Source organism: Myotis yumanensis, unplaced genomic scaffold (assembly GCF_028538775.1).
Source record: "Myotis yumanensis isolate MYYU_CA2020_CCGP unplaced genomic scaffold, mMyoYum1.0.hap1 SCAF_1, whole genome shotgun sequence".
In the NCBI taxonomy this organism is placed as follows: domain Eukaryota; kingdom Metazoa; phylum Chordata; class Mammalia; order Chiroptera; family Vespertilionidae; genus Myotis; species Myotis yumanensis.
In genome coordinates this window covers 180,908,394-181,052,572 of record NW_027223752.1, presented here as the reverse complement: position 1 = coordinate 181,052,572, position 144,179 = coordinate 180,908,394, and the positions used below count along the sequence as shown (strand labels likewise).

General features: G+C 40.9%; 1 protein-coding gene across 1 annotated transcript; it reads right to left on the bottom strand.

Moving 5' to 3' along the window:
* Nucleotides 1-24,282: 24,282 nt before the first annotated feature.
* On the bottom strand, nt 24,283-103,639 carry GPRIN3 (GPRIN family member 3). Its single transcript, XM_070392746.1, has 3 exons — nt 103,507-103,639; nt 86,317-86,567; nt 24,283-35,661 (listed from the first exon to the last, which is right to left on the bottom strand). Exon 3 carries the CDS (start codon nt 35,545-35,547, stop codon nt 33,208-33,210), a length of 2,340 nt encoding a protein of 779 aa, XP_070248847.1. The 5' UTR covers nt 35,548-35,661; nt 86,317-86,567; nt 103,507-103,639; the 3' UTR covers nt 24,283-33,207.
* Nucleotides 103,640-144,179: the final 40,540 nt, after the last annotated feature.

Here is a 144,179-nt window from a genome sequence, read left to right as displayed (position 1 = left end):
GCAGCAGGCTGTGTGGGGCAACCAGGCTGGTAGGGAGGGAAGTGAGGGGTGACCAGGCTGACAGAGGGGGGCAGTAGGGGCAACCAGGCTAGCAGGGGGGCAGAGGGGTGACCAGGCCAGCAGAGGGGGGGCAGTTGGAGGCAACCAGGTCAGCAGGGGGTACAGTTAAGGGCGACCAGGCTGGCAGAGGGGGGCAGTTAGGGGCAACCAGACCTGCAGGGGGGGCAGGAAGGGGCAACCATGCTGGCGAGGGGGGGCAGTTAGGGGTGACCAGGCCAGCGGAGGGGGGGCAGTTGGAGGCAACCAGGTCAGCAGGGGGGTGCAGTTAAGGGCGATCAGGCCGGCAGAGGGGGGGCAGTTAGGGGCAACCAGACCTGCAGGGGGGGCAGGACAGGGCAACCATGCTGGCGAGGGGGGGGCAGTTAGGGGTGACCAGGCCAGCGGAGGGGGGGCAGTTGGAGGCAACCAGGTCAGCAGGGGGGTGCAGTTAAGGGCGACCAGGCCAGCAGAGGGGGGCAGTTAGGGGCAACCAGACCTGCAGGGGGGGCAGGAAGGGGCAACCATGCTGGCGAGGGGAGGCAGTTAGGGGTGACCAGGCCGGCAGGCATAGGTGGTTAGAGGTTATCAGGCTGGCAGGGGGGCCAGTAGGGGCGATCAGGCAGGCAGGCAGGTGAGCAGTTAGGAGCCAGCAGTCCCGGATTGTGAGAGGGATGTCCGACTGCTGGTTTAGGCCCAATCCTGAGGAGGGATCCTAATTCCAGGATGCATCACCCGAGAACTGCCCTCTTGCAATCTGGGACCCCTCAGGGAATGTTGGAGAGCCGGTTTCAGCCCAACCCCTGCAGGCCAGGCTGAGGGACCCCACCGGTGCATCCATGCACTGAGCCTCTCGCTAGCCCATTGGCTCCCTACTTTGGGTTGAACTCCCCACCCACTGCCAAGGTCATGGGTCTGGCCCTTACAGAAACTTTGTGACTTGATTAGCTAAATGATGAGACATGCAGGCCCTACTGGCTGGGGCCCTGATGTCTGGCGCCTGCACTGGCCCATCTGCTTCATATCGATTTCCAGTGGAGGCAGTGAATTTTCCTGCTACCGCTCTTGGCTGGGAAACTGGCTGCAGCTTCCCTCCTTCCGGGCGTACAGTAGCGCCAGCAGGAAACCTCCGAGGAGGGAAGGAGGCAAAGGAGCAGCTCAGGTGGGAAGAAGGAGGTTCCCGCTGCTACAGGACTCCGCCTGGGCGGAAGGGCCTGGGCAGGAGCGCCTGGGTGGGAGCCTGGCATTGAGCAGGGTCCTGCCCTAGGCTGACTAGATTCCAGGCTAAGTAAATCCTTTTTGCTAAATAATTGCATTTTACAGCTAAATGCCCACAAGTCGTCAGTTACTGCCAAACTTAGGGTAAAGTGAGATGAAGGAAGCAAGACAGATACAGACAAATATTGGGAGAAGGGAGGAAGGAGCCCGATTCTGGGGTGTGTCACCCGAGAACTGCCCTCTTGCAATCTGGGGCCTCTTAGGGGATGTTGGAGAGCCAGTTTCTGCTCCATCTCCACAGGTCAGGCTGAGGGACCCACCTCTAGTAATAGAATAAATGTGTACATCTGAGAACTAAAAGCATTATGAAGAGGACAATTACAATTTAGAGCAGAATATGGAGTAAAATGAGAATGTTAGGCAAACATATAAACCTGACAAATCACATTCTGGGACCACTTTAAGTCACTAATCCATTATTGAGCATCCACATTTAAGGCTTCTGTGAACAAGAAGGTCACTGATGCCATGACACTTACTCTAACAGCAATGGTAATGGGAACCATAATATAAATGCATATTATGAGCATCTGCTATGTGCTAAATTTTGTCCACAGATTTTTATGCATCTAATAGAAACTCATCACTGGTTAACTTATTATTCTCACCTTTTAATTTTTATTATTTTATGTATTTTTCTTTTAAAAATATTTTTATTGGTTTCAGAGAAGAAGGGAGAGGGAGAGATAGAAGCATCAATGATGAGAGAGAATCATTGATCAGTTGCCTCCTGCATGCACCACATGGGGGATCAAGCCCACTATTGGCATATGCCCTGGCCAAGAATCAAACCATGACCTCCTGGATTATAGGTTGACCCTCAACCACTGAGCCATGCCAGCTGGGCTATTTTCACCTTTTTAGAAGAAAAAACTAAGGTTCAGAGATTTGAAGTCATTTGTCCACAGTTGGTTGAACTAGGATTTAAACATCTACACTAATAAAAGACAAACATGCAAATTGACCATACCTTCACTATGCCTTAAGCCGCGCCCATCAGCGAATCAGAGTGGCTATATGCAAATTACCCCAACCAAGATGGCGGTTAATTTGCATATACTGGCTGGGAGCAAAGACTAAAGACAACGTGGAAGCGAAGCGCTACAGAAGGGAGCAAAGTAGAGGCGGCGGAGACAGAAACGGAGACAAGACTGTGGAGGCAGGAGGCGGGAGGGGAAACCCAGCTGGAGCAGCTGGGAGCAGGAGGGCAAACCCAGCCGGAGTGGCTGGGAGTGGGAGGGGAAACCCAGCCGCAGTGGCTGAGAGCGGGAGCGAAGCCCGCCTCAGCGGGTTTCGCTCCCTTCTCTGCTTCGCTCCAGCCACAGGAAGCCCTATTCTTGCAGGAATATTCCTGCAATGGGCCTCTAGTATATATATTTGGTTCTAACCCATTCTGCTTTCACAATAGAAGAAATTAAACATGCACATCAATGATAAAAGTTAGAATGTTATATGTGCTGTAATCTAACAAAAGGCCACAAGAGTATATAATATAATGTTTTACTTCTCACTGTGGGAGATAAATGCAAACATCATGGAGAAGATATTGGTTCAGCTTTTACATGAGGAGTAGAGTTATATTGTTCTAAGTTTAGCAACCTTTCCGAGTTTTTTTTCTTTTTTTTTTTTTTAGTAGTTTTATTGTAAAATATATTTGGATTTACAGATGAGTTTCCAAGACAGTACAGAAGATTCTCTTTTACCCTTCACTTAATTTCCCCTCATGTCAGCATCTCACATACCCTTGGTACAATGGTCAAAAGTAGTATATCAACATTGTTACAATGCTCTTCAGTAAACTACAGATTTTATTCCGATTTTCCCACTTTTCTCATTAATGTGTTTTTTCTGTTCCAGTCTCCAAGGAATAGAATTTTATCAGGAGAAGATAGAAGAGGAAGATATTCCAGGAAAAGGAAAGTCCCCGAACAATGAAAATGAATACAGCCCAGGGCACTTCTAAGATGATCATTAGCATTTATTAAACCTAAATTACTAACAAGTGGAAAATTCTCCATTGCTGTTTCCCTTCCTGTCAGCCAGCTCTGTCTGGTTGAACAGAAAGTGATAACTAAAGAGGGAAGTAATTCGTGTTATTCCCTTGCTGCACTGCTGTTATTTTCCTTTGGCATCACCTGTAATAGAAAATTAGGCTGTGCGCACTGCAGTGCTAATGCACTCTCAATGGCTTTTCTGTCTTGGTCTGACAGTTCTGGCCTCATCGCAACATACCCCACAGAGCTGAGAAAAATATGCCAGTCTGTGCTGTGTTTCCCCAAATAACTTTTTCATTTTGCAGGATAGAGAGAACCCACTCTACAAAAAAGGATAAACAAAGCCATTAAAGTTCATCCTAGGTCTTCTAAAAGGCTTTCAAAACAGCCATATTAAAAAAACAAAAAACAAACAAAAAACCACAAAAAACAACCACCACAAACCCTCCAGAGCAATAATACACTCTACATAAATGTAAAGAGTAGTTCTCCATTAAAAACGATGACAGAAATATTTGCCCGAGTCTCTGGAGAAATATGAGTGACAGGAAATCTTGAACCTTGCCAAGTTCTATGTAAGGAACCAAGAGGCCTTTCTCTCAGAGGAAGAGCAAATATGTCTCTAAGTTAATTTTCTTTTTTCTTATCAGATTTGATGCTTTTCAGCCATATTCACCCACTTTGCCATCTTGCTCTGTAGATAGAGATTATATAGATAATATAGATGATATACATAATTTAATGTTGAATCAAGAAAATTTGATATTTTTGAAATAAGAGAGCTACTGTCAACTTCCTTTCTTCAACTAACATAAAACGTGACATATCCTGGCATGACCCATGCAGAGGTAAGGCTGCAAGCTGGGACGGCCACTGTTATCACAGACAATGATTCAAAGGTCACCAGTTGTCAATACTTCCTGTTGTTGATGGGACTGCAAACTGGCACATTTTTAGTGACATTACTCATAACCACACTGTGGTTGTTTAAATTGGAAGGAACGATAATGAGAGTAATTTGTGGGTAATTAAGCCTTTCTTTTCCACCTGACAGTTATACGAACGAGAAGATGAGCAGCATAGTGAGGTGTTGCTTCAATTAAGAAAAATTTCATGACTTTGAATAATGTGGATAGTCTATTAAAATGTTATAGAGGAAAAAGTCGAAATCTGTTGTGCTTTAAAGAAGAGTTTTACTGAGATATAATTTACATATCATAAAATCACCCATTTTAAATGTACAATTCAATGAATTTTAGTATGTTTTCAGAGTTGTACAATTATCTACTAGAATCTAATTTTAGAGCATTTCCACCACTCTAAAAGGAAATTTTGTGTCCATTTGGTCACTCTCTATTCTCACCTTCAGCCTCCGTCAACTACTAATTTACTTTCTCTCTATATTTGCCTTTCTAAGACATTTCATAGAAATAAAATCATACAATAGGTGTTCTCTTGTATCTGGCTTCTTTCACTGAGCATGGGTTAGAGTAGCGGTTCTCAACCTGTGCGTTGTGACCCCTTTGGGGGTCAAACGACCCTTTCACAGGGGTTGCCAAGACCATCGGAAAACACATATATAATTGCATGTTGTTTTTGTGATTAATCACTATGCTTTAATTATGTTCAATTTGTAACAATGAAATTGGGGGTCATCACAACATGAAGAACTGTACTAAAGGGTCGCGGCATTAGGAAGGTTGAGAACCACTGGGTTAGAGGTTCCTTCATGGTGTAGCATCATGTATCAGTACTTCATTCCTTCTTGTTGCTGAATAGTTATCCACCCTCTGGATATACCATGTTTGGTTTATCTAATTACCCTTTGATAGGCATTTGAGTTAGTTCTACTTTTTGGCTTTTGTGCATAACATTGCGATGAATATCTGTGTACATGTTTTTGTGTGGACATGTGGTTTTATTTTTCTTGGGTAGACACCTAAGAGTGGAAATACTGGGTCATATTGGAAGTATGTTTTACTTTTTTAAGAAACTGGCAAGCTGTTTTCTAAAGTGGCTACCTCATTTTACATTCTCACCAGCAGGGTAGGGTATGAGGGTTCCAGTTTCTGTACATCCTTGAACATTTGTCATTGTTTGTCTTTTTCACTTACCGATTTTAGTGGGTGAAAAATGTGGTTTTGAGATGCACTTCCCTAATGAGTAATGATGTTGAGCACCTTTTCACACGCCTAGTGGCTCATTGGTACAGTTTATTGGTATTGCTTCTTTGGTTAAATGTCTCTTCAAATCCTTTGTCCATTTTTAAATTGTTTATTTGCTATTCATCTCTGTTTCCTCCTAGAGGGAAGCACTATCTTACATTTTAGAACCATTATTCCTTTGCATTTAAAAATAGTTGTTTATAATGTACTAGAGGCCCGGTGCACAAAAATTTGTGCACTGGGGCGGGAAGGGGGTCCCCCAGCCCGGCCTGTGCCCTCTCACAGTCTGGGACCCCTCGAGAGATAATGACCTGCTGGCTTAGGCCTGCTCCTGGGTGGCAGAGGGCAGGCCCAATCCCTAGGTGCAGCCCCTGGTCAGGCTCAGAGCAGGGCCGATTGGGGTGTTGGGGCGCCGCCCCCTGTCATGCACAGAGCAGGGCGGATCGGGAGGTTGTGATGCCACCCTCAGTCACGCTCAGGGTACAGCCGATTGGGGAGTTGGGGCACCGCCCCAGGTCACACTCAAGGCAGGGTCGATGGGGAGGTTGCGGCGCCACCCCCTGTCACTCACAGAGCAGGGCCGATCAGGGGGTTGGGGTGCTGCCCCCTGTCACTCACAGAGCAGGGCTGATCAGGGGGTTGGGGCACTGCCCCCTGTCACTCACAGAGCAGGGCCGATCAGGGGGTTGGGGCGCTGCCCCCTGTCACTCACAGAGCAGGGCCGATCAGGGGGTTGAGGAGTTCCCCCCTGTCACTCACAGAGTAGGGCCAATAGGGGAGTTGGGGCACCGCCCCCTGTCACACACAGAGCAGGGCAGATCAGGGGGTTGGGGTGCTGCACCCTGTCACACTCAGGGCAGGGCCAATGGGGAGGTTATGGCTCTACCCTGTCACACATAGAGCAAGGCCCATGGAGGGGGGTTGGGGCGCCACCCTCTATCACCCACAGAGCAGGGCCGATCAGGGGGTTGGGGTGCTGCACCCTGTCACACTCAGGGCAGTGCCGATGGAGAGGTTATGGCTTTACCCTGTCACACACAGAGCAGGGCCCGTGCGGCGGGGGGGGCGGGGGAGGGTTGGGGTGCTGCACCCTGTCACACACAGAGCAGAGCCGATCAGGGGGTTGGTGCACTGCACCCTGTCAAACACAGAGCCGCAGGGCAATCAGGGGATTGGGGCGCCTTCCCCTGTCACGAACAGAGCAGGGCGGATAGGGAGGTTGTGGCCCTGACCCCTGTCACTCACAGAGCCGCAGGGCGATCAGGGGGTTTGGGCACTGCCCCCTGTCACGCTGATCCCGGCGCCGGGATGCCTCACTGCTCCGCTGATCCTGTGCCGGGAGGCATATTACCCTTTTACTATATAGAATAGAGGTCTGGTGCACGGGTGGGGGCTGGCTGGTTTTCCCTGAAGGGTGTCCTGGATCAGGGTGGGGGTCCCCACTGGGGTGCCTGGCCAGCCTGGCTGAGGAGATGAGGGCCGTTTTCCAGCTTGCGGGTGACTGAAGCTCCCAACAGCTCCTTTTTTTTCTTTTTTTCTTTTTTATTCTGGGCCAGCTTTAGCTCTGAGGCCTCGCTGCTGAAAACATTGATACAATGTTGCAGTCAGGCTGGCTGAAGCCCGGCTGACTGAAAGCCGGTTTCTATGTTTTTTTTTTTAGCTTCTATATTTTCTACATAGTTGCTTAGAGTTGCAGCTGAGAGGCCGGCAAGTTAGGTGGGGAACACTGGAGTCCGCAGTCACTGGAGCAAGCAAGCCTCCCTGTTCGCTTCAGTGCATGGCTGCCAGCCGCCATCTTGGCTGACAGTTAATTTGCATAAGGATATGCTGATTAGCCAATGGGAAGGGTAGCGGTCGTACGCTAATTACCATGTTTCTCTTTTATTAGTGTAGATTAGAGGCCCAATGCATGAAATTCATGCAAGAGTAGGCCTTTCTTCCCCTGGCTGCCAGCACCGGCTTCCCTCTGGCACCTGGGACCCAGGCTTCTCTCGCAGCCCTGGCTTTGTCTGGAAGGTATTCCAGTCTAATTAGCATATTATGCTTTTATCATTATAGATTGCATTTTAAAAATCCTCTTATTATGTATTTCTAAACAATGCATTTTTTTTTGCTTCTTGAGCCTTGCAAAAATAAATTTATAATGTGTATTGTCTTTACCAATTGAATCTTGAATGGCTACATAACTTCAATTTTTATGTTGGGTAAAACCAACTTTTTCAATGTAATGTGTAATAAAATACTTAACCCATAAACATAATAACCCAATTTGGGAATTTGCAGCCCACAGTTCCTTTCAAGGTGCACAAATTTGTGCACTGGGCCCCTAGTATAATATATTATACTATTTTTCTTTTCAGTGTTCATTCACAGAATGATTTTTCATGCTACTAGCAGAAAAGTTGTATTTAAGTTTAAAAAGTATATAAATGAGAGCATTTAGCTTCTGATTCTTGTCTTTTGAAAGGTTTAATGGAGTTATTATAAGTGGGATGTAAGGGTGACAAAAAGATTCCCCTGAATTTATGAACAACAACTTTGCACTAATCTGATATTGGAATGTAGAGCTATTTGCCTCTAAATTACTCCATCTTGCTGGAAATTTTTGTGAGACTTTTATAGTCTGTGTTTTTCTGAATCTGCCAATGGTATCTTTTATTCTTCTCACTGCTTTCAACATGCTGTTTCCTATCTGACAGATTTAGAAAACAGATAATCTAGAATTGTGATTATTTTAGACTGAATATTTAGGCTCTGATTAAGGGCCTATGGAATTTCTGTGGAGATGAGTTAATAAGCTTCAGTGCATGAATGATATGAAATTTATTTCGGTTGCAGAGGCCTCTTTTTGTGTTCTTCCTTGTTCTTAGTTTGTTTCTGAGCAGATTTAGAGTTTGGGCTTGCAGACAGAGAGATTTGGTTTTGAACCTGTGCTCTGCCATTTTATGGGCTATGAACAAATGACTCTAGTTTTCTTATCCACTAAATAGGAAAAGGTATGTGTTTATCATAGCACTAGAGGCCTGGTGCAGAAAATTCATGCACTCTGGGGTGGGGGGTCTCCCAGCCTGGCCTGTGCCTTCTGACAGTGCGGGAGCCCTGCAATCGATTACCCCAAAGAGGTAGGCCCTGACCACCCATCCGTGGTTCATTGATGGATTGCCCCAAAGAGGTAGGCCGGAGCTGGGGGTCCCGCCTCCATGCTGCGTGGAGCCGCGGGACCCCTGGTCTCACCGCACAGAGCCGCAGGACCCCCAAGCCTTGCCTTGCAGATCTGCGGGACACCCCAGCCTCGCTGCACAGAGCTGTGGGCCTGGCCTCCACACCGCGCAGAGCCGCCGGACCCCCAGGCCTCACTGTGGGGAGCCGCGGGCCCCGCCTCCACACTGCACACACAGCATCAATCCCCCACCCACCTGCATGCTCATGCAGCCCCACCAACTTGTGCATGCCTGCTGCACATGCAGACTCCTGGTGATTGCTTGTTGCAATGTGAGGGCATCGTGGTGTAAAGGCATGATGACCACATAGGCTTTTATTAATAGGATGACATAAAAAAGATATCTCTAAAGCATGTATTACAAGTACTCAATAATTTGTGGATAGTATTATATTTTTTATAATATACTAGAGGCCTGGTGCACAAATTCATGCACAGATAGGGTTCCTCAGCCTGGTCAGCGATTGGGGCTGATGGGAATCATCTGGCCCAGTCCCTATTGGGGTGATTGGGGCTGGCTGATGGGAGGGAGGGGTCGATCGGGGCCAGGCAGCCAGGGGGTTGGGATTGTGGGAGGGTGACTGTGGGAGTGCACTGACCACCAGGGGACAGATGCTCCTGCATTGAGCACCTGCCTCCTGGTGGTCAGTGAGCACCATAGCAACCGATCGACCAGTCATTCAGTCGACCAGTCATAACGGTCACTTAAGCTTTTATATCTACACTAATAAAAGACAAACATGCAAATTGATCATACCTTCGCTATGCCTTAAGCCATGCCCACCAGCCAATCAGAGCGACTGTATGCAAATTAACCCAACCAAGATGGTGGCTGGCAGCCACGGAGCTGGAGCAAGCAGGAGGCTTGGTTGCCCCAATGATGGAGGAAGCCAAGCTTCCCACTTGCCACGGCGGTCTCTGAGCTCCACTCAAAGCAACAAAGTTTCAATAATAGAAGATAAATAAACCCCAGATACCTGCTTTCAGCCAGCCATGGCCACGAAGCTGGAGCGAGCAGGAGGCTTTCCTCCCGCCCACCCTGGCCTGCTCTGAGCTCCTCTCAAAACAACAAAATTTCAATTATAAAAGATAAATAAATCCCAAAATTAAAAAAAGAAAGAAAAAAAGGAGAGTCGGGGAGCTTCCATCGCCGGGGGTCTTGGCCAGCCTGAAAACAGCCATCAGCCCCTCACCCAGGCTGGCCAGGCACCCCAGCAGGACCCCCACCCTGATCTGGACACCCTTCAGGGCAAACCAGCCAGCCTGCATCCGTGCACCAGGCCTCTATCCTATATAATAAAAGGGTAATATGAAAATTGATCGTAACAGCAGAACGATTGGGAATGACTGGTCACTATGACACACACTGACCACCAGGGGGCAGATGCTCAATGCAGGAGCTGCCAGTACAGCGGTGGTGGTGATGAGCTGCTCAGCCACAAGCCAGGCTGATGGCTGCCAGTACAGTGGTGGTGGTGGGAGCCTCTCCCACCTCCTCAGCAGCGCTAAGGATGTCAACTGCAGCTTAGGCCTGCTCCCTGCTGGCAAGTGGACATCCCCCGAGGGCTCCCGAGCTGCCAGAGGGATATCTGACTGCCAACTTGGGCCCGATCCCCCAGGGAGCGGGCCTAAGCCAGCAGGTGGATATCCTCCGAGGGGTCCCAGACTGCAAGAGGTCATAGGCTGGGCTGAGGGGCCACCCCCCCACCGCCCCCCCCTCGAGTGCACAAATTTTTGTGCACCGGGCCTCTAGTATATAGATAAAGAGATTAATATTAAAGTCTCAAACTGCTCTTTGGTGACATCTGATAGTAGGAAAAATAAAAAGAATAGACAATAAAGATCATACTTCATAGATCAGATATGTGATGCTTGTTAGAACAAGAGAGGAAATGACTGGGAACAAGTATTGGCTTGGTGGTAGGTGGTAGTAGGAATGGTGATAAGGAGGAAGTTTTCCAGGAAAACCAGATAAGGAAAACTCCCACATTCCTGGTGGGGACGAGTTGGTGCCAGAAGGGCTGTGCCATCAAGAAAGTCTTGAAAGGGGGCTTAAGCACCAGTCCTCAAATTTTATCACCACTAAGATTTTCTTTTGTTACCTTTCCCCCCACTGACTCCACTGCGTCAATCTGTTCACCAAGAGATCTGATGTGCCAGTGAATGAACCAATTTGTTTAGAAGAAAGAGTCTGGAGAGGAGAAAAGTTTGCCCCTTTTCCTCTTCAAAGAATGAAGAGGAGAGGGGGTGAGGCTTCAGCAATTATAAGAGAGATTGAGAGCATGTGGACTCTTAACTTGGCAAGTGTCAATGACTGTATCTGAACTTTATATAGAGAAGCCATTCTCCCTCCTTCTGTGCTGAATCTGGCTTAGCCTAAGTGCAGTAAATACTAAAGGGCACATGAGCTTGTCAGCAGAAACGAAAGGGTTTTGCAGCACTGGATTATCAAGGAGACAACTCATGGGCTTGGCAGACATCCCTAGAAGGTGTCTGCAACCAGTTGTTTAGTGATATTTACAACCTTAGATGGATTTGCAGACAGCAGACACCATCTAGTTGACAGGAGGACAAGAATAGAATTTCACTGGTTTGTGGGCATTTGATACCTCCCCAGGTATTCTCAGAAGTAACTGTGGGAGAGAGGATTAAGGAGGTACCTGATAGTTATAGTAATGAAGATGATGAATCAGATAAAATTTGGCTTAAATGATAATGTAAAGTCATTAAATCCACAGAAAAGTGAGGTTCCAAGATTTTTGAATTATGTAAATAATAATCTATAAATTAATAAAGCAAATATTAATTTAGGACAAAAATAATAATTGTAGTAATTATTTTTTTACAATAATTAGAATCAAAGTCTTTAGAAATATGATGTTATAGTTATTATATGCATTGCCATCTGTGCATAGATCCCTTGTAGTTTATAGATTCCTTTTAGCACATGCTAGAATTTCTGGGGGGTCTAAGGACCTTAAAATGGCAATAGTAATATAGTGCATCTCTTTTCATTCAGATATAGATGAGCCCCAAAGTGATAAAGCTAGTAGTAGAACTAAGCACTTTTTCTAATCCAGTGTTTTTCTGTTTTTGCACTCATCCTTGTCATTTTTAATACCAATAGCCCATAGCTGTATATTATAAGAAGGTAACTCAGCAAATGTATAGAGCAGTTAGTGAACTGTAGCCCAGTTCACTCATCTCTGCTCTAAAGATGAAGTACTTTGATGTTTTTGGTAAAATTGTGTGGAGAGCAGCTACTGTGTTTGGACAGGTTCAAGCCTCGGACTAATGAGAGGGCATGGTCCTCATGGCAAAACCACGTGCAAGTCCCAGCTTGGAGGGCAGAGCCCTTCCAGCACAATTATAGCCAACAGCTATAGTTGTAAGCTTGAACCTATGGTCCGAACCTATGGGCCCATGTGGCTGAGTGATGTGGGCTTGATAGAGTTCAGGTGCATGTAATTGAGTACAGTGGGGCCTTGACTTACGAGTTTAATTCGTTCCGTGACAGAGCTCGTAACTCAAATTACTTGTATGTCAAATCTTAAAGTGAACGAGTGAGACACGTGATGCGGGGCTGATGTTGTGGCGTTCACTGTGACGTTCGCTGCGCCAAAGTGGTGGGGTATCTGAAGCTGGCTTGTAACCGGAATTTTAGCTCGCAACTCAAAGCAAAAAATCGGCCGAGAGACGGCTGGTATCTCGAAAAACTCCTTAGTCGGGACACTCATAAGTCAAGGCCCCACTGTAGATTCCAAACCCACGAGAATGTTGTAAACCTCTTGACCAGCCCTTACTTTGCCTCGTGGAATCTGGCTATAAAATAAAGACACAGCTTCCAGGCTGTGGTGCTTCGCTAGCTCTCCATCAGAGAGGACAGCGTCCCACCGAGACCCAGCTTTTTTCTCTTGTCTGTCTTTTCTCAATCCTTCACCACCCCCTCTCAGGCTCACTGAACCTGGCTGAGCTGGCTCGGCACATATGGCGCCCAACGTGGGGCTGAGTATGCCATGGTGTGCTGGCTCAGCACAGAATTGGGAGAGAGATGTCTCAAACTTGTGGCAGAATGTCACCTTGGCTAATAATTAGGGGAAGTAAAAAATTCAAGGCTTACTTACTTAACACTACTTAAGAAGCCACAATACAGAACACAGAAGAAAGAACCATTGTGGTGGCAAGTTGGGGCTGGTAGAGTAGAGGTTATAGGAACTAGTCTAGAGAGAATATTTATGGCCTTAGTTGGCTGGAGGGAGAGTTGGAGAGGAACTGGCATCTTGGTCCTACCAAAGAATCTCAGAGAGGCTGGTCATCCAGGCCTTTCCAACAGAGGGCAGTCACAGCTTGTTTTTTCTCAGGGGACCCGTGGTTTCAATCCTTGGGTTTCACCTCCAGGTCTGAGCTGACTCAGGATCCCAGGGTATGGCATAAGGCAGCTCTATTTCTTATGCAGGGGAGTCTTCAACAATTCATAGAGAGGAAGGGCATTTACTGAGGTCTGGAGAGGACCTTGGTGGAAACCTAGCGACATTTTCTCATGCAGGGCATGGAAATGAAGGTCCATCCACATAAATTTTCTTTTTGCTTCCCTGCTGTCAAGTTTGATCAACTCTCTTTTTGGAATATACCATTCAGAATTTAATATGATTTTGACCAAGGCTTGACTGAAGTTATGTTTACTTAACTAAAAGTTTCTTGCAAGAGAGAAAAATTATAGATGATTAAAGGTAGAAAATTTAAAGTACTTAACAGATTTAAGAAATTTATGAGACCCTCTCCCCCTTCATTTAAGAGACTTAAAAACCTGGAAGGCACTTATTACTCAAATAGTTATTTTGCTAGTGATTCTTGATAGTTAAGGGTTTAAATCCCTAGGAGTTTCATCATAGGAAAGGAGAGTAGAAGTCAACACCATACCTGACAAACTTTGTCACAAACTAACATAACTCCCAGCTATTCTTCTAAGAGATGATTCATATTCCATAAATATCATTTACTCTTCCCTAAAATGTCTATATTTCCTCTCCCCTTTCCCTTTTAAGATGGTATTAAAGCCTGACTTTTAAGCCACCTCAAAGAATTACTCATTTTCCCCTGGGTTTCTCTCAAGTGACATGAGGTATACATGTTAATTACTTTCTCTTTTTTTTTTTTTCTTGTGAATCTGTCTTTTACTAAAGGGTATCAGATAAGAACTCAGAAGGGTAGAGGGAAATTTATTTTTCCTTCCCTACAATAATTTATTCAGGGCCATAGTCTACAACTCTTTGTTAATGAACTTTGTAGTTAAAAAATAACAAAAGGGGATGCTAGATCATAAAAAGGATGCAGTTTTTGCCTCTCTGCCTCCCAGAGAAATATAGGGGTTGCTGCCCAGGTGTAGGGGGCATTGAGGTAGGAATGGTGTTAATAGCTACAGACTCTGACATTTTTGTAGTGCCAGTTTATGCTATAGGCAGCATGTAGGCTCAGAGGACTTAGATATTAATACAATTCCTATTATGGGAGCAGAAATTCCCTGAAACGTATAGATTAAAGAGTCAAATAGTGAAAAGGGAAGGTATACTCCTCCCTGGCCCTTTTAAATTAGACTGAGAGAGTTTTCACTTTGAAGGTTCTCCAATATCCCAGAGTGGAAGTAGAGACTGAGAAAGCAAGCCAGGCCACAGAACATTGCCTTTCTTCATGCATTACATATGAGATAAGTGTCATGAGCTAGTACTGTGCAACCTTTGACCTTTAGTTTGAAGTTAGAAGATAACTGTGCTCTCAAGAACTTGAAAGGACATGTTAGAGAGTTTTTTATTCCTGGCATCATTTCTCAACCATTTTTGTGGCTCCTTAGCATCTCATGTTGGGGTTCAACAACGACAAGCAAGACACGGACAGTGCGGAGCTTTGCTGTCTCAGCAGGCCTGCTAACATGAATCGGTGTTGTCTATTACATGAGCTCAGTCACTACATTGCTTTGGACTCAGATCCTCACACACCCAATTCCTGATGTCTCCCCCACCCCTCCATTCCTAGGGGGGCCATACAAAGCACGTAGGGCTGAATTACAGTAGAGAACCCCATGCTGAGCATAATAAGAAGTAAACACTCCTGTTTCACACAGTTGGTGCTGACCCACACGACTTCTCCACTCAAGAATATTATGCAATTTATTGTTTTTGTATTAATAAACATAGAAGTGGTAGTCCATTTTTTTTTAAATTGTGCAGTGACATCTGGCATTCTTTGCTATTCTGATGTTTCAAAGATCACAAACACAATACACAGAAGTGAAAGGAAACAATGGATCCCACATTTTTTATAGAAAAAAAAAAGTACTCTTAAAAATTATTTTGGATCAGATATACCTTCTTCAACTACTGGTTTTAAACATGATTTAGAGGTTTAAGATAAAGGAGGTTTATCTCTCCTTTCATATCTCACCATATATCATCTCCTCATATTTTATATATACACTAGAGGCCCAGTGCACGAGATTTGTGTATGGGGCATGTATGTGTGTGTGTGTGTGTGTGTGGATTCCCCAGCCCAGCCTGCACCCTCTCCAATCTGGGACATCCCTCTTGCAATCCAGGACCGCTGGGTCCTAACTGCTCACCTGCCTGCCTGCCTGATCACCCCTAACCACTCTGCCTGCCTGCCTGATCACCCCTAACCACCTATGCCTGCCAGCCTGATCGCCCCTTACTGCTCTTCCCTGCCAGCCTGATTGCCCCTAACTGCCTCTACCTTGGCCCTTGCCACTGTCACTTTGTCCAGAAGGATGTCCAGAAGATGTCTGGTCTAATTAGCATATTACCCTTTTATTAGTATAGATAGTTTATCCTATATAATAAAAGGCTAATATGCAAATAGACTGAAAGGAGAACAACTGGTCGCTATGATGTGCGCTGACCACCAGGGGGTGTTTGCAGAACATAGTGGGCATTGGCTGTGGCGGGATGGTGGAGCAGGGATGGGGGCACCAGACCAAGGTGGGGCACTGGTCACTGTCATTGGGGCGAGCCTCTGGTGGTTATTGAAAATTCTTTGGTCCCATGTACTGCGGTCCCGCCTGGCACTCGCACCCACTGCCAGCGCTGGACCCACTCACACCCACAGCTGGCACCAGAGCTGCCGCTTGCACCCGTTGCCAGTGCCTGGTGCCAGTCCCGATCACTCGGCGCCATCAGTGGGTGGGAGCAGTGGCTGCCCGCCCTGATTGCCCTGGAGGGCTTTTCCACCTCCCCCTGCTCCTGAGGGGCGATCAGGGCAGCAGCGGGTGCAAGCGTGGCCAGTGCTGTCAGCATGAGAGCAATGGAGGCGGCAGCGGGGCTGCCGGCAGACAGGGGACTGGGGGCCACAGCAGGAGGGGCCAGGTGGGGTGCAGAGGATGGGCTGAGACCCGCCCCTGTGCCTACTGCAGCCTTGCAGCCTATAGTTCCTTTCAAAGTGCACAAATTTGTGCACTGGGCCCCTAGTATAATATATTATACTATTTTTCTTTTCAGTGTTCATTCACAGAATGATTTTTCATGCTACTAGCAGCAGCTAAAACTATCAATCTCACAATTAATATGTGACTAAAAATACATTAAAATTTACCAATATAATACAGAATAATATAAATGCACACAGGAGTACAAATTTATAACCTGATATTATCTATACTTTGTTTCCCTATTTTCACTCTTTATCTTCTTGATTGAATGCTATAGGCAGGGGTCAGTGCTTCAGTTTTGGGCTCCTATAGTAACTGATAATCACTCTATTGTGGCCCTTTTGATATTGCTGTTTTGTGGCTTTCATATCCTGAAACTTCTGAAGTGTAAGAGCTGTGGGTCATTCACATTTTGAATACTTGCTTGTCACACATGTGCTTAATACAGGGGTTTAATTTACGTCTACAGAATGAAAGAATGGTTCTTTTGATGTCATTTTGCTGAAATCTATTTTGGGTTCTTAGAATAAGGTTCTGGTTGACATTTGACTTAGTGTAGAAAGATTCTCCCAATTATAGGTGGAGCTGGAAAGTTCTTAGAATGAGATATGATCTGCTTCTGCTTTTTTAAAACTGAGAAGTTATCTGCCAAATCATGAGTCTATGCTTATTTTTAAGTATTTCCAATATTTTTCTCAGACAGGAAATATTAATACAGAGTGTCTGTAGCTTTCTTTCACTCTTTATCTACATCAAACATGTTGATGATTCCTGCTCTGTTGTGATATATCTCCTTGGAAATAAATAAAAAACCTTCTCAAAATGAAATGATTACATCACTTATAAATTCTTAATTACTTCAAATGTGTTGATTCATAATTTGGCCAATGTTACTAGAGTTAGTATCTTTAGATGAGCATTTCACCATCCAGGGAAAAAAAGAAGTTATACCAGGCCTTGATTATTTTATAAAGGAGACTAGAATTAAAAATTCATACCTTCCAATAATTTTATTATTTTTAAATATGCTCAAGGTTTGTTCATATATTTTATGAGTTCCACTCATAAAGTTCATACAAATTTAATTTAATTATTAAAATTCTGTGGGAGTAGAAAACAATCTCATTTGCTATGGGACAAAAAATTGCTTTGAGTCAATTTATGCAACTCTACTTCTGATTGCACATAAAATATTGCCTTCATACACCCAGATCTTTTTCTCTCCATTTTCCTAGAAAAGGGCAAGTAATTCTATATAGTTTCAGTAAGTATTCCTCTATCTTTCTGCATAAAATGAATTGTTATTTGAATATGAGATTTGCATAGAGTATGAATGGACATTTTGATATCTTCACCTGTTTATTGTTTCCTTCCATTATACACACTAGAGAAAATATATTTGAGTGAATGTCATTTTTTTCTAGAAGTGATTTTCCCTTTCTTTTATATTCCACCCATGATTTAGGAAGAATTGTGACTTTATTAGTGATGCATCAAAATAATACTCTAGTAGCCTGAGTTAATAAAACTTTGTAAGGGTTAATAGAAGAATAAGTTCGGTCATAATGAGAAAACCATTAGGTTTTATTGAAGTAGATCTGCCATCCTGATAATCCCCCTTTTTTGTCATTAGCATTTCTTGTAAAGTAAGGCAGCCACAGTGAACTAGTTAGGTAAGAAGACGATGCCAGGCTTGAGTGGGTTTGAGTCTTGGTATCATCACTAACTAGCTATATGCACTTATTCTCTCTGCATTTCAGTTTTCATCTGTAAAATGGGCAGGATAATGATAATAATGATAGGGTTATTGTGAAGAGTAGTAACATCTATAATAATAAAAGCATAATATGCTAATTAGACCAGACAGCTGAACGACCTTCCGGATGTCCTTCTGGATGACCTTCCGGAAGAAGCCAGGGCTGTGAGGGCCAAGGCCCTTGCATGAATTTTGTGCATCGGGCCTCTAGTAATGTATATAAGAAACTTAGAATAATGACTAGTATGGGGCGCGGCTACAGTGTTTTGGCCAGGTCCAAGCCTAGGACTAATGAAAGAACAGGGTCCTCTCATTGCCACGTGCAAGTCCCAGCTGGAGGGCAGGGCCCTCCCATCACAATTATAGCCAACAGCTATGGTTGTAAGCTTGAACCTATGGTCCAAACACGTGGCCCCACGTGCCTTGTGGTAGAGTTCAGGTGCATATAGTTGAGTAGGGTTGAAACTCACGAGAATGCTGTAAACAACTTGAACACGCCCCTACTTTGCCTCGTGGCATCTGCTATAAAATAAAGACATGGCTTGTAGGTGCTGGCTCTGTCTCCTCATCAGGGAGCAGCGTCCCACCGAGACCCAGCTTTCATTCTCTTATCTGTCCTTAATCCTTTCACCCTCCCCACTCAGTTTACCTTTGGCCGCAACAGACCAGTGTGTACTAAATATTCAATGTACCTTCACTATTATTAATAGTAACAGTCTAGAAAAAAATTGCTAATGCATAATCATTCATATATAAATTTAATTATGAGCAAGGGACAAGTAATACCAATTGTCCCATTTTGTAAATGGGGAAATTGAAGCATATAATTTTATTAAACGTTTGTCCTAAGAAACCTGACACAAGCACTATACCTGAAGATATCTTTAACAACCTAGTGCCTATTTCACACCAGAAAGCTTCTCCTTTGCAGAAAATGACACTATCATGCAGTAAAGAAAATATTATGTGCATATTATCTACATAATTGACACCAGACAATAATTTTCAAATTTTATACAGTATTATTCCCAAAGGTAGGTGAGAATAATAAGCTAATAATACTGGAAGGTAAAGGGGCAGAGTTGGAAGAAGCCACCAAATGAGAGAAATCTACCTGAAGTCTCATGTTGTATCATTTAAAGATGATAAATTCGCCCTTTGACTTCTCTATCAGTCAGATTCTTGTAGGAAACTGTTGGTATTTTCAAACTTGGTAGTTGAGAATATTATAAAGAGATGATTTATAAGGGTGTAGGTAGGCTTTAGGGCAATCACAAAGTATCAGTACAGTATCATGGGTCTAGTGACAAGTTGGGGTGAAGCATATAACATAGGGGGCTGAGGAGTGTAGGAAAGGGGTAACCAGGAACCCATCCTAATGGCGAGGTTTGCCTGGTAGGGGCTCCGGCTTTGCTGAGTATGACACAGCCAACACAAGGTACCCCGGTGCGGGGGGATCCAGAAATAAATGCTCCAAAGTCACTCTCCTCACTGCACCTCTGATAGACTGAAAGCAATGGGCAGCAGCCTGGCAGGGAGCCTGTGGAATTTGTCTGTACAAGTCAGCCTCCATGTGCACAGGGCAGAATGAGAAAGAGTGGACAGACAAAAGCAACTATAAATTTATATTTGCTTCAATATTAAAGTGACTTAAGTACCTGCCCATGAAAACTCCATCAGATGTTTCAGGAAAACGGGTAGGATGGAAGGGTTCCTGTGTCCTGGTTTGGGTAGCATAAAAATAAACAAGTCCTTGCCTGCAAAATTGATCTTGGCCATTTCAATTCCCTAATTGAATGTTGTATTAGTTTCCTATTGCTATACAACAAATTACCAGAAACTTAGCAACTTAACACAATACAAATGTATCAGGCAATTTCTGTCAGTCAGAAGTATGAGTCCAGTGTATCTGGATTCTCTGCTCTGGGTCCTGAGTTGCTAAAATCAATGTGTTGGTCACGGCTACAGCTCTTACCTGAGTTTTGGGCTCCTCTTCCAAGCTCACTGGTTGTTGGCTGAATTCATTTCCTTGAGGTCGGAGGGCTGAGTAGCTGTTTTTCTTCTAGTTGTCAGATGGAGATTCTTCTCAGCTCCTAGAGGCAATTCCTTGCTGGGCAGCCTCCGTCTGCAGTTCACAGAATGGATGCTTGCTTATTTCCTGGCCGGCTGGAGCGTGTCTCTCAGACTTCTTCTGGGGCCAGCTGGAGAAAACTAGCTTTTGAAGGGCTCATGTGATTCAGTCTGGGCCATGCAGATAATCTCTCCATCTTGAGGTTAACTGATTTGGGATCTGAATGACTACACCTGCAAAATCACCTCACAGCAGTGGCTGATGGGATAACTGGTGGAAGGTGTGTGTGCAGCAAGGAGCTGGAATCTGGGCCTGAACACATCAAGGTGGGATCACCTGGGGCTCTCCCTTCACAACCTCAGGAAGGTGTGATGTTGCTGACTTCTAAGCCCCAAGGTAACTTTGGAGCCTCTAGCACAGTGGTTCTCAACCTTGGCTGCACATTAGAATCACCTGGGAATCTTTTTAAAATCCTGATTTCTGGGCCTCATCCTCTGGAAATTCTGTTTCTTTGTTATGAGGTGGGGCCACAACATTAGTCACAAAGAAACAGAATTTCTGGAGGATGAGGCCCAGAAATCAGGATTTTTAAAAGATTCCCAGGTGATTCTAATGTGCAGCCAAGGTTGAGAACCACTGCTCTAGCAGGAGCTACAAATGCAGAAGCCTTCAGGGGCAAAGCAGGTAGCATGGCTCAGTCTTATGAACTTCCATTATTTTTTGTCCACACAAAACTTTGTCAGGTGGCAAAGTCATCATTAGTGACATCATCTATTTCACTTTGGTGAGCCTCCCCCTGGGTTCAACAGGCACAGGTCATTCAAAATTGCAAATGCAGTCTCATTATTTCAAATGCAAAATGCCCAGTGTCATGTGATAATCATTACCCAATTACTTATAAATGAAAGTGCTCTCCTAATCAGCCCCATAGACCCAAATACATAGAGGGAGGGGGTATTTACCCAGATCCATAAAAACTTTAGTAAATGGAAGAAAATGGTAAAATGCCAGCTTTTTTACAATACCATTTGGATTTTTGTTTCTTTCCACTTCTTAGAGATTCTGTTTCTGCCAACTAATCTGGCTGAAGATTGTGGGGAGGAACAGGGAACCTGGAAAGTTTATTCTGGCAGGTGTTCACATCCAACCTGCTCTCCTGGGCTTTCTGTAGATTCTTTAGAGAACTCTCTTCCCACAGTTTTTCCTTCTCCCTTGGATGTGCATTTGTGCTGCTCATGGACATGTGTGGAGGTATTTTCTCTCTCTCTCTTCTCTCTCTCTCTCCTCTCTCTCTCTCTCCTCTCTCTCTCTCTCCTCTCTCTCTCTCTCTTTCTCCTCTCTCTCTCTCTCTCTCTCTCTCTCTCTCTCTCTCTCTCTCTCTCTCTCTCACACACACACACACACACACATCACCAGGATCTTCTACTTGCAGATCTCTTAATGCAGGCGAGGTTCTCTCTTCCAGCTCTTGGACATAAAGCTGCTAACTCAGCCCCATGAATCTGGAAGGTCTCTCCTCCCACAGGATTCAACTGTGAGGGATAAAGGTTTGTGACTGAAGTGGAGCATGTTTTCATACATTCATGATGCTTGCTTATACAGTTTGACAAATCTCTGTTGTATTGCTCATCTTTTTATAACTGATTTGTAGGTATTCTTCCTAGTTTTCTAGATTCTATTATTTTGTCAGTTATATGACTTCCATTTGCATATGAAACCTTTTATCATATGTAAATTTTAAATGTTAGTGTAAAGTTACCAATTGTTTTCCTTTTTTTGAATTAGTAATATTTTATTAGCATTTAACTATATGTTTTAAAAATCATATTTGGTGTGACAAATTAAACTTAATAAAAATCTTTACTTCTTGAAGATCTGACAACTCTAAATGCTTGAATGTATTATCCTCATGCTTTAAACAAAAAGGGAAATACATTTAAAGTCACAATTTAGCTCTCTCTGTCATATTTAAAACCTTTCTTAGTATTTACCTAGATTTATAGAAAAGGTTACTAAATGGAAGGAAATGGCAGAATGCCAGTCTATTTATAATAGTTCAACAATAAGAAAACAAAGCTCAAAGGAGAAGGGGGAGGACCTGTCATTCAATCACACAATTTTGCAATGTATGTATTGTTATCTGAAATTTACAGATGAATGCACTGAGGGTCAAAAACATTAAATAATTTTGCCAATGAATTTGGCTTTAAAGTTGAAATTTGAGTGTGGCTGGCGTGGCTCAGTGGTTGAGCATCGACCAGGAGGTCACAGTTTGTTTCCCCTGGATAGGGCACATGGCCGGGTTGTGGCTCAATCCCTAGCGTGGGGCATGCAGGAGGCAGCCAATCAATGATTCTCTCTCATTCTCCTCATTATTGATGTTTCTATCTCTCACTCCCTCTCCTTTCCTCTCGGAAATCAATAAAGATATATTTAAAGTTGAAATTTGAATTCAGGGTTCTTTCGTTCTAAGCCTAGGTATTTACTAATATATTTCTTTGAACATCCAATTCATATGTCTCAAGTACCTGCCATTGAAAAAAAATTAATGGAAAAATAGGTTGCATTTATATACAATACCCGCCAAAGTTGAGACATATGTGGAAGTGCCCAGCAGAATGTCTGGCACATAGCCATTATTCTTTGTATTGACTTTGGACAAAAAGAATATAAATAACAAGCAAATACTTTCCAGCCCTTTAAGAAATTGATCTTGCTTTTAAATACCTCTAATGTCTTTGACAATGACATTCTGCTTAGTTTTTTCCTGTTTTGAATAGCAGGCCAATGTTCTTATGCAGTTTGATGGAGAGGTGTCAAGAGGAATAAAAAAAAAAAGTTGGGAAATTTATCTGAGATGCCGATACTCCCACCATAAATCTCTCTGAGCACTTTCAGCTTCCATTCTGACAATGTGAATTTTGACTATGTGTGTCCTCTGTGATATATTTAGAAAAACTGGCTGCAGAACATTTGGATCATTCTAAGGGTCTAAAGATTTTAGAACTCTGTAATTTAGCTCACTGACAGTTATGGATGGTCTTGAGGAAGATTAGAGAATGTTGTGAGGAAGATTAAAGAATGTTGTGTTCTTGAGTTCATTAAGGATGTGTGGTAGATTGAAAGAGATCCTGTGTGGTTCGCAGAAGGCAGAGCCTTCACAAGAAACAAGAAGTATTTTGAGTTCACAGTAAGTCCAGGGAAACCCAGTTACGCCAGGAAGGCTGTTCTTGTGTTTACAACTCAACAGGAAAGAGGTGGGTGAGTGAGAACAGTTGGCTGGAAATGGCACCTAATGGGAAAAACACCTGCTGGTGGGACATAATCAGCTACCAGCCGAAGACAAACAATCTCAGCCCCATGAGGACTCTTGCTTGATCTAACTTCTCCACGAAGAGCATTCATACCTTTGGAAACATTTGAGGTTGAATTTTGCCAAGAATGAATGTCTAAGTATACGAGTTAGATAAAGGCAGCCCTAGGACACTATTTCAGTCTGAAACAGTGTGTATTTATACACACAGAGTAATTGAGGAAGTGTATGGCCCTTGGAAGTTTTAAAACCACTACTGTTGAAAGTTCACAGAAAATTCACTAAATCATTTTTTGAGATTTGGGGTTCATAAATCTTGTAACCCTCCTACTCTACAGTTCTTCGATGAATTGAAGTCAGACTCATGCAGGCAAAAGGGGTCCAATTATAGTCTTAGTTTTATTAATGGTTAAGCTGGATTAGAAGGCATGGCTGGGTTTTCTATCTCCTAGAATCTTGACAGCAGGATCCGGACTTTGCTGAGGAGTAGACAGAGTCTGGAAATCCATAGCACACACCTGAATGGTCCTGGAAAAGAGGCAGCCAAGCCCAGACATGAGACAATAGAAGCTTGAATACAGGTGGACCGTGCCACCACAAGAGTAGATGGGCCTTGTAATTTTCACCCCTTCCTGTATTTTCATGCATGCCAACCTCTCATCATTCTCACCAAACAAGAGCAAAAGTATGTATACACACACACACACACACACACACACACACGGTTGTGCCATCAGGAGCAGGAAAAACCACTGCTTCTTGTGACTGCAGGTATGTATTGTTGATTCTATGGAAATTCTGCTTTCACTGTAAAATTACCTTCTGCTCCACTGCAGGTTCCTAGTAGAAGTGTGTCACATTGAAAATTAATTGATTATAAACACCTAGGACAATTTCAACAGCAGTGGCAAAATCAGTAACAATAATGACAAAAAACACAGTAAATTTTCATCTATGTTACATTTATTATGGAAAGTGAAATGCAAAAAATATTTGAAAATTTTAAAGGGTAAAACTAAGTCATCAGTTGAATTTCATTCATTCATCCATTCAAAAATCAAATCCAAAATGAAGGTGGAAGTGTATATAATTCCAAAGTCTTGATCTATATCATAACATTTCATCTTTTTTCTAGGAAATAAAATTTAATTGGTAGGTCAATTTCTGGAGGATGGGGACTTTCTCGAATAAACCATTTTATGACTTTTGTATTGTATATAGACATCATGAGGAGGTATATATATATATATATATATATATATATATATATTTGTTGATTTCAGAGAGAAAGAGAGAGAGAGAGAGAGAGAGAGAGAGAGAGGATGAGAGAGAATCATTGATTGGCTGCCTCCTGCATGCCCCACACTGGGGTTGAGCCTGCAACCTGGGCATATGCCCTTGACCGGAATCGAACCCGGGACTTTTCAGTCCTCAGGCTGATGCTCTACACACTGAGCAAACCCGCTAGAGTGAGGAGGTAATTTTAGATGTTAATATTGGTACATTCATAAATGGAATTTATTTTGGTATTCCTATATCTTCAGTGATTTAACCCTACACTACACTTTTGGTCTTTCTCAGCTGAGTATTTACAAACATGAATGATTCTCACATTGCTAGCTATAATTTTTTTGGGTGGCACTTAAATTAATACACATTTTCCCAAATAATTACTTAAATTTATCTTCTAAGCAACAGTAAATATTGACAAAAAATCAAGAATTTGGGTATGCTGTTCTTATAAACAAGTATGTTTTTATTAGTTAAAAAACACAGCCAGCTATAGTTGTAACTATAGTGTTCTTATGGTTGGTTAATCTTTTATTTTTATTAACATATAAAGATGGCACATTCATTCTTTAAAATACAAATATGTATTAAATGGTATCATTAACTTTCTACTGAGAAGTGGTTTTATTTGTACTTTACCATACAGAATTCTCTGTTAATGGGAAATTCTGGTATTTTCCATTCATATCTTAAACTGAATAGTCAACGTAAGTTTTAGTGTCAAGGAATTGGGGTCAAATCAGATTAGGTTTTAGGAACCAGATCAGACTTTTTTATTTTAATAGTGTATTTCCTTTCAGAAGAAATGAGTGAAACTCAAACAACATCAGTTCACAGACTGGAATTGTGACAAATTGAAAAATGTTGTCCAGTGTTGACATTTGCTGGTTAATGACTCTAATCTTGTTATCAAGTCCACATAGCATCACCTGTTATTAATAATAGTAATTTATTTGAATCCATCTTAAAGAATTCACAACTGTTCGTATCCCATTGCCCTACCAACATCATCTATAATTAAAACAAATTTTTTACTCTAGACTTCTCTTTGGTGTTGCTAAACATTGTTTGGTTGATCATAAGGGGGAAAATGAGAATGTCTACAATCATTTTTCACTTCATGTGATTATAACACTCTTGAAATCTATGGATATATCTCTAAAAAAAAGTAGGGCTTTTATCAGCCTGTGCAAATAAATACACTAATAAATGTACAGAGTCTATGAAACATAATTGGTTTTCCCCAGTATTTGTCATTTTCAGATATAAAATTAGGTGCTTAAAGAAACAGCATTAAACCTCTTAGCTGCTCAGGAACAGTGTGTGCCTCAGTAAGATGCTAAGTAGACTTTTGTGGCCCAGTGTAGCTTTCCTAATTTTCTAAATCTGCTACCAGGGAGTAACACCATTTAATGGAGAATCTGACCCGATACTAATATATGTAAAACAGAACAGCCATAGAAAAATTCAGTTTTCAATGAGTTGTTTTGTGATTTACTTAAATATACTAGTATGAATAAAATGCATTTATGTGTGCATATATATATGTGGGTAAGCTATTTACAGTATGTTATATACACATTTTTATGTGTAGAAAAGAAAAATACACATTGATTAGCCCTTTTGAGGCTTTTGAACAACTGTTTCTTCTTCCTGCTTTCCTGTAGCTGCTTTGAGGATTTAGATAATTCATACGAGGTATGTACACAATCACACCCATAGTATGTACATTCTAGTCACACACTTAACATGGAGAGGATGTATGAGGAATGTAAATCATCCCAGTGGTCAAAGAACTGACCTTACCTGTGACTAATGGCATGGATAATTAGCCCTGGCATATTTAGTAACATGCCAATGTACTGATTACTTTATTCAGTCTTTGTGATAATTATGTAATCTACTTTTGAAGATGATTAAAAAAACAACAGCCCTTTCTGACCTTCAAAAATGAAAGGACTGTTACTGAATACACATGCACACTTTTGTTGGCTTTATTCACTTTTGTACATGTGCCTACCTTATGACAGAACTCGGCCTTAAAATGGGATACGGCATGTTATTTTTTTCTACACATAAAAATAGAAAACCAACCACTCACAGACCATACACACCTACAGAAGTATTGGCATACCACGACCAGCTACAGTATTATGCACAACATATTGTTCACAACATATTAGTACAGCAGAGATAAATACATTTAGACATTTAGTTATTGTTAGTATATTTCTTTCTTGAGTTTCCAGGCCCCATTGACCTTTCTCAACCTTAGTTAAGGTATCTCAAGATGCCCTTAAAACAAGAATTAGTCTCTCCTCTCCTCTGGGATTCAGGAGTATGACTATAATACTGCAATCTCCCAATTTATCAACATCACTTTAAGACATGATGGAAAACATTATGAAAAATAATTTTACTCAAAGATGCAGTTAAAATAAACGTTAAGGAATCTAATCTAAAAATCATTAAAAGATACTGATAAACCTGGATAAGCTTTTTTACTCATTTAATATAGTTTACTCTATACATAGTCTTTACTTGATATTAAAAGCAATGGTAAGAATCAGAAAAAAATTGTGTAACTGCTTAAACGTTTTTCTAAAGAATAGACAATTTAATTTTAAAGTAATAAAGAGTAATGCTAGCAGCAATGTCAAAAAGCAAGCTATAATTTTCACCCCAGAAATAAGTGGATGACATCCCCACATCTTAAGAAATCAAAAGAGAAGTCAGCATTTCTCTCCCATTTAATTCTCCTTAACACACTTAAATCACTGGTGTATCATCATAATTGTCAGCATGCTGGTTGATCATCAGTACCTTTTTCTGAAGTGCAAATTATCTGACTTTTATTCCTACTGTTTTGCAGCCAGTGGAGTTGAGCTTGAAACCAAAAAGATACTTGATGAAGAAGTAGTATTTAGGAATGCCCATCTGGAACATCATTTTCTTTCTGTAAGGCATTATTTGAGGCCCCTTTTGATATGAGTACTCATGTTTTAGTTACTTTACATTTGGAAAACCATTTTTTTCATAGCTAAGGTGGGCAATCCTCCAGGCAGAGTTAATCCAATTGCTTTACATGCAAGTGTCCAGGAAGAGTAATTACCATATGTTTAATTTCTCAATTTCTCCAAGTTTCCGGTTGGAGCTGTCTTGAGTTTTAAGCTAGCAAGACTTTCTGACTCCTTTCCTGTCTCGGCTGTTAACCATGTCCCTAATAATGCTCACTGGTGTTGTACCTCTGTCATAAGCTCATAATCAAGCTTTTCCAGTAAGAAAGGAGAAATGAAGCCTTTACATCTTTATCCTGTGGGTTACAGTCTTCATGGCAGACCATGACTATATAGTGGTGTGCCCATAGTAGATGCACTTGCTGGTGTAACTGCCTCTTTTTGGCACATTATTGCTTGGCTTTAATTTCATATTCAACAGTCTTTATTCTCATGATTAGTTTCTGAAATATCTGGAACTTAAAAAACACACACACACCAAACTCGTAAATAACATCTTGTTGCACCATTCTGGCCTCCACAGTCATTTCACCAAGGCCCATGGTTATTTAAATGTCCTTTAAAATGATCATCATGATTACCTAAGAGCCAACAGTAATTTTTTAGGCTATTTTGTTATTTCTATCTACACATATTTACTGATGTATTGGATTTACTTAGAGAGGTTTTTTGGTTGTGGCAAGTGAGTAGGTTAGCTGGTGAGTGTTCACAGTTAAAAGTAGTTGTCATGACCTCTGGTTACTTGTGAGACAGAATTTTCCCACTTTTATCCACTTCATCTAGGTTCTTGGTCATTGCAAATCAAGTTTATTTGATTTCTGTAGTCAAGGAGAGTTTTTTCCCCAAGACTAGGATAAAGTTCATGGAAATCTATTTCAATATTTACAAGACTATTTTTTCCTTTTTTGCAAAAATGTCTAAAATTTTGTAGCCATCCTAAGTCCACGCATCTGCACAGATGACATTTATAATTACTCAGCCAGTTGCAGAATTTCATTAGGAAGGAGGGACAGGAGCTTCTGCATATCACTTGTCGTTTGCCAAGTGGCAGCAGCTGGCCAGCACTTGGAGAGATTCAACCAAAAGGGCTTCACACAAGGAGCATTGCTAACAGGAAACAAATGCTCAGATATGAATATAAAATAGTAAATACGGAAGCAAACGTGGACAAGATTTCTGATTTACTGTATAGAAAAAACAGGGGTGGGGACAAGATGGTCAGTTCATTCGTCAAGATACTGCTGAGTTCACTGTATAATTATCACAAAGGGGAATTCACAGGCCTCATTTCTCAAACACCACTTAGGACAAAGCAGGAGAGAATAAACAGCATCATCTCCATGGCAGCATTGTAGGTGATTGATAAATCAGACAGGTAGAGGCCTACAAAAGTCTGCAAGTACCTAATTTTCAGTAAAAACACATGTACATATATGCAAACCTTATTCTAATGCACTGTTTTTCTTTATATTGATTCTTAACAAGTAGACAAGGGATGTGGTGAGTTATATGGTACTAGAAGTGGACAAATCTTTTAACACATGTACAATATGTTGGAGAAACATTTTCACATTTAGGCAGTAAAACAGAGCAGATACAGCAAAGGCCAAATAATTTACATTAATAGCATACTCATATAGATCCCCTGTAAACACATTTTAAAGTCATGTCATAGTATATTTTTCACGTGGTATATACAGTATTCCAGAATGATAGGAACATCTTTCTGGCTTTCTATTTTAAGATGACAAGCTCAATCCTATTAAGATTCAGTTTCAAAATTCAAGCTCCAGGTTATATGTTATACGTGCATATTCAGTCAAATTCATTTAAATTTTGATATTTAACCTATAGCATGTAGAACACTGGTATCTGGAATGAGTATCAGATAATTCTAAAGATTAAAAAAACCATAAGAAAATCAAATGATATTCAATATGTCTGAACTTACTAAGGTAGGAAATAATACTCATATAGGGTATAAATATATCATTTTGGATGCAAAAAAAAAGGTTTCTGGTTAGCTTTAACCTAATAAAATGTTCAACTCATGCCACAGATCCAAAACACACAGAGGTTGATTACAAACTTACTATATGTGAAGTAGTTGGTCTGTGCATTAAAACTAATAATCAAGAAAGACAAAATTAGAGAAGCACTAAAGATAAACATATGACAGTTGAAGGGATGACATTTTCTTGTCATCCTAAAAATAGGAAAATCATGATTTAAATTAAAAAATCTATTATTTACTGGGTAGGCTGCATGGCCTCTTACCATTTTAAATGTTTCATTATCTCCCAGACTCGTGTTCTAACTCATTTTTCTTTTACTATTGATTCAAGAAATATTTTATATCTATTTACTTAATAAAACACTTCCTTCATTTATTTGAATAATTAAAATGCATTAAGAAGAATCAAACCATAACCAAAGAAATTAAGGACAAAAACAAACAACTTTCAACCCAATGTGTGTCCTGCAGGTAAGGAATAGCCAAACAAGTTCAAAGAGTCTGCCATTAAAGTTGTTTTGCAACCCCATTTACTGAGTGAACCTAAGGAGTCATGAATGACATAGTGAATGTTTATGCTGTGTCACAGACCAAAGTGAAGGCAAAATTTCAAATCAAGGTTTTATTGTGAGAGTACGTAGGGTATCATAATGTAAAAACATGGCTGTCTTGAACAGGCTCCTATCTTATTTATCCATTTGATGATCTATTTCTGTTACTATTTTTTTAAAAAAATTATATATATTTTCTGATTTCAGTAAAGAGGGAGAGGGAGAGAGACATAGAAACATCAATGATGAGAGAGAATCATTGATTGGCTGCCTCCTGCATGCCCCCCACTGGGGATCAAGTCTGCATCCTGGGCATATGCCCTGTCCGGGAATCAAACTGTGACCTCCTGGTTCATACATTGTTGCTCAACCACTGAGCCACGCTGTTGGGGCTCTGTTACTGTTTTTAAAAGCTGTTCCTTCTATAAGATTCAATAAACAACAAAACAAGAAAGCTTTTGAAATATTTTCTGACAATTTCTACAGTATGGCAGAAGTAAAGATAAATAATAAAGAATTAAAGATTAAGAAGTCAGGGTTAGTGCCAGCACCAAAGAATACCAGTTAAAGTTACTATCTCAAACATTAAGTTTTACTGAGAGGCACAACTATACCAAGTTTAGTTTTAATTAATTTAATTTTAAATTTATTTAATGTGCAACAAATGCCTACAACTCTTTGAGGCCTCTGCTTCATTTAACTATTTATAAATCATGTGGTTATTCCAAACGCATGAAAATAAATATTATTACCAGATGCTGAATTCTTCCTTTTCTCCTATGTTAATGCAGGAACAGGCTGTTCTAGCCACTTTGCACAGAGGATTACCTGGGGCCCACCCAGCTGCAGTGGGTGCTGTTGACAGCTGCCGTTGTGTACACAGGGTGTTCTCTGTGTGTACACAGCACGTGCGACATGTGAGGGAGACAACAACATGAGCGAGAGACAGGAGTGAGATTACAGCCCGGAAAAGGCATCTCTGACAGAAGTGACATGAACATTACTACAAATGGATATTTAAGGCCAAAAGAGAGTTTTAGACCAAATCTCTAATCATTAAATAACAATGTGATTGTTAATTTGATAGTAATTTCTACTTTAGACAGCATTCTCAATAGAGGCCAACTGTTAAGAAACTAAAAATTGTATCACGAAAATATTCATTATAAATTCCAAATACAACCACTGTGAAGTACCATTCTCAGGCTCTGAGAATGCTGTGACTGTGGTCTCCTAGGCAGGCCTTGTATACAGTCCAGTTGATTTGAAAGAAATCAATGGCTATTACTAATTTAGGTTGTGTCCAGTGTAGCTTGTGTTAAAGTTCAAGTATGATTTCCTCCAATATGTTCAGCATCTGCCAAAAAGAATTAAAAAAAAAAAAAGCCAAAATGGGGACTTTGAGTTCATGCAAAAATGGCATTTATGAGTCTCCGGAGAGAGAATACATGGCCATCTGTCTCATCTAGGAGAGTGAGTTTAGTGAAGGCAAGCAGTGCCTCTTCAACATCTAACAACCTGATTTTCTAAATGCAAGGTGGTGAGCAGCGATCTCCCTACAGTGAATCCAGGAGGGGAAGCCTTTCCAGGGCCCTAGCTCATTCCCCTCTTCCTCGCTACCTCAATTCTCAAGCCACTGCTGGTCATCCTAGCCCAGTGCCTGCTAGACACTCATGGATCGCATGGACAGGGTCCATTTCTGGAAGCAGGAAGGGGCTGAGCTCAAACAGGTGCCTATGTTCGCCAGGACCAAAGCTCAAACTGTGTTTTAGTAAAAGCCTCTCTTTTCTTGGGTTTGAAGAATGAGATATGACGGTATTTCTCTTAAAATCAACTTTTGCAGAGGTTACCTTATTGCTATAGATTAGAAACGTAAGCAATTACATGATATTAGTCTACATCCAAAACCTGTAGGGAAGCTGGTGTTCTATTTGCTGTTGACTACATTTCCTATTAGAAGTTACTGAACCAGATCAAAAGAAACACACAAACTGCCTCCTGTTTAGTGGAGTCTAAATTAAACCCATTGTTTTTGTTACTCAGGAAATTTTCCTTTTTTTTTTTTTTTCAACACAGAGAGAAGAGTGTTTGTTAACTTGTTTATGATTCCTTACCAGAACCTTCACATTTCAGTAGAATGTTTTTGGAGAACACCCGTACAACATAAAATTTAATATTATCCATAACTTGATGACTCTTTTTAAGAATTCAGCCACATGTACTTCCGCTGGGGTAAGGAAATGGGAATTTAATCTAGTCTGAATCACAGAGATGCATCTTGCCTTTGGTGCTGGAAAATCTGTATATATAAATTCATGTATCATGTGGGCAGTATTCATATTCGAAAGCATAGCTAATTTCCCTCCTGTAACTTTCTTAAATTTATGAAGAGGTATAACCAGGTTTACAAAAATGGTTATCTGTAGACGTTTACAAATATTAACTCATATTTGGTATCGTATGCATTTAAATGCTTCTACTTCATGTCCTCTGGCCTAGGAATGAGTCAAATTTGTTTTACCTTTTTTCCATTACAGTTCTTATCAGCTGCTTAAATTTTGCATGGTAACAGCATTCTTGTTGCAACAGGACTAGAAAGTGTAACGGTGGTTTTGCTAATAGCGTTTCTGGTATTTTTAACACAAAGCCGGGGTTTTAATGGAAATACCACAGTGAGTTCAATTGAGACAGTGGCACAAAATGACACACGTATAATGACAATGCTGGTTCTCTAAGCAACAACCTATGGAAAAAAAACCCAGTCAATCCTATTTCCTCTTGATTGAGGTGGAGAACTTTCAGGGAAGCTTGCTTTTCTCTTGTTCCTTCTTGCAGAGGGAAATGTCTTCGTTTCCCTTGTGTGACCCGAACTGAAAAGATATTTTAATTTACGAAGTTCCAGTCAAAGGACCTAACAATTCTTAGTAGCAATTTCCTGTAGTTAATACTCGCTTTCTCTTCTTGGGCTCTGGGGGCTGGGGGTGGGAGGAAACCGAGCAAGCTCTGACCTGGACGGACTCGGAGGAAGACCCTCAAGGTGTACCGGGGCTCCCCGACACGCTCCCCGTCAATCTAACACCGAGGACGGGGCCGGGCGGACGCAGCAGTTGGGGCGTCGGAAGTTCTGCAGCATGGACTGGAACACGCCGTGCTGCCTGCCTTTGAGCTTCTTATTCGAAGAAGTATCCGAGGAAATGGACCTCCGGGCCTGGCTGCTTTGCGCTTTGATGGACTTCTCGTGCTCCCGGATCTGTCTCTGTAAATGGTTCTGGATGGCGACGCCCAGCGACTCCGGGTCCAGGGAAGCGCCGTACACCTCCCAGGTCATGCCCTGCTCGTCCCACACCACGTCCCTGACCCGTTTGGACTGTTTCAACTGCAGCTTGGAGTCGGCGCCAAGCTGCTTCTTCTTCTCTCCTGGGGTGAGTCCCACCTGGGCGGCCGCCGTCACGTTGAGCTCCTTGAGGAACTCGCTGACCCGGCTGGCCCGGCGCGGGCTGGCCTTGACCGAGCGAGAAGGGGTCTTCTTGCCCGAACTAGGACTGGAGTCACCCATGGGTTCAGACGGCAGGCTCAGGCTGGTGGCTGGTTTGGCCGGCCTGTGTTCTTCCACGGTGCCCTCCTGGTTATTTCTAACGGGGGAGGGCATGGGACTGGCAGCTGACCCCGAGCCTCCACTTTCTTGAGCTTGAGGATTGAGCAGTAGGCTTTTGCCCTCTGCCCTTGCTTTCCCATCCAGGAGATTCGTGCCTTTCGATTCTTGTTCTTTTCCTACCGGAAGAGATGCAGGCTTCTTCTCTCTTGCATCTCCTTTATCCGTGGGGTCCGAGCCCCCGAACTGGTCAGCTTTGCTGGCAGGCCCACAGGAGGCGGAGAGTTTGCAATCAGGGTCTGTTTTGTGGCCACCTGTGGTTTTCACTGCCAGCTCAGATGGCTTGGTTCCAAATGTCCCCAACCCGTGACTGGTTTCATCTTGACTTCCTGCACTGATGGAAATCTGGTCGGTGAGGCTAGCTTTCAGAGAGCTAGAATTAGCAGAAAGCTGTTTAGAAGTGGGCTCTGCCCTCCCTGGGGTCATTCCAGCTGCCCTCCCATCATCTGTACGCTTGTCCTGGGCATTGCTGGATGCCTCATTGATGGATGAGGTATTGGGGACCTCCCCTGGCAGGCTCACCCACCTACTATCCCCTTGGAGAGCCGTGGAGACAGCTGCAGCTGCCTGGCTGTGCGCCTCTGGCATGATGCCAGGGCACTGCCCCGACTCCTGGGGGGATAGCTTGTTGACTGACAGCTCCAATGTGTGGCTCCCACTGCTGCCGTGGCAAACCACGCGTAGCTGCTCTTGTTCCAAACGCTCAGGAGCAGGGGTTTCCTTTAAGAACGCAGTGAGGATGCTGGGGCTGGTGGAGACGGATCTGCTCTCGACACTGGCCACGGCCTGCACCTCCGCATCTTGCTGAGCCCTGTTGGGAACTTGCTTGATCTCATTTTCAGCCTGATTGGTCATCGTACTTGCTTCTTTGAACCTTGACGCCTGGTGCTGTGCTGCTAGCAGCGTCTTCTCTGGCTCTGGAGGAAACGTCGAACCTTTGCTGGAGAGGTGGGATGGTTGAGGTGTCCCAGGACTCACGACCTGGGTGTCAGCGGTGGTGGCAGAGGGCTGTGTGTTCCCTGAACATCCGTCTTCTCTGGCTGGAGAGTCACAGGCCCTGGTCTTGGCGTCGGACATGGCTCCCTGCCTGTCCCCTTCAGGCCCGCCGGCAGGAGGGGCGGCATGACTGAGCATCCTGGGCGCTGTGTTTGCAGTCTGCACCACTCCCGGGATTGTGTCTTGAGAAGGAAAATCACGGGGCACTTGATCTTGGCTGCTGCTACCAGTGCCTCCCACAGGACAGCTCGGCGTCTCAGATTGCTCTCCATCTGAGGTTCTCTGTGATTTCCCCAGTGTCTCTTCAGATCCCGAGGAGGCGCTGGCGTTGGGCTGGCCCCCTGGGATGGCCTGGTGGTTGTGCTGACTGGCTGGCATGGTACACGCTGTGTGTATAAGATCCTTCACTGCTTCAGAGCATGGGGTTGGTGCTGTGGGCTTGCTGTTTCCTGGCCACTGGGTATTACCAGGGGAGTTGAGTGTGGGAGATGCTTTCTCCACCTCATTGAAGATGCCAGGAGAAGACATGTCTGGCCGTGCGGCCTCATGCTCACAGGCCTGCATCAGGGCCTCCGAAGCTGCCCTGGGGCTGAGGGCTGGCTCCCGAGGCTTGCTGGAAAGGCCATCGGTGTTCTTACACAGGAGGGCTGGTTGAGGCGGAGGTGAGGCAGCCTGTACCTCTCCTAGGTCCTCTTCTTTTCTGGTGGCTGTGATCAGGGAAGTTTTAGCTAATATTAGAGGGTCAGGTACAGTCCCCATGGAATTTCTCTTCAGGAAAACCTCAGAGCTCTCCCCTGAGCAGTGCTCCCACTGGGAAGCTGTCGTAGGTCAGAGTGAAGACACAATCAGGGATGATTTCTCTGAAGGACCGATCTGTGAATCAAAGAAACAGTACTATTAATATGATAGGGAATTTAAGGATTGAAGATACACCTGTTACTTGTATAAGGACTATTAAGTGCATTGAAAATCTTGCCTCTCCAAATCTGTTTGTAGAAAAATACATAGATCATGGAAAGTAGATTTTGGAATTTTTTAAAAAACTATACAGGTGTTATTTTGATATATTAGTTTGATTTTGCATTCCACTGCTGTCTAGCAAATAGGTTTTTAATGTATTTGCCTAAGCATTTGATAACTACCTTAAAAATCATTTGTGTAATCTGATTTACCAGATATCAGAAAATCCAAAAATCCTGTAAAGCTACTGTGATCAAATCAATAAGTATTGAATATAGGGCCTACACAGACTTGTGAAATAGAACATCTAGAAATTGATCCACATATAAATGAGATTGGATGTAGAACAAGAGAGGCATTTCAATTTAGTGGCAAAAGGATGGATTACTTAATATAAGGGACTGTCAAACAATTTATTCATCTGAAAGAAAAGAAAAAATTAGGTCTTTATCTTACACCAATTCCAAAAAGAAATCCTAGATGGATTTAGATGGATTAAAGGTTAAAATATAAAATAAACAAAAACCAAAAAGATAGATCAATTAATAAATAAATGTCCTGTAAGAGAATCTAGGAACGATAAAATAATCCAGGGACAGGGAAGGCAGAAAATACAGCAACTATAAGAAAAATATAAGCATAGTTATCTAAATAAAATAAATAATTTTGCATGGCAAAGATACCATAAACAAATACAATAGAATTGAAAAAAAAATGCTTGCAGCTCTAGGAGACAGGAAAAAATATCTATAATACAGTAGAAGCTCTTAAGAATTTACAAGGAGACAAAATAGCTCATTGCAAAAATGGGTAAAGAACATGAAAATGCAATATGCAAGATCCGAAGTCCAACAACCAACAAGCTTATGAAAAGCTGATCACATTTATTTGTAGTCAAAGAAATGCAAAAAAGTAACAATTAGATTTTACTTTGTACCAATTGCACTTAAAAAAACTTTAAAAAACAGTTATAACACTATAGCCTGGGGAGACACCTAGCTAAAGAAAGTATTTTTCTTAACTGTAGGTATGAATGTGTATTGTTACACCTTTCTTAAGAAAGCAGTTTAATGTTTATAACTAAAAATAAACATATCATTGACCCAGTGATCCCAATCAAAACAGAATACCAGCATATATATTTAGGTACAAGTATGTTTACTGAAGTACTATTTGTAGAGGCAAAAACTGGAAACAAGCTGATCTCCATGAATGGGGGAATAGCAAAAATAATCAAGACATATCTCTACTGTAGAGCATTATGCAACCATTAAAAGAAACCATTGCCCTGGCCAGTGTAGTTCAGTGGGTTGAAGCATTATCCCTTACACCAAAAAGTATGAATTTGATTCCTGGTCAGGGCACATACCCAGATTGTGGGTTTGATCTCCGGTCAAGGTGTGTACAGGAGGCAACTGATCAATGTTTCTCTCTCACGTTAATGTTTCTCTCTTTCTCCTCCTCTATCTTCCTCTCCCTAAAATCAATAAAAACATACCCTCGGGTGGGGATTTAAAAAAAAATTAAAGCTAATCCCCCTTCCCCCCCAAAATACTAATTAGGCTGTAACTTTTCACTTGAGATTTCCCCAAGTATGGTTGAATGAGAAAAGCAAGGTACAGAAGAGAGTATATAAGTTTTAATTTTTGTAAAGCAGTGACCTAAAACACTACACATGTATGTGCTCCTTGTATGTGTGTGTGTGTGTACAGATATGTTTGTATGTGATTATATAAATTCTAAAAATATTCAGAAGAAGACATATTAGGTATTAAGTAGAAGGAGTGTGATGAGTTGGAGACATGGAGGTACCCAAAGGTGGGAAAATACTAAATTTTAAAAAGTATATCTAAAAATTTATTTGTGTGCTTTTATGCATAAGCATTTTTTTTTTTATTTAAGAAAAGATAACCAGGTGATGTGAATAAAGCAATGTTTCAGAAACTAGTGGATGACTATGTTTTGGTATTACCTCTTTTTCTCATAGAGTCTGTGACCTCATGCTAGTCACTTAAACTTTCTGGAGTCCTAATTAACTCATTGGAAAAATAAATGATTTCAGAGGAGCTTTGTGGTATCAAAATTCAAGGATCTTACATATTTGCATGTGATGGATAATAAATCAAATAGCACACTCTTGACTCAGGCTAGAAAGGGTCAAAATAAGGCAAATTTGGTTGGGCCCAGATTTTGAAAATACATAATTTTATCTTTTAGTTTAATGTTATTTGGCTGACTGATAATCATATGAAATCTAGCAGTGAATCCAACTTCTCTTCTCCCCTAAATCAGTTCTTCCTGCTAACTTTATTATTAATGATAATGGGTTGAATATTTTCCCATCTTTGGTTTTTACTACTTCCTGCTCATTCAGACCACATCCTCAGTTTGTTTGTTTGTTTGTTTATTTATAGTTAAATTTATCTTGTTGAAAGTATGACAGTCCCCCCACCTCAGGTTTATAGTCCGTTTCTTCCTTACTGCAATTCTCTATTGCATTCACTTGCTGTGCCCCAACCACATCTTTCCCTCTCCTTCTTTTGTATCTGTCTTTATTATACCCTTCCTTCCACTCTCTGCCCTCTCCCTCCTGAAAAAGCTTATTTATTCTTCATGGTCCCACTTAAACCCCACTTACTTTACTCTCTGAAGGTCTCTAAAGCCTTCAAATCATAAAGTCTCTCTCTCTATTTTTTGTTGTTAATCCTCACCAGAGGATATTTTTTTCATTGATTTCCAGAGAGAGTAGATGGGAGGAGGAGAGAGGGAGAGGGAGGGAGGGAGGGAGAGAGAGAGAGAGAGAGAGAGAGAGAAAGAAACATCGATGTGACAGAAACACAGATTGGTTGCCTACCTCATCCAACCCAACAGGGGGCAGGGGATCAGAGTGGGGATCAACCTGCAACCTAGGTATGTGCCCTTGACCAGGAATCGAACTCATGACTCATGGGTGCACAGGCCGATGCTTTATTGAGGCATGCCCGCCAGGTCAAGTATTTCTCTCTTTTAAAAAGCTTATAGCTATGTTAACCTGGGTCCTTTGTATTATGCTTTTAATGCAGTTTTTGTACTGTTGTTCCTTGTATAAATGCCTTATTTATCCCAAAATACTTTAAGAGGAGGAAATGGGACAAGCTTATTGATTATTTTCTGTTCACAGGATCTTGTGCATAAAAAGGTATTAATTGACCCAGCTGGTGTGGCTCAGTGTTTAAGCATCGACCCATGAACCAGGAGGTCACAGTTCGGTTCCTGGTCAGGGCACATGCCCGGGTTGCAGGCTTGATCCCCAGTAGAGGGTGTGCAGGAGGTAGCCAAACAATGATTCTCTCTCATCACTGATGTTTCTATTTCTCTCTCCCTCTCCCTTCCTCTCTCTGAAATCAATAAAAACATATTTTAAAAATGTATTTAAAAATATATTAATTGATCCCATTTCTTTCCCAAATGGCCACTATTAATGTCCTACCAAACTTCAAAATAATAGGAAATTTAAATCTATGGCATGAAATAGAAATGAAAGCACAATAAAAAAGCGTGCTGTGTTTGGAAGTAAGAAAACAGTTGTACATTATTCATTAAATTTTATGTATCTGCAATGTAGGTTTAGACAATTAAAGATAAGTACATTGGACACCTGCTACAAAAAGCTGGAAGGTCTCATAAAGCCAGGAATACAGAATGCCTCCTACATTATACCTTGGCCTAGAGCCAAGAAACCTGGTTTGCCAAGAGGACTATAAATTTTGAATAGCTCAAAGTTCAGCAACTGAAAGTTGAAAGATTTAGAAAAAGATGAGGGATTTCATAAAACTCAGTCTTAAGCTTATTTCCATTGTCCTAAAATAGCTAATTGTACTCGTTTAACTTTGAAAGGGTTTGTTTGCTTTGTTAATTGAGGTTAATTTATCCATCATTTAAGGAATAAAGATGGAAAGCCCAGATTAACACCTGTAATTAAGAATCTCTTGATTTATGAGCAGATAGGAAGTCAGCACCACTGGATTACACAGATGCTGGTGTAATTTTCACAGCATCTCCATGTGCTTGGGAGAGACTTCCTACATTTTGAGACAATCTTCCCTCCACAACCCTCCACCTCCTCGCCCCCACCCTGGGCATTTTCCCCTCCCTTACCCACCAAATAGCAGAAATCTTTAGTCTCCAATAGATTAGACACATAAGACATTTAAAAAGTGTAATTACTCAGTAGTTTAGAATGAGAATGTCTTAAAATCAATCAGGGTAAAAATATCAACCAGAGTCCAAGATAAGATTTAACTTTGAAAAATTTAGAGGTTGCAAACAGGTGGCCCATATATTGACTGAATTCCTCCTGCAGGTGTCTGAGTGTGTGTGTGTGTGTGTGTGTGTGTGTGTGTCCTGCATGGTTTTAACTTCTATTCCCTTCCTTCCCTTTTCTTTTCTTTCTTTGTCTTTTTGAATTGAAGAGAACTTTCATAAAAATCCAGATTTCCCTCTTGCTTCTCTTTAAAAACTTGGAAGGTATGCATTTCCAGAAAGTAACACCAGAAGGCGCTGATAAGGGCTGTTCCAGCGGTTCTCAACGTGTAGGTCGCGACCCCTGAAAATACATCCTGCATATCAGATATTTACATGACGATTCATAACAGTATAGCAAAATTACAGTCATGAAGTAGCAATGAAAATAATTTTATGGTTGGGGGTCACCACAACATGAAGAACTGTATTAAAGGTCGTGGCATTAGGAAGGTTGAGAACCACTGGCTCTTCCCCTGGATGGCCCATTCCCCACCTGCCCCGTTTCACTCCTTCACATTACTTACCTGGGCTCCTGTGGACAGCTGAGTTTGAGAGCTTTGCCCCAAAAGCACTGACAGAGTAGAATTCCCAACCTAACTTCTAGTCCTCCGAAGTTCAGTTTGGCATTGCATTTAAGAACATGGAAGCAGGGGCCAGAATCCCTGGATTAGAGTATCAGTTCAACTCCTTAACTCTAACTCTATGTATTTCGGCAAATAACCTCTCAGCGCCTCAGTTTAAATCTATAACTTGAGGATAACAGTCAGAGGACTGCATCACTGAGATGTTGTAGGGAACAGGTTTGGCATTTAGAACAAATAGCGTCTTGGCATATATTAAGCACCTGGTAAGTGTTAGTCTCCTTAAAAGTCTCAATATATACTAGTAAGCACTGATCTGTGTGAAAAATGTATTCTGACACTTGTTAAAATGGTAAGGAAGACTTTAGTTAGGACTACTGTGAAAGGTGTCAAGACGATCTCAGGAGGAGAATATGTTTAGTATTTTATTTTATGGCAGACTATAATTTCACGGCTTTATATTCTCATAATTGAACTGTTGTACTAGCATATGTATTTATTTTAGATGAGAAATTTATCAGATATTTAAACTGTTTTGAATAGTATATCAAATAGATAAATAAACTACCATGTTCATTACAGTCCTATTTACAATAGCCAAGCTACAGAAACAATCTATGTGCCCATCAACAGCTGAATGGATAAAGAAAATATGACATATACCCACAATGGAATATTATTCAGCCATGAAAAAGAAGGAAATTCTGCTATTTTTGACAACGTGGATGAATCTGGAGAACATTATGCTAGGTGAGATAAGTCAAACAAGGACAAATACTGTATAACATCACTTACATGTGGAATCTTAAAAAGCCAAACTCATAAAAACAGTAAAATTGTAGTTATATGGGGGTGGGAGGACTTGGGGGGATAGGAGAGATGATGTTTAAGGGTACAATCTTGCAATGAGCAGTAAATAGTCCTTCATAGCTAATGCACAGCATAGTAAAATTAGACAATAATATTGTATTATAATCATCAAACTTTCTAAGAGACTGGAACTTAATTATTCAAACCACTAAAAAGAAATGAAAAATATGTGATGTTATAGAGGTGCTAATTATCACTACAATGGAAATCATATTACAATATATAAATGCATCAAATTAATATGTTGTATGCCTTACATTTATACAATTTTATATGTCAAATATATTTCAATAAAGAAACTGGAAGGAAAAAACGCCCTGGCCTGTATAGCTCAGTTGGTTGAGTGTTGTTCCGTGCACTGAAAGGTCACCAGTTCCATTCCCGGCCAGGGCACGTGCCCAAGTTTCAGGTTTGATACCTGGTCAGGGTGCATGCAGGAGGCATCGGATCCATGTTTTACTCTCACATTGATGTTTCTCTCTCTCTCCCTCTCTCTCCAAAAATAAAAACATATTAAAAATAATAAAAGACCAGGCTTAACTCCAAATACAACAAGAACAAATGGGGATTTATAACCAAGGAGCCCGTTAAGGGTGGAAGTCAGTGGATGGAAAATTACTAAAAGGACACATCAAGGGTAGGGGAATTCTTACTAAACCACTTAATAGAATTGGTGCTGAAGGCCGGCGAGGTGATCAGCTGTCACCTGGGGGCTGGTGGGGGATTTGATTAGATATTGAGGGTGATAGATATCAAAGTTGGGAGGATTCTCTCTAACTGGCGTAGTAGGATTCTTGCTAAAACTGGACTCTGCAAGGATAGACATGAAGCTCGAGATTATGCTTTAGTGCAGAAGAGAACTCAGAGCCTGACTAAAGTTTGGTCAAATGGGAGTCTTTCCCCCTGTACTAGTGAATAGGGATTTCCTTATAAGACTGGCTAGAGCATTAATAATTCTTTCTGAATTGGTCACAAAATGAGTTTTCTTTAAGTGGGATGGCAACTGGACTCTTGATAGCAGATCCCTTTGGTGTTTTTGCCCTGAAAATCATGAGCAAAGATGTAAAGCCTTGTTCTGGCAATGCACAAGCCTGCAAGGTAAACAACATCCACCTTTCACAGAGAAGGAAACTGAGGCCCAGACCTCAAGTAACCTACTCAAGGCTGAAAACCTAGAATGCCCTTTAAACTGATTCTAATGCAAGCTAATCCTGGTTCTTTCTGTGCTTCTTCTTTATTATCTGTAACTCTGGAAAGAAAGGACAAATTTAAACATACACGGTAGCCCTGGTCTGTGTGCTCAATGGTTAGAGCACTAGCCCCTCCCCTACACCAAAGGATGGCAGGTTTGATTCCCAATCAAGGGCACATACCTGGGTTGCAGGTTCATTCCCTGGTCAGGGTATGTGTGGGAGGCAACCAATCGATGTGTCTCTCTCATATCAACATTTCTCTCTCTCTCACTCCCTCTCACACCCTCCCTCCCTCCCACTCCTTCTAAAAATCAATGGAAGAAATATCCTTGGGTGAGGATTAACAAAACAAAAAAATACATAGTGGGCAAAAGTAGGCTTACAGTTCCAAGTATGCAAAAACAGTTTATTCTTGTAATATTACTTATTATTAAAATATTTTCCATATGAACAACTATAAACCTACTTTTGCCTGTGTGTGTGTGTGTGTGTGTGTGTGTGTGTGTGCAGGGCAGCCTGGATGGCATTAACACCGACTATGATGACATTCACAACTGGTCACTTTATGAAAGGCCTGGCTTGTTGAAGGCTGACACCACTGAAAACAGTGGGTTCCACTACTCTGCCACGCTGCCTATTTTCATAACAGACGCTCATGCTTAATAAGACAGGCAGCAGGGGATCTCATCCCTTTGTGACGTGCACCAAAGCTGCTCTGGTGGGAAGAGCATTGGACAGAAGGGCTGGAGAGAGGCTTGGCAGTCCTGGACCGGCAGGATGCTGATCCCCGCAGGTCATGGCAGTAGTCCTGTGGGCAGCAATGACCTTTGCCCACTTCAGGACTGCCGCCTCGCTAGGACAAGGGCTCCCAGATGTCATCGCAGCTCTTTAGTAATGTTACGCAAGTGTTACAGGCACCTGGGTGAGCACCTCTGTCACCAGCCATCTGACAGAGCGGTTAGCCTTCAGAGGGACAGTGCAAAGACCCTGAGAGAACAGCGAGGCAAGAGAAGAGACTATTTAAAAATGTCGCCTGCCTCCCTAGCCGGTTTGGCTCAGTGGATAGAGCATCGGCCTGTGGACTGAAAGGTCCCTGGGTTCGATTCCGGTCAAGGGCATGTACCTTGGTGGCAGGCACATCCCCAGTAGGTGTGCAGGAGGCAGCTGATCGATGTTTCTCTCTCATCGATGTTTCCAACTCTCTCTCTCTCCCTTCCTCTCTGTAAAAAAATCAATAAAATATATATTAAAAAATGCCGCCTGCCATCCTGCTCCATTCTGTTTTATTTGCTCCCTTAACTGGGAGCCGTCGCCTAGATCATTTGCGTTCTGAACCCAGCAGGTCCTGTCAGTGTAGTTTTAAGGAGAGGCGATTTGACCCCAGGAAGCACCCACAGACCACAAAAAGCAGTTCCTACTTTCCTAAAAAATCACACCCTCACACGACTAGCTGCCTCAAATGCACTTTTCAAAGATATTAGCAGAAAAACTGGTTCTTCCTTTCAGACGGAGTCTAACGCAAATCAGAAGGGCTGAAGAGAAGAGAAGCTGCTTTGCTGAGCGTCAGGAACAGTGTCCTGTGGACGGTCAGCGATAATGGTTACTTTAATGAGGGCTCATGAGACAGGATCAGCGTCCCTTCTCCCTACCCTGTTCTTCTTTTGTTCAACACTGTTCTAGAGAAATGAATGCATGGCCTGTTATCTCACTGAATTCCATTGTAAGCAGGACTGGACAAAAACCAAGAAATAAAAAAGGGCTTTGAGAAACATGAAGACCCCAAATGTATCCTTCCTCTTTTGTCAAATACAATTTGAACAGACGGCTTCTAAATTCACAACAGATTGGAATCATACGGCACAGCAAGCACTTATTTATTGCTTTCTAAGTTCCAGACACTGTTCTCTATGTAAACTTATTTAATCCTCAGAATGACTCGATGAGGATGTACCTACTATGAGTTCCACTTGGCAGATCTGGAAACAGAGGCGGGTCACGCAAGCAGGAAGTGGTAGAGACCAGATACTCTGGCTCCAGAGTCCACATTATTAACCGATTTTACAGAAGGGAGAGTCAGGGGCATTTGTGTGTGTGTGTGTGTGTGTGTGTGTGTGTGTGTGTGTGTGTGTGTGTGTATGTGACAAGCTTCATGACCTGGGCAAGAAGCATAATCAGACAATAAGGAAAACAACAAAAAACTAAAAACACATAGCCTTGCCTTTACGAATTCAAGCTAATAAAGGTAATCCTGACAGAAGTTGCTGCTCTTCATAATGATGAATCCAATGTGGATGTTTTAAGGGTCCCAGATGCTTCTGAGAAGCTGATGGAAACTATGAACCTTCTTTCTAGAAACGCAAAAGTGCATACACCTATGTGCTTGCGGTTAATTGTAGGGAGTTCATGCTTGGAAACCTTTCCATGACCACACATTAATATCCTGCCTCAAAATGTTGGTATAAAACTTAAATGAAATAAATTAGACACTTACTATGGTTTTTGGAAGATAAAAAATACATAATCATGAATTACTACTTTGACATCACTTACCTAAGAAGGCAGGATCTATGCAATATGTTTTATAGAGAGCTCATCTTTAAATGGTCCAACACTTAAGTAAGTTTACATTCTCCCACACCCACCTAAAGACTGTCATTTATAAGATAGAAGAAGAAACTTTTAGCTAACTTGAAGATTAACACAATAATGAGCTCTCTTTATTTTGGATCAGGTGGGAAATGTGGACTTTCATTTTTTTTTCTCTCAGCAAAATAAAGACTCAGGTTTTATTAACTATAAAAAACCACCCCTCAATAGCTCCATTTGCCTACCCGTGGAGATAATTCATGGCTAAATATCAAAGTTACTGTTTAAAAGTGCCTAACTAAGTTATTTTTTAAAATTGAACTCTTCTAGAGAAGAAATGATTAAAATAGTTGTTTTGTTATTTTTAACCTTCTTCAATCAAGCTGGCTCTTATCAGTTACTTGGTCTGCCTGACAGATATTAGAATGTTTTCCTTCTTTTGCAGCTGACGCTTGAAGGACCACTGTAAGCTTATCCTAACTGCCAAGAAATGCACAAGGATCTCAGGGCTCACCGGTGGGTAAAAAGCCATTAGAAGTAGACGAGGCCGTTCTACACTGGCATTTTTTTGCATTTGCATTTTACAGCCCTGTGTTAACTGTGATCAAAGCTGCCCTGCATCCCAATTTTCTGCAGCATATATTTAGCGCCACTCAGCCTTAGAAAAAGCATTCTTGACCTTGCTTCATTCCTCCCTGACCTTGCTGATCTGCTGCTCTTTTCCCTGGCTGCCACACTCCTCCCACACCATGGCGCTCTCAGTAAAACTAGGCATCCACTCCACCTGCCTTCCTTCTGGCAGAGGTGGCTCCGAAGAGGAGAGGTGGGCACCTAAGCGGAGACCCCTGCTATCTGGCCTCAGGTGAAAGCTTGTTAGTCGTTTCTGCTTTTCGCTTATGTCAGGCACCAGCCAGTCCCTGCTCCGGTTCCCACACTTGGGTCCTTAATCGTATTGAACGCTGGGAAGGTGTCTGGTGGCAGTACTTGCAGTGATGGATGTGATGGATATAAATGTGAACAGGGGGCTGGGCATGGAGCTGGTGAGTTGGGGTTCTTTTACTTCAAGAGAACTCAGGGAAACCGAGAGAAGGCAACGTTATGAAGCAGACAGATTCCTCAGGGCTTGGTCGGAACCCTCTGCGGGGTTACTATTTTGCTCCTTGTAAGGAGGACCTGAGTGTCTGAGAGAAAAGGGGGCGGGGAGGGCTCTGTTCTTTAGAATTAATAATTTCTCTGTGAGGTCCAGATCTTTGGGTTTGGCCTATGAGTTGTGATTAAAAAAAAGAAACGAAAAGAAAAGAAAGAGAATTAAACAACCTATCACTCTCCTTGCTTTATAGTCTGTAAAACACTAAGTCATCAGGAAATACTTAAAAGTTTTGATTTTTGCCTGTAAGGAGGTTGCAATCCATTGGAGGAGACAAGACAAATTCAATCAAAAGCTCCCCATGAGCAAGATACTATACAATTAAGTGACTGATACTGTGTAATAAACTACAGTTTATTATAGAAATTCAAATAGTTGTTATTCATTTGACATTTCCAAAAGAATAGTCTTTGATTAAAAAATAAATAAATCCCCTAAGTCATCACACTGAGACAATTACGAAACACTGATAACCTCTATTCATTCATTTAATAATTAAGTGCATTCTTTGTGCCAGATATTCGGGGTACAAATATAAATTAAGATACATTCGTGTTTTGGAGGAGCTCACAATTCCTGCAAATCATTAATTTCAGTACAATATAAATGTGGTAAAAGAAACAAAATACAAATGTGCTGTGAAACACAGAGAGGATTGTTATTTTACTTGAGAATCTTAGGCTTTGTAAGATGTTATTTAACGTGATCGAGAGGAAACAGAGGTTTTGTAGGGCAGATTTTCCCACCTCCACACGACTGACATTGGGACCAGATAATGCTTTGTGGAGAGGAAGAGGGGTGTACTGTCCTGTACGCTGCAGGACATTTCACAGCATACAAGGCTCCTGCCCACTACATGTCCACCCCAGGTGTGACAACGAGAAATGTCTCCGAACAGACTTTCAAAACTCAGAGGGAAGGCAGGGACGGGTGGGTGGGTGAGAAGAGATCAACCAATGAACTTATGTAAATATATACATAACCCATGGACACAGACAATAGAGTGGTGAAGGCCTGGGGTGGGGGGGGTGGGGGCTGGGGGCAGGCTGGGAGAGGTCAAGGGAGGGAAAGGGGACATATGTAATACTTTCAACAATAAAGATTAAAAAAAGAAAGAAAAAAAATGTCTCCTAACATTGCCAAATATCTCCTGGGAGACTAAACTGTCCCCAGGCGACAACTGATCTAGGAGATGAGTAGATTCACCTTTGATTGAAAGAAAAACCCTTAGAATGACAACTTGTGAGTTGATGTCAGAGAGTTTGAACTTACTCCACGTAGATAGCAATTGATGATACAGTTTTCAGCTCTCAACTCAAGGATAGTGCTCTTCATACTCTACATGTGAGAATGCAAATTAGTACAGCTTTTATAGAGAACAATTTGGCAGTCTTTGTCAGAAATAGGTGGTCACACACAGCTTGACTCAGCAATTCTACCTAAGACTATTCGTTGTATGAAATAAAATGTTAGAAGCAATCTAAATGTCTATTAATAGGGAGAAGGTTAGCTACCAAAATACAAAACCTATTAAGAGGAAGGGGTTAGTTACTTCCATAAATAATATACTAAGCAGCGGTACTTAATAATGAGGAAACTCTTTATATATTGATATGTAAAAATCTCCAAAATATATTAAGTAAAACAACAACTAAAAAACCCCAAAACCAATGATAATGATAAAAAACCCTAAGATACAAAGCAGTGTGTTTAATAGGTTACCATTGTATTAAAAAGGGAAAAATGAATATATTTTGCTTGTATATACATAAAATATCTCTGGAAGGATAAATAAGAAATTGCTCTTAGAAGAGGGGAACTGGAAGTGTGGGGGATAGGATAGATGGAAGACTTTTCACACTATATCTTTTTGTACTTTCTGAATGTTAAACTATATGAATGTATTGTCAATTGAAAAGCTGGTGGTCCTCACTCTGGCAAAACTGAACATGTGTGCACTTTCAAGCTCTTCTATCAATGGTGATGGATTTATGCTGGTTTCTCCTTCCACACCCTTCCCATCTGCTCTTCGCTATGCAAGGGGGTCAGCCTAGCCATTCGACTAGTAAAAGGAAATCATGCTTTTCTTATCCATCTAGGTTATCTACAAACTAAAAGCTAGGCAGTGCAATTATTTTTCAAAGTCAACAGCTGACAAATACTTTTTAAAGTGATATCTGTTGGGCCACCAAATAGTTTACTTAAATTTCTTTTCCCAGACTCTCTGACTCCTGTTTATCAGTTGATTTCTCTCCGCCCCCCCCTGCCCCGCCTTTTCTATTCTTGGCAATTTTAGCAGTTGGTCCTCAAATCATACATCCCTCAAATAGTAAATCTAAGGAAAAGCCAAGCTCCATGAAATTGGGTTAAGACATTAATAAAAATGATTAAGAATAATTTATTTATTTTGCCTATATTTTGAGAATTGACTGAATGTCTAGATATAAAGTTTAGAAACATATTTTAATGGCTAGTTATCAAATCTACCCTTTCTGTCACTACCAGGCTTAACTGAATTGATCATAACATGGCAATATCATACCACTTGGTCTTGCAAGGTCAGTCCTGAAGAGTTGTTGCTAATGTCATCTTTCTAAAACACACAAATATGTCCCTTTTCTGTGCACAATAATTGTTATGGTTCTCCATTACCTGCAAAATAAAGTACATTCTCCTTAGCATGGTCTAAAAAATGTCCATTTTAGTCCTGATCCATTTCTTTTCAGGACTGGTATCCTCTCTCACTGTCATTTGCCAGAGCTGCTGTCCACCCCAGCGTGGGATCTGGGCCTGCCGTGTCTTGGGCGGGGTGGGCAGGGCGGGCAGGGCGAGCAGCAGCGTGATCCGTGAGAGGGCACAGGTTGACCCCCCTTCCCTGCCAGTGCACAAATTTTTGTGCATGGGCCTTCTAGTATAAATAATAATAGTGGTTAGGAACTTATGCTGAGACTAAAATTTCAGCTTGCTATAATTTCATAGAAGGCAAAACATTAAAATGTTCCAAATAACATTTCAGCTAATGCTTATTTTATATACTATTGTTGGACTTACCTTGCTTTCTTCCTTCCCTTTTTTCCTCTTTCTCCTCTCCCCTCCCCCCTCCCACATATTTTTGTTGGTATAGGCCTAATATAATTTATCAATATTTTATAATACTAGTAGAGTGTGAAGCAAGAATACAAATCAATGCCATTTTTTTGTAATATACTTTGTAGCTAAAATGATAAGATACATACATTTTAAGAATCTCCCCAGGTGAAGTTGACAAACCTGCAGAGTTGAAAAACCACCCCATTATATAATACCATATTCAGGTGAATTAACACAAAACACCAGATTTTTGCTTATTTAGTTGTCAAAGGTTAAAAATAATGTTCAACGGTTGCAAGGTCGGAGTGAAAATGGCCTCCTCAGTCTTGCTTATGGGAGCACAAATCGATGAACAGTTCCAGAACATTACAAATACCTACTAGGATAGCCTCTGAACCAATAATTCTACTTCTGGGAATTAAGCCTAAGGAATTAAACAAAATAACTGGTAGGTTTGTGAACAATAAAGTTCATCATAGGGTTATACAGTAGACGCTCTCTAGATAACTTCCACCGACTACTGAGCTTTCCATTCCCAATGGAAGATTTATTGCTGAAGCCCAGGACTTGGTGGCTGGTGGATCCCTCTCAGATGGGCCTGCCCAGTTCTGCTCCTACCACTTATGTTGTATGGAGAACAAGAGTCAGTGGGTCTTGCTGAACTTGTTCATGCCAGTTGTCCTTGTTCTTGTGACCACATAATTTGACTACAACTCCATTACCTACAAAAGATGAAACAAGGGAAAAGCGATTTTGGTGCTTGAAACTATGTTGAATGCTTTGGTGAGACTTGACAAAGATGGGTCGCTAAAAAAAATGTAGCTATTGAATTAGGAGTGAGTCAGACAGCTGTAGAAGGGGAAATAATTATAAACATTTGTCAGTTTAATTCTTAATTAGGAATGCTTTGTTTCATTATAAAAAAAAAACAAGCAGAAAAATATTGAGAGTCCATTATGAGTTTATGAAAGAAAGGGGATGTAAAACATCAACCAGTGGTTCTAGTCTCAAGAAAGCATCTGCCCTGTATCAGAAGGCTAGTGAATAATGCAAATAAAAATATTTTAAATTGAAAGAAGAATCTTAGGAATCTATATATATAAAAGCGTAAGGGACCGTTGCAACCGAAACAACCGAATGGACTACGGAACAGGCTGTGTGGGGCGACCAGGCCGGCAGGGGGGTTAGTGAGGGATGACCAAACAACTGAGCAGTAGGCTGAGTGGGGCAACCAGGCCGGCAAGGGGGTTAGTGAGGCCAACCAAATGACTGAGCAGAAGGCTGCATGGGGCGACCAGGCTGGCAGGGGGGACAGTTGGGGGCAAACAGGCCGGCAGAGGGGGCAGTAAGAAGTGACCAGGCTGGCAGGGGAGGCAGTTAGGGGTGACCAGGATGGTGGGGGGGGGGGGGGGAGTGGGAGTGACCAGGACAGCAGTGGGGGCAGTTAGGGGTGATTAAGCAGGCAGGCAGGTGAGTAGTTAGGAGCCAGTGGTCCCGGATTGAGGGGTCTCGGATTGGAGAGGTTGCAGGCTGGGCTGAGGGTACCCGCCCCCCCCCATGCACGAATTTTGTGCACCGGGCCTCTAGTATATTATAATTTTTATAAGTCCTTATTTTTCTCTAATTTTTTAAAATCAATTGTATCAATGAGTTGTGATGTCCTGGGCTTCAAGAAATATTTATCTGAAATAACATGTAGAGAAAATATGTATGTAGAAAGATATTAGAAGGAAATATACTAAAATATTAGTGAGTTAATATATGGTGGGATTCTGAGTGATTTTTAAAACTTTATTCTTTTGTATTTTTAAAAACCTAGTAAACACAGTTTTATTTCAACTGTGTAAAATGTAGCAACAAATGAGACAAAACACCCAACACATAAAGAAGAGTAAGAATGGAGAAACGAAGTTCCTACCAAATTGAACCTTAGAGCCCCGAGATTTCCCATTTTATAATCCATGTGAAAACCCTGCGTGTCCCGTTGCTAAGAATATTCAGACTGCAAATATGGGAACGGTGTTTCTCCCTGAAGTCGCACTTTCAGATCTTGTTTTACCTCTGAGTTTTCAGATATCGTATTAGCTCCTTACATTGTCTAACCCAGTTCTGCACGTGAGTCCCAAGCATACAGTTAGATCTCACTAGATATCTGGGAAGATATCTGGGGTTAATCCTGACCAGCTGAGGTAGTCTTATATGCTGCTGCTCTAGAGTACTTAACCAACTTTAGAAGGTTTATAACGACCCCGACTTTGAGCTGTGAGATGGCGCTGGTTCAATGGCATGCACATGCCTTTTCTAGGAGTTGCTTGTCATTGCTCCTCATTGGTCCTTGACATTCTTTCCTCCTGGGGCCACAGTCAACCTCTGGCTTCTGGTTTGAGCCATTTAGATGCTAGTCACTTCTCTTTTACTTCTGGTTTTAAGAAGTATTATCTCCTCTTGCTGGTTTTTAATCTCTATAAGTGCTACATGCATTTGAATCCAACCCTGAATAATAGGAATGATTTCAAGTGCACAGGAGGAGGAATTCACTGGAATCCACAAAGAGAATGGTGCAGTGGGAGTGGAACATAACACTTATTCAGGGAAGGGTGGGTTGTCCTGAAAATTTAAACATAATGTACTCAAGAGCATGAAAATATTTTAAAATTAAGTCATTAGAAATTCTTATCAGTTAGTACACGCCTGTACCTGCCTGACTTTTCAGACTGGATGTTATTTGTACAATAACTGATATTGGCATGTAGTTATATAAAAGTGGCTACCAGGAGCTAAAAGCTGAGATGTTAGATTGGGTGAAACAGAAAAGCCTTAACGGCTTTGTTTAAAATTTGGGCCTTTTTGTTAGGCAGTAAGAAGCTACTAGAGGTTTGCCAACAGGCCAATGAAACAATTAGGAAGTTTACAAAAGAAGCAGATTTCAAATATCACTGACTAGCAGGGAAGAATCCACAGGTAGGGAAGAATCCTTCAGCGCTGTTAGATTAAAAATATAAAAAGAAAAGGGATATGAAAACCATGGCAGTGGTGGCATTGGCAGCATTTAATGACTGGTGGCATGTAGGAAGCACGGCTAGGGAAGGAATCAAGGATGATCCCAATATTTCAAACCACAGTGATTCAGAGAATGTTGGGGAAGTTTCCAAAATGACTCAAAATCAGGGAACAAGGCTGAACTAGAAGATTTCTAATGGGTGACTGTGCTAAGGGTGGCTGAATGGCATGGACTGAGGAGCTGCAGCTACTTTTACCACTGCTATCTTTGACCATGCCCTTAATTTACTGCACAGAAACATAATAAAATAAAAACAGTGAAGTTAATATGCAGCCTTCCTTTCCAGTTAGGTTGGTCCTATAATTCCCTTTTATATGGAAATTCTGGAGCCACTACTAAGGATCATACATGGTGAAAGATAGGGAATAGCATGCCTACAACCAGTAGTGTGCTGGAGCTGGCTCACACAGCTGATTGTGATCTTTCCAACTCTGTAATCAGTAACATCATATAAGTAACTTGCAATTAGCCTTGGTGGGAATATTTACACCACAGAAATTGGCAAACTCAGGTGTTGTTCTCCCAGAGAGTCAGTTATTAAATATTTATACCTCTTTTGAAAAATTGGCTATTAATGCAAGAAAAATAGTGAAGTTGTTTAAGTCCTTAAATGATCGTAAGGTAAAGTGTAAGACTATCAGTTAGAAGGAGAAAAAAGAAAAGCACATATGATTTTGAGGTCTGCTTGATATATATATATGGCCATTAAGGTAAATGAAAAGTGTAATGGCAGGATTTATTCCCACCCAGAAGGGATCTCTAAAAATTTCTAGGTTAGTAACTGGTTCCTTGAGGGAAACATTTCTTCTGATTTTCAAAACAATATTGCATACTCTGGTACAAGTTACATTTTTCAAAGATGACAATTGTAAGTGGTTCTTGCTTATCATTTCTCCTGTTATAATAGTTCTGTTGGATTTCCTCTACAAATTAGATTAGCACTTCAACTAAACAACAATGACTTTTTTTCAGGCCAGTGTGCTGAATGTGTGGAGCAGTTATTAAAGAGCTAGAAAGCACCTCAATAGTATATCACTAATCTTCTCTTTCAGGTCACCTTTCTAGAACTAGGTCTGTGTTATCTACACTAATAAAAGACAAAGATGCAAATTGACTGTACCTTCACTATGCCTTAAGCCATGCCCACCAGCCAATCAGAGCGACTGTATGCAAATTAACCCAACCAAGATGGTGGCCAGCAGCCACGGAGCTGGAGCAAGCAGGAGGGTTGGTTGCCCCAATGATGGAGGAAGCCAAGCTTCCCGGCCAGCTGCTGCCTCCTCTCAAGGCAACAAAGTTTCAATTATAGAAGGTAAATAAACCCCAGATACCTGCTTCCAGCCGCCAAGGCCACAGAGCTGGAGCGAATAAAAAAAACACACAAAAATGAAAGGCTGGGAGCTTTAGTTCCTGGGGGGCTTGGTCAGTCTGAAAACGGCCATCAACCCCTCACCCAGGCTGGCCAAACTCCCATGGGGTGAGGGTCCCCACTGGGGGGCTTGACCAGCCTTCAAACACCCATCAGCAGGACCCCACCCTGATCCAGGACACCCTTCAGGGCAAACCAGTCAGCCCCCACCCGTGCACCAGACCTCTATTCTATATAATAAAAGGGTAATATGCAAATTGACCCTGACAGCAGAACAACTGGGAATGACTGGTCACTATGACACACACTGACCACCAGGGGGCAGACGCTCAATGCAGGAGATGCCCCCTGGTGGTCAGTGTGCTCCCACAGGGGGAGCTCTGCTCAGCCACAAGCCAGGCTGATGGCTGCCAGCACAGCGGTGGTGGCGGGAGCCTCTCCTGCCTCCTCAGGAGCACTAAGGATGTCCGACTGCAGCTTAGGTCTCTCCCTGCTGGTAAGTGGACATCCCCCGAGGGCTGCCGGGCTGCCAGAGGGATGTCTGACTGCCAGCTTGGGCCTGATCCCCCAGGGAGCGGACCTAAGCCAGCAGGTGGACATCCTCCGAGGGGTCCCAAACTGCAAGAAGGCATAGGCCGGGCTGAGGGACCCCCCTGAGTGCACAAATTTTTGTGCATCAGGCCTCTAGTATTGTATATTGTCTAAACCAGCCGTGGGCAAACTACGGCCCGTGGGCCGGATCCGGCCCGTTTGAAATGAATAAAACTAAAAAAAAAAGACCGTACCCTTTTATGTAATGATGTTTACTTTGAATTTATATTAGTTCACACAAACACTCCATCCATGCTTTTGTTCCGGCCCTCCGGTCCAGTTTAAGAACCCATTGTGGCCCTCGAGTCAAAAAGTTTGCCCACCCCTGGTCTAAACCCACCCCACAACAACTCCATCTGCCCAGTCTTTCTCCTTTTTCCTCCAAAAGGCTAGTGTGGTTTGAATTCATTCTTTTCATAATGAATCATCTCTAAGGCTTAATATCTAAACTGTGAAATATGTTTCAGAAATTGTTAACCAGAGCAGGCAGGATACAAGAGATGATTATGCCTAAATAACATTTTAGTTAGATTAAGATTAAGATACCCATTATTTAGAACCATATTCTCCCATAGAGGACAAAATGCAATTCTTCAAGCCTATTCAAGTGTTGGGAAAAACAAAGCACTATAGATTTTTAATGGGGATTCTCATTTTATCCTCAAGAAAATGATTAGGCATTACAGAAGAATCCAGTCTCTCATTATGTCTACACAATTGGTGATCAAAAATGTTTGTAGAAAGATAGGAGTATTTTTCTGTAGTAGAAGAGTGCCATTGTACCCAGCCTTAAATAAAATATTTGAGCAAGTAAGGGAATAAATGTCCCTTTCATTTAAAATTTATTTTAGAAATGTTGTATTAATTTACTCAATAGCATGTAAATCTTGCATATTCATTTACTTAGTTTGAGTAACTTCAATTCTCATTTAGGTAGAAAATATTTCACAACTTGTGTTGATTAATTACCATTTTAAAATCACCAAAACAGAATACAAAGCGAAAAAAAAAATATAAAGGAAGTGAGGGGAGAAATGTGGTAACTTTATTTACCATGCTATATAATAAAAGGCCAGCGACCATAATGGCATAATGACCAGAACGACTTATCAACCAGTTGCTGTGAGGTGCACTGACCACCTCTTGGTCCCTCCCCGCAGCCTGCAGGCTCCAATTGCTGGATGGCCAATGGGGAATCATGGGGAACTGGGGTGAGTGGTGGCGGGATGGAACTGGGGACTCTGGGGACTGGCGAGTGGGCAGAAGGCAGACCACTTGGTCTCCTCCCTCCCCCGCCCCCCCGGCCTGCAGGCTCCAATTGCTGGATGGTGAACTGGGAACCATGGGGAATCAGGGTGGGTGTCGGTGGTGGGGCGGGACTTGGAACGGCTGACCTCTTGGTCCCTCCCCACAGCCCACAAGCTCTGATAGATCGTCAGATGGCAAACGGGGAACCCGGGTGGGTGTTAGGGGTGGGGTGGGACTGGAGACTGGTGAACGGGCGGAAGATGGCCCTGATCACAGGCTACGCCTAGGGACCCTATCTGCACATGATTTTGTGCGCTGGGCCTCTAGTAAAAAAGATAAAAGGAGTGAGAAAAGCAGAGATGAAGGGCTCCCATTTATCTGGTAGTGGTCACACAACCTCTCAGGGTTGAAGAAGGATTAATACTGATAACCCTGAGGTCCACATAAAATCCAGTTATTAAGTGCCTCCCTGAAGTTTGTTTTTATGATAAGAAAACAAAGGTCAGTTACCTAGAATCAAATTAACTTACGAAAGTTGCCAAACACAGTACCTCACTGAGTATGGGAATAGCAATGGGTCATTTCTTTCTTATTATTTCAAATATATTTTTCCTATATGTATTGTACCATATTTATACTTTTATTTATACTTTGTACCACTTGTACTTTTATGTTTGCTATGGCATCTCTCCTATAAATTTCATACATCATAATACACATAGGAGAAACAAAAATCACATACAGTGGGGCCTTGACTTACGAGTTTAATTCGTTCTGTGTCGGAGCTCGTAACTCAAATTACTCGTATATCAAATCAACAGTGAACGAGTGAGACACGTGATGCTGGGCTGATGTTGTGGCGTTCACTGTGACGTTCGTTGAGCCAACTAGCAGTGGGGTATCTGAAGCTGGCTCGTAACCCGAATTTTAGCTCACAACTCAAAGCAAAAAATTGGCCGAGAGACGGCTCGTATCTCGAAAAACTCGTTAGTCGGGACACTCATAAGTCAAGGCCCCACTGTATATTGCTAAGGGCCAAGTGGATGAAAGAAGACAAGAAGTACAATGTAGAAGTTGGAACTTGGTGCAGCCAAAAAGGATGAGTATGCATTATAGAAGTAGCAATTGAGGGAGAGGACAAACATTTCAGAGGCCACAATGCTTAAGGATGGGCCAGGCTGTTAATCAGGAGGCTTTGACTAATATTACGAATATAGTATTTTAGACTAAGGAAAGTTAAGTAGTGTCTTGAAGAGGGTATACTGCATCATATAGGTTAATGATGTAGAAACATTTTATTGAGCACTTACTAAACTCTACATGTTCTTATGTCCTAAGGACTTCATATACATGATCTTAATTAAAACCCACAATAACTCTATGAGGTAGTACTCATTTAACTCACATTTCATAGTTGATAAAACAGGAGCTCAGAACATTTCATTTGCCCAAAGTCAACAACTAATAACAAAGTTGACTTCAGAGCTCAAAATCTTTCCACTTGGGAAGGGCTAGGATAGAAATGAAATGCACAAGATAGGAATGGCAGCATCAAAGACCAGCTGGCAGTATATGGGATATATGGGACATATAGGGAGAGCAAAGTAACAGAGATGGACAGGTGTTTAAAGTAATAGTCTGGACAAACAGCGAGAAGGGCAGTAGAAAGAGAAAGAGATGGATGCAATATATTTTTTGATAAAAGAATTACTAGGACTTGGATTCTAACTGGTTAGGGAAGAGGATAGAGAAAACAAAGTCTATATCTTGGTGAGAAGGCTGTAAAAATTAGGTTTCTAACAAAAGACTATGGGAGGTGGGTAGAAAGGGGGAGGCGTAGTCACGGATGGCAATTGCTGGTTTCAGTTATTGAGATGGGTCACAATGTACCATACCACACACACCTCGCTGGCTAATCCCATAAGGAATTTCCATTGGGAGTTTCAAGGTTACTCATACCATTATGGCAATTATGCTTATCATAGCACTTACTATATTAAAGTTTATGAAAATAAAATTTTCTTTTCACATTCTCAACTGCTCTTTGGGTATTCAACTCAAACTTCCATTTCCCCTAGTTTTGTTGGTACTTTTCTGATGCGATGTTTGTAATTGTTTTAAACAATTATGATTCATGGGATTTTTGCTTCAATGAAATATTTAAGATATCCCAAATTTTCTCTGTCAATATAATATCTAAACCAGTGAATTTCAAGCACTTTGGACACAATTCAGTGTACAAAAACTGTAACCCAGTACACACCATTCATATCCAACTGTTTATCTAGTCTACTAAAATAAAATGTTACTAAAACAATACTTATCCCCTGATACTTTCTATTCCATTTAATTCCATTTTAAAGTGGTGACTGAAATCCACCAAATTAATAACCATAATGACTCACAGATTGAAAAACAGAGAGCTTGCCTTGGAGCTCCATATATGAGGTAACCATGTATTCACCTTGGGCCCTCTGGTGCCCAGTATAGACTCTAGCACATAGAGCTTTGGAAATGTTGAAAACAAGAAAGCGGGAGAAAATCACATCTTTTGATAAATCACTTATTTTTCTTAATTTAAAAACGATTCAGTAAAATTATGTGGCAATGTATGAGTTTTCACCATCTATCAATTTAGTAAATTTGTTCCCAAGTCCCAAATTCAAGTTAATGGATAATTCCCATTGTAGCATTAATCCAATAATCACTATAAATTGGGATTTAAATCTCCAGAAAGTCATATTCATATCTAATCAGAATATTACAGTGGTTTAGAGAATTTTAGCAAGTTGTGAGAAAAGTTAATTGAGAGTAAATAGACTTATAGCAACAGAGCTATAATGGTCAGAATATATATTAATTTTAAAAAATGAGCCTAGTGATTACAGAAGCACTTTTTTTCCCCACAAACTCTCCATTGTTTTTTGTTTTTTTTTTAATATACTCTATTGATCTTCTACAGAGAGGAAGGGGGAGAGATAGAGAGTCAGAAACATCGATGAGAGAGAAACATCGATCAGCTGCCTCCTGCACACTCCCTACTGGGGATGTGCCCGCAACCAAGGTACATGCCCTTGACCGGAATCGAACCTGGGACCCTTGAGTCCGCAGGCCGACGCTCTATCCACTGAGCCAAACCGGCTACGGCTCCATTCTTTTTACATATTAAGATGAAGCATGTTTTATTTTTATTTTACTTACTTTTAAAAAATGTTTTTATTGATTTTAGAGAGCGAGAAGACAAAGGGAGAGAGAAACATCGACGTGAGAAACATCGATCGTGATGCTTAACCAACTGAGCCACACCGGCCAGGACAATGCATGTTTACTTTTGCTTGTTGATGCTGCTCTTCTTACCAAGGTGTGGGGTAACAGCTAGGAAGGTGATTGTCTACTTTAGAAGTTCTCCAAGCATAGTCTGGGGGGGGTCCCTTTCTGAGGTTCTATGAGGTCATCACAGCGCTAAGAAGTTACTTGCCTTTTTGGCTATGTTGATATTTGCACTTTGGCACCAGAGGATTAATTGTTTGATAGTAATCATGTTCAATTTCATAGTGTCCTTGAAGACATTTCCAAAGGGAAATTTGCAGGGACATGGCATGAGGCAGTAGGAAGAACACTGCTACTTAGAAGATCCAAGGCTTGAAGTTTTAAAGCCTCAGTATCTCCTTAAGGCAAACCAGAGGCTTGGCCTAGATTAGTGGATCCCAAACTTAGCTGGGCATCAGAATTATCTGGGAAGCTTTAAAGAAGTTACATATTGTTGTTGTGCTCCCCTCTTCCCAGCTCTATTGAATCAATCTGTGTAATTAGGAATGGCTCCATATAAAAGCCAGCCAAGATGGAGGGGGTATTTACATCCTCTTGTGAAATATCAGGTGGTCTTGGTGAGCCTTTTGCCTGGATAATAGGCCATCTCAGCTGCCAAAGGGACTGCTACTCACTGGGCCAGAATTTTCTTGAGAAAACTATTCTGGCTCTGCTCCAAAATGTTCTGGACCATAAAGCATGGCTGCAAACACATTGTTAAGAGGATATTGTCAACACCCACTGCAGACACAATCTCAATAAAACACACACGGAGAATCTAACATCATGTAGTTACTTGGTGATCACAGCCCCAGGTAACTAACTTAGTGAGTTGGCTTCCTGTGGTAAGGAGCCCTTGAAGGAACACTCCCTCTCCCACCTGGCAAGCAATCCAGACCAGCACTGCCTTAACACCCAGCCAGGGGCATAATACTGGTTGCCTGGATGGGAACTGGAGAGTGGGCAGTGGGTCAGGGAACAGAGGTGTAAGGAGCTGGGGTGGGCAACAGCTCATAAGGAATCAAGGTCAGGTATTTATAGGACCAGGCAGGGACTGGGGCCTCCTGAGCTGATGCTATGAGGTGGGGAAGGGGGAGGGTAAAAAGGTGCTACTCTTGTCCCTAGTTATATCTCTCCCAATTCCCTGTCTTTCCAGTGCTGCCCTCCTTCCTGATCACCTTTCACAGCTAATTAGATCAGCATTGACATGGGAGAGTGAAGACCAGCTGGCTGACCTGGGAAAAGTCAATTACTGACAGATGAATGAAGCAGGAATGGATGCCTGGGGTTGGCATCGAATATAACCACTGAAGCAGGTCAGGCATAGGAGCTACAGATGTGGCCAGAGGAGCTTCACTATTTTTGGCAAGTACTGTGTCCCTGCGTGTATGTGTGTGTGTGTGTGTGTGTGTGTGTGTGTGTTGCAGTGGCCGCTGTGTGCATCCACACACGGGGGTGGGGTGGAAGGCACTAACTTAAGTAAAGCAGTGTCTTTGAGAAGACAGCTCAAATACAAGGCAGGGTTGACCTTGTGATCTGTAACAGAACAAAAGCTGAATATCCAATTTAATTTTTTTTTTTTTACCAATGATGTCTACATTTTGCTATTCAAGATAGTCTAATCAATGATAAAATATTAGCACCCTGCCCAGAGCCAGCAGCCACTCAATGCTAGATGGAATTAGCACATTCTTTGACCTTAGGTTGTAGTTGAGTGTTTTGGTATCCGTAGGAAAATAGGAATAAAAACAGAGGCAAAAAAGGATAGTTTTCCTCTTCTTTCTTCAGAACGACTCCCTGACAGTTGGATAAGATGTGCCCCGGCAACACAGTAATAAATTGCATCCATTCTTGGAGGAGGAGCAGAATGCCAATCTCCTTCCTCCTCACTCATTTCCGACCAGCGCTGCACAGAGCGGCAGGAAAAATGATTGTGCAACCCCTTTCTCGGTTGTTCTTTATTCCTTCCTCAGTGAAACAGACCTTCGTGTGCCTCCTTGTCCACGTTACCAGTAATGACGAACTGTGACATCGTCACTGTAATGCAATCTGGGATCCTAATCAGACTGGTTAATATTTGCTGACACGTTTCATAAAGAAAAACAAAGCCCCAAGCTGCCTCTCTGATCTTAACAGTGGCTCACTTTTATGTTGAGTGCTCTGATCTGTAATGAATAATGGCTACAGTTGAGCTAAGCCAGGCAGAGTATTTTCAGGGAAGATTCTGAGAGGTTAACCTGCCTGAAGAGAATTGCATTCCAGGAAATTCTTGCTTAAATTAGTAGAAAAGAGATAAACAGTATGCCCTGTCTTGGAGCTCAGAGCTATCTTGTCTTTCTGCCTCACAGCAAATAATGTCAGGTATTTTTTGATACTAAAAAAAACTTTGAATATACCATTCATTCTTTCACAAAACTTATTGATCACTCTGTATGTACCAGGTATGATCATGAATAATTGCATTTTATACAACTTCTCCTGTTTTTGTTTATTCTACTGATGGTTTCTATATTGATCTTAGATTCCTTTCAGAATATTTATTTTAATTAGATTATTATAGCTTTTGCTAATGATATTATAATTCATATTTTAATGCAATCTATTCTTAATTATAGATCCCTTTCATTAATTATTATTGCACTAGTCACTTCTATTATTATATAGAATTTTTATTTCCCTTAACTGTTTATATATGCAGAAAGATGATCTGAAAAAGACAATCAGCAATTGGTTTCTTTAAAAATTTTATACAATAAAAATATACATACACTTTTATATTATGTCCTTTTTATAAGAACATATGAAAAAGGATGGATGGGCCAATGGTGGCCCATGAAGAGAGGGACAGAAGTGAGGTAGAAGAATGAAGAGAAATTATTATTAAATTAACTAAACAAGACAGGGTCCTTTACAGACCAGTGCTCATAGCTAAAATCAGTTGAGAAGTATGATTACTTCAACCACCAACAATAAGTATAACTAAATTTTAGAATACAAACAATTTCACCAAAAAAATTAAAAAATCCCTAATCTCACCATCCCCAAACACTATTAATCTTTGTTTAAAAGTTAAGACTTTTTAGAGGACATTCAGAAAGCCAAGAGACATATGAAAACATGCTCAAAGTCACTAATTATCCGAGAGATGCAAATCAAAACAACAATGGGGTACCATCTCACACCTGTCAGAATGGCCATCATCAACAAATCAACAAACGACAAGTGCTGGAGAGGATGTGGAGAAAAAGGAACACTTGTGCACTGCTGGTGGGAATGCAGACTGGTGCAGCCACTATGGAAGACAGTATGGAGTTTCCTCAAAAAATTGGAAATGGAACTCCCATTTGACACTGTGATCCCACTTCTAGGAATATATCCCAAGGAACCAGAAACACCAATCAGAAAGGATATATGCACCCCTATGTTCATAGCAGCTCAATTCACCATAGCTAAGATCTGGAAACAGCCTAAGTGCCCATCAGTAAATGAATGGATTAGAAAACTGTGGTACATCTACACGATGGAATACTATGCTGCTGTAAAAAAGAAGGAACTCTTACCATTTGCAACAGCATGGATGGAACTGGAGAGCATTATGCTAAGTGAAACAAGCCAGTCAATGAAGGAAAAATACCACATGATCTCACCCATTCATGGATAATAAAGACCATTACAAACTTTTGAACAATAATAGATACAGAGGCAGAGCTGCCTCAAACTGATTGTCAAACTGCAGTGGGAAGGCCAGGGAGGGTTGGGGGGACAGGAGGGAGGAGAGTAAGAGATCAACCGAAGGACTTGTATGCATCCTTATAAGCATAACTAATGGACATAAGACACTGGGGGGTAAGGGAGGGCAGGGGTTTGTCAAGGGCGGGGGGGGGGGGGGGGAAGGACACTTATGTAATACCCTTTGTAATACTTTTAGCGAAAAATTAAAAAAAAAAAGTTAAGACTTTTTAAAGATCTGTTTAAGGTTCATAGCAAAATTGAGAGGAAGGTATAGAGTTTCCCGTACACCCCTCTCTCACACATGCATGGCCTCCCCCACTATCAACATCCCGCCACCAGAGAGGTACATTTATTATAAGTGAACCTAAACTGACTCATCATAATCACCTAATGTCTATAGTGTTGTTCCTCTCTGGGTTTGGACAAGTGTATAATGACATGTAACCATCATTATGGTATTACACAGATGCCCTAGATCCTTTGTGCTTTACCTATTCATCCCTCTCCTCATGCTACTCCTCAACTCCTGGAAAACACTGATCTTTTTAAAAAATATATATTTTATTGATTTTTTACAGAGAGGAAGAGAGAGGGATAGAGAGTTAGAAACATCTATGAGAGAGAAACATCGATCAGCTGCCTCCTGCACACCCCCCACTGGGAATGTGCCCACAACCAAGGTACATGCCCTTAACCGGAATCGAACCTGGGACCTTTCAGTCCGCAGGCCGATGCCATATCCACTGAGCCAAACCAGTCAGGGCAACACTGATCTTTTTTACTGCCTCCTTAGTTTTGTCTTTTCCAGAAGGTCATATATTTGGAATCATAAAGCATGTAGCCTTTTTAGATTAGCTTCTTTCATGTAGTAATATGCATTTAAGTTTTCTCCATGTCTTTTCATTTCTTCTCAGCACTGAATAACGTTCCATTGTCTGAGTGTGCCCTAGTTTATTTATCCATTTACCCACTAAAGGGTATCTTGGTTGCTTCTGCATTTTGGTAATTATGAATAAAGTTGCTGTAAATATCTATGTGCAGGTTTTTGGGTAAATACAAAGCAGCACAACTGTTCAATCACATGGTAAGAGGCTGCCAAAGTGGCTGCACCATTCTGCATTCCTACAAGCAACACATGAGAGTTCCTGTTGTTCCACACTTACCAGCATTTGGTGTTATGATTGTTTTGGATTTTAGCCATTCTAATTGCCATATAATGATGTATCATTGTTTTAATTTGCATTTTCCTTATCAGATATGATGTGAAGCATATTCTCATATGCTTATTTGCTATCTGTATACCTTCTTTGGTGAAGTATTTGCTAAGATCTTTGGGCCATTTTTTAAAAATTGGTTTGCTTGTTTTCATAGTTTTGAGAGTTCTTTGTACACTATGAATACCAGCCGTTTATTAGATATGTCTTTTGCAAATATCTTTCTCCTAGTCGGTGGCTTGTCTTCAAATTCTCTTGATAGCAGAAGTTTTTAATTCTAATGAAGTTGAGCTCATTGGTTCTTTATTTGATGGATTATGTCTTTGGTGATGTATCTAAAAGATCCTGGTCATACCATTGGTCATCTAGGTTTTCTTCTATCTTATCTTCTGGGAGTTTTATAGTTTTGCATTTTATATTTAGGGCTATATTGCATTTTTAATTAATGTTTGCAAAATGTGTAAGGTCAGTGTCCAGATTCATTTTTTTTTTTGGCATGTGGATGTCCAGTTGTTCCAGCACTATTTGTTGAAAAGACTATCTTTGCGTCCTTGCATTGCCTCTGCTCTTTTGTCAAAGATCAGTTAACTGTACTTATGTGGGCCTATTTCCAGACTCTGATGACATATACATTTTCCTTTGATCTATTTTTCTGTTCTTTCACCAATATAAGACTCTTGAGTACTGTAGTTTTATAATAAGTCTTGAACTCTTGAACTTGAATAGCATCAATCCTCCAACTTTGTTGTCCTTCAATATTGTGTTGGTTGGAATCTGTTGATATCCACAGAATAACTTGCTGGGATTTTGATTGGGATTGTATTGTGTCTATAGATAAAGTTGGGATGAACTTTTGAGTCTTGACAATATTGACAATGTTGAGTCTTCCTATCCATGAATACGGAATATCTCTCCATTTATTTAGTTTTTTGATGTAGTCTATAATTGACTGAAATGTTGTCATGTGACAAATGACTATATGTAGGCACTATTCACTTTACAAATATGAAAACCAAGAACACGGAAGTTAACTAACTTGCTCCAGATTTCACAGTTAGTATGTGTCCAAACCTGAATTTGAACCCAAGTTTTGTGGTTCAGAATCTAAGGTACCACAGCCAAGTATATGGGTTGCCATAGAATTGAGGGGTAGGTTATAGGAGCAGGGTATAGAAGAGAACTGTCACTGGGAAAAATGAACTCTAATAAACCCACCCCATTCTGAAATTCCAGAATCAGTTAGCAGGGGTCCACATGCGGCCTGCCGAAAACATTTATCCGGCCCGCCGGGTGTTTTTGCCGCCGCTGCCTGTCCTGCTTAGCAGCCGACTCGTCCCGGGCCCGCAGTGCGCATGTGTGGAATGTCTGAGGGACAGTGAACTGGCCCCCTGTTTAAAAAGTTTGAGGACCTCTGAGTTAAAGTCTCCAGATTTAATATCTTGGAAGAGAGGCTCAGTTGGCCCTTGCCTAGGTGAGGGCAGGACATCTTGACTGAGAATTCTATTAAGGCTGCACACCAAGGGGAAGAATCAGTTTTCCAAGAGGAGATAAAAGTGGGTGGGCAACAAAAAAATGTTCATTACATAAAGCATGAAGAAAATATATTTTTTTATTGATTAAGGTATTACATATGTGTCCTTATTTTTATTCATATTTTAAAAAGTTCACAATGGCAACTGTGTGAAAAATCCCTCAACTGCCTTAAGAATATGTTCTCAGTAAACTCCTTTATTTGGAAGAAGTGTCCCTACTTCTTTCCCCTCTCCTATACCCTACCCCAAGGCCACTATGTAGAGCCCATATTTCCCACTTGAGTTGGCTCACAGCATACTCAAACCTCTATCATCAGGGGAAAACGCTTCCTTAACCTCATGTAGCTATTGATTCCTATATATCTGATTTGCCTCACAATCCAACTTCTAAAAAAGACAGTCTACATTCCCTACACCCCTTCTTTCCTGCACAGTCACTCCCAAATCTATTATCACCTTGTTTCTTCCTGTCCTCCTGCCATTCCACTAACTGCCCTTGCTAAAGTCACCGATGACTGGATTTTGCCAAAACAAAGTCATGCATTGCATAACGACGTTTCAGTCAACAATGAACCACATATACAACAGTAGGCCCATAAGATTATAATGGAGCTGAAAAGTTCCTACTGCCTAGTCATAGCCATCAAAATGTCATAGCACAATGCATATGTAGTGTTTGTGGTAATGGTATAAATAAACTTATTGTGCTGCCAACTGTATAAAAGGATGGCACATCAATTCTGTACACTACATATAATGATAAATGACTATGTTAATGTTTTATGTATTTACTATGCTATAAATAGATACATTAGAATGTACTCTTTCTACTTATTAAAAAAAGGTTACTGTAAAACGGTATGCCATTTTATGCTGGCAGGAGCCTCATACATCTTGTGTTTACTGCGTCTCTTGATTGCATCATTTTCTTTCACGGTTGATTTAAACTCATGTTGTATTGTTCATCATGGCCCCTAAGTGTACAAAATTCACTGCTAATGTTGCCAGTAAGAGGCTGCATTAAGTATTTAACCTGGAAATGAAATTAACAGTGATTAGGACTACGAAGATGGAAAATCAGTGATGGTTACTGCTTGTCTGTCAAGCATGTCACATTTCACCATAGCTTTGATCTTGTAGAATGAGAACAAAGTGATAGAAGCTGTTAAAGGATCTACTTCATCGAAGGCAACAATAATAATAAAAATTTGAGAAGGGCCTGTATGAGATGTGGAGAAACTCTTAATGGCCTGGATTGAAGACCATACACAGAAGTGTATCCCTCTTAGCACCATGATGATCATAGTCAAAGCACAAGTCTGTTTGCAATGTTAAAAGTCTGCACTCAGTTATGACACTAAATTTACTGTTAGCTCTGGGTGATTTAAATGATTCCCAGAATCGTTACTCATATAAAGTGAAAGTGGGTGGTGAGTCTGCGAGTATTGATGTGGAGGCAGCTGAAGAATTTTGGAAAACTCTAGATAAGCTGATTATGGGGGAAAATTACTTGCCAGAGCAAATGTTCAATATGGATGAAATCTGTCTATTCTGGAAACGGATGCCTGGAAGGGCTTTCACCCATAATGAGACCGAGCCAGTGCTAGGTTTCAAGGCATTTAAGAACAGAATAAGTCTTGCTTGGGGGCAATGTTGCAGGCTACAAATGGAAAACCTTGTGATCTGGCACCGTGAGAACCCTAGGGTCTTCAAGCATTCCATTAAGCTAGTATACTACAGAAGCAATAAGAAGTCATGGATAACTCAGCTCCTCTTCCAAGATGCCCTCCTCAATGGCTATGCCAGAGAAACGGAGCAGTACTGTTTGGTGAACAACATACTTTTCAATATTTTGCTTATTGTTGATAATGCTTCCGGGAATCCTCTTTTTATTGGTGATCTTTTTTAAAAAAATATATTTTATTGCTATTTTACAGAGAGGAAGGGAGAAGGATAGAGAGTTAGAAACATCGATGAGAGAGAAACATCGATCAGCCGCCTCCTGCATACTCCCTACTGGGGATGTGCCCGCAACCAAGGTACATGCCTTTGACCGGAATTGAACCCGGGACCCCTGAGTCCGCAGGCCGACGCTCTATCCACTGAGCCAAACTGGCCAGGGCATATTGGTGATCTTTATCCCAACATCAAAGTGGTTTTTCTCCCTCCAGATGCCACCTATTTGAACCAATGGATCAAGGAGCTATATCAACTTTTAAGGCCTACAACACGAGGAGGACCTTTGCCAAGGCTATGGTTGCAACCAAGGAGGACACCGAGAGGACTCTGATGGAATTCTGGAAAGATTACAATATCTATGACTGCCTCAGGAACCTTGCTAAGGCTTTGGGTGATGTTGCCAAGGAGTGCAGGAATGGCATCTGGAAGAAGACACTCAAGAGGTTTGTCCATAACTACAAAGGATTTGCAGAGAATGAGGAGTTTGCAAAAATCAACACGGCTGTGTTTAAGATGGCAAACAACTTTAACCTAGAGGTGGCTGAGGATGAAGCTGAGGAGCTCCTACTGGTGGTTTCTGAGGATTTGACTAACGAGGAGTCGCGAGAACTAGTAACTGAAGAAGAGGCAGGAGAAGCTAAAGAAGAACTCCCCCCAAGAAAATTCACAGTGAAGGGGTTAGCAGAAGCTTTTGCAGACCTCAACAAGCTCCTTAAAAGTTTGAAAACATAAACTCCAACACTGAAATTTTTTCATGAATAGAGAAGAATGTTCACAGTTTATTATCTGCTTATAAACAAATCTATAATGAAAAAAACAACAAAACCCACACAAACCAAGCAAGCCACCATGGACATAGTTCTGAAGGGTGACGCCTCCTCCAGAAGAGCCTCAGGCAGGTCCTCCAGGAGGTGTTCCAGAAGAAGACACTGCTATTGTAGGAGAAGACAGCTTCATTGTGTTCCTGCTCCCCAAGCCCTTCCCATGGGAGAAGAGTGGAGGTGGAAGGCAGTGGTATTGATCATTCTGACCCTGTGTAGGCCTAGGCTAATGTGTGTGTCTGTGTCTTAGTTTTTAACAAAAATGTTTAAAAAGTAATATATATAGCTGAACCGGTTTGGCTCAGTGGATAGAGCGTCGGACTGCGGACTGAAGGGTCCCAGGTTCGATTCCGGTCAAGGGCATGTACCTTGGTTGTGGGCACATCCCCAGTGAGGGGCGTGCAGGAGGCAGCTGATCGATGTCTCTCATCGATGTTTCTGGCTCTCTATCCCTCTCCCTTCTTCTCTGTAAAAAATCAATAAAATATTAAAAAAGTAATATATGGTTATAGAATAAGGATGTCAAAAAGAAAATATTTTTGTACAGCTAAGTGAGTGTTAAGCTAAATGTCATTAAAAGAGTTAAAAAATTAAAAAGGTTATAAAGTAAAAAATTATAGTAAGCTAAGTTTAATTTATTATTAAAGAAAAATATTTTTTATAAATTTGGTGTAGCCTAAGAGTACAGTGTTTATAAAGTCTACAGTAGTGCACGTCATGTCCTAGGTCTTCGCATTCACTCACCACTCACTCACTGACTCATCCAGAGCAACTTCCAGTCCTACAAGCTCTATTCATAGCAAGTGCCCTGTCTTTTATACTGTATTGTTACGGTACCTTTTCTATGATTAGATATGCTTAGGTAAACAAATACTTACCATTGTGTTACAATTACCTACACTCTTCATACAGTAGTATTCTATAGCATTTTGTAGCCTAGGTGTGTAGTAAGCTATACCAGAAGCTTATGTAAGTACTCTGCAATGTTCTATAACAATAAAATCATCCTATTTCTCAGACCATATCACCATTGTTAAGTGATACATGATTATAAACACTTTCCTCTTCTCATATTTGCTTACTTTTCTCCAGCATTTGACATTCTGAGCACTGTCTTTGTGGAAGTTATCTTATCTCTGATGTGCTCTCACTTGGTTTTCCTCTTTTCTCAAGTCTCCTCCTTATTGCCATATTTTGGTTCTTTTTCCTCAGTTCATTTCCTAAACGTTGGCATTTCCCAGACTTGCTTCTCTCACTTTATACTCATCCTGGGGAATACAATTACTTATATGTCATCAATTTGAAATCCATCTCCAGCTAGAACTGTCTATCAATCTTCAAAATAGCAGCTCTCTGCTTATGTGTTAGTGATACCTCAAATTAAATATGTCCAAAAACTCATCCACTTTACCTCTAAACATGTTCTTTCTTAGTAATCTCAGTGCATGTCACCTCCATATCCTCACATAAGCCAGAAACTTCAAAGCCACTCTTTTCTTTCTCTTCTAATTCCTAATATCTAACTAACTACCAAGTCTTATATATCTTTCTTTTTAATTTTTTATCTTTTTATTTTTGTTAATCCTCACCTGAGGATATTTTCCCATTGATCTTTTAGCAAGAGTGGAAGAGAGAGGGAAAGGCAGAGAGAAATATTGATGTGAGAGAAACACATCGATTAGTTGCCTCCTGTACGCGCCCTGACCAGGATCCAGGCCAGGGAGGAACCTGCAACCAAGGTACATGCCTTTGATCAGAATCAAACCCAGGACCCTTTGGTCCTCAGGCCAAGGCTCTATCCACTGAGCCAACCTGGCTAGGGCTACATCTTTCCTTTTTAATATCTCCATCTACCACCTTCTCTCTAGTCTTCCTATTGCTGATATAATATGGGTACTTACCATTTCTTGCCATAATTATTTCAACAGCTTCTTATATAATCTCTCTGCCTCCAATCTGTACCTTCTTCAATTCTCCACACTGCTATTGGAGGGTTTTCTAAAATGCAAATATGATCATGGAACTCTCAGAATCAAAATCCTTCAGTAACACCCACAGATCTCCTGAGGAAGCTCACATTCCTGAGCTTGGCACACAAGCTCTTTGTGATGAGGCTCCTGTTACCTCTTAACCCTCCTAACATTTTTGGATCCTCATTGCCTTTCAATCCAACCACTGGGACGGACCTATGGTTGATCAAAACCTCTCCACCTTCCTCCAGGATGTGTCCTATTCCTTGAATGCCCTCTGTACTGGGTTATATACTGTTCCCTAAAATTCAGGCCCATCCAGAACCTGTGAATCTGTGAGCTTAACTGCAAATAGGGTCTTTCTAGATATAATCAAGTGCAGATTGGGTTAGGGTGGGCCCTACATTCAATATGACTGGTATAAGAAGAGAAAAATTTAGGCATAGACACCGACATAGGGGAAAAGGTCCTGTGAAGACAGAAGCAGAGACTGGAGTGATGTATCTACAAACCAAGGAACACCAAGGGTTACTGGCAGCCACCCAAAGCTAGGAGAAGGACATGGACCAGATTCTCCCTCAGAGCCACTGGAAGAAACCAACCCTGCCAACACCTTGATCTTAAACTTCCAGCCTACAGAACAATGAGAAAATAAATTGTTGCTGTGGTAGGCCACCCAGTTAGTGTATTTTATTATGGCAGATCTAGGAAACTAATGCACCCTTCCTCTCTTTATTCCCTTGCTAACCTCAATTCAGCTCAGCATCTCCTCTGGGGAACCTTCCTTATGCTTTTCCACTCCTTATGCCTTGCCTTTCCTAACCCCTAATTCAGATGCCTCTTCCACTCTGACTATGCCTATCTCTATTATCATGCATTGCAATGCTGTCATCATTGTTGTTTTTTTCCCTTTGTTAGATGCTAAGCTTCAAGAGAGTAGAATGAGTGCCTACCTGGCAATCCCAGTATCCTGCACAAAAATGGCAAGAAAAAAAAAAGATGTGCAGTTAACATTTGGTGAATGTTAACATGCCTCAAAAGGAGTGTGATTTTTATCTCCTTCAAATGGAGTACTGCAAATCATCAAGTAGAGTGGCTATAAGTTAATGGGGAAGTAAGATCTCACATTAGACCAATAATGCTCAAGGCATTGCCAACAAAATTACTTTAACATAAAAGATGTTTCCATTACTGAAGTTCATTTTATTCACTAGCAATGAAGAGAATTGTGTTCATGTTATTTCGAATCATGAACTGTTTGCTTTGCATTTTTTTTACTGCTTTGACTAGCAGTTTACAACAGAAGTAAATATCATATGAATCTCTAAGTAATAAAATATACCATGTAAAATAACTGGAAGTCGGGAAAGTTTACATCATGTCTTGTTAACCTGACCATTGAGCAGCTGTGATTTCTCCCTTGCTTTAGTGGTCTGCATCCTTTATACACCCACAGGTTTACAAGAGCTCATTAAAAAAGGATCAATCCTAAGTGTGTAGAAGATTAGCCTGAGAAGTCACTTGTCAGAAGTAACAGCACTTTACTCACTAGAAATGATGTCCTCATGGCCTGAAGTGGCTTAGTGGGCTACTTCCATGTTGTTATCATGGAAATCATGAATCAGTCTCAGAGTTTATGTTACAGTCCTCCCAAATCTTTGGAAATTCACCTAGTAAAGATATAACAAGCTGGACTTGTTTACTTTTAAGAATTCATTAATCTGATTATTTGCCACACATGCAACTATGTTACCCTCGATGGTAACGGGGGATATTTTTTTCTAATAGTGATAAGAACATCATCTACATATGTTCAGACTAGCTAAGGACTTCTGTGTTTTGATCATAAAACCTTGTGCTTAAATGAAGGCTATGAGATGAGATTAAAGCAGGGCCATCACAGTAATTATCTTTTTTAGTCACTCAACTCTTATGCAACTAAATAAAGGACCTGAAGTTCTAAACATGAAACATATTATTTTTTGGCTATCCCAAATTGTTAAACATATACTAGAGCCAGGCCTATGGTAGTTTCTAGAGAGCCACACAAATGAGCATGACTCAATCCTTGCCTTCAGCATCTGGCATCTTTGGGGGAGAAAGACAGTTTCAGTACCAGAGATTTCAGAAGTAACACAGGAGAAAGACTCATTCCAACTTGTGCAACCTGGGAAGCCTTCCTGGGGACCAGTAGAGATCTGGTACAATACTGGGAAGGAAAAAGCATCAGGAACAGTGTGTAAGTAATCTCACAGATATTGGTACACACAAGGTGGGCTTCAGGAACAGCTCCAAGCTTAATGAGGAGTAAGGGGGAAGGAAAGATCGTAAAGCATCAGGCCTGAAAAGTGGAAATAACATACTTATATACATGACATTTTAACATGTATATTCACTCATTAATTCATTCATCAAACATTTGAGTAGTTGCTATGTCTGAGACACTAAGAATATCATGGTGAATATACTAGTCCTCACCGTCAGGAAGTTGGGGGTGAGGCAGAGTCATAAAAGAATGATTAGAAGACAAGGTGGTGAGCCCCTTGGGACAATGAGGCGCAGGCTTCATGAGAGTGCACTGTTGATACATCCAAGAGAGGGGTCAGCCAGGGCCTCCAAGTGGAAGTGAAGCAAAGCTGCGATGAGGGGGACCCCACCCCTTGAGGAGGGTTCTGGAAAGCTGTGCAGAGCAGGATGACTCCTGGGCTGAGGCCTGAAGGATGAAGAGTTAGCCATGTGGAATGAGACCGTCAAGACAAGGGAAACAGAATGAGCAGAGGAAGAAGGATGAAAACAACACATTCGAGTACACACTAGCCATTCAGAATGACCACGTCCCTCACCTTCTGGAAACACTTGTTTGCAGGAGAGGCTGTGTAAGCGTGGTAGTAAGAGTGTGCTTCTGGGATCAGTTTTGGACTCAAACCCAGCTTGTCACTTAGAGCTGTGTGGCCTCAGGTAAATTCCTTCCTTCCTTATTGCCTGGGACTTGTAACACAGGGATGAACATAGCATCAACCTCATTTGGTTGCAGTGAATTCTTGGAAGATAGCTTGGCACATAGAGTTAGCAACAGCAGTACTATTAGTGATAGTGGTAGTAGAATTACTTGGGCTTTCTTACTAATACAAACTCACCACCAGGTGTATTTTCTACTCAAGTACACTGCCCATTCCCTAGTGTCTTTTCCTCACCCACCCACTCCATAATCACAGAATAAACTCGATCCTGGTCCATAACTTGACATTTTAATTCTGAAAATGTGTTGGAAATCTCAGGCTGCACTGCAAAAAAATCTAAATTCTCTACTGTTATCCATCACTTTTTATTTTCACAAATGTCCTTACTTATGTTTCTTACTATGTCCTTTTTCTATAATTATTCCTAAAAGAAATTACTGATGACCCACCTGTACATAAACTGAAATGGACACTGATGGGGAAAAGGTATATAAAGTAAGTCAGTGTAATTATGCTAAGTGAAACAAGTCAGAGAAAGACAAATGCCATATGATTTCACATATATGTGGAATCTAAAAACAGAAACAAACTCAGATTCAGAGAACAAACTGATGGTTGCCAGAGGGGACGGGGTGGGGGCATTAGGTGAAAAAGATGAAGGGATTAATTATAAATTGGTAGTTACAGAATAGTCAGGAGATGTAAAGGACAGCATAGGGAATACAGTCAATAATCTTGTAATAATTATGTATGGTGTCAGATGGGTAATAGAGTTACAGGGGGAATTGCTTCATAAGTTACATAAACATCTAAACACTATGCTGTACACCCAAAACTAATATAATATTGAATGTCAACTATAATTAAAACACAATAAATAAATAAATAATAAAAATAAATTTAAAAAAGAAAGTAAATCTGTCTATCCAAGAAGAATGGTGGAGGAACTGGTGTTTAGGAGGAAATCGCCATGGACAAAGAGCTTGTTAGAATGCCCAGTCTTTGCCTAAATCTACAATCTGCTGCTCCAACTGCTTCATTTATCTTCCGTGGAGAAAGAAGGGATGCATGAGTTTTTCACTTAGATTAATCACTTTCTAGCTTGACTTCATCAGCTGCTTATAGCCTCAGCTCTATCCCACCCGCCCTGGCCACCATGGGCTCCACTCAAGGCTACAAAGTTTCAATTATAGAAGATAAATAAATCCCAGATACCTGCTTCCCTCTGCTCAAGGAGGCGCTGAAAATAAAAAGGAGCTGGGAGCTTGGGTCACCAGAAGCCGTGGCCAGCCTGCAAATAGCCATCAGCCCCTCACCCAGGCTGGCCAGGCACCTCAGCGGGGACACCCACCCTGAAGGGGGTGTGGCCAGCTTGAAAACAGCCCTCAGCCCCTCACCCAGGCTGGCCACGCCCCCCAGCGGGGACCCTTACCCCATGGGGGCGTGGCCGGCCTGCAAACCACCACAGGCCCCTTGCCCAGGCAGCCCCACATCCCAAGGGAACCCCCACCCTGATCCGGACACCCTTCAGGGCAAACCAGCTGGCCCCCACCCATGCACCAGGCCTCTATACTAATAAAAGGGTAATATGCTAATTAGACTGGGAGACCTTCCAGGAGACCTTCTGGATGTTCTTCTAGACAAAGCCATGGTGGCGGGGCCAAGGTAGAGGCGGTTAGAGGCCAAGAGGGGAGGGCAGTTGTGGGTGATCAGGCTGGTGGGGGGTGGGGCCATTGGAGGTAAGCAGACCAGCAGGAGGGCCAGTTGGGGGCAAGCAGGCCGTCAGTGGGGGTCAGTTGGAGGTGATCAGGACAGCAGGGGGGGGGCAGTTAGGGGTGAGCAGGCCAGTGGGGAGGGAAGGTGGGGGCGAGCAGGCCAGCAGGGGGGGAAGTTGGGGGTGAGCAGGCTGGAAGGGGAGGCAGTTGGGGGCGAGCACACTGGCACGGGGGGCCGTTGGGGGTGATCAGGCTGGCGGGAGGGGGGGGGCAGTTGGGGGCGAGCAGGCCGGCAGGCAGAGTAGTTAGGGGCAATCAGGCAGGCAGGTGAGTGGTTAGGAGCCAGCAGTCCCGGATTGTGAGAGGGATGTCTGACTGCCGGTTTAGGTCTGATCCCTGTAAACTGGCAGTAGGACATCCTTCGAGGGGTCCCAGATTGGAGAGGGTGCAGGCCGGGCTGAGGAACACCCCCTCCCCCATGCACAAATTTCGTGCACTGGGCCACTAGTCTTTACATAAAAATTAAAGAGGGCAAGATGCTTGAGTAGTTACATTCTCTGAATGTTTTAACAAGAGCTGTGAAAGGAAGACGTCAGAAGGAGCACTGATTTACAAAATATGAAAATGTTCATTTCAAAAGCTCACCTTGCTTCAATGAAACTATGGTTTTTGCTGATCATCTTGTTAAAGCTGTGCAGATGATAGTATCAGGTGAGTGATGCTCATTATAGCCACTGTGCAATGATGACCCACCAAATCTGTACTCAGCTTTTTGATTTTCTTATTCTCTGTCTGGGGCTTGCATCAGAACAGCTTTGATATTTTCCTTTCAGCCAAATTCACCTCTTATGGGTGCTTTCCTATATTCTGTCATTATCACATCAGATGTACTTTCTTTTTATCTGAGTATACACCCCATATTCAAAAAGCTATAGTTCTTTTGTCTTTATTCTTCATGTTTTAAAAATGAGACTCCATTTTCAATATATTTCCATTTCGTCTGTGCATCTCCTTTTAAACCTCAATTTCCCATTTTTCTTTTATTCCTTGTTATTTGTTTCAGGAACTTCTCGACTTTTGGAATGATTAGGAAAAAAAATATCAAAGAAGAAAAATCACCAAGTACTGAGACGGAAAATAAGTGCTTTCTCTTATGTTAAATACAATAAGTACCTTAGATACAATACAGACACACACACACACACAAAACCCCAACTGTTAATCTCACAAAGATTTGGAAGGTAGAACCATAAAAATACAAAATAAATTTAAAAATTTTTTTTCTCTAGTCTCAGTTTCATAAAGAATTCAGTACTGAACTCAATGGCAATTGAACTAAATGCAGTAAACATTTATTGAGAATTCCTATGTATTGGGCACTGTGCTAAGTTTTTTTTTTGGGGGGGGGGCGCTATACAATATGAAGATAAATAAAAGCTGGTTGATATACTCCAAAATTGAACATTTAGAAAAATTTAAAAAATATATATTTTTATTGATTTCAGAGAGGATGGGAGAGGGAGAGAGAGATAGAAACATCAACGGTGAGAGAGAATCATTGATTAGATGCCTCCTGCATGCCCCCTACTGGGGATGGAGCCCAAAACCCGGGCATGTGCCCTGATCAGGAATCAAACGGTGACTCCTGGTTCATAGGTCAAGGCTCAACCACTGAGCCACACTAGCTGGGCTAAAATTGAACATTAGGAAAGATACACCCCTAAAAACAATTCTCATACTAGACACATAGAGGAAAGTACTCTGGGAGTACAAGAGGGCAAATATGCAGTGAACACTAGAGGGACTTTAAATGGCTTTTCAGAGGTAAAGGTTTTTAAAAATATAAAAGTATCATTCTATTTCCTTCAGCTATTGAAATTTTAGGACTATAGTTTATTAAAGGTTAGTTTGCTGTGGTTAATACATCTAAAGTGACCAAATTAGGCTGGGTGCTATTTTCTAGTGCAGGGTAAAGATTTGAGTTGGGTTTTAAAAGCTGAGCCTTTGCAAATGGTAAGAATTCCTTCTTTTTTACAGCAGCATAGTATTCCATTGTGTAGATGTACCATACTGGAGAGCATTATGCTAAGCGAAATAAGCCAGTCAGTGAAAGATAAATACCACATGATTTCATTTATAGAATATTAAGAACAGTATAAACTGATTAACAAAAATAGATACAGAGGCAAAGAAGCATTGAACAGACTGTCAAACTACAGTGGGGAGGCAGGGGAGGGTTGAGGAAGGGTGGGGTAAGAGATCAACTGAAAGACTTGTATGCATGCCTATAAGCACAACCAATGAACACAAGACACGGGGGATGGGTTTGAGGGCCTGTGCCGGGGGGTAGGGGAGGCCAGGAGGAGGTCAATGGGGAAAAAAGGAGACATATATACTACTATTTCTAATACTTTAAACAACAATAATAATAATAATAATAATAAAAGCTGAGCCTTTGGGGCAGAGGGGAGAGCCCAATTAAAGGTTCAACAACAGGAGGTTATTGAAAGGGAGAGAGCCGGGAGTGGGGTGTGAATGGGGCTTGGGGTGTGACAGTCATTGGGAAACATAGTTCTAGGCCAGTGATGGCGAACCTATGACACGCGTGACAGAGGTGACACGCGAACTCATTTTTTTGGTTGATTTTTCTTTGTTAAATGGCATTTAAATATATAAAATAAATATCAAAAATATACATCTTTGTTTTATTATGGTTGCAAATATCAAAAAATTTCTATATGTGACACTGCACCAGAGTTAAGTTAGGGTTTTTCAAAACGCTGACATGCCGAGCTCAAAAGGTTTGCCATCACTGTTCTAGGCCCAAGTCTCTTATGAACAGACTTCAATGCCAGGTTCAGAAATTGAATTTCATTGCAGAAATTATTTCAAAGTTCTATACCTTGAAATGAGTGACAAATAAATGACTTTATTAACTGAAACATGGAATGAAAGAGTACAAATGTATGTTTAGAAGCATTTTTTAATATTAAGAAAACTATACTAAATTCTAAAGTTAAGAGATTTCCTGGCTAATTTTGATTAGCCCCCATGATAATTTTGATTTTTACTGATTGCTACAAATATAGAAGAAAATCTGTTCTGGTTTCAGTGTTGACTTGGCAAGCTTATATCACATGATGACAAAAGAGTTTATCAATTTCTTTGCAAGTTCCCACACATTTTTGTTTGTTTGTTTGTTTTGTTAATGCTCACCCAAGGATATTTTTTTCCATTGATTTTTAGAGAGAGGACGAGAGAGGGAAAGACACAGAGACACTTCAACGTGAGAGAAACACATTGATTGGGTGACTCCTGCACGAGCCCTGACCAGGGCCCAAACCCGGGAAGAGCCTGCAACCAAGGTACATGTCCTTGACCGGAATCAAACCTGGGACCATTTGGTCTGCAGGCCAACTCTCTATCCATTGAGCCAAACCAGCTAGGGCCCACACGTTTTGATTAATCATTTAAACACATGGAATAATGTGTCATCAAATTTTAGAGCCACAAGATCATGAAACCGGCCCCTTGCTTTGGATAGTTTCCCCCAGAGTAACTGCAGATACCCGCAGCCTTTTCTGCCTTTCCACTGTTTCCCTAATTGCAAGCATTTTCAAGGTGGCCAATTTGAGATGAAACACAAGATGTGATCCTGGAAGGGAGGTTGTTTTTTCTTTTCCTCTTTGAAAAGCAAACTGGCTGTTACATGAATCCAAGCAGAGATGCTCAGCCTCTCAGATAAAAATTTAAAAAATAACCAAGGTGACACAAGTAGATTTAGTGATTGTTCTATGAAGTCTTGGTCACTTAGTCATATATAATGAAAAAGGGTGCATACAAACCCATATTCTTTTAAGTTCCTTTTCCCTTAACTAATGATTTTCTGGGTCCACTAAGCTTTCACTGCCACCTTCAGGACTGAAATTTAGCATTAATTCCATGTGACTGATACATGCCACACGAGAGCAGAGGGAAGCAGATGAGCAAGTTCTTATCCCGGGTACCTGCTATGATTCAGCTTTGGCCTAGATGGGAAAAATTTGTTTTTCCACACAGGGAAGCCTCATGAGAGTTACCAAAAAATAATAAGCTCCTGTCAGAACCGTATGGAGATCTTCTAAAACTGGGGTGGAAATACATTTTACCCTTTAAAGGTCAGGAGATGTTATTATGCTGCAAATTTAGCCCATGATTTATCTTTTAAAAAGGCAACATCACACGCATACAAAACTTACAAGGTCTGGGTTACAATTTAAAATGAGAATTAATTTTCAACAATATTAATAATAGCTCCTATTTTTTAAAAAAAATTATTTTTATTGATTTCAGAGAGGAAGGGAGAGGTACAGAGAGATAGTAACATCAATGATGAGAGAGAATCATTGATCGGCTGCCTCCTGCACGCACCCTACCGGGAATTGAGCCTGCAACCCTGGGCATGTGCTCTGATGGGGAATTGAACGGAGACCTCCTGGTTCATAGGTCGACCCTCAACCACTAAGCCACACCTGCTGGGAAATAGCTCCTATTTTTAACCTGCTATGTGTAAAATATTGTACTAAGTGCTGTCTCTTATTTACTCTCCATAACAAGCCAGCAGGGAGGTACACTGTAATGATCTCAATTTTAAAATGAGGAAACTGAATTTTATTCCTTATCCACCTTGAATGCCTGGCACTGTTTTCACCATTGATCCCCTCTCCTCTGCTGTTGATTTTTCCTTCTGCTTTTGGATGGTCCCTCTGTAGCCTTAGATCAAATTTATTTCTTTTCTGACCCTACATATGGGTTTTACCAGGAATTCTCCTCTTGGGTTCTCTCCTTTCCTGTCCTTGGAGATCTCTTTCACATGTTGTCTAATGGCGCTGTAATTCCAGGCATCACCTTGTCCTCACATTCCCGTCCTGCTCCATGTTGTAACTGCAGGCCTGATATCTGACCTGGGTACCATGCCAGGATCCCAAACTCAGAGTCCAGCCCAGGATTCAACATCATTCTGCCAAAACGCACTTTCCCTCCTGACATCCCCACTTCTGTTCATGGCACCAGCGCTCTGCCAGTCGGGTCTGACTTAAAATCCTGGGGTTGGTTTGACAGCTTTGTCTCTCTTGCCCCTATAATCATGCAGTCACCAATTCCTGTCACATCTCTGCCAGAAATATTTTCAACTTCCTTTCCAATAACTGGGACTCAAATGACAATACCTCTTACATTTATGTAGCTCTTTAAAACATAAAACACTCCTGCAAATACTATCTCTATATATAAAACCCTAATATGTGAACGGCGGAACAACCAAACAACCGGTCGCTATGACATGCGCTGACCACCAGGGTGTGTGTGTGCAGAACATGGCAGGCTTTGGCAGCAGGCAGCAGAGTGCGGAACATGGTGGGTGTTGGCCACGCCAGGACGGTGGAGCATGTGAGTAGGGGTGGCAGACCAAGGCGGGGCACCGGTTGCTGTCATTGGAACGAGCCTCTGGTGGTTACTAAAAATTCTTTGCTCCTGTAAACCACGGTCCCACCCACCACTTGCACCCACTGCCAGTGCCCAGTGCCAGCCCTGATCACCCCTCAGGGCTTCTCCACCTCCCCCTGCTTCTGAGGGGTGATCAGGGCCGGCAGCAACCTCTCACACCCACAGCTGGCGATGGCCCTACTTGCACCAACAGCCAGTGCCAGAGCTGCTGCTTGCACCCACTGCTGGTACCCAGCACCGTCTTGATTGCTCAGCGCTGTCAGCGGGTGCGAGTGGCAGCTACTGGCCCTGATTGCCCCTGAGGGCTTCTCCACCTCCCCCTGCTCCTGAGGGGCGATCAGGGCAGCAGCAGCTGCTTGCACCCACTGATGGCGCTGGCCCCATTCACACCTGGTGTTGGCGCCTGCCCCAATCACTCCGCACCATCAGTGGGTGCGATTGGGGTGGCGCCATCAGCATGTGGGAGTGGCAGTGGTGGGAGCGGGGCTGCCGGCAGAGGGGATCAGGGGCCGCAGCGGGAGGGGCCAGGCAGGGGCACAGAGGATGGGCTGAGACCTGCCCCTGTACCCACCACAGCCACGTAGCCCACAGCTCCTTTCAAGGTGCACAAGTTCGTGCACTGGGCCCCTAGTCTATATCTATAAAAGCCCAGCGACCCTTAAGATGGAATGACCAGAATGACCGGCTGGTATGATGTGCACTGACCACCAAGGGGCAGACGCTCAATGCAGGAGCTGCCCCCTGGTGGTCAGTACGCTCCCATAGTGGAAGCACCGCTCAGCCAGAAGCTGGGCTCATGGCTGGCTAGCGCAGTGGCAATGGCGGGAGCCTCTCCCGCCTCTGTGGCAGCACTAAGGAGCGGCGAGGCAAGTGGTAAGGAGCGAGCAGGCAGGCAGTAAGGAGCGAGGGGTCCAGGATTGCAAGAGGGCGCAGGCCAGGCTAAGGGATGGCCCCCCCCCCCCCCCCCCCCCCCCGGCCACACACACACACCATGCATGAATTTTGTGCATCGGGCCTCTAGTTTCTTATAATTTCCACATTAACCTCATCGATACAAAGACTGGGGCTTCAGAAACTTAGAAGCAGAATTAGGACTTGATGCCAGGGTTTCTGACTCCTGTCTTCCATATGCAATATTCCAACAACTGCCTTCTCCAAGTCATGCCAGAGCTGGCACAGTGCTTTGGGCACAGTCTGTCTACTTTGCTCCAATACTGCTCATAAAATCCCTGATAGGCACTGTGTCATAATCACTGCCAAACTGACATTGTTTTAAAACACAGATCTGATCACATCACTGTCAGCTCCAAATCCTTCAGTGGCTTCCTTCCTATAATGAAAATGTTCAAATTACTTAACCTGGCGCTGAAGACCTCCTACAGTTTGATTTCAACAGCTTTGGAACATCGCTTCCCACAACACTCCACTCCAGCCAAAGTGCACTGTCCTCACTCAGTTGTTTCTCAAACATTAGCCTGCATTCCTCTGCTCTGCCTTTGAAAATGCCATCTGTGCTTTCTTTCTTTCATTAATTAATTCCAAAACATTAATATATCAAAAGTGTGTTGGGAACTGGGCTAGATCTGGGGGAAATCAGTGAATACAGACAGAAAGGATCCATTTCTCAAAGAGCTTAGGATCTACTGGATTCTTAACGTTTAGGAGAAAATGCCACACTCTGCAAAATAAGCCTTCCCTGATACTCCCTGTAGAAAGTGATAACTTCCTTCTCTCGACAACCACAGCAGAGTGAGGAACCTCTATTGTAGATGTCATCAGAACATGATTGAATTATAGTTATTGAGTCACATGTCTTATCTCTCACCCTAGGTTGTAATCTCCATTTTTGGTAGAGACTCTAAATATTACAATATTTAGTCCTCATGGTACTATGTACTGTAACTCTCATATAATAAGACCTCAATAAATAATATTGAAATAAACAATTTCTCTCAGAGTTTGTGAATATGAGATTGGGGCAAGAGAGAGCAGCATGTTCCTCTCCCCCACCCCCATTCACACACAGAAAGTGAAGGACAAAGGGAGTACATACTACTCTCTCTTTCTCTCTCTCACACACACACACCAGATGGTTAACATAACATTATTTTAGGCAACCGAACTCTCAGCTTATATCCAGGGTCCCCTGATACTTGCCTCCGTCCATTTAAAGAGAGTTTCAAGGTCAAAACTAACCCAAGATCTCTGGCCATCAGAATACAAATCTGTTCAATTTGCACATTTTTCTGTGTCAATAAACAGGGAATAGAATTAGCATCTTCTCCATATGGCCTGCTTTCCTGATCCCAGAACCAGGAGGATGCTAAATTCTGGACCATGAATGCAGGCTAGGTTGATTTTTTTTTTAAGAATTAAGAAAATTTATGAACAGTTATATTTACTCTCTTTGGTATACAGTTGTATGCGTTTTGACAAATGCATAGTTGTAGAACCACAATCAAGATAACAGAACAGTCCAATCACTCCCCAAAGAAATTCCCTTTGACTATTTTTTTGCAGTCATACTCTCTCCCACTCTTAACCAGTCATCTGCTTTCCACCTCTAGTTTTGCTTTTTCCGGATGGTCCTATAAATATACAAGTACACAGTTGTTTTAGCCTGGCTTCTTTATTTAGTATAACGTATATGAGAGTCATCTGTGTTTTTGTATGTATCAATAGTATATTCCTTTTTCTAGCTGGGTAGTATTTCATGCATAAATGTGCCATTATTTATTCATTTCCTATTTGAGGAACATCTGGAGTATGTCCTGTTTTTGGCATTTATGATTAAAGCTGCTATACATAGGTTTCTATTTTATTCAGGCAAACAGAAGTGGAATTGCCAGGATACATGGTAAGTGAATTTTTAACTTTATAAGAAACTATCAAAATATTTTCTATAATGGCTATTCCATTTTGTATCCCCACTAAGAACATATGAGAGCTCCAGTTGCTTCACATCCTTGCCAACACTTGGTATTGCCAGTTTTTTTAAAACTATTATTTTTTTTTTTTGGTCTTTGACATTCTAGATATGCAGTGTGGGATAGAATTTTGAAACTTTATCTTTTTAGAACCATGATATTTCCATTTCCATATTAAGCCCACTCAACACTTCCTCCTGTTTTTTTTCCCCACTTGGATCTTTGTATTATCTTTCCCACTAGATTATAGTCATTCGTGTATAAGGAAAAAAAATCTTTGCCATCTTTGTATGTATATGATGCATTGCTATCCCACCCCAGTGCAGGAATTTGTAACAGGCAAATAATACATGCTACTGGAATAAATGCTTCTGCACTTGACACTAATGCATCCAAAATGTAATAGAGCATTGCCTAGTTGTATCAATTGTTGTATATCAAAGGAATTTTAATAAAACTATGTACTTTCCTCATTTTCAGGGATATTTCCATTTTTATTTGCCTTTGTGGCTATTTATCTAAGTTGTAGATTTTGCTATTCTTGCTTTACCAAGGAGTAAATTATAAAAATATGGTTTGGATGTTGAAAAATTTGAGTACCAGATTTCTTGTGCTTATATGAAAGATAATATGTTTTCTTATTAGTACTTGAGTAAGAGATTATAACTTATTTATTTTACAAATTAGAATACTAACTTGTATTTTTTATTGAGCTATAATTAACATATAATATTTATTAGTTTCAGGTATACAGCATAAAGATTTATTTGATAGTTATGATATACTGCAAAATGATCTCAACAGTAAGTCCAATTAACATTTGTAACCACACAGTTACACATTATTTTTATATCATGAGGACTTTTAAGATCTACTTTCTTAGAAACTTTCAAATATGCAATAGAATATTATTAACTATAGTCACCATGCTGTACATTACACTTCCAGGACTTATTTTATATTTGGAAGTTTATATAAACCCTCTTCTCCCATTTTGCACCCCAAACATTCTGGTAATCACCAATCTGGTTCCCTATATCTATGAGCTCTTTCTTTCTCTTCTTTCTTTCTTTTTTTTTTACATTCCACATATAAGTGAGATCATGCAGTGTTGTCTTTCTTTATCTGACTTATTTCTCTCTGCACAATGCCCTCAAGGTCTATTCCTGTTGTCACAAATGGCAAGACTTCCTTCTTTTTTTGTGGCTGAATAATATTCCAACATATAGATCACATTTTATTTATTAATTCATACATTGATAGGTACTTAGGATGCTTCCATGTCTTGGCTATTGTAAATCATGCTGTAGTAAATATGGGAAGGCAGGTATCTTTTTGAGTTAGTATTTTTGTGTCCTTCTGATTAATGCCCAGAAATAGACTTATTGAATCATCTAGTATAGTAGTTCTATTAAGTTTTTTTTGAAGAACGTCCATATTATTTCCATAGTAGATGCACCAATTTATATTTACAACAACCAGGGTACCCTTCAAATCCTTGTCAACACTTGTTAGCTCTCATTTTTTTTATAATAGCTATTTTAATAGGCGTGAAATGATATCTCATTGTGGTTTTGATTTGCATTTCTCTTATGACTAGTGCAATTGAACACATTTTCATGTACCTTCTGGCCACCTGAATGTCTTTTTTGGAAAAATGTCTATTCAGTTCTTCTGACCAGTTTTAAAATTGAATTGTTTGTTTTTTGCCACTCACCTGCATTTCAATATGCTATGTAGGTAAGAGACAAAATGTTGGAATTACAGAGAGACCCTCCTGTAAACATCATTTATCAAGTGAGCTGGGGCAAAAAAAAAAAAAAAAGAGGTGGAGAGTCACTGATAAAGACTCAGAGAATAAATGAAAGGAGTTTTAGAAGCTCTGTCGGCCAACTTCCCAGTCACTGCGGGACTTCTGGTTACAACAGCTGGCTGGATGCTTCCACCCCTGGAGGCTCACCAATTCATACAGGACCGCCACATACATCCTTATAAGCAAGAGTCTCAAAACAAAATAAATAATCAAAAGAAACATGGGAAGGTAGCTGCTTTCTAACTGAGCTTTTGGTTTTCTCTAACATTGGATGAACCTTCAGTAGCACCTACAGAAATCTAAAAATGGAGTTTGGAATCTATTTTGGCAGAAAATATGTTCATCCTTACACCACCAATCCCTGTGCTGAGTTAATCTCATTAATTTTTATATCGCAAGATGATATATATTTTGAAGAGATGAGCTCAGTGGCTTAAATGACATGAATCTTGGAACTTTCAAAAATAGATATTCCTTCTGAAATTTAGTTCTTAAATGGAAGTGAACCAACAGCTTAAAGTTGTGTACAGGAGGAAATCTGTTTAAACCTATAGAAGAAAACGTCTTAAACATAACCAATAGGCTGGATTCTGAGACCCGTGGCAGAAAGGAATCTTTCAGAATTCTAAAACAAGGGACTTTCTGACCGTAGACATTTCTCTTTCTATTGGCTAGTTCAGCCGTGGGCAAACTACGGCCCGTGGATCCGGCCTGTTTGAAATGAATAAAACTAAAAAAATAAAAGACCGTACCCTTTTATGTGATGATGTTTACTTTGAATTTATATCAGTTCACACAAACACTCCATCCATGCTTTTGTTCCGGCCCTCCGGTCCAGTTTAAGAACCCATTGTGGCCCTCGAGTCAAAAAGTTTGCCCACCCCTGGTCTAGTTTCTGCGGTAATTTTGTGCTAGGTGTCAATTTAACTCGGGGCGGGGGCGGGCGGGGGGGGGGGCCCATTCCCAGAATTCCCTTCTTTAGATGGTTCTTCATTAGAGTTTGCCATCAGGGAAATTTGTGTGAGCTGTGGAAGGCATGGGAAGGAGCCGCATTACTAGGCTCAGAGGGTAGTGTGGTGCAACAGGTGCTGTGTGCTGATCTCCCAGCTCACCTTGGTGATGTCAGATGGCAGTCAGGCTATGGTCCTTTGCCTCCCACCAGATCCCCATCTCCAGCTTCTGGTCGGTGCATGAATAGTGTTCCAGTGAATATGCCAGCTCCTTCTATGGTTCTCCCAGGTCACTGGGGTTGGAGGAGGTAGAAGTCCAACAAAGGCTCTGGTTTGTCTTGCAGGTTCCGGTTAGTTCCTGCTCAGCTCCATTTCACATTCAGCATTTCTTCCCAATTGCCAGCTCTGCTAACCTACAATGATTTCAGGCCCAACGTCAGATACAAAAGCAACTGCTTCCCATAGACTTCTTTAAGAGCTCCCACAATTGTGAGAGGTTTAAAACTTATAGTAAATAATCACAGTGGTTCTGTTTTCCAAACTGATGTGGCTTACAGTAAGTCTTTTGCATTCAGAATATGTACTTGGTTATAAATATTTTTGTGTGTGCATGGCTTCCTTTTTGAAAAAATTATGATAGTCTCAAATGCAACAGTACTGATTTATTAAGCCTAAGTGTGTCATTTTATTTAACCTTGTTTTTGAGAAAGGGATTTGGAATATGCTCTTTTGCCCAATTCTCATAACTAGTGGGCTGGGAAATTAGGAGTTTGGCTCATAAATAGAGAAAAACTAACAAACTAATTTGAATTTTGGTGCAATTACTAGAGCTCAAAACCCCCTGAGCTAACTAGCTGTTTTTTCAAAATATGTTTGAACGTGACACTTAGGAAGTTCTATCTACTCATGGAAAAACACGGACATTAAAAATTTGAAAACAACTTCAGTTAATAAATTTTTATCATAATGTATGTGCATTGAAAATAGATAAATACTGCCATGAGTGCTTACACCTCTTTAATGCTTCTTAATATAAAGATTTTATGGTCTTTAAAATCAAGCATATATCTTTTCATCTCTACATCCTCCCATAGTGGCACACAGGTAAGTCCTCATTAAACATCAATTGAACTAAGTAAAGAACAAATTTCAGCTTCCTGTTTTTTACAAAAGAGAAAAGAGCAGCAGTGTGTGAGCAAACAACCACAACCAACTGCATCCTCTGATGCTTTTCTCACTATTGTATGGAAACTCCAGCAGGAAACCACAGCTATATCCTTTTTACTGCGATAGAAAATTCTTATGAATTACTGGCAAGCACAAAACAGCCCTATTAATATTATATAGATGATTGTGACAATTCCTACTCACCACACTCAGTCGCTTTACAAAATTTTTGCAGTTTCTAAAGGACAAATACCCAAGAAAAAATATTGATAATAATAGTTATACCTAAACTACTTGTGGGCAGTAAATTACATTAAAAAACAATAAAGGCCATTGAAATTTAATTCCCCCCTCAATGTAATTGATTTTTAAAAACCCTGTAAGTGTTAAAATTCCCCATTTGACTCAGACCTGTTAAAACTTCTAATTGACCCACAGAGGCATTACTCTCTACTCAAAAATAATGACAGTGCTAATTTCCGCCCCTTTGTATTCAAAATGGCCCAAGAATTAGACCTTTCTAGCTATGAAATATAGAAACCCCTTTGTCCATTCTTATGTATAATCCCATTCAGGATTTGTACCACACATGTTTTAAATTTGTAATATAAACCTCAAATGTGTTTTTATCAATGGAGGGACTTTCCATTGGAGATCTCTTAGTCATTCAGGAAGTACAAAGAAAAGATTATGGCAGAAGTCCAGGACTTTCAAGGGCTTTAGCTTCAATGGGAATCATACACATTTATACTCATTTAACACAGAAGTCAGAGGTACAAAACTCTGTAATCTTTCCTGTATGCTCATCTTTCTTGGTATATAAGTTCAACACAGGATGCTTGTATCATGAGTACATGTGTGAATGAATGAATGCATAAATGCTTGGCAGTGATGAAGATAAAGGGGAGATAAGAAGGTTCTCTCTAAGTTAGGAAAAGGCTGAAGAGACCTAAAATTCAGAAAACAGGCCTAAGGTAGAAGGAATAAAATGCAGAACTGTTAAAAAATTTTTGACTATTAGAGCTAGAATTGATCTTAGAGATTTTTGGACTAACCCTCTCATGTCTAGAGAAGCTGAGGTGCCTGGGGCAATGACACAATTTCCTGTGCCACTTCCACAGGTTGTGACATTGTGTACCTCTTTCATGATTTTTGCCTAATGTGCTTCTTATCTAAACCGTCTCTTAATATTTTTCATTCAATTGACTGTAACTGGTGCACTAGTTAAAAATGCTAGCCTCGTCTTAAGAAATGTTATCTGTAAAATTAGGTTTGATGTGCCAGTAATATGTTTTTCATAAAGAATGTTTTTAAGTAGACTTTTAAATTTATACTTATATTAAAATAAAATCATAACTATTCAAATAAAAAATAAATCTACATACTAAAATCATCTCACAGATCACTGATGAGAATCTCCTACATTTTTTAAAAGCAGTGAATTCTACTGTACCACCCCCTGGAACAAAGAGTTCAGATTGTGGAACAAGACAAAGAGGTAAAGACATTCCAGATTGATGACAAGAGTCCAGTAATAAGACTAGTGCCCTAGCCGGTTTGGCTCAGTGGATAAAGCGTTGACCTGGGGACTGAAGGGTCCTGGGTTTGATTCTGGTCAAGGGCACATGCCCAGATTGTGGGCTTGGTCCCCAGTGGGAGGTGGGCAGGAGGCAACCGATCAATGATTCTCTCTCATCATTGATGTTCTCTCTCTCTCTCCCTCTCCCTTCCTCTCTGAAATCAATAAAAATGTATTGAAAAAAATAAGACTAGTGCTTGTTTTGTCATTTTTTTTTTTTACTAGAATAAAAGCAATTGTTTATCAAGGTACTAAAAAAAATCAAGGCAGAAGTCATGGCTTTAAAAACAATTAGTGGATTTTCATTTTCAAAATGGACAGAGCTATGTATATTCATCCTCCTGCCAAGTTTATTCATCTCCTACCATTAGTTTATTAGAAACCAGTTTTCAGAAGGAATGTGATTCAAATGGGCCTCCTGCACATAGATTACCTTTTATTTAGCCTTCAATTTGTAACTAGGACACTTAGCTGCAAGCTATAATAAGGAATTGCTCAACTTTCATAAGTAAATGAAAGTCTATGATTAAAACATCAATCTGGAAACACTAGTTCTATAAATAGTTTCTAAGTCCAAAGTCCACAGGCTAAACACACACCCATGCCTGGTTTTTCTTGTTATATGTGTGTATGCACATGTGTAAGTGCACGTGACTTTGTGATATGTAGTTGGTTTTTCTTTTGAGAAAGAAATATTTTTTGCTGAACATATGTGTCATCTGGATATTTTTGATAAAAAGTTTTGTTTTCAATTGCACTGCCTATACAATGATTTATAAAGTTTTAACCTAAATTGTCCTTGGACTTACCCTGTTTGTTTAAAAAATGACATCACTGAATTAGAAACTTTTGCATTTGGTTTTTAAGCAACACCATATGAAATCCAAGATAGGATAAATCAGTCTATAAAATCCTGCCTATTCCTCATATTTTGACCTAGTGTTCATAGTATTAATTTAAAATTTTTATTTATTGATTCATTTTGAGAGCGAGCAAGAGTGAGAGCAAGAGAGGGAGAGAGAGAGAGAGAGAGAAACATTGATTTGTTCCACTTATTTATGCATTCATTGGTTGATTCTTGTATGTGCACTGACTGGGGATCAAACCCACAACTGTGGTGTATACGGTCTATGCTCTAACCTACTCGGCCAGGGCTTCATAGCACTAATTTTAATAATATTGTAGTATAGTACAATGGTGGAGCGTGTGGCCTTTAAAGTTGGCCGACTCTGAATTTGCACAGCTTAGACAATTACTATGTTTGGGACGTTGGCCAACTTATTTAATGTGCTTCCTAATCTCTAATATGGGGAAAATAATAACACAAACCACATAGATTTGTTAACAGGGACATGGCTTGTTTTAGTATGAAGCCATTGGAAGAGAAGTCTAAAGAATGACGTTTTTGAAAGTGGAGATCATTAACTCTGCAGATCTACAGTCTCTCCATTACCCATTTCCTTACAATGGAAAGCAGATGGATAAAGAGAAATGTATTCGCATTCTCTCATGCCCTACAACCCGGATGGCAAAGTGCCATGATTGGCTCCTTTATTTCTTGTTCCCCCTTTACAAAACTTTACTTCCTCTTTCTCCATGTGTTTGGTTATCATTTATTCATTTCTACTCATCATTAGCTCTGTTATTTCCTCATATTTCCCTGTGCTGCTACCTTCTGGGCAGCAAGGCAAGGAAGTTCACCTCTGAGTTGGAATAAATACACAGATGCAGTCATTCCAGAGACATGGATTACCACTTGAACTCCGAGGGCCCTAATCCTGGAGAGGAAGACTAGGAAAAAGTGATGAGAACCACCTTAGAAAAGATAGCATGAGGGCTTGGAATATTTCTCTGAGCAGCTATGAAAACAGCTGGTATTTTCAGTACTTTGAAATGGGTACATTACTCAATAATGACCTGATTCAAGATTATCTCTCAAGGTTGGAGGTGATCCCTGAGAACCTAAGCAATAATCTAAAAGTAGCCTTTAAACCATCTTCAAATACACTAGTGTGTCACAAACCATATACGAGCAATGATAAAGTACCAATGACAAGTGATTTATTAAGAATAATTTAGAGCAGCTTCTCTATCGATTATGCTAATCTTGATTATAAAGTAATTTCTATAATAACGTTACCCTCATTCACCTCACTTGCACTGGTAGATGTTTTCCTTGAATAGAAAAAGGAGGAGGGATGAAGTTACACTGAGGATCTGGTATACGCCTGGGATGGAAATTTCTTATAGTAAATAGATCAACCCATCAGCAGAAATTTAGAAGACTTTTTAATCTGAAATCTGCCCCATCTTGGTCATTTTTACTACCCTCTGTTTCTTAGTTGTTTTTAGCAGAATAAAGTAGAAAATGCATGTGTCCATGTTTTTATTTCAATGACACTAAGGAAGTGTAGTGTGGGAAAGGCTCCTCTCATTTTCAAGGTGGCCTGGCTGAGAAGGAAGGAACCCAGGTGTGGCGAGCAGGTGGTGAAGCTGTGAAGAGAAACTGAAATTACGCTGAACTGCTTGAGCCTACAGGAAGGAAGAGAAAGGTACAGGGGTGCCTGGTTGGGACGGAGAGAGGAGTCTGGTGCTTAGGCCGCCAGGGGAATTCCCAAGGATCCTGACCAGTAAAGGAGCCCACTCCATGCTGCACTTATTTATTCATAAGTACACCTAGTACTGTGTCTGGGAATTACTGGAGAGTTCAGACTCTCAAATAATTTTTTTTAACTTTAAGTCCCTGGCACATATACAGGGTCTAAACATATACAGGGTGGGGCAAAAGTAGGTTTACAGTTGTTCATCTGAAAAATAATACAATAATCTATACTAATAAAAGGGTAATATGCTAATTAGACCTGATAGACCAGACATCTTCCTGACATCCTTGACAAAGCCGCTGCGGCTGCGAGGGCCGAGGAGGGCCAGCAGCAGGCCTAAGCTGTCAGTAGGACATCCCCTGAGGGCTCCTGGACTGTGAGGGGGGCAGGCTGGGCTGAGGGATCCCCCTTCTCCAGTGCACGAATTTTTGTGCACCGGGCCTCTAGTTAATAAATAATAATGCAAGAGTAAACTCTGTGTTTTGTGTATTCACAACTGTGAGCCTACTTTTGCCCACCCCTGTATAGCAAGTACTCAAAGTACAAATTTAGTCAATGATCCAAGCACGCATCTTCCCTAAATCAGGGCCTTCTGCCAACCACCTTTCACATTCTCTACTTCATCTCCTAAATAAATGTCTACTTCCATTTTGAGGAATGCTCTTCCTTGATTTGCAAAGCAGAAGTACTGATGTACTCTCAATCCAGCTTGGGTTGTTAACTTTTATCATCCCTTCATGAGACTTATACTCACCACTCACAAAAGCCACAAACCCCAGAGGGATGATCTTTTAGAAACCCACCATCACAATTCTAAACATCAGAATAACTCCCAGGGGAACAGGGGAACAGTGTCTTCATAAGAGAGCATGAAAGTTTCAGTGTAACTAAATGCGTGTTATTTAAAATCACTAAGAACTTAATCAATAAAGAAATTTTTTAAAAAAGATCATTATTGTATATAAACTTAAAACTAAGAAAAGCTGTGAATATTCATACCACTGGCATAGTGCTAGTTTTCCTCCTTAAAAAACTATTTTTCCCATCCGGCTCAGTGGTTAAGCATCGACCTATGAACCATGAGGTCACTGGTTCTATTCCTGGTCAGGGCACATGCCCAGGTAGCAGGCTCAATCTCCAGTAGGGGGCGTGCAGGAGGCAGCTGATCAATGATTCTCTCATCATTAATGTTTCTATCTCTCTCTCCCTCTCCCATCCTCTCTCTGAAAATCAATAAAGACATATTTAAAAAAAATAAAATCACTAAGAAAAAAATTTTGCTTTATTCCTAAAGAACTTTTTAACACTTATAGTGTTTTATATATTATCAATCCATTTCAGGTGATGTGACTTGACTTAAAGACCTGGACATCGCGCTCTCTCTGAAGGAGGTATCGTTGCTGATGGAGCACTGTGTCCTCGGTAGGCCTCTGCTGACACTGTTCTCAGTACTGTCTTTTTGGAGTGAAGCTGCTGACGCAGCGACACCTTAGGATTAATAATTAGATGTGCGGATGTTTTTAGAAGTAAAGTAGGCGGTTCGATGTGGGGGTGGTGTGCAGCGAAGGGTGCATGAAAAGGAAAGTGGCAGCAGAAGTTGAGAAGGAAGGAGAGATTTCAGAGCGCTATTAAGACTTTTCTCTACTTTAGAGACCTGACTGAGTTTTCCATCTTGTTCTCTCAGAAGGGCACCTGCCTTGATTTACAACATGCGTAACTCGGCCCTGACCCGTCACCTCATTTTTGGCCGTTTGCACCGTTCCACACAATAGGCTGGACTGTGGGGCGCAGGGATCTGATGAGCTTCAGTGATGGCTTGAAAGCACAGCCAACTGCCCTCGTTAGATGTGCATTTCTCAGCTGTACGGACACAGCCACAAACTGGGATACGAATCAATACTACTTCTGACAGGTTTGTCTCAGCTGCCAGGCCTATCAAATAGCATGCACCATTACTTGGAAGACTGAGGTATGCTTTGGGTTCTCAGGAGGCTATTGCAAGTTTGATGTACTAGTATACCTAAAGAGTTGTACATAAAATAAAGACACAGTGCACTTAAAAATTTATAAAACAACAACAAATTCATAAAGTAATTCAATGTAAAATTGTAGTCATTGGTCAAATTAAAGAATACATAATTATTGTTAAAACTGTTCTGCCTTTATTTTATTTTTTGGCCACATGTAAGCAAGCATGCAAACAAATAAAACATTACACCATTCTCTTACTAATAGACCAGGTCAACTCAGTTTGTATTCATTTAACCTTTCACAGAATCTAAATTATTTTGATGATGGAAATTTTTAGACTCTCACCATACTTTATGGGAGTCAACTACATTCAGTACAATGATCTCTCTACTTTGTACAGTAAGATCAAGTTCATGAACACAGAGCATTGTAGAGCTCAATGGAACTGAGAAAGCATCTAGCCCTGATTCATGAACTCAATACCTATGGGTTGTAGGTAGCTAACACAAGGAAGTGAAGCTATTGGGTACAAGTGACTTATATGAAGCCTCAGTGTCAGAGAGACAGTAGGAAGTAGTGGAGACTGTAGTGTAATAAAGAGGTAGCACACACTGTTATTCATCTCCGGCCTAAAGAATATGGATTGGTGTTTCATTTCTTTTAATAATAGATATTCTGATTTTTAACTATTGGCTTAATTAAAAATAAATATCTGCAGGCCAAACAAACCATGATCTTCCTGCTGGGCTTATAGACTGCCAGTTTCCAATTTCTGATCTCATACCTACATCCTCAAACTTGAGGTCCTGGCAGGTTAAGTAAAGTGCACCAGGTCTCTGAGATGCTCATGGCAAAGCCTTCCTCTGCTCTGAGAATATATATATGTAGGCAAGAAATCATCCCCAATGTGAAAGGAGGTTGCACAGGCATTTTTCACTCCCTTAATCAGAGTTAGGCCCTGACCTGACATTGATAGATTTTTGTTCTCTGACTGTTTTCATAATATGTTCAACACGAAAACAAGACCAATCCTCCACACCCATTTGTCATAAGCAATTTTCACTCATTTAAGGATGCAGGGAAAATGTACATGCATTTATTAACCTCCACTCTGATTAAAATTCTTACTAGCATAAAAATTCTAGTTGCTACATTTTTACCTGCATTTTTTTCAGGAGAAGTAATTTATAGGATTTAAAGAAAGGCATGCTTAGGGAACAATATAAGTATAAATTAAAAATTCATACTGTATATAAAACAGTAGTTGGAAACAGCTTGTAAGAATCTCAGAAGGTTTACTGAAATAATTGAGCTTTAAACCATGTTTGGAGCGGCTGGAGAAAGTAGGGTAAAGAAATGAGCATTCTGGAATGACACAGTGGCAAAGGCAAAGACCAAAGTCAACAAAGTGGAACCCTCAATGAATCAAATGTCCTTTGCATTTTTGAACAACAGCATATTTTTTTTTTTTACAAAGTGTATCATAAGAAAGCATATTCATATCAGAGTAAAAAATAATAAAAATAATAAAAATTCCTATATTACATTCAGCAGCCCTGTCCTACACAGACATAATTCAGAATAAAAACCCGGAGGCAGTGCAAAATTCTGAACCCTGATGATATCTGCCATATTATACTTATTAAGGCAGACACACAGGCACAGGCTATTACATTTTAGAAAAGTTGATGACATGAATTGAAACAAAAAAGATGCTCTGATTACTCAGAAAATATAGTGAACACAAACACTGAACTCCCTCAAGAATTTTATTTACCCAAAGTTGTACATTATAAAGAAAGAAAAGAGTGTCTCATAGATATAGTAATGGTTGTTTTAATTTTAGGCTATTTAAAAATCAATATCCTGAAAAAACAATCAAGAATCTACCCACAGAAAACATCTTGATGATTCCACCTCAACTAGATTTCCCACTTTGCTGAACCATTTGTAATTCAGGCTTTAAAAAAAAGATTGTCTGCAACTCCTTTCCCCCAGAAATCAGTAGATGCAAATGTGATTTTTTAAGGAGCTCTGAGCACTCTGTCCAGCTGTCCACTGAATTAGCAATGACATTGAGGTCCCTGGAGGCGCCTGTGACTATAGATTTTTACTGTCTCACCTTGAGGGGTTTTTTTCTCCAGGGTTTGCTTGGTTTTGCAAGTGTCACAGGCCGTGATTACTTACTAAAGCAGTCTTCCTAGGGGAGACTTGGGTAGTCACTGGGTTTAGGATCCAAGAATTACCATTTTAAAATGGAATCTGGCGTGTAAAGCCGAGAAAGTTCTTTGCCTCAGATCACACAGCTGATCCCCACAGTTTTTCTGCCACATCAGACTCCGGGGACAGAGATCACTGCGTTGTCATTTAGAAAGACGCACTGCACTTACTCTCAGTTTTGGAAGAAGGACTGCACGAACGTTTTTATTTCCTTCCCCCATCACTCACGAGATGCTCCACCTCTCTGCAGGCCCTGCTCTTCCTCCCCTGAGCTGATAATCAGCTAAGAGGTCTGGATTTTAGCCCCAGCTCTAACGGTTATTTAGGACAAGTTAATTAACGTGCCTGGGACTCATCTGTTACCTTTTTATTCCCTTGTAAATAAAGGCAGGACTAAACAGTGATATCCACACCTGACTATTGCAATGCTTTTGGAATCATTGCAAAATATAGATTTTTTAAAGCTCCACTTTCCAGATTTGGACTTAGATTTAATAGGTCATAACATTTAACCTTCCAGCGAAGGTCAGTTATTATTGCTTGGCAATAATAATTCAGGCCCCAAATTATGCTGGTAGCTTCAAAATAAAACCAACAATCTAATTACAGACATAGAAAAGTTAGAAAGCTGATACTGTGTTGCCAACTTCAATACACCTGGCTACAAAGCTCTGAGAAAAATTTCCTCACTGGCATTCAAGACAGTAAGTAATCTAAATTGTAAAGCATTTGCATTTTCCCCATGAAATTTAATAAATGTCTTTTCAATTCAAATGCAGTCTCAAGACGTTTTTATTATTTTAGTCTTGATTCTTATGCAAAAAAGTTAGATTATCACTAATCCAAACATTCAGATGTGGAGAAGGAAGATGAAAGACGAGTCTAGGACATCTTCATAAAAAAGTGAATTTCCATATTTGACTGCATTCCAAATCAACTAATTTAAGCATATGAGTTTCTATTTTAACTGGCACTGTTTTTCAGTAAAGGTATAGCTTTATTTAAAAGGATATAAATATCATAACATTTTATTTCATAGGAGAGACAGAAGCACTGAAAGATGCTCAACAAAGGTTTTCAAAAACACAGGTAAAGTCTTTCTTCTCTGATTTGGTCTCCTCAAAATATCTATTAGGCTACAGCAAAACACTGATGTTAATCTCTAAAAATGCATGCACACTTATTTAAATACACATGTCGCTCGATTTAAGGTGGGGTTATTTTCAGATAAACCCACAGTAAGCTGAAAATATCACAAGTTGAAAGTGCATTTAATATACCTTACCATGAGACATCATAGCTTAGCCCAGCCTACCTTCAACATGCTCAGAACACTTACATTAGCTTACAGTTGGGCAAAATTCTCTAACACAGTGATTCTCAACCTTCCTAATGCTTCGACCCTTTAATACAGTTCCTCATGTTGTGGTGACCCCCAACCATAAAATTATTTTCGTTGCTACTTCATAACTGTAATTTTGCTACTGTTATGAATCATAATGTAAATATCTGATATGCAGGATGTATGATACAGGGGGTCCGCGGGGGTGAGGCCGAATGGAGTCCTAACAAAGCATGCCCGACTCCGAGGACCGGTTCAGTGACGCAGATCCAACTTTATTGTGTGAGTGCAGCAGTATATATAACATTCCAGACCAATCAGAAGTTTACAACATCCATAGGGCAACCAATAGTAGGAAAGATCAGGGTACTATGTAGGGGCTCTAGGAGGTCAGCTCAGGCGGGCGATGCCACTTCCTGGTGTGCCGAGGAAGCTTGTGCAGGCGGAGTGTGCTCACGCCATTGCATCTGCCGCAGCACTGAGATAAATCTCCTGAGCTCTTCCCACAGATGTATTTAGGCGACCCCTGTGAAAGGGTCCTTTGACCGCCAAAGGGGTCGTGACCCACAGGTTGAGAACCACTGCTACACAATGAATCCACTGTAGAGAATCCGTAGTTTACCCTTGTGATCTGGGAGCTGAGCTCACTGCCACTGCCCAGCATCTTGAGAGAGCATCAAACTGTGCAATAGGTGTCGAAGAAATGATCAAAATTCGAAGTATGGTTTCTACCGAATGCGTCTGGCTTTTGCACCATCGTAAAGTAGAAAAATCATAAGTCAAATCATTGAAAGTTGGGACCGTGTGTCCTTAACTAAAATGATGGACAAGTACCACAAACAACCCAAAAGAGAAAATTCAACAGAATCTGGGGTTCCTTTTGTTATTATGGGTACGAATGGTCTAGTCCATCTTAAGAAGGCAGTGAGTGCCTAGCATTGGGCTTTGCACCTGAGAGACACTCAAAAAAGGAGATTCCATCAACAAATTGACAAATGACAAATGCTGGCGAGGATGTGGAGAAAAAGGAACCCTTGTGCACTGCTGGTGGGAATGTAGACTGGTGCAGCCACTGTGGAGAACAGTATGGAGTTTCCTCAAAAAATTAAAAATGGAACTCCCATTTGACCCAGAGATCCCACTTCTAGGAATATATCCCAAGAAACAAGAAACACCAATCAGAAAGGATATATGCACCCCTATGTTCATAGGAGCACAATTTACCATAGCTAAGATTTGGAAACAGCCTAAGTGCCCATCAGCAGATGAGTGGATTAAAAAACTTTGGTACATCTACACAATGGAATACTTCGATGCTGTAAAAAGGAAGAAACTCCTACCATTTGCAACAGCATGGGTGGGCCTAGAGGGTATTATGCTAAGCGAAATAAGCCAGTTGGAGAAAGATAAATATCACATGATCTCACTCTTTTGTGGAATATAATGAACAACATAAACTGATGAACAAAAATAGATCCAGAGACAGAGAAGCATCGAATAGACCATCCAACTTCAGAGGGAAGCAGGGGAAAATGGGGGGAAGAGATCAACCAAAGGACTTGTATGCATGCATATAAGCATAACCCATGGACACAGACAGTAGGGGTGGGGTTGGGGAGTGAGATCAGCCAGGGAGAGGTCAATGGGGGAAAAAGGAGGCATATGTAATACTTTAAACAATAAAGAATTTAAATTAAAAAAAAAGAAAAGCATGCTCAGTTGAATTGCAAAAAAAAAATTAACTTTTGTTTAAAAACATGGTTCAAACCTTAAGGTTTAAAATAAAAAAAATGGCTTTCACAAAAAAAAGGAGACTTGTTGAAGGATTCGCTCAGTGTAAAACTCGATCACCCTTGCCCCCTGTGCTAAAGATTGTACTTGTGTTCTAAGAAATGAACTAATCATGCTAGAATATGGTGCATCACGTAATTTCAATAGTTCAACCATTAAATTCAGTTGAAACAGGCCAAGCCTGGAAATTATTGTGAAATAAATAAAAAGATGGCAGGAAATGACAGATTTATGATGTTATGGCCATTCTGTCCAGATTTTCTTAGAGTAGATTAGGAAAAGAAATCTTAGATATAAAATAAATAGCAACTCTTGAGTAATATTTTAGTCTGAATAAAAATTCTGCTGCAATTCTCTCCCCATAATTTGATATTCATTTTTTATTTTCTAAATGATTTTTTAAAAATTTTTAGAGAGAGAGACATTGATTTGTTGTTCCACTTATTTATGCATTCATTGCTTGATTCTTCTATGTGCCCTGACCAGAAATCGAACCTGCAATGTTGGTGTATCCAGACAACTCTCTAACCAAATGAGCTACCTGGCCATGGCCCTAGATGATTCTTAAACAAGCCTCACATTATGCCACCTCATTCTTTACTTCCTTCTTCTATATCATCAACTCTTCCTCACTGCCCACCCAGATCTGTCCATCTTCTATAAACTAGCTCAAGTTCTACCTCCTCCTTGAAGCTCTGGAGACTAATTCAGTCCCCAAGGTTCTCAGTCTCTAACTTCACTGCCATGAATCTACTGGTAAGTCATAATGTCTTGCCTTTCTCCTGACAATTCTACTATTCAGAATTTTGTATAAATGCTTATGTATCCAATCTTCTAGTTGACTCTTGGGGTCTTGCAAACTGGAAACATCTGTTTTTTAATCCACTGAAAGCAGTAGCTTTTAGATTTTTTTTGGAACATGATGCATAATAAGATATACATTTTTGCATCATGGTCTAGTGTGTTCATACATATAAATATACAGTAGGGCCTTGACTTACGAGTGTCCCGACTAACGAGTTTTTCAAGATACGAGCCGTCTCTTGGCCAATTTTTTGCTTTGAGTTGCGAGCTAAAATTCGGGTTACGAGCCAGCTTCAGATACCCCACCGCTAGTTGGCGCAGCGAACGTCACAGTGAATGCCACAACATCAGCCCAGCATCACATGTCTCACTGGTTCACTTTTTGATTTGACATATGAGTAATTTGAGTTATGAGCTCCGTCACGGAACGAATTAAACTCGTAAGTCAAGGCCCCACTGTATATTTAATTTAAACGTTCAATGAACTTTATCCTTCTATTCTGTTTTACTTTATGTTTTGAAAATAAAATGCTATCATACACAGTAAACTGACTTCACAATGGGTTGTGACTATTTCTAGAAGGGCACTTGTTGATTACTATGGGAGCACTGTATATGTTTCCCTCACTTTAAAAAAATAACTTTAAATTGCATGTGGCCTTTGGGCTTTCTTTTGCCTGTGTTCCTAAGTTACATTTTTGTTCATTCAGTTTCTCTTTTGGAATCATCTGGGACAGTGAAATGCTTGGAACATACAGATACTTTTTTATCCTTTTGCCCTGAGCACTGTTGTTATAAAAATAAGATTCCCTGGATTTCCATAAAACTCACTTCTATAAAAATCAAAGCTCCATTCTCTCATTCTTTTTCATTTTCACAGTATGCAAAGCAGGTATAGATGAAGAAATTGAGGCAGAGAAAATTGTGATTTTCTTAAGAACACATCTCCCTTTTAATCAGACTTTTATAAATTAAGGTAAATATAGTTTCTAGATATTTGAAGCATATAAACTTGGGTAATGTGAACAACAGAGAGCCTTGATATGAATGCATTTACCTAACTTCTCCAGATCAAATGATGGACTGAACAGATGAGTTAGCGGCTCTTCTGGACTTCACCCTGAAGATGATGTGCTCCCTTCTCTATCTGCATCTTCCCGTCTTTACCTTCTCACAGCTTTTCAACTACCTAGAGAAGTGGTTCTCAACCTGTGGGTCGCGACCCCTTTGGTGGTCGAGCGACCCTTTCACAGGGGTCGCCTAAGACCATCCTGCATATCAGATATTTACATTATGATTCATAACAGTAGCAATATTACAGTTATGAAGTAGCAATGAAAATAATTTTATGGTTGGGTCACAACATGAGGAACTGTATTTAAAGGGCCAGAAGGTTGAGAACCACTGACCTAGAGCTACCTGTGCTTCCTGGGGGTCTGCATATTGGGTCACTGTACCAGGACTGCCCTTCTCCCTCCTCTTTGCCAGACTAGTTCCTCTTATTCTTCAGGTCCTTGGGAACTGTCCTTGTCCTCTCCACCTCCACAACCTGCTCTCAAGCACCCTGTGCTCGCCTTGACATAGCACTTAACTCGCTTTACCCCCTCTCTCCCAAGGCTTGCTGGCTGAGACTGTGTCTCGTTCACTCTTCAATCCCACAATTCGGGATCCTGTTTAGTTCAGGAGAAATGTATGCTGAATGCATGACTGAATCAATGAATGAGCATATAAAGGGTAGAAATAGCGGCCACTGAACGAGTGCAAGTGTGAGCTGGGACTGGAATTGCATGTCTGGACTCTCTGAGGCCAGTCTTTTTATGACTTTGTGATTCCATGAACGATATTCCCGATAAGCTGCAGGTTTTATGGCTGAAAATCCATACAGTGAAGGAAAGCTGTATCTAATATATTCTTTCATGTATATTTGAGGCACAATCAAAGAAATGTTGAAGGGACAAATAATTAAATGTAACGGGTAAGTATATTGAGGCAATGAAAAAATACCCAAGTTTTAAAAACAGCGAGTTGGAACCCACCTGACCTCCTGCACAGATCGATCTGATTCATATCTTGCTTCAATCCTCCACTTCAATCCTCCATAGGAAGCTATGCACCTCAGATTTCTGTCCTTGTCATTTTCATGAAAGGCTAGTTAGTGATTAGGTAAAGCCTCACCGCACCACAACACACTCTACATGGGTCTCTACGACTTCCTCCGCACTGTTTCCAAAATAAATTCCAATGAAATAACATCTAGACTTGCAATGGCACTTACTACTTATTTTTCTGTTTATGAATCAACAACCTATTCCCCCTACTAAAAACCCACAAACCCTCAAAAAAATTTCTTCATGATTCTACTTCAAAAGAACATTCTATAATACAAACTATTGCCATTCGCAGATAGCAACAGAAAATATTTTTTGCCTGTATGCTGTGACTCATGAATCTTTATTCCCACAGTTGTTACTCAGGGCAGGCCAATGGTGAACACAATTGGAAAGAAACAATAGTTTATAACTGGAAAATAAGCACATTGGGAGAAGCACACTCAAATCATTATCACAGTAAAATATGCAGCAGCACCAACAAGAGCAAACAAAAGCCCACGTAAGAGATGTGTAAATATTTCATGAAGCTAAGCCTTAATCAACTCTCTTTCTCTCTCCAAATCTTGCTGGTGTTGTAAACACTTCAGTTACTTCCAGTCCCACCATGACCCAGATTCCTTGCAAAAACAAAATGCAAACATGGACCAATGGGTCTTTAATGTCTTGTGAAAAATTTTTAGATGGACCATATCCAAGGTATTGATTTAATACGAAGAAAGAGATGCCTTGATAAATGGTGGTTGCTTCTAGGTGACTCTCAGAGCTTCGGTTCTCCCCTCCTCCTCCAAACCCTCGCCCTTTCCCCACCGCCTCTGCCGCTTGCTGGACATTCACATCATCTTAACCTTGAACTGCCTGCGTTCGGAGCAGAGATTTCTCCGAGTGCCCCTCCAGAAGGCCCTTTAAACCTGCCAGGGACTTGCTGCCTTCCCACCACCCCAAATTCACTTTCCAGTGTCTAAGTACCCTCTTTCCCTGGTCCCCTTTCACTGCCCATTGTTGAGTCTGAAATTTGCCTGTATCTTTCAGATTTGCCTGGATAACATGAAGATGTGTTGTGTGTACTGTTGACAGTTGTCCTTTAGCTCTTTTCTACAATCCATCTCCAAAGAGCCATTTATAGCCTCTAGTCTCTACCCTGATTTAATCTGGTTCCAAAGTTCACCTCTACACACTGAACAGGTCTCTACAGTGATTTCCTTTTTATCAACCTCTGCCCGCCCTTCTTCTTCTCTCTCAGCCTATCTCAAGAAAGGCTATATATATATGTAAAGGTGTCTGTATACACACACATAAACGCATATATTTTATGTACAACAACAGTGTTTTGACCTTAAAGAGAATAAGCACAGGAAAATAAGAAACATGCCGGTGTAGTATTCACACACACACACACACACACACACACACCCCACATCTACCTATTGGGATATTCACAGTATGCAGACCCATTGATTATAAATCCCCTCGCCCAAGAACAAGAACTGCAGCGTCTTTTCCCATTTACCTTCAGAGATAGAGCCTAAGGGAGCAATGACCTTGCAGAGAAATTCATCACCTGGGAGAAAGACAGACCCTCCAGGAGCGCAGAATGGGATGGGGACGAGAGCAACAGGCAAAAGATCACCAGGGCAATGTGGGACCGGATCAATCCCCCATCAGTGCCAAGCACACCTCCGCTCCGGTCCCCCGGGGTTGGGCACTGGGCAGAGGGGGTGCAGGGTGGGGGGCGTCTCCTCCCGCGGCCCGGGGTCGGTCGTCTACCTGCCTCTCGCCTGGCTCTTCTCAGCGCGGCTGGCCCACTGCCTCGGCTGTGGTGGGGGCTCCCGTCGCATATCCCAAGCAGCGGCTCTCGGCGCCACGGGGATGGCTCCCGTGTGCTCGCAGCGGCGGTGCTTCTGAGACCTGTTCCGGGAGCGGAGCGAGCAGGGTGCCTGCAGGAACTGAAATTACTATGCAAAGAGCAGAGGCGGCGCGCAGAAGCCGGCGGAGACCGCGGGGCCGCCCCCACCGCCAGGCTGCAGTCGCCACCACCCGGCACAGAGCCAAATCGGAGGTGGGAGTCCAGGGCCCGGGCTGCTCATCCGTCAGGCCCGGGGAGCACCCGTCTGTCCTCGCAGGGCAGTGCAGCGGGGCCTGAGCATCCGAGCCAGGAGTGGCAGCGTTGCAGGCAGCGGCCAAGGCGGCAACAGCAGGACCCCGAGCTCCGCCCCACCGCACCCCCTCCCAGCCCTCTCCGGACCCCAGGAAGGGGTTGCCACAGCGCCTGCAGCTGCGCGCCCTGGGGGGGCAGCTGGGCAGGGGCTGGCTGGTTAAGGCTCTGCTGCATGGAAACCAGCAGCAGACGGAAAGTTCAGAAGGAAATTAAGATAGAGGCATGGGCCCAGAGCGACTCAGCAGGAATTTTGGCCCTTGCTCTCTCCTACAGGTCACTAGACTCCATGGCTGTCTACTCTAGCAGGTTTCTAATAAAGCCATGTGCAGCGAAGATCTGAAAGCAAGGAGACTACCTGGCGTTTGATACGTGTTGCAAAATGTACAGGATCCTGGGTATTTGGGGACGGCATTGCTGACCGTGTTTCTGTCCCCCTCCCCACACTCCTGCCTCTGTGGGCGTGGATGGCTTTGGAAATCCGCCCTGTTGAGAGGCTCAAGCAAAGCTGAATGAATGTGTAGTCTGGTTAGCAGCTGTAGATGGTGCAAAATGGTACAATGAAAAGAACTATTATTAACTGAGCATTTGTTGGCAGGCACTGTGCAAAATGCCTTACATGTGCAGCCTCTCTAATTCTCACAACAAACCAACGTGGTGGGTATTATTTTCCACTTTATTGATGAGAAAACAGGCTTTGATGCTTTAGACACTGCTTGAGGTCACACAATAGTAACTTGTACAGCTGGAGTTCAAACCACCCCAAAATATATCCTCTCAACTACTACACGGGGCACACCCAGAGATCTTGTCAAGATGCAGATTCTGATCCAGTGGCTCCAGGACGGGCCTGAGGATCTGCATCTCCAATGAGCTCACAGGTGATGTCCATGCTGTTGGCCAAGGGACCAAACTTTCTAAGTTTCTTCTTGCCTGCCATCTCTAGTTGATTGATAGCAACCTCCTGTAGGTGGGTTAAGAAGGACTCCAAGGCTGTGTCTTGACTCTTGGGCAAAGGATTCTGCAACCAATTAGCCATGTTCACTTTGGTTGATGGGGGGAAGGCTGAGACAAGTGTGCTGGATGTCCATCCCTGCAGTAGGCCACTTGGAAAACAGCATGTTTGTTACAGGAGAGGTTAGAGTGTAAATTTAAGGTATTAATACACGAAAGACAAATGTCTTCGTTCCTGTTCTTGCCTTCATTAAGAAAACCTTAAGTCAAAGTACACCTAACATTTGTACAACACAAAACACTTTACAAAGTGCTCACATGAATAATGCTAACTTCATAACAACACTGTAAGGCAGGTCTAATTTCACTTTACAGGAAAGGAAACTGAAGTAGAGTGATTTTCCTGAGATTACACAATTAATATGCATGCAGTAGAGGCCAGGTTGTGACAGGTCTCTAGTTCAGGGCTGTTTTTATTTTACCACTGTATTCATTTTCCTACTGATGCTGTAACAAATTACCACAATTCTAGTGGCTTAATACAACATAAATTTATTATCTTACTATTCTGGAGTTTCAAATCCTGAAAATAGGTCTTACAGGACTAAAATCAGAGTCAGCAAGGCCATGCATTCCTTCTGGAGGCTCTGAGGGAAGAATGTGTTTTATCCTTATTTGTGTGTGTGTGTGCGTGTGTGTGTGTGTGTGTGTGTGTTTCTTCCCAGCTTCTAGAGGGAGCCTGCATTTCTTGGCTTGTGACCACATCACTCTAACCTCTATTTTTACCATCTCATTTCCATAAGTCCCAGTGATTAGGATATGGCTATTTTTGGAAGGTCATTATTATGCTTTCTAAAACCTCTCTTAGATTTATCCTATAATTTCTACGGTGCCTTACTTATTCTTCTCTTCTGCTTGACTTCTCAGACTTCTGGGAAGTTATTTCAATGGAAAAATTTACTTGAACGTCATTCAAGAGGTAACAACAAATGTACACTGACAAGAAACACTCCCTAGGTCATGAAAAGGCCATCAGGATGCATGGGATTATAGTCCTGAAAAGGGCACATGGGATTAAGAGCTACTTATTGGTCTAAATGACACTGAGGTAATCCTTAGGGAAGTCCTAACCACAGTTAAAGGTGTTTGTTAGCAATATTACATAATTTTTCAAAATTTGCTTCTCAAGGATTACACTGCTCCATGATAAAGTAAGGCAATTCAAAATTCATGCAAAATTGATTATTTCACCAAATTCCAGAGTGAGAGTTTCCAAAGTGATGATGAACCTAAACCAGTGTGTCAAACAAAATCAATAAATATTATTAAACAGCCTTGATGCTCAAGGTACTTATGAACTCTCATACAGAAGTTTATCCTTTCATTGGGGACACAGGATTTGTGAAAAAATGAAATCATGCAGGATTGAAAGAGAAGAAACAATAGGAGAAGCGACATGGGATGGTACATGATTTATTGCCAAGTGAATTATATTAGTGAAAATTTTGTTTGCAAGTTACATTTATATGGGGGAGTGGGGATAAAACTGGAAAGGTCATGTTATGACAAGCTAAGAAATGTCAAACTAAGGAATTTAGACTTAATCCTCAATAATAATAATGATGATACCTTAGGTTTACATAGTGGTGAGTAATTTAACAAGCACATTCTACATATTTTCAGTCATTTGACTTCCTCCCTTCTGCCGCCAGACAAGCAGGCAAGTGCAAATCCACGGGGAAGGAAGTACAAGGCACTTCGCAAAGAGATTGTCTTGACCACTATGTTCTTATAGAATAGCAGATCTCCTCCCCTCTTACCTTCTATTCCTTCTATCTTCCTTATCCCACTTTACATTTTTCCCCACTGTACTTACTACTACCTCTTGATAGAATATATGTTTATTGTATGTCTACTATAAGGACAGGGACTTAGTCTCTTTTGTTCAATTGTCTAAAGCAGTGCCCAGCACTTGTTAAGTGCTCAGTAAATATTTGTTGAATGAACCATTATCCCCAATTTACAAATCAGGAACCAAAATGCCAGATGTTTAAATGACCACCATGTCCTACAGCTGTTAAGGGCCTTTACCAAGACTAAAATCCAATGCCTTTTTGATAGTTTCCTTTCTGAGTGAAGTCTTGTTTTAACAAGGGCAAGAGTGTATTTTAAAAAGATAAGAATTTGAGACTAGAATCTGCTCTAAATGTCACATCTTTTCTGAAAACTTCAGCAGTTTAGCTGCATTGGCAAGAAGCAGTGGCAGCATGGAGTTACCAATAGGAGATTCTGGAGGGCCGCCATCAGTTCTACGCTAGTTGGCACTGAGTAAGTGCTTTTTTGTAATTGTTCTTCAATTATTTCGTTGTGTGACACTCTGTATTATAGGACTTTTGGATTCAGAAACCATAACTTGTATTTCTTTTATATCCCTGCATTCTGCCCAATACTGGACTCTAAATAAACAATCCGGGCATAGTTACAAGATGGTGGCCATCTCTCTAAAAATCACACCCTTACAAACCACATTCAAGACAGTATAGGAAGTCCGAATATGCCATCCAAAAATATGCCACCTTGGCATCATGATTATTCTGAGATGGAGGCAAATGAGATTTAACAGATGCAGAAAGACACCTTCTAAGAGCTTCCCTTATCTGACTAACAGCAGGAACTTCTGAGAAACGAGGACAGCCATAATCCTCTCTTCCGGGGAAGATGGAAACGAATATGGGTCTAGAAAGAAATCTTGCTCAAATAACCCCTGTCTTCCAGTAGGTCCCCCTTCCCACAATTTGCCACCCCTCAAAGCCTATACCTCTTTCCCTTAATCTTATCACTTCTCTACAAGTTTACTGTTCCTTATTAAGATGCTATATAAGCCCAAATTCTGACCACCCTTTTGAGTTACTCATTACTTAGTTTCTCCTGCAACTGTGTAGGCTGCTCATGTTAATAAACTCTGTTTCCTTTTCTCTTGTTTCTTGTCTTTTGTCTAATTTGTTATGCCCTGATCAAGAGGGAAAAGGTGTTTGTTTGTTTGTTTGTTTATGCTCTACAATAGGAAGAAAAGAATTCCAGTGGAAAAGGGAATCTCTATTTTTTTGTTCATGAAAGAAAAAATATTTCCCAGAACTCACTCTCCTACTTCCAAGACATTGGCCAGAATTTGGTCACCAAATCACTCAGGGAGGCTGTGAATGTGAGCACCTAGCAAGAAGGAATGGACTTGCCATGATTTTTCTAGGCTAGACATCCTGGTGCCCCAATCAATACTGAGGTTCTATTAAGAAGAGAGAAGAAAGGTAGGCTCTAGGATCATCTCTTTTCATGAAGAATCAGTATAGAAAGAGTGAAGACTCACATTAAGGTTCCATTTTGATGTTTTCTGACTGCATCTGGATTTCTGGAAGACCATAGCAAGCCATATTAGGTTTCTATGTACTTTCCTCCCTCCTCTCTCCCTCTCTCCTTCCCTGCCTCTTTCCTTTCTTTCTTCTTTTTCCCCATCCTCCTTTCCCCTCCCCTTTCCTCACACTACATAATCTTCTGTAGCATCATTATTTTGTCATATTTATATTCTGTAGGTACTTATCAATGCCCTAATGTCAAATACTTAGATTCTTCCCATTTGAAATACTTTTAAAGTTGGCTTTTTCAATTGATTGGATAAGAGACCCTCAGTTTACTGCTTCTCCTACTCATGCCATCTCTTGTTACTCCCTAAATTCACATTTCCCATTCTTACAATAATAATTTCTACAACACACTAATATATTGTTCCACAACACCATGGCTTTGCTTTTATTTGAGCCATCCATCTTTCGCCTAAAATGTCCTTTCCTTATAGCCACTTATAAAATTCCTATTCTTCTGTCAAAATCCAGTTTAGCTATCACTTCCTCCAGGAATCCTTGCCCACACGACCCATTCCCATACTTAATTACTTCTTCCTCTGGGATACATCTATATTTGGTATTGATCTTTGTTATAGTTAAAACACTATGCCATAATTGGTGTTTTTATTTATTTGTCTCCTTTAATAATCTCTTGAAAGATTGCCCCTTCCTTGTTAACATTTGTAGAATGTAGGCAAACTCAATTTTTTTTAAAGGACTTACTCTGCTCCAGTTGTTGTCTAAGCATTTTAAAATATATAACTAGATTTAATTAGAGTGAGAGAAGATGGAGTGATTATTTTATAATAAAAGATATTCAGCTAACTTTAAGAGAATGGAGAAGTCCTAATTTGCTTTAGGCTCTGAAAATGGTGGTTGTATCTACGCCGTCTTCATAGGTATGCAATGTTGGGTGGAGTGAAGAAGAAGAGAAGAAAGGTAGGCTCTAGGATCATCTCTTTTCATGGAGAATCAGTATAGAAAGAGTGAAGACTCACATTAAGGTTACATTTGGCCTTAAATGCTGCCTACACTTGTAGATAACCATTGCCTTCTATTTAAAAGTTGTATATCATGAATGAAGAAAATTTATTTCATACAGGAATTTTTTAAATGATCCTTTTTGCTAGAAACTTTTAGGCTATGAGGAGCAAAAAATGTACTCAGCTGGCCTCAGCTATTTAGGATGTGTGTAAAGGATACAGGAAAGTAAAGACACACAAGTAGTCATGTAAGGAAGGCAGCTGGTGTTTCTGTCTTCTCGGCTTCCATCTTCCCTAGTTGATGACTGCATCTCAATTTTCCATTGAGGAACCACACCTCAGACCATGTGATTAAATGGGGTTGACCCTGACTCAGGGGTGAATGTGTGATCTAAGACAAAGCAATAGGAGAAGCACCAGTCCCTGGCCACAGTGATTGGTTCCTGATGGAAGTAACACCCACACTATGGCTGGAACTCTTGGGGAAATGGGGTCCTCCACTTAGTAAAATGTAAAACCGGAACTGCTGGTGGGGACCACTTGGAGGAAGACATGAAGACAAAGGAAACAAAGGCAGAGCTGGCAGGTGGAGAAGAGATGGAGCTCTTTTTCTGGTGACATAATTTAAACAACTACAGTTAGGGGATTCCTAAAGTATGGACACATAGATAAAATATTTTAGTTTTTGTAGATTGAAGATGTCACTGACAAGATTACATTTGTCTAGATGCTGCCAGATTTTATGGAAATCTTTTATACACATGAAGGATGAATGGAAAAAATAGACTTCTCTTGTTAAAAAAATACTTGATTTTCCTAATCACGGAATAGATAATTGTTTGCATTTGTTATTTCCAGGAGTAACTTGTCTCCCTAATTATACACTTACTGTAAGGAATCTCCATGATTCCCTGTGAGACATTCCTAGAAGTTATATAACAAAGCATATCAGTGTGAAGTGGATTTCTTTCCCTGTGGCAATGAGGTCTAGCTTCTCTGAGCATCAATTCAACAACAAAATAATTCAGAGTTAAAAACTAATAAACACTAAAATCCCTATAATCATTTAAAATAAGACTATTCTGTAAATTCTATAAAATGAGTAAAGTCTATAAAGTGATGTGAATGTGTATATCAATTATTCAAGGAATCTCGATGTGCCACAATATACATATATAACACTTAACTATTATAACTGTACTGTATCATAATGACTTATTTAAAACAAATAATCCAGCTCTAATAACCATTGCATTAATTATACATGATCCAAGGAATAATTTTGTTTGCATTCTTACAATTCAGAATAATTTGGGAGAAATAATGCTTTGCCAAATTATTACTAAAATTTATTATGTTTTTTTCTGGGCAAATTTTCCTGCTGTAAAAAGAAGTCATCTTCAAAATCATTGAATGGTTTTGACTAGCAGACTTTTATTATGATTCTACCATATGCCAGATACCATACCAGGCAATGAGGACACAAAGTTGAATAATACATAGCCCTGCCCAGAAGGAGTCCATGGTCCTGTGGGGAAGACAGATGAATAAACAGTTGATTTCCATATAGGCATGAGCTATGCATGAGCAACTGTAGAGCACAAGGCAGCTGGAGTTTGGGAAAAGAAGATGAAACTTAAATTCAAAATGTATAGAAATTAGTGGGATGAAAAAGTGAAAAGAACAGGAGATATTTTAGAGAGAGGTAACCTAGGCTGTGCTCAAGATTAGGTTATTAGAAAATAGAGCCTTTGCAGTATTTACCTGTTGGAAGTCCTTATTAAGAGACATAGTTCATTCAATAAATGATTATTGAGTGTTTTATTATGTATAAGGCAATGTTTTGGTGCTGCAAATACAACAATTAAGAGACAAAAAAGTCCCTGACGTTTTACACTCTAGTGGGGGAAAAAAAGATAAAAATTGGATGAACAAATAAATTTATGGTATAGTGTCAGATAGTGATGAATGTCGTAAAGGAAATAAGCAGGTTCAGGAACTGGAGAGTGATAGGGTGCTATTTTAGATGTGGGGGTGGGGCAGTGGTCAGTGGAATTCTCACTGAAGAGGTGGTTTTGAACAGAATGAAGTTAGGTGAGAAGCCATATGAAGTGGGGAACAGCATTTCAGATCCTAAGAACAGCTTGTACAAAGGCCCTGCAGCAGAACCCTGGCTTGGTATGTTTAATGACCAGCAAGGAGACCAAAATAGCTGAAGCACCTGAAATGAGAGGAAGAATAACAGGAAATGAGTTGGTAGAAGTGGGCAGAGGCCAGCTTACATCAAACCTTTCTATTTACCAAAGCTGTTTACTATAGTTCCTAGTTCCATAGCTATAGTGTATTTCCCAGAATTCCTTGAATTTAGGGATATGCAGCCATATGAAAGAGTTTGGCCTACTGGAATGTGATGGAAATGCTATGGATGACTTTCAGACTTACATAAATGTTCTGTGGGATTCTCCTGTCTTTCTGTTTTTCTATCTCATGGAGGACTCCAAGGCCTATTCTCTGACTAACCATATGGAAGACTGATAATTGACTAGGAACATTTACTTTGGACTTTGTATAAGCACAAAGTACAGTTAACTACTCTGGGCTACCAAGATTTAGGGTGGGTGGGTAGAGCAGCCAGTGACTATGCCTAATAAAGCTTTGTAGTACATTGGGTTTGAAAAAGGGCCATCTACTGAATTTGTTATTTAAATTTATTATTTTTAAATTATTTATCATATTCATTTTATTTTTTTATTTATCCTATATCTGCCCTCCTGTCCCCAAGTTAGGAAAACCTTAAAGAAGCAGAGTGCCCGAAACCGGTTTGGCTCAGTGGATAGAGCGTCGGCCTGCGGACTGAAAGATCCCAGGTTCGATTCCGGTCAAGGGCATGTACCTTGGTTGCGGGCACATCCCCAGTAGGAGGTGTGCAGGAGACAGCTGATTGATGTTTCTCTCTCATCTCATCGATGTTTCTAACTCTCTATCCCTCTCCCTTCCTCTCTGTAAAAAATCAATAAAATATATTTAAAAAAAAAAAAGAAGCAGAGTGGCCATAGACGATAAATCTGAAGACTTTTGTTTTAAAGAGGAGGATAGTCACCCTTCCTTGTCTTAGTGACACTGAGTGTCATGGACATGAACTTCAAGGCTTGTAGGAATGAGAAGCTTCAGCCTTTCCTCACAAGGCCCTGATTCCCTCTTCCCTTACCAGTTCCAAGAAGAATAGTGGGTGTAATCAGAAGTGTGGGAGAAGAAAAAAACTAATTATTTATTAAACTAGAGGCCCAGTGCATAAAAATTTGTGCACTCAGAGGGGTCCCTCAGCCCAGCCTGTGCCCTCTCGCAGTCTGGGACCCCTCGGGGGATGTCCACCTGCTGGCTTAGGCCCACTCCCTGAGGGATTGGGCCTAATCTGGCAGTCAGACATCCCTCTGGCAGCCCGGGAGCCCTAGGGGGATATCCACTTGCCAGCGGGGAGCAGGCCTAAGCTGCAGTCGGACATCCTTAGCGCTGCTGAGGAGGGAGAGGCTCCCGCCACCACTGCTGTGCTGGCATCCGTCAGCATTGCTTGTGGCTGAGCAGAGCTCCCCCTGTGGGAGCGCACTGACCACCAGGTGCAGCTCCTGCATTGAGCGTCTGCCCCCTGGTGGTCAGTGTGTGTCATAGTGACCAGTCATTCCCAGTCTTTCTGCTGTTAGGGTCAATTTGCATATTACCCTTTTATTATATAGGATAGAGGCCTGGTGCACAGATGAGGGCCGGCTGGTTTGTCCTGAAGGGTGTCCCGGATCAGGGTGAGGGTCCCACTGGGGTGCCTTGCCAGCCTGGGTGAGGGGCTGATGGCTGTTTGCAGGCTGGTCAAGCCCCCCAGCGGGGACCCTCAACCCATGAGGGTGTGGCCAGCTGGGTGAGGGGCTGACGGCTGTTTTCAGGCTGGTCACACCCCCTTCAGAGTGGGGTCTCCACTGGGGTGCCTGGCCAGCCTGGGTGAGGGGCTGAGGGCCGTTTTCAGGCTGGCCACACCCCCTTCAGGGTGGGGGTCCCCACTGGGGTGCCTGGTCAGCCTGGGTGAGGGGCTAATGGCTGTTTGCAGGCTGGCCAAGCCCCCCAGCTGGGACCCTTACCCCACAGGGGTGTGGCCAGTCTGGGTGAGGGGCTGAGGGCCATTTTCAGGCTGGCCATGCCCCCCGGCGACCCAAGCTCCCAACCTCTCCTTCTTTTCTTTTTCTTTTTCTTTTTTTTTCAGCACCTACTTGAGCGGAGGCCATGGCAGGCTGGAAGCAGGTATCTGGGATTTATTTATCTTCTATAATTGAAACTTTGTACCTTGAGCTGAGCCCAGGGCCGGCCAGGGCAAGCGGGAAGCTTGGCTTCCTCTATTGCCAGGGGCAACCCAAGCCTCCTGTTCGCTCCAGCTCCATGGCCGCTGCCATCTTAGTTGAGTTAATTTGCATACTAGCTCCTGATTGGCTGGTGGGCGTGGCTTGTGGGTGTAGCAGAGTGGCAGAGTGATGGTTAATTTGCAAGTTTCTCTTTTATTAGTGTAGATAGAATTGAAATGCTGACTACCTTCATAAATAACAAAAGATTATATGAGAAAAGGACTCAGTTACTGGATAATTTGATTGAATAATAAATAAATTCACTTTGAAATATATATAATGATTCTACTACATCTGCATCTTTGGGTGTAAGCACATGTTTAAAAATGCTTAGTTCCCAAAGCATTTAAAAACATTTTCTCCTCATAGAAATGTCCCTCTAGCTTCATTTTTAATTCTCCCTTCTTTCTCAAATGAACATTCATTGCTTCATTGTTTTTCATTATTATTTTTGAGTATATACTCTGATTCTTGAACTGTTTTAGGTCTAGAAATATAAAACTCCAAGCTCTCATGGAGCTTAGGAAAAAAGAAAAAAGAAATTTGATTATAGTATTACCAAGCTTGGTTTTACTTTCTGTATGTATTCTCTTGCCATGATAAGAAATTACCACAAATTTAGTGACTGAAAACTACACAAATTTATTCTTTTGTAGTTCTGGAGGTCAGAAGTCTGAAATGAATCTTATTGGACTAAAGTCCAGGCATAGGCAGGCTGGCTTCTTCTGGAGGCTTTAGAGGAGAATCTGTTCCTTGTCTCTTCCAATTTCTAGAGGCTGCTGGCATTCCTTGTGGCCAAATCACTCTAATCTCTGCTTTTATCATTGTATACCATCTCCTCTATCTGATCTTCCTTGTCCTTCTTTTATTTTATTTATTTATATATTTTTAGAATTCACATATTTATTTTTAATTCTTTATTGTTGAAAGTTTTACATATGTCTCCTTCCCCCCCATTGACCTCTCCCCACCTGCTCCTGCCCCCCAACACATGCCCCCACTCCCCTATTGTCTGTGTCCATTGGTCATGCTCATATGCATGCATATAAGTCCTTTGGTTGATTTCTTACCCGCTCCCGCTCTCCCTTCCCCTACCTTCCCTTTGAGGTTTGACAGTCTGTTCAATGCTTCTCTGTCTCTGGATCTATTTCTGTTCTTCGGTTATGTTGTTCATTATATGCCACAAATGAGTGAGATCATGTGATATTTATCTTTCTCTGACTGGTTTATTTCACTTAGCATAATGTTCTCCAGGCCCATCCATGCTGTTGCAAAAGGCAAGAGTTCTTCCCTTTTTACAGCAGCATAGTATTCCATTCTGTAGCTATACCACCATTTTATAATCCACTCATCTGCTGATGGGCACTTAGGCTGTTTCCACATCTTAGCTATTGTAAATTGTGCTGCTATGAACACAGGCGTGCATATATCCTTTTTGATTGGTGTTTCTAGTTTCTTGGGATAAATTCCTAGAAGTGGGATTATTGGGTCAAATGGGAGTTCCATTTTTAATTTTTTGAGGAAACTCCATACTGTTTTCCACAGTGGCTGCATCAGTCTGCATTCCCACTAGCAGTGCACGAGGGTTCCTTTTTCTCCCCATCTTTGCTAGCACTTGTTTTTGTTGATTTGTTGATGATAGCCATTCTGACAGGTGTGAGATGGTACCTCATTGTCATTTTGATTTGCATCTCTCAGATGATTAGTGACTTTGAGCATGTTTTCATATGTGTCTTGGCCTTCCGTATGTCCTCTTTCAAAAGGTGTCTATTTAGGTCCTTTGCCCATTTTTTGATTGGATTGTTTATCTTCCTTTTGTTAAATTGTATGGGTTCCCTATAAATTTTGGAGATTAAACCCTTATCGGATGTAACATTGGCAAATATGTTCTCTCATGCAGTGGGCTCGCTTGTTGTTTTGTTGGTTTCTTTTGCTGTGCCGAGCTTTTTTTTTTTAAATATATTTTATTAATTTTTTACAGAGAGGAAGGGAGAGAGATAGTTAGAAACATCGATGAGAGAGAAACATCGACCACCTGCCTCCTGCACATCTCTTACTGGGGATGTGCCCGCAACCAAGGTACATGCCCTTGACCGGAATTGAACCTGGGACCTTTCAGTCCGCAGGCCAACGCTCTATCCACTGAGCCAAACTGGTTTGGCATGCCGAGCTTTTTATTTGATGTAGTCCCATTTGTTTATTTTCTCCTTAGTTTCCATTGTCCTAGGACAGTGATGGCGAACCTATGACACGCGTGAACTCATTTTTTTGGTTGATTTTTCTTTGTTAAATGGCATTTAAATATATAAAATAAATATCAAAAATATAAATATCTGTTTTACTATGGTTGCAAATATCAAAAAATTGCTATATGTGACATGGCACCAGAGTTAAGTTAGGGTTTTTCAAAATGCTGACACGCCGAGCTCAAAAGGTTCGCCATCACTGCCTAGGAGATGTATCAGTAAAGATATTGCTACGACATGTCTGATATTTTGCTGCCTATGGATTCTTCTAAGATTTTTATGGTTTCCCATCTTGTCTTTCATCCATTTTGAATTTATTCTTGTGTATGATGTAAGTTGGTGAACTAGTTTCATTTTTTTTGCATGTATCTGTCCAACCTTCCAAACACCATTTATTGAAGATACCGTCTTGACTCCAGTGTATGCTCTTGCCTCCTTTGTCAAACATTACCTTGTCCTTTTAAAGACTCATGTAATTTTATTGTGCCCACCAGGATAATCCAGGGTAATGTTACCATCAAAAGATTATTCACTTAGTCACATCTACAAAGTCCCTTTTACTATGTAAAGTAACATATGCATAGGTTCTGAGGATTAGGATTTGGATATCTTTAGGGAGAAACGGCACACTTTTCAGCCTACCACATTTTTTCAACGTTTAAGACTAAAGAAATTATTTCCTTTATGGTAAAGCTTCAGTTGTAATGTCATAGAATTGTTTCTAAAAGAACAATTTTGTTTTCTTTCTCAACAATTTGCAGGTAGGCTGCGGCAGCATGAAGGCACATGTAAGTTCAATTATACTAGTGAGCAGGGTGTTCAGAGACTCAGCTTCACCACTTTCTAGCCTGTGATATGAAACAAATTCTTTAGCATCTGTGATCCTTAGTTTCTTCATGTCTCTAAAATAGTAACAATAGGACCCTAGTCAACTGTTGTTTTTGGTTGTCTGAGGACCAACTAAGATAACTATGAAAATGATTAGCTTATTGTAGGCAGGATTTCTCCATGTTTTTTGTGCACAGACTGCTGTGGAACCCATACATATGAGTCAGTGAATTTTTGATCCTCTATATTTACATAAAATTTTTGTTGTATATATAAACACACATTTTGGGGGTAACATTATCTCTATTTTTCATTACATTTTGTAAGAGTTTGTAAACTCATTAAATCCTAAAAGAAATCATTGAATTAGATCACCATAATGATATTTCTCTTTTTCTTTCAATTTCATCAGGAGTGGGATTGGTATACTCTCTTCCTTCATCCAAACCACAGATGTGACATGTAGGCAAACTCTATGGCAACATCAGTGAAACATCCTTTTCTCTTTCTATAGAGGTGGTTTTGGGCACACAGAACACATCCTGTTTAAAGTAGAAGATATGCTTACCTAAAATGTCAATATCCTTATGATATTTCTGCATTTCAAGTTTCATGTCCCATTCCAACTTTCATTCTTCCTCTTAGAGGAATAAGCATGATTTCAGCTGCCAGTAACAATTTACCCTTGATCTGTCTCGATTTTAAAATTACATTTCCATCCACATGATTCAAACTCATCAAGCGCTCCTACCTTCACATTGCCAAGACTCACTGGCAGTTTTTCAGCTTGCCATCTCAGCTCAGCTCACTGAACCATGAGTGTGCTTTGTGGACTAAAGTGATTTGAATGGAGGCACTTTACTGAGCCCATGTGCGTGACTTACTTATTCCAGGACACAATATTTCCCTAAAGCTGTGACTCCAGAGTGTAATCTCATTACATTGTATGATAGGCGATGAGTACCTTGAGGCAGAGCTCATATATTATCCATTTTCTTAACCCTTACATCTAATGCCATGCCTATGACATAGTACGTGCTGAGGAAATATTTGGCATGTTAATCAAATATTTATTAATATCAAATTTGTTTTTTTCTAATAAGATCTACATATCCTTCTATTTCCGTCTCTATTAATGGTATCAGTTTGAAACCATAATAATTTATATCAGGGGTCAGCAAACTTTGGCCCTTGGGCTCAATCTGCCTGCCACTTGTTTTTGTAAATTAAGTGTAATTGGAACATGGCAGAGTTGAATAGTTGTAACGGAGACTGTATGGACTGGAAAGCCTAAGGTATTTCCTATCTTGCCCTTTACAGAGACTGTTTGCCAACTGCTGACTTATGTGATGAGGCCCAGCAAAGTTTTCTCATGGGATGGAAAAGATTCGTCCACATTGCTTTTTAACTATGACTCTTGTCACTGATTCTTTCCTAGTTCATCCTTAATCTCTACTTATACCAAGTGCTATTTTGTTGTTGAACTCTTCATAAGTCAATATTAGTACACTTGGCCCTAATAGAAGGCAGGAATTGTATCATATTTATCTTGCATCCTCAACTGAACTCAGTAACTGTTGCTTGTGTGATGTGTGTTCTCCAAATATCTGACCAAACAGCTTACTGTTTGTGATCCTCTCTAGGCTTTCTTATAGGTATTTCATGTACAGTATAGTGTTCTTTAAAAGTTACTTACCTGTACCTTGCTGCAGCTTCTGTACAAATAGATGCTTCAGGGCTCATTAAGGAAGAGTCTTGGTTGTGGGCAAAAAGCCCAGAAATGGCATTGTGTAAAACACAGTTATGGAAGGGAGAAGAATAAAATACACATTGATTCCCTATAGCACTTTTAATGATTTTAGAGTGTATTGCTTAGCAACAAAATAACCAATATGCAGTATGGAGTGGTAACTTATATTTCATGTGTTATCTTTAAAAAATTCTGAGTAACAGTACAAATTATCTCCTGTGCCCTTGCTAAGATGATTGTGGGACATACTATTAATATAAAAATGAGTAAAGAACAACCTTACATAGTAATGGTAAGAAAGACATCTTATTCTGGACTGGTTGAGTAACATTACTAACCACAGAGGTTAGGGTAGATGAGAGCAAATATTTTAAAACATCTCTCTTTTAGGATCCTCCCCAGATTCAAAACATGGGAAGGGTTAGACTCCTCATCCTCTGTGTTGGCCTTATAACTGATGAACTATTTCCTTACATATTCTACTGATCTGATGTCAGAGAAATATAAGCTTTCATAGGGCTTCTGAAAATATAGACATCTCGTTGATAGAAAATTTTAGAACTTTATGCACACACATGAGCCTCGGGACACGTGGCACACATTTCTATCACCCGATGGCTACAAAATAGCATTAAAAACTATTAGATGCATTGAGATAACAGAACGCAACCTAAAGCGGAGCTGAGTACCACACAAAGGCGAAAAGACAATGAAGGTTACCTCAGAGGAGGAATGCTCTGTGAGAATAAAGGGAGACAGGGCAAGGGTATTTGCTTGCTTCTCTTTCTTATATTTCTTATTCTCTTTCTGGCAACACAGGTTAATTTTGTAATTTCAAGATATTTTAATGCCAAAAACCCAGACTACAGATAGTCACACATGAGCCTGGTAATGGATATTTAAATATTGTGAAGTCCAGAAATACTTCAATTAACCAAAATTTGATCAAAATAACAAAGTATACAAACATCACATAGACACAGGCATATTTATATCTTTGCCTGCCTATATCTACCTATGGATCCATCCATCCATCCATCATCTACCTACCTATCACTCTATAGCAAACAGGAATTTTCAGAGTAGTTGTTACCAATATAATTACAATAGTGATGAGGCCTATAAAAGTTAGCGTGAATAGTAACAAGATTTCCTCTTTTATATGTTGCTTCACAGCTGAGTCCTAGGAAACAGATCTAATATACTTTTTACTCCTGGGTTACAGGCATGTATTTTTTATTTATCTTTAGTCCATTCTAATCCATTGCTGCCTTTGAGAAAAAATATGCTACTCCTATCAGGATTTGGATGAGAGTTAAGTTCATCACTAGAATAGGATGAAGACACTAGATTCAGAAACACTGTTTTTGCATTTATTGAATATATAAACCAACTCAATCATTAATCTCACTAACAACATAAAGCTTAAGTCTACTTGGTTAATATCACAGTGTTACAAGATTGTTGAATAACCCTAGACAAGATTTAACTTCCACGTTAATGGCAAGGGTAGGTCAGTTTTTATTGCTGGGGGAGTCAACATAATTCTGTAATATTTTACAAGAAGTTAAGAGACAGTAATAAATTTCTGATCTATTGAGTCTATATATATACCTAGCTCTAACCTAGAAACTAGTTCTCTGACAGCTCATGTTTAAATCTTATTAGGTATACACTTAAAGTTATGCTAAAACTCCACCCCTACCAACCACACTATCACCCTCATCACCTCCTACATTCTTTCTATCTTACTTAGTATTTCTAAAACGTTTTTAATCTTATTGTTTCCTTCTCCCACTCTATCCCAGAGTTAGTATGTATTTTTGCTTCACTTTTTGGATTTGAATATTGTACTGATTAAGAAGTGTCAAGCTTACATCTTCAAGTTTTCCTTTGCTCAAACATCTTAAACCCACTCAAATGCTTATCTCACCAGGGTCCCCAAATGCTCTGCTGAGTGTGAAAGTCTAGTAATGGAATGTAGAGTATAGGTGTCTTAGTTTGTTCGGGTTGCTATAACAGAAATACCATATACTAGGTGGCTTAAACAATAAACATTCATTTCTCACAGTTCTCAAAGCTGGGAAGTCCAACCAAGATTAAGGCTCTGGGAGATTCAATGTCTGGTGAAGGCCCACTTTTTTGGTCATTGACAACTGCCTTCTTGCTGTAGCCTCACCGGGGGCAAGAGAGCAAGCAAGTTCTCTGGGGTCCCTTGTATAAGGGACCTAATCCCACCTGTGAAAGATGCACCTTCAGGACCAATTAACACCCTAAAGGCACTATCTCTAAATAGCATCACATTAGGGCTTAGGATATCAATGCATGAATTTAGGGGGAAAACAAACATGCAGTCCATTGCAATAGCTTAAGTAAAAAGTACAACTATAAGTAAGTCTCTCCTTGATCCATTAAGTACTGCTTCTCTTCTAGGACCTATTTTCTTTTGTAGCTAAAAAAATTACAAACTGGAACTCCAATGGTACCTGGTAATCTCAATTTTTTATTGGAGTATCTAGAATGTAATTATAACATTCAATCCCATGTTAGGAGAGAACATGGCTCCGTTCTTGATATATAACAAGGAGGAAGAAGTGAGAGGCAGTGAATGTGTTTCCTTTCAAAGGCCAATTGTCCGCCATCATTAATTCAAGGAATTTAGGAATGTTTTGAGCAACTTCCTTATTTGGGCCTTTGAAATATAGGGTGTCCCAAAAAATGTATACACACACTTCAAAGAATTATAAAGGCAGTGTTTATTAAAGTACATTTCATGTTCAAAATTGAGCTATCAGCTGTTACAGTGTGTATACATTTCTTGGGGACACTCTGTAGTTTACCTCACTCCATTTTGGGAGAAAGTCACCTCCACAGAACTCATCTATGAGAGAGAGTGATGAAAGAGCCAGTTATGTCCCAGGATTTGGCCTCACTTTTCCAGGTCCCACTACAGAGAGTGTTGATTTCTGGTGGTGGTGATGGGGCAAGCAACATCACTGGGTTCAGTTTTTCCTCCGGCAAAGCAAATGGCTTCACACAAATAAAAATCTATCTGGTTCTCTTATTTTTTATCTAGAAAATATTGGAGTTTGGTGAGATGACTACATTTCTTCTAGCCTTCACATCATATTACATCATTATTTGGATTATTGTTCTGACTCTTCACATCCTCCAGGGACCGTGGGTGAAAACTGGACAGTTAGGAGGCCCATGCTCTTAATGGCTGATCAAGTGATAACTGTCATCATTCTCGGAGCCTCAGTTTCCTCTTCTGTAATGGGGTTCAGTGGAGAGGAAACCAGGCATGTTCCTTGCCCAGAGAGCAGGGCTGTGGGGTGTCGGGGAAAGACCATAAAGCAGATAATGTCAAGGTTCTTTCCACTTCTCAGTTCTCTGCGTCACCTTAGATCAGTGGTTCTCAACCTTGGCTGCACATTAGAATCACCTGGGAATCTTCTTAAAATCCTGATTTCTGGGCCCCATCCTCCAGAAATTCTGTTTCTTTGTTACTAATGTTGTGGCCCCACCCCATAACAAAGAAACAGAATTTCAGGAGGACGAGGCCCAGAAATCAGGATTTTAAAAAGATTCCCAGGTGATTCTAATGTGCAGCCAAGGTTGAGAACCACTGCCTTAGATACATTGTCTACCATTACTTAAGCAAAGATAAAATGAGAGGATTTGATGGAATCTAAATTCCTGTGTGTTTTGGTTTATTTTTTTGTTTGTGTTCTGCATTAGGCTTTCAATTTTTATTTTTATTTTTGTCAAATAGAGAGAGTGGCTGATGAGTAAGGAGACAAACACAATTTCTAAAAATGGTTTAAATATCCAGTCTCCTCATATATGGAAAAATGTATTATAAACCCAGGAATCAAAACAATTCATGGAAAAACAGGATTTAGCCACATAATTGTTTTTTTGTTTGTTTGAGAGTGTTAAGAGTCTGAGTTTAATGAGCAATACTGCTTAATATATCCTTAAACTCTTGCCTTTATTTGTTAAGAAAAGCAAAGGGCAGAAAAACCCACATTGTGTTACCTATATTATTAACTTTACAGGTTGCTATTTCTGGGAATTACGAAAAAACAATTGATCTGAATGATCAAAGGAAAGAAGTTCTTTACTACTGGGAATAATTTGAATGCAATCCACTGCCCTTCCCAGATCAGAGAACCCTAGAGGTTAGGAAGGACATCCCGTTGTTTTCTGTTTAGCAGATGTAGATTGGTAAACCAGAAATCATGTTATTCTGTGTTTACATTTCAATTAAGCAGCAAGGAAGACAAACAAATAAAAACTAAATATAGCTCTCCAGAAAAAGCTATTTCCAGTTGTCTTCTTTAAAGTTTCCCAAGCTCAGAGTCCTATAACAAATGTGAACTAGGACCCTTTCCTCCCAGTTGTGTATATTGAGAGGCCACTAGCTCCCATCTTTTAGATTATCTGAGATTAGCTCAACTGAGTCATCAATGGATAAAGACATTGTAGCTATGTCTGAATAATAATAAAAGAATACATGGATAAACTTAGAGGCTATGACTTTTTAAAAATGTTATTTATCCCTTATAAATTCCTTGTGATTCTGCAGCATACAGTAAGCATAGGCCTTAATGAATTCTTGTTTTTATTGCTATTGTTCTGTCTTTTTTGACCCCTTGTAATATCAAAGTCCAAATAGCTAGAAGTGTCTATACATAGGGCCCTGGTATTTTTAAATAGTTAAATGAGTAATTCAAATATTCTTTGGCTTTTTCAAACATAGGATAATCTTTCATCTGATTAACCTCTCATTTAAAGAGTACAATCCTAGCATATTACAAAAAAAAAAAAAAAAGAAAATGGTGATTTACTTAAGACAGAAAGTAAGCTTGGCTGCTTTAGTAATAAATGCTACTTTCCTTGAATGAAAAAAAAATATTTCTTAAGATTTCTACTTTATAAGCTTTGTGTCTTTCTCTCAAATTCTATCTCGAGAAATTTATGGCTAAATAACTCCCTGATTCATTCTTTTCAGAAGACATCTGAAGCCAGGCAAACTGAGGATGGAAGGCACTACCTTTCTCTTCCTTGAGTCAAATCAGCACCAGTGAGTCGTAAGTTGGAAACCTTGGTGTCTTGCCATCTCAGCACAAAACTATTATTAACATATTCAATAACCTTGAATAATGGGCCCTGAGATGGCCTCCAAGGCATTATCTTGAAGGCAGCAACATTCTTGAAAATATGGACAAGAGCTCGTTTTGAATTCTGAGAAGGTTCTGTAAATATAAAACCAGTGTGCACTGTAACCCTTAGCTTGCCAGGCTGTAGGGCAGTGTCCTACACGGAGGACCTGCATTTTTTTTTATTCCTGTGCCCCTCCCCGGCATTCTCACGGGGACCCTGGCACTCTCTTTCCTCTCTTACTTGGAGGGTTCCGGGACTTCGTGTTCTTTCTCAGTGGCTGCTATAACTTCGCTGCTGCCGAAGCCTAGATCATTCCAGGCCTGTAAGTGCTGCTGCTGCTATTCTCATTCATATCACTTTTTTCCCCTTGCTGTCAATACCTCTGCCATTTTTACTAACAGTGATGGAGAGAAGTTTCTCTGCCACTGATTTGTGGTTTCTCAGCCTCCGGGGCTCAACCTTGCTACTTTGTCCTTACTAATGCTGTATTAGGAATTTGGAACATGATTGCCAAAACCCCAGGAGTAGCATAGCAAATATATGCTCATCAATGATTGCTCAGTGACACAAAATGAGGCACATGTTTTAGCACCCTAAGAGCTGATCTTTTCCTTCTGTTATATTTGTGAGGCCTCTCCTACTCCCATCTCTGTGTGGGTGTGTTGATATTATGGACCTGCAGATTAGGCCCAAAGCACCCCCTCAGCCTCAAACCCCAGGGAATCCTGCTAATATACATGTTGGTGTTATGGTCTGATCCCCAGACTCTCCAAGGCAAGTATAGTGATCAGAATCCAGATTAGTTTTCTATTGCTGCTGTAACAGATTAACATAAACATAGTGAATCTGAAGGAAACTAATTTTATTACTTTACAATTTGTAGGCCAGAGGTCTGGTGTGAGTCTCATTAGACTAAAATCAAGGTGCCAGCAGGCTCTGTTCCTTTTCGGGGGGCTGCAGAGAATACATTTCCTAATTATTCAGGTTGTTGGCAGAATTCAGTTCCTTGGGGTTGTAGGATAGAGGTACTTGTTTCCTTGTTGCCTGCTGAGGGCCATTCCCAGCTTCTGGAGAACATCCCATTCTTTGGACCATGGCCTGCTTCCTCCAGCTTCCAAACTAATAATGGCAAATAGAGTCCCTCTCCTGATTAGAATCTTTTCTCATCTTCTTACATCTCATTTCTTGACCTGTTTCTGCTTACCTTTTCTGGTTTTAAAGGTTTATGTGATTAGGTTGGGCCATCTATCAAGGTCCTTATTCTTAATTATACCTGTAAAGTCTTTTTCCAAGTAAAAGAACATATTCTCAGGTTCTGGGGATTAGGACATGCATATCTGGTGGGGGAGGTCATTATTCTGCTGACCACAGAATCTGCTAAGTAATTCTTATTGTCTTAGTGTTTCCAAAAACATGACCAACAATAGAAAATTACAGAATGAGATTATGCTCTACATTAGAAGTATTTTGTCTGAGTTAAAGAAATTTAGATAAGGGGGGAAAAGATATTCATTTGATGATTAAATGGAGAAATCCAGATGGCTTCAGACACTGGTGGACCCAGGAATTTGCCTTTCTTCAACACGCAACATTCCATTCCTCTGTGCTAATTACAAATTCAGACAGGTTGTTTCTTTGTCTCTAGGCTTTTGTCCTATTATGCTAACAACTCCAGTGAAAGAAAGGTTTTTTTTGTTTGTTTGTTTGTTTTTCAAAAATTACAACAGAATTTTGGGGGAGAATTCTCATTTGTCCTGCTTGGCACTAGTTACCCAGTAGTTAGGGTAATGCAGTGCTCTTATTGGCTCATATGCTCAGCTCTGGAGCCAAGAGATGGGCTCAGGCCCACCTTATTCACATGGACGGAGGGTTGATAGAGGTGGTATTACTCAAAGTGGGTATGAATGCTTGGCAGGCAAAACAATACCTGTCTACCGTTGTTTCTAAGAACTTAGAGGAAATACTACATAGAGATTTGATATTTAAAGATAGATAAGCTGCAGGAATAGGAGAAAGCTAAAGTAGGTATTATTTAAATAATGTTACATTATAAAACATTCATGTGAATAAAGCAAAGTGACTTTTATCTTTCGTGCAAATATTACCCATTTATGTGCATACTTCCATATATTATCTGTGTAAGTTTAAGCAAATTACTTTAAGTTTCTCCTATGTAAAAGAAATAATGCCTGTTTTTCAGAGTTGTTGCAAGGACTAGAGATAATGCATGTGAGGGACCCACCAGTGTTTGGCATATAGTTGATGCTCAGTGAATGGCAGATGTCATTATGGTCATCATCATTTTAATAAATCTCAACCTTTCTCACTGTCAGAAGAACAGTTGAAGTGACAGCACTTCTATATCTAAGTTTTCCTTAAGGGCCAATAAGCTACTTGTAACTCTCTGCTTTAAATGTCAGACTTGAAATAGAAATTTGATCAATTTGTTCTGAAGCCATTAGGCCTTTTTATCGATTTAGCTCTGAGGAAGACCCCAAAAGCTTTAAATGTACTGGTGCTGGTTGAAATTTATTTTATTTTATTTTCCTTTATTGAATAAGATATTACAAATGTATCCTTATCCCCCCAATGTCCCCTCATCCCCCCAATCCTGCCCTCACCCTCACCTCCTGTTGTCCACATCCATCACTTATGCTTATATGCATGCATACAAGTCCTTTGGTTGATCTTTAATTTAACATAAGCCAAAGCAAAGTGAGGTCAGACTAGCAATGTTGCCAACATTAAATTTGCACCCTTCCAAGATGTTCTTTCACTGATGTTCTCCATTAAATCCAGTTTCTTTTTATTAGCCACGATGGATAAGATTCTGAACCTATATATCTCTCTTCTCAATCCCCCTTTTATAGAGGGCTATATTCTACTGATAAATAGGACTGTCTATAAGCCTATTAATGGAAGGGAACGTTTCTTACTGTTTTATCTGTGTAGTAATCCTGTGCTGAGCCTATAATTAGCTGCTCACTAAGAATTTCTTGGATTGATATTTGGTTGGAAATCAAGATGCAGAATGCATATGTATGTGTTTGTAGGTGGTTGTTAAAATTAGGATTTAAGTGTGAATGAATTGGGGTGGTAGAAAAATGAAGGCAAAATTAAAGATGATAATACAAAGGAAAATGCTTTATAACTGACCATTAGGAATTAACTTGGGGTCCACAGCCAGTTTCAGGGGTGCTGTGAACCTTCTGAGATTATGGGCAAATTTTCAAGGACATGTCTGTCTGCATGTTTTCTGGGAGAGATTTTCATGAGCATCTAAGCTACTTGGGAGGTTTTATTTTTCCAGTGTTAGTAGGCAGAGTGCAAGGATCTTATGTCCCAGAATCATCTTAGCAAGGGCATGAGATAATGTGTATTCAGGTTGCTTTTTAAGGCTGAGGACAGGGGAAATTCTCCTGCACGTGAACACCCTTCCTCCCCAAGGGTTTCTAAAGTGATAGGTAAACCCAGTGTCCCCCGAGGCTTGTTGGGATGTCCTAGCACACGCTGTAACCACGAAATGTGAAGCAATCCAGAGTTTGCACTTTGACTGTCAAATCCTTGGCTCAAGTTCCCCAAATCCGAGAGTTGAGATCAGTTCTGTTATCCAGGACCAGCCTTGGTTAACGAGGAGCCTGGAGGAGAGTGCTACCTAAATAGCTGTGTGAGCACAGGTGTTTGGAATCTGAGGGAACCTGAGGCGGGGTGAGGGGGATACACTTAACCGGACCCTGCCTGCTGCACCTGGTAGGAGGAGCTTGTTGGTAAGGGAAATTCCACATGTAAATGAGGGGTGGGCAGGGAGAAAGAAACTTTCCGAGGGGCAGGTGAGAACAGCTATTATAAAATGCAAGTTTGTTACGTGTTATACACAGTTGTACACATATTTTCCCATTTAGGTTCTATTATTATCCCTGTTTTGCAGTAAGGAAACCAAGGCCAGAGAGATTAAGTAACTCGCTCAAGGTTTTACAACTACTGTAGTCAGCAACAGGGAGGACTGGAGCCCACACAGCGGGGCTCCATGCCCACCATCATCACCACGCTACCACATACCTCATTATCAACCTTGGTACTCCATCCGGCCCTTCCCTGTGCCAGTAACAGTGGCCGAACACCCAAAGCGTCAGCCCCTCTCGCGTCCCAAGTCAGTGAAAACCAGTACTGAACTATAGTGGGGACTTCCTTCTTTGCTGTCAGTGAAGCCTGAGGAAGTTTGCTGCCCGCCCCACCCTAACACACCCCTCCCATGTCCTGGGGAGGAACTTGGTTTACCTGGGTTCCCTGGTGAGCGGAGGGCTGCGCTTCATTCTGCTCCAGGTCCTACTGTGGATGATCTTCTGCCTTCATTCTTTGCTTCCCTAGGACGGAGGACCTGCCCTGAACGCCATCCCGTTATCTGGGGCACTAACGCTCTCACTTAGCTTCCTAACGCTTCCTTCCCCAGGAGGTGATAGGCGCTGACTCTTCCTCCTGTAGCTTCAAAATACTTCCACACATGACCTCAATGCCTCAAGTCTGCAGATGCTCTGAGTTAGACTACCTGGGGTTCAAGTCCCAGTCCCAGGTGGGTAACGTTAGGCAAACTAATTATCTTCCTGAGTCCTCCGTTTCCTCATTTGTAAAATGGAGATCCTAAAACACCCCCCTCATAGGTGTTGTCTGAGGGTTAAAAAATAACGTGCATAAAGTTCCTGGCACAAATTTGGCACTCAAAGAAATGTGAGCTATAATTCTGTCCTTCCACTAGACTAGACTTTAAGAAGTTGCTCTCAGACCTGTGGCTTCGGATGTTGATTTCCCCCCCGCTAGAGTGGTTTAGCATCTCTGTTCTGCTTTGTTAAGACCCTGCTCTATGTCAGTATGGGATCCTCCTTCCCAGTGTGCCTTGCGGCTGGGTTTACAAGAGTTAGGTGGTCAGGGTTCTGAAAGCCAGGGGCCTTGGTCAAGACAGGACAGTGGGGGTCAAGAAAGGAGCTCGGTGTTCAAGAGGCCCACAAACTGGGGAAGGAGGAGCAGACAGGAAGTGCTATGAATTCAAGGGCTACAAAATCACCACGTTTCTCCCCATGAGCTATTTATTGGGCCAGACGGATGACATATTTTATTTCACGTCTAATAGTGAGTGGGACTGAGGGTCTTTTCCTCATGTTTTCAGTACCAGGAAAGGGCTTGGGCTCGCAGGAAGGTTCTGCAGTTCACGCTGAGTATCAGTTTCCTATTAGTGGCGTATCAAATCACCAAGAACATAGTAGCTTAACACAACCCAAATTTATCCTTTTAGGGTTCAGGAGGTCAGGAGTCTAAATTGGGTTGACAAGGCTGTGTTCCTTCTGGAGGCTCTAGGGGCAAATCCAGTTCCTCGCCTTTTCCCAGCTGTGTTTTTGGCTTGTGGTCCCTTCCTCCATCTTCAAAGTGCAGCATTTTACTTAGTCGGACCCTTGCGATCACCTCACACCACCTGGTAACCCAGGACAATTTGCCATCTCAAGACCTTTCACTTAATCACACCTGCCAGGTCCCTTTGACCATTCCGGAGGCATAGTCCCCGGCTCTGGGAGTTAGGATGTGGGCTTCTTTGGGAGGCCATTCTTCAGCCAACCACACTCTGCTTTGTGGAGCAGAAGCTCATGCAGGGGAAACACAGCAGACCTGAAACACCCCGGCCTTCCAGGTGCTTTCCAAGGAGAATCTTCACCGTTGCCATGGCACTTGTACACACCTCAACAGGGACCCATGACGGCCTCTGCTTAAATGGTGACTCTACTAGAAAAGGAGACTTCATTTTACACAAAAACTTGCAAAATATAGAACATGAGTTAACTTTTCCCCCATTATTTGATATATAAAACATGTGTCCATCCTCAAATGCTGACAACTCTTTTTGGCACTAGAAGGAAGTGTTGATATTCCATATAACAAACAAACAAAAGTGTGTGCACACGTATGTTTTACAGATATAATAAGAGAAAAAAATAATAGGACACAATCCCAACTCAAATATAGGTTCAGCAATTTACCTCCAAGGTAAAAATATTAAATTCCTAGAGAAATGTTAAATTGCCAGAGAAAGCAGGAAAAATCACAAAGAAAGAGAAATTTTTACATGGACATTGTCACTAGTCCCCAGGACTCACACTGTGTGCTTATGATACCCAACAGGAAGGATATAGGTCCTACTACAATATCAATTTTTAAGACATTTCCCTGTAAGAATGGCCTAGCAGTGCCCAGAGGAGAAAAATTGGTAAAGATGGTAGATATAGATGTGAAAGTATTAAAACTTTATTTTTTCATGAATATCAAGGTCATTTATGAACAGAAAGGGAACCTTCCATTCTGCCCAGACCCCAGTCGGGGATTGTATTAGTTTGCCATAACCAAGTACCACAGATTAGGTGGTTTATACAACAGGGATTTATTTCCTCACTGCTAGAGGCCAGATCCAGATCAAGGTGTTGGCGGGGTTGGTTTCTTCTGAAGATGGCTGTCTTCTCGCTGTGTCCTCACGTGGTCTTCCCTCTGTCTATGTTATCTGTGTCTCAGTTTTATCTTTTTATAAGAACACCAGTCATTTTGGTGTAGGGCCCACCCATGTGACTTCATTTTAACATAATTACTTTTTAAAAGGCCCCGTCTCTAAAGACAGTCACATTGTCTGGTACTGGTGGTTAGGACATCAACATATGAATTTGGGGTGGGGGTGGGAAGATATACAATTCATTCCATAGCAGGGATCTCTGAATTTATTTCTTTGCATTGTCTTTTGATGGACTACTCGGTTTCAGCTGTGTCCATCACTCTCTCTGGTGAGAGAAGGGTAATAAGAGAGGTAAGTGTCCTGGCCAATTAGCAGGTAGTGTTTCCAAACCTGGCACAATCAGTAGTTCATGTCACATTCAACCCAAGACAAGATAAACTCATTCTGGATCCGTGTCTCGGTCAAAATTTCTAGAACCTTGGGGATTTAGAGGTTACCATGGAAAGTTATTTAAAGATATCCAAGCTGTTATCTGTTCCTTTTTTAGCATTTTATAATCCCTTACACTCCTTTTAGGACAGAGGGTTAAATTCCTTGGCTTTTCTCTGTTTCACTCATTTCCTTTTCCTATGTCATGGGTTTTATATTTAAAGTCACTGCTTAGAAATGCAGAAATGTAATTTTATTTTCTGGAACTGATCTCAACTTGCCCATGAGCCCCCAAATTCTGGTCAGGAATGGGGAAGAACTAGAAGTTGCCCATTCAAGTTTTCTTATCACTTTCAATTTAAGTCTTTTTTTTTTTTTCCAGGATAAGTCAGTGTTTCTGCTCCCGCTCCTGTTCCCAGGATGACAACTAGAGCCCTGGGAAAAGGTCACTGGTCCTTGTTCTGTCTTCCTGTCCTCCTTGGTCTTCCTGAGGTGTTCCGACCCAGAGTGGAATTTATAGTTCATGAAGCTTAAGCTTCAGGGCTTCTCATTTGTAGGGCTTCTTCTGAGCCCTTGGAAGGGGCCACAGAGATGGATTCAGATGATCAGCTTTTATAATACTTACAGAAGTAAAAGATTTTAACAGAGTTAAGACCACTGCCACTTGCCACTTGATTTTCACTCCATCAAAACTTTCCCTTGTGTAAAGTGGCTTTGGAGTGGCTGTACTAATTTTGGAGCTCTGACTAAGTGGAAGTTGACATGGGGATAGTTCGATTTGTATTGAGTGTGATACTGACTTTCCAATCACTTTTGTGAATAGTTAAGTTATATGCTGGCCAGCCTTGGGTAGAAACGGCTTCTAGAAATATACCTGTCACCTGCTGCACCGCCTCAGAAATGTGCAGGGCTGGGCGGTGTTAGGATACAGGGCCCACAATGCCCGGCACTGGAATGTGTGGGAACGCAGGGGAAAACAGCCTGGGAGAAAGCCTACAGAAGAGTCTTCAGTTACCACAAGGTAAAATTGTAAACGGAGGATTTAGTTCTCATTGATGACTTGATACAGAGACTTTTCAGGCCAGGGAGACCCTCAATAATGCAGCAGAGTATACAATTATAAATGCTTCTTATATTTTCTTTCTGATGGAAATTATGCAAAATAGAACTTGGAATTCTTGTGATTGTAGGGCACAGGCAAAAAAGCAGGCACATCTGTGTGAGGCCACTTGGTTTATGCTTTCCAACTATCAATTACAGAAAATAAATGTCAATCAACTCTCCTTGAAGAAATTATCTACCTTTTCATTTTCACTATAGAATGTATTACAAAATAATTACCCTATCAAGAGGTGATCAAAGAGTCTGCAGCCCAAAAATGTAGAAAAATATGTTATTGAGGTAAAAACAAATAATTAAATTGTAAAACTTGTTATTATCTAGATTTAATGATACTTGTATTTTTTTTTTTTTTTTAGCTTTTATATATTTGTTGTTTTCTTTTCTCGGTTTAAAGAAACATTCACTTTCATTCTTAGCATTGCATTTATCATGTTGTATTCTTTTTTCTCCCAGGGCTCCCTAAAGCATCAGGACCTATAAAACCCATTTTGCCCTCCTTATGCCCTGTGACTGGTGAACAGTGTGTGCTGACATGATGGGGCCTTGGATCTCTGCATTCTCCTGGTCCAGGCCCATCCACGTTCGGGCCAGTTTCCCCAGCACGCACATTTCAGCACACCTCCCCATTTCTGAATTCCAGGAGCACCTGATGGTACCCCAGCGACACTCAGGGTACCCTGCTGGCATGCAGGTCATGGAGGGCGTGGGAAGCAGAGAGCATGCTACTGCTTCTCTTTCTGAACAGCTGTTCCATGTCACTATGTCTACTGCTCCCATGCCATCATGGGGTGCAGGGGTGAGGGGATGGGTGTGGGGACCCTCTGTGAGGCCATTTTTTCATTGCCTCCTTTGCTTTGGAATTTCTAAAAATGACTGGAGAATGTTTTTATCTACCCCCTCTAATTGTTTGGATTTTAGATTGTTCCTGCCAATATTCTCCAAGCACCTCCTCTGGAGCCCAGGACCAACTTTTATAGCACTAAGATGCAACAGTTAAAAGCACAGACTGGAGCCAGTTCACATAAGATGGAATACCAGAGACATCAATTATGAGCTGTGCAAATTTGGGTAAGTTACTTAACCTCTCTGAGCATCAGGTTCCTTATCTGTACAAAAGGTTGTTATAAAGATGAATGGGTTAACATATCTAAAGTATTTGGAATACAAAATGCACATGTTCCAGCAATTATAATCTCCTGGATGTCGGGGATGCACTTGTGTCATATCCCGCACATTCCTGTTGTGTGGCTTATAGTGAAAACACTGTGTTCTGACCTTCAAGCTTTGTTCCTTGATGTTTAAAGAGAAACTTTTGGGATTTAGAACATCTTTTTCCTTTAATCACAAATGCCCAGAAGTTACAATTAAAAGCCAAGGGTTGAGGACTGTTGCTTAAAAAATGGACTTCAAATGCCTATTTTGGAAATCCAGAAATGAACATAATTTTTTTGTTTATGCTCTCATCCAGCATAAAGATACTAAACTTCTTTGAGGCAATGGACACTCCAGGCTGCTAAGGAGAAGGTCATGAACAAAGGCTTAAAAAGTACACATATTAAAGTTACAACATATTTCAAAACGCTGTATAACTAACAATAAAGGAGAATCAACACTTTTAATTTACTTTAAGGGTGCCAGTTATCCTCAAGTCATAAAATTTATATACTTTGCTTAATCTTTACACTACACTATTATATGGATAGTTTTATTTCTATTTTACTGATGAGTAAATTGAGGTTTGCAGAATTTCAAGTTACTTGGCCAAACTATTAAGTGTGGTAAGGCCAGATTCATGCTATTTTGCTTCCAAAGACATGTTCTTTCCACTCATTGCTCTTGCTGCCCTAACCCTGCTCCCTAAAATTAAATTCTCTGAAAGAAAAGTAACTGACTGGAATAAAAGAACATTTTCCTGTAAAGAGGAGGTTCACAACGGACAATTGTGGGAGCATCTTTCTGAATCTTTCCTCTGAAGAAGAATAACCTCAACTTAAAAAAAATCTAGAGTCATAGGTTCTATCTGCAAGTTCAACATTTATTATGAAAGTGTATCTCAGTGTGACTGTGTAGTCAATTCTAATGACCTCCCCTCTTCCAGTAAATTCTGCCAATACATTGATTCCATTTAAAAAATTCAAACTTTCCTTGTGGAAAAACCTCATTTCATCTCTCTCAATTATTTGTTGCTTTGACTCTAAGCCTCATCTTTAGTCTTATCACAAATGCCTCAGAAAAACTGTTCCTTCCACTCCCATAATGAATTAAATTGATCATGCCTAAGATAGTGACAACAAAAGTTTGCTTCTACTTCAAAATAGGAATTCAGAGATCAAAATGTGAACTCAATACTCTAACACAAGTGAAAACATGAGGAAGACAAAAAGTGTTTTATATGATCCACTCATTCCTTTTTTTAGCACCCTGCCTTTAGATTCCACTCACGAGACTATAGTTAACTTTCTCATGCATCATGCATTCTTTACTTCTTTCTTTCTCAAGATCTGGTTTCAGGGAAGGGTCTGGCATCCTCATTCATGTGCAATAGTTAGGAGCACAGACTGGACCCAATAATTCATTTAGGATCAAATTTTACCAGACCCCAGATTTTTCAATTGTATCTTCTTTCTCAGTTTTCCATACGCTGATTCCTACATATGCTTGTCTTCCTCCCATCTTCCATCCTTCCTTTAGGATTATTTCTCCTCTGATTTTCAATTTAATTATAAGTGAGCTAAGGAAGCATTTAAATTATTGCCATTTTTCCACATGGGAGGGTTTAAAAATAGATAGTCTGCTGACAATGACATTATTTAACAACGTTCTGTAAGTTCTGTTTAATGTATTAAGACTAAAATAGAAAGAAGTTTTACATACATTTTGGAAGAGTGAAGGCAACATTATTATTTGCAGTTGTAAAGCGATACCTAGAAAATGTATATGTAATAAATAAATTTCACTAAAATCACATGTGAGAAGCATTTAACAATAATGAGTATTATTCCATTTGGAAAACCTAATGAAATAAGAGCTCATCCACAGTACAGGTATCCCCCGCTTTCTGAGAGTTTGCCTTAGGCTACTTCACTTTTCTGAAAGACTTCCATTAGCATGGTGGAGACATTTTTGTAAAAGTGAAAATGCTCTTTGGATTTTGTTTGTTTAGTGAAAATGATCCTAATGCAGGTCCTTTTTTAAAGTTAAGTATAGTTTATTTTTATAAGTAATAAATCATATATATACATATATACTTTTGTTGTTGTTGTAATTAATCCTCACCCAAGAATATTTTCCCATTGATTTTTATTTTTTATTTTAAAAAATTTATCTTTGATTAAAGTATTACAGATGTACCCTTTGTTTTGTTTTGTTTTTCCCATTGACCCCCGAGGCCCTGCACCCACTCCTCCCAAGCCTTCACCATACTATTGCCTGTGTCCATGGGCTATGCATATCCTAATATATATAAAGAGCTAGGTGCCATAACGACTGAATGGGTAACCGGTCACCATGAAGTGCATGGAGCACCTCTCCGTCCCCCTCTCCCCGGGCCCCTGAGCCACTCACCACTAAGGGGAGTGGTGGTGGTGAACTGCTTCTCCGGGTGGCCTTGAGCTTAGCGGAGCAGTCACCCTGGGTGGCAGCAAGCTTCGCAGAGCAGTCACCAGGCGGGCGAGAGGAGTGGGGGGAGGGGGAGTTTTGCTTTGCAGGGTGGTAGCAAGCTTCGTGGAGCAGTTGAGGAGTCGGGGGAGCCTCGAGGAGCAGTCATGGGGTTCGTGGAGCGTCCTGGGGCAGGGAGCTTCACGTAGCATCGCAGGGCAGGGCAGCAATGGCCATGCGATGGAGGCCAGGCTAGGCCTAGGGACCCTAACCATGCACAATTTTGTATGCTGGGCCTCTAGTATGCATATAAATTCCCCTGTTAATCTCTCAGCCACCTACCCCTGCCTTCCCTCTGAAATTCATCAGTCTGTTCTATGCTTCTATGTCTTTGAATCTATTTTTTAAAATATGTTTTTATTGATTTCAGAGAGGAAGGGAGAGGGAGAGAGAGATAGAAACATCAATGATGAGAGAGAATCATTGACCGGCTGCCTCTTTCACACCCCCCACTGGGGATTGAGCCATAACCCTGGCATGTACCCTTATGGGGAATCAAACCATGACCTCCTGGTTCATAGATTGAAGCTCAACCACTGCGCCACACTGGCTGGGCATGTGTTGAACACTCTTATAGGTGGGCCACCCTCAGACCTGCATGCAGGTGGTTCAAGCCAGAATTTCTGTAATTTTGGTCAATACCATATTGCAATAGGCATAGGTGCCAGAAAAGAAACCAGTTTTTAAGTGGCGAAATCCTAGTAAATATGCAGATAATTCTATTAAAATCCCCATGAAAATGTATGACTTCGTTAATATTAAAAAATTTAAGTCATTTTGATAGTTATGGATAACTCAGCTCTCTCTCATTTCTCCTCTGTACTCTTACTTAGGACAAAGAACTTAGACGATCCATGAACAAAAAAGGAAACTCTGGTATTTATACCGAGAAAGGTGGAAACATCCAGGTTGGAAAGTCTGTGTAGAAATGGGCCTAAGACCCTATTTCAGCACCACCATTGAATCAGGAGCCTGAGTTTCTCTTTTCAAGAAAAGGAATTTCAGACTGCCAGTGCTGAGTAGTCCAGCTCCTGTTCTCAGATGAAAGAATCAAGTTCGAGGCTGAAGAAGCGAAGTGATGGGTGTAAACAATTCCTTCCTTCCGTGCAGGCAGGAAGTATCCTGACATATGTCCAGGCCCCCAGGAGATTCAGTGGGGTGATAGCTTCAGTTGCCCCATCCCACCCCACTTCTCAGCCATGCTTTCTTGGCTGTGGGCAACAGATGGTCTCTGTTTGCGTTGGCTCCATTTTAAATTTTATAGTGGGCAACTTGGACCCTTGACCCTATAGGCTATTAAGATATACTGTTGCCCAGCTTGTCCCACAGGTGTAGACAATATGCCACAGTTGGGCCTGGCTCTCTGCCTATGGCATCCAGCTCTAGTAGTCACACAGGAAACTTGCCAACCCCCCTTGAAGCCATATGTTTAAGGCAACATTTTTAGACCACATCTCATGACAGTGTGTGGAATTCCGCAGTGAACCCCATGCTCGGTTCTCTCTGTTTTCTGGGGTTTGACTCGCTGCTACCACAGTTGCAGAACGAAGTGGATACAGTTTTAAAGTGGCCCTTGAGTGCATATGCAAAGTGGCTTTTTGGTGTGTCTCCCTTCAGAGTTATAAAAAGATCAGAAAAGTCAGCTTGTGTATCTCATGAGAAAGAAAAACCAGGGAGAGTCCAAAGGCTCATTATCTACTGTAGCTTTTGTGTGTGTTGCTGAAAGAGAGATGCAAAAGCCGGAACCAAAGAACTGTAACCCTGAATGATGAGATTCGTAGTGACTCAAGGAGGAGAAGCCAGAGCTTAAGGAGCAATGACGACTGTCATCACAGTTGTGGAGGGAACTGGGACAAGGAGGGAAGCGTGAAAGTCATGGGGCAGGTTAGGAAACCGAGTCACTGAATGAATGTGTTGCTTTAATGCAATGTGATGCTTAAAGCCATGGGTCAGCTGAACCCAACTACAATTGAGAGTATTTATAGACTCTGTCTCTGTCTTTTTCTTTTAAAGGAATATCTGGAAACTTCCACCAGGGATCCAATTCTCACCAAGGGTCCAGTTGTTTGCTGGACAGAGCACCGTGACCAAATTCTGCCACATTCCTCTAATGGTGAGTGGGGTTGGTCAACCTAAAAATCTTTTAACCGTTTTCTCTTAAACTTGAAATGATCACTACATCAAAGTGAAGTGTAGGCCAGTTAGATCTGAATCATCGGGGGCAGTTGTTCAAATTTCAAACTCCTGGTTCCACTCAAGGCCCCCGAATCAGTATCTCTTAGGAGGAGACTCCAGAATCTGTATTTTAAACAAGCGATCTTGGTAATCCTTAAGAATTCTAACCATGTAAGGAACTCTCCTTCGTGTCCTTTCTTAGCTCTTCTTTTCTTCTGGGCGTTGGCCTTACTTCTTTATGTCTCTAGAGCTTAAGATACTTTTCTAGGCAAAAGATAAAGCACCAACAGAAAAAACAAAATGAAACAACTAATATAATCTTTGAAATGTCAGGTTGTATTGCTTTCCTGCTTTATGACATTCAATGGCTTCCCAATGAACTGGGAAAACAGGATTTCCATGGCTGCATTCCCTTCCTTTCTGTTCTCACCCCCACTACGCGTTCCTCCTGGCTTGCTAGCCTCTGCTGACTCTGGCAGGAGATCTGATCCTCCAACCTGCCAAGATTATTTATGCCCGGGAGCCTTTGCAGTTTCTCTCCCATGGAAAACAGTTCCCGCATCTTCCCCCTCCGGAGTCTATCTCGTCGCTCGGATCTCAGTTCTTGAGGTACCGAGAAGCTCTCCCTTCCTCATGTGTAACACACCCCACCTGTCACTCTCTAGACATCAGCCTATTCCGGTAAAACTTACTCTCTGGCAGTTATCACCATTTGAAATCACCGATCAATTAATCACTCTTTATATTCTTCTTCATTTTTACTTATTGGTCTCTGTCCCATCCATCTCAATTGAATGGAAGAAGAACCTTCTTCCATGTAAATCATTGCTATATTTTCAGTGCCTAAAAGTGTGCTTGGCACACACTCGGTATTTAATAATTATTTAGTGAGTATTGAATTAAAAATATCAAAAGTACAAGACGTAGAGGATTTTAAAGTGCTCAAATCAACCCCTCAAGTCCACAATGCCCCCAATTCTTCTAATTTTATAATTGCTGCTTCTTCTATTCAAGGAACAACCTATTGTGATACCTGTCTCTATGTGAGGGCAGAGGAAGGACAAAGGCCTAGATATAACATAATTTAATTATTCTGCAAATAGAACCTTACTCCTTAGTATGGCAGCTAAATGGCAAATCATTTCCGTTTCAGTCTCTACATATAAATACAAAATTTTGATCTTTAATTGATTAATTAAAGCATTCAACAAGTAGTTGTTGCTAACTAACTCAGGCCTATCTTAGATGCTTGGACTATAGGAGCAAGCAAAAGAGTGATTCCTGCCCTTATGGAGCTTACTCTTATGCCTATCCACAAATTAGGCCATTTGGTTCAATCAGGAGAATCTTCAAGTTGTAAAGAATTTGTCCTCCATCCTGAATTATCTTATTTTTTATTTTTAAAATAATAGTGACATGCTTAGAAACTTCAACTCTTCTTTAACATGCAAATAAGTTGTTCTGAAATACACATTTCTAATCATCTCCTAAAATAACCATGCGTTATAAATAACTATCAATACCATTTCCAAGGAAATCTTCTGTGTAATAATAAAGCTAAGAAAGTAGATGAATTCAGAGGGAAGAGAGGATGACAGAGGTTATTCTATTAGACACCACAAACATCTCTTCCTTTAGAAAGATGCAATTCAGTTATGAGGTCATTATTCTATTTTCTTTGACAATATCAACCTGCTCAACATTAATGTAAGGAAAGAAATTACTTGAGCAAAACTCTTAAATTTAACTTACATTCCATAGAGAAGTAGTTGTTTACATAAAATGATCTTTTGGAAATTTATCCTAATTCTATACTGTTTGTAAATCTGAGGAATTAGCTAAAAAAAAACAAATGCCTTGAGATCATTCAATATTAAAAAATTATTAAAGAATTGTGTAAATATAGCCAAGAACAGACAAAACCAGTCTTTAAAACAAACCAAAACACATGTCATTTACACACTAGAAAGACGTGATACAACCATCTTTATTTCTCTATTTAGAAGAAGGACCACTTGCCGTCTTGCCATCCTGGGTGTTCTCAGGAGATAATAAATATTTAATCCTCATCCTGTTACAGAGAGTAGCATGCCAATGTGAATAGGCCTACGGTAGAGAGAAGTGGAAAGTGTCAATGTTTCTTTTTCTAGGGATCAATGACTGAATGGTTTGTAGTTGTGTGTTTTTTAATAAACAAGCCAAAAGTAGAAAATCAGAGGTGGACAGGACTGGAATTCTTTTCAATAGTGGAAAGCCAGACTTCTATTGTGTGTTGGGCTTGTGCAGAACATGTTGCTCTTAGGAAATTGTTTTTAGTCCTAAATATGGATCTACTACTCTGTTTAAGAATGAATGCTTATCTTTGGAAGAGCTGCATGTGTCTGATTACACTGATGCTTCTAGAAGACCAGGAAAATCTTTGCTCACTTTACTTAAAGTGCACAAAAGCCTACTTTATGGTCTCTAGATAGTCTAGAACCACCTCTGGCCACCCCGGAGAATGATCGTGGTGCTGGGAAATGCATTGCTGGGGAATATCCATTATCCATAAATTTTTTGATGATAGGGGCATGTTTAAAAGCAAAACCAACCTTGAGGTAGAGAGTGAGTTTCCTCACAATGATTTGGAGACTTGAGTGTTATTCTACTGCTGTGAACCTGAGGCTAGGGGAGCATGACTAGATATTCAAAAGACCAAATGGAGAAGGCCTGTGTTTTTTTAATGCTCATTTTTTGAACTATTAATAAATAAAATCACATGTATAGTTAAAAAATTTTTTTCTGTATTTAGATTCAATGTATCTATCTGAATCCTTCAGTACATCCAATACACCATTATAATCTGATAATGATGTGGACAATAAAGGGATATGTCAGTAACTAAACACAAAGCACATCTCTTAGTTATCTCTCCACTGATGTCCAGAGAGAAGATCTGATTATAGTCCAGAATTCAGGGTAGGCCCATCAATGATCTGTAGCCCCAAGGAGCTAAAAGAGGTGACCAGAGCATATGATTATCTGTCATCTATCTATCTATCTATCTATCTATCTATCTATCTATCTATCTATCTATCTCTATCATCTATCTATCTATCTATTTTCTATCTATTCAGCTAGCTGGCTGAAAAATTATTCAGAAACATATACTAGACAAATCTCTTTACCCCTCAATTAAAGTAGGAGAGAATAACAATGTAACAATGGAAAAGAGAGGAAACTGATGCTTGTATCACAGTTCAATGGGGGGAAAGAAAACCCCCTTAAAATAATATCCTTTAAATCTAATAAGTTTTTGTCATTTCAAAAATTTTTAACTTTCTAGAATTTGATATCTTATCATTTACCATGCTTTCAGTCAAAGCTAGTGGTAGGTATTCAATGCTATCCTTGAGAGTGTGGGGCTAGGGAAAGGAGCCATATTGATGCTCTGTAACAAAAGACGCAAGTAAGGTAGTTCTTACTGTCACTCTGAATGAAGTATGACTGCCGGAGTAGTCAATAAAAGAAAAGAATACCAAAATAACACTTGACAGGGTGTCTTAATTCAGTACCATACAGTCTATTTGAAGGAATAATTATTACTGGTCTGTGAGTAAATTAGTAATATGGTGCATGGCCAGTTCATTTTTAATTTTGTTGGAGTCTATTAAACTTGAGGGTTTAAGGGATTTGATAGCACACTGATTTAATGCTGACTATATCCCACTGCTCCAGAGGCAGCAGACATAATAGAGAGGAGATGAAAAGAAATGGATGTGGTTTTGGAGTCTGGGAGCTACAGTGGACAGTGGCTGCAAAAGCAAGTCCTAGTGCCAGATGGCCTGGGTTTGAATCTCAACTTCACTTATCTCCCTAAGCTCAGTGTCTGTGTCTGTAAAATGGGAATGAAATTTGCATCTATTACAAAAGGTTATTGTGAGTAATAAATGAGATAATTTATGTAATGCACTTAAATGGTATATTGCAAGGGTTAATAATGTTTAGAGATGATCCATACTGCCCTGGAAGGCATTTATTTGCCTAGATAACTATATCCAAGGAAAGAAAAATAAAAAGTGAATAGGTCACAGAGCCACCCACATATTATTCTCCCACTAATCTTCTGCTAAGCTCATCTCTGCACAGGCAAAGCCAAACGCTGTCCTGAGCATGTGTGTTAGTTTACTAGGGCGGCCATAGAACAATTCCACAGACTGGGAGGCTTAAACAACAGAAATTTATTTCTCACAGTTCTGAAAGCTAGAAGTCCAAGATCAAGGTGTCAGCAGGCTGATTCCTTCTGAGGCCTCTCTTTTGGGTTGTAGATGTCTGACTTCTTATGTGACCTCCTATGGTCTTTTGTCTGGGCTCTCACAGCCCCTGTGTCTCTTCCTTTTCCCGTAAGGACACTACTAGTCATATTGGATTAGGGCCTCACTTTAACTTAATCACCTCTTCAAACATCTTATCTCTGAATACAGTTATGTTCTGAGGTACTGAGGGTTGGGACTTCAAAATATGAATTTTGGGGGACACAGTTCAACCCCTGAATATTTTATAATTTTCTATTACAAAGTAATCAAAGTCATATGTTCACGTTGTAAAAAATAGAGGCACACAGAATAAAATGTTAAAGTTCCTTTGACTATTTACCCTTTTACCCCTCTAAATCACGGCATCTCTAGTGGCAATAATTTTGATATGTTTCTTCCAGAAAACGTCCATATATATCCACATGTGTGTGTAATGTGTTATGATTATATATATAACATGTGCAATATATACACATAATATGTATGATATAGAAAACATATAAATATATATATGTGTATATATATATATAACATACTTGAATTTTGTTATTTTTCTTTTTCAAGTTAATAGAATTGGCCTAAAGAAATTGTTCTTTACTGTGATGTTTTTACTTGCTTTTTTCTTGATGATCCTTTCATTTTAGTTCACATGTACATAGCTCATTATTTTTGTATACCATACATAGTTTTTGTATATAATTATATGTACCATATATAATATATTTGTACTATGTTATATAGTGTAGATACTCTGTCTCATCATTCCCCCAACATGTGCATTTTGGATATTTCCAATTTTTCATTATTTCAAATAATTTAGATATAACTTTGCATTTCTGAGGGAAGACTGTTCTACACTATACAGGATATTTACAGTTTTAGTTTTGAAAGACACCACCAAATTGCCATTCAGTTTTAATCCCAACAGTGATGTAGGAAAGTGTTTTTCCACACTCTGGCCAACGGTGCATACGGTGAGCAGTTTAAATTCCTTTTATCTAATATTATTTTGTTTTGGAGCATTTTTCTCATGTATTTTTGGCCCTCTGTATTATTTTTTATGAATTGACTCTTCATAGGCTTTATTTTTTTTATTATATCATCTTTTTCTTTCAGAGTTGAAGTTCTTTACATTCTACCAACCCTTTTAAAAAAGATGTAAGTTGCAAATATTTTCTCCTAATACTTATTTGTATTTTAGTTGTATTTTTGGTATTATTCACTTTTATTACCTTTGGGTATTATAATTTATTTAAGAAGGCCTACCCACCCCAATATTCAAAATTAGCTTCTGTACTTTATTCTAGTATTTTAAGCAGAGGAATGAGGTGCTCAATAAAAGGCTCAATTTAAATTTTGGCTCTGCCACTTATTAGCTGTGTGACATTGGGAAAGGCACTTAAACTCTTCAAATTATTAATAACTATGGCCCAGTGCACAAATTCATGCACCTTGAAAGAAACTGTGGGCTGTGAGGCTGCTGTGGGCACAGGGGCGGGTCTCGGCCCATCCTCTGTGCCCCCGTCCGGCCCCTCCTGCCATGGCCCCCGGTCCCCTGTCTGCCAGCAGCCCCACTCCCACTGCCACCATTCCCACACGCTGACGGTGCCGGCCCTGCTCTCACCCTCTGACAGTGTGGAGAGAAAGGGGCTGGCGCCATCAGTGGGTGTGAGCAGCAGCTATGGCGCTGGAGGTGGGTGTGAGTGGGGCTACCGCTGGCAGAAGGTGCAAGAGGCAGCTGCCAGCCCCAATTCCTGCAAGAGTAGGGCTTCCAGCGGCTGGAGCAAAACAGAGAACCCACTCCCAGCTGCTGCGGCTGGGTTTGCCCTCCCACTCCCAGCTGCTCCTGCTGGGTTTCCCCTCCTGCCTCCCACCTCTACAGTCTTGGCTTTGTTCCTGTCTCCGCCACCTCTACTTTGCTCCCTTCTGTAGCGCTTCGCTTCCATTTTGTCTTCAGTCTTCACTCCCAGCCGGTATATGCAAATTAACTGCCATCTTTGTTGGTGGTTAATTTGCATATGGTGCTGATTAGCCAATGGGAGGTGTATCGAAGGTACGGTCAATTACCATGTTTGTCTATTATTAGATAGGATGTTGTAATATCTTGCATTAACTCTTATTTGGACTTAATTACAAATTTTATTGATTCATTTGTTCACTATTTTATAAATATGCTTAATATTTATTGAATGAATTATAAAATGCTTGACTATTATGAAACATTTTAAACATACAGAAAAATATGGAGAAAAATAAAAAACAACTTGGTTAATTATACACCAGTTTTATCAAATCTTAACATTTTTCCATGTCTTCTATGTATATGAAAGGAAAATTACAGCCACAGTTGAAGCTTTCTGTGTAGTCCACCTTTATCCTGATCCCTTACCTCCCTCAGTATTGCCACTACCAT

Coding starts and splice junctions, on each gene's coding strand:
- GPRIN3 (XM_070392746.1), bottom strand. CDS start 35,547: ATGGGGACTGTACCTGACCCTCTAATATTAGCTAAAACTTCCCTGATC.